We start from the raw sequence: 121,896 nt of genomic DNA, 5'->3' as shown, positions 1-121,896 counted from the left end.
TCCATATGGGTAACAATTTGCTACAGACACATTTATTATATTGCGCATAGTCATAAACTGCATAAAAAGTTCTTGAATTATGTCTAAGGTGCCTAGCTATGTTCAATGAGCAACACTATAGAAAATTCTGAAGGGGGAGGGGCACTGGCCCCCACCCTGGATCCACCCCTGGAACATATGTACACATTTTAAGTTCTTTACAGTCTACCACAGGTATTTGACTGAAAGTGCCTCAACCCTTCAATTTTGTGGTCTACTAAATTGCCTTACAAACCAACCTGTAGCCACTTTTAAATTTTCTCTTTTACAGTCCATGCATGCCTTAAAATCTATTTATTCTACATAATTATTGGTTTCAAACCAAACCTTGGCTTGCAACTACTACAGTTGTACATAGTTATTTTTCCACTTTAATTCACTATTTCCTTAAAATCATTCCCAGATCTCAATCATTTCTCTCAAATTGCTTCTAGATATGATCTCATTACAGCTACTTTTCAAAAAAAATTACTGACAGAGTATGCCACCAGACCCCCTAATTGGTGAAAACTTCCATCATCCTTCCCCACCAACTGGCACTTTACTAATCAATTTAACTATAGCTACTTGGTATAATTAAAGCATAAAACAGGTATATACTTAAAATGCAAATTTTGTTTAGTTTCAACTTCACATATACATATATGTTACAAATACTCTATTTCCCTCTCTCCCCCCCCCCCCCCCAACCTCAGGTTAGGGGTACTACCTGCATGGTTGGTAGTGTTTACATATAGCATTACGTATAAGGCACCTACACAAACCAACAGATAGCATGTATGAAACTGGAAAAGACCACGTGCAATGCAACAGGAATCAACAGTAATCACATGTACCTATAACATCACAAAGCCTCACACAAATATTAGCTTGTGAAATATATAACTAATATCATGATTAAATATAACACTCCAATGAGATAGCATACAGTGAAATAGTCAGGAAATATTGAGCCCACAGGTTTCTTTGTAGCCCTACGATAGCTATATAATAAGTTTGGGAAATATAAGTACAGCAAACATAAGGTTCAGATGCATATATGGTCAAGTCTAAGTACAACTTCAAATACGTATATAAAATGTGGTATGTATGGTACACATATGGTAACAATTGATGGAATGACATCACAGTACTGTAACTATAAATTGAAGTGGACTTGCTGCATTATTACAGTAAGTGATCAAGGCTAGTGGAGATGATGAAGCATCTTATCCTACTGTGTCTGTTTGCTACTGCTTTAGCTAATAGTGAAGACAACACACTTGATATGAGTCAGACCAGTCCTGCTGCTTCTTGTCATGAGATATACCAGCGTAATCCTACTAGTTGGGGAAGTGTTGGACAATACTGGATAAAGACTAGTGAAAGATTGTTTGAGGTCACTTGTAACATGGAGCTAAAATGTGGTGGCGTTGAAGGAGGATGGATGCAAGTCGTTGATATAGACATGAATTGAGATGATAGTTGTCCAGGAACATGGCACAAGATCACCAGTCCCAGGAGACTGTGTTTAGGACAAGGAACTGTTGGATGTGCTTCTGCACATTTTTATGTGAAAGGAGTCAGTTATGAACATATCTGTTGACAAGCTAAAGCTTATCAAAAAGGAACAACAGGTACATATCACCAAATACAATCCACTGATGCTGCATATGTTGATGATATTTCCATCACTTTATATATTTAGGATCACCACATAAACACGTGTGGACTTATGTGGTTGGTGCAAGTGATGAATATGACTATGACTGTTGGAACTGTCCATGTGCCACTCATCCTGGTCCCCCTCCACCTGCTTTTGTAGAGAATCACTACTACTGCGAATCTGGGGCTGTGGGAACAGTTACTAATGCTTCATTCTACATATCAGATGCTTTGTGGGATGGTACTGGCTACACTAGGAATAATGAATGCTGTGCTCAGATTGGGATGCCGTGGTTTTTTAGGAAACTACCAGTGTGTGTAGCTGAGAATTTTGAAGTCCGTATAGTTGTAAAGATGAGGTCTCTTTAAAACAAAGGTATAGCTGTAGAGAAACTGGAGTTGTACGTGCAGTGATAACAGTTGATACTTGCACAAATGTGCACACGCATTATAGCTAATGTTATATTGAATTTGATGGACTATGATACAATGCACACATCATTTGAATTTGTAGAGATATGTGTATGTGTTGCTGTGTTCATCTTGCAACAGCAAAATGTGTGAGATAAATTTGTGTTACTTCTTCATGTGTATAAATCAACTATTAGCATTTTACAGTGAACATTTAATATGTAGCTGGTGCATTCAATAACATGCATGTTTGAAAATCTTCATTGGGCCTCACTAGAACGGCATACTTACTCTTGTGCGGTATAACATGTTACAAGTGACAGCTATATGCATGAGGTATTTCAAATTAATATAACTCAATGCATGATAAGACCAACATTGTATTTACAATTCAAAGACTATCATTGTACTTGGAATTCAGACTACTTCTTGTCAATAGTGTGGGAAAGATCACTTCTGATCTATCTTTCTGACCTGTTGAGAATAATTCCCTTGCTATATAGTATGTAGATTGAGCCAGGACTAGTAACCTGCAGGAGGCTGTGGTGTGTCTCACAGGTGAAGGTGTGGGCACATGAAGTCCCACCCTGGACCTTCGCCCACTATACGAGACATGGACAGTTGGCTGGGAAAGCAAATTCCAACACCACACACTCACCTGTTCTGTCCTGTTGATAAGCTGCCAAAGATGGCCACACTTGTCCTGAAAGGGATAGTAAAAACAACCACATCAAGTTCCAGTTGGTAAGTGTACCTATGGACTGCCAATCCTCCCTTGCTCTTCAATATTGTCTACTTCACACACTACATTATTTGCTGATGGAAGTGATGGTTGACCTAATTGAGCTGTCTGAATCTCATCTTGTTGGTCCTTACGGATAACATCCCTCCACCATTTCCTAGGACACCTACTAGGTTGGGGTTACTAAACAAAACACTCTTTGGCATCCTGCTGTCTTTCAAGCCACTCTAGTTGCTTCATTCTAATTTTGTCTACAGTTGTCTCCAAATCTCCCCACCTTTTCCTCACTTCTGTCATTGTGATGTGCTCAAACCACTGCTGTCTGTTGGAGATGCCCAGAATCACCCTAATACATCTATGATGGAAGGAATTCAGTGGCTCTTAATAGATTCTGTTCCTAATGACAGCATGGTGGGATGCTATAATTGTTGATACCTATTCCTAAGAAGAATGGCCTTACTAACTGTGATAACTGGAGAGGTATTTGTTTGTTGAGAAAGTTGTGGCTATAGAGTTATACAAGTAGAAGTTGGCTGAAGATGTATCATCGCAGTGTGGCTTAATTTAGAAAGAAGTGAACAGACATGTTAGACAATTAATAGAGAAGTCATGGGAGCATAGATCAAAAGCCTTCTTTACCTTCACTGATCTGAGGAAGGCATATGATTCAGTTTCAAGGGGGAGGCATTGCAGTTAGGTGTACCCCAGCCATTGGTTAACCATTGGTTAGCTTAGATCATTTCATGAAGATGCAAAGGCCAATTAGGTTATATCGAGTGGCTTTGATGAGATCAGTATGCAGAATGGGTTGAGACAAGGTTGTTGTATGGCTCCAGTTCTGTTTAATTTGTATACTTGCTGGTGAATCAAGTATACTACCATAGATGTTAAAGGCTGCTTGTAGTCAGGGTGAAATTTTAAATAGATTGCTTGAACTAGTGCATGTCATGATATGTGGAGAGAGGGTCACCTCCCTCAATGAATCTACCTGTCACCATGTGTTTTGTCTTTGGTATGCAGACTGTCAAACCAAAGTTCATGCTAACTTGCTGGCATGCCTTACACAAAAACCATTCCTCGGCTAGCCTTATGGCTGATGCATCACTGCAAGCAACTACAAACTTATGCTTATCTCTCTTCTCACTCATGCTCAGCCACAAACTACAATTTGTTTCTCCTCTCAATCAAAGATCTGATCTTTGTAGCACTATCCTGAAACCAATCAGGCTGTCTCCTGTTAGAATATCCTAAATCTGCTCTAGCCACTTCACATAATGCACCTTTCATTTTCTTGAATGGCACCGTCATCATTTCATTTTGTCCCTATAACAACTCATCTACTGTCATCAAATACCTACCCTTAGCTGTCAACTCTGCTTGGTGACTTGGTCATCTGCAGTTTCACCTTGAAGACTTGAAACATCCCACCTTTTCACATTCAAGATAACCTTTGATTGAGTTCTTCTAAAATACTTCTTACTACCAACTGCATGCAAACTTTGCCCTCAATAGCCTGTGATCACTATTACAACCCATCATCTAAACATCGTCCTTTTTTGTGATCACATAATCAATACAACACTACTTCTGTCATTTAGGATGTGAAACCAGGTATTACACACTGTAGCCTTATTTGTAACCAGAAAAGACAACTCTTTACCTGCCTCAATTAAATCACCATAGCCAAAAGGTTCTCTCTCCTACCACCACTTATCATCCATGCTTCTGGAACCGACACGAGAATTGAAATCTCCTAATGTTCATTTGCTGGAGTCAGAAAGAAAGCATTTTGAGAATTGAAGAAACTATTCTTCTCCTCTCTACTTCCAGCAAATGTAGGTGCATAACAAGAAAACACCTGCAGCCTTCTGCCACAGTCCAGTGTAGCAGAAGTCAATCTAGATCCCTATGCTTTCCTCCAGGCTTTTACCGCTGGTCCTCACAGAACTAGAACTACACCTTCTCCTCTCTGATGACTCCCTCCTGATGTAGGCACTGCCCTTCCTGATGATAAAACAACACTGTCTCCCACCATATACATTTCAGCCCCAAACCACTTGGTCTCTTGTAGTCCCACTATATCAATACAATATTTCTTAACTCCTCTATAACTTGCATGGATGATTTTTCTTTCATCAGTAGTAACAGATTCAGCACTCTGTTTAGCAGATTCAATTGAACCCTCTACATCTAACAATGTTCTGACATTATGCAAAATACCAACATGAAAAAAAAAAGTTTTTGATTTGCTCTAAAGTGTACTAAAAGACAGCTCACCCTCTGAAGGGTGCAACACCTCTACAACATCCTGTACTCAAAACCACAAAATTCCTACACTCCTACACACACTCCTACACACACACACACACACACACACACACACGCACACGCACACGCACACGCACACGCACACACACACACACACACGCATGCATGCACACACACACACACACACACACACACACACACATGCATGCATGCACACACACACGCACACACACACATACATGCACTCATGCACACACACACACACACACACACCTGGATTTCAGACCACCTTGACAGATCTGCTACTATAGCAGACGGAATCAATCAAACACTGCCATCATTTTCATGATGTGGATACTTGTGCCTTGACAATGACATGTCCTGGCAACGCTTAACTGTTAAATGGCAGATGGGACAAACTATTAGTTTCTGCTTCCTACTGTATGTCTGGATCTGATGCTATCATACCTATGTCTAGCTTTATTCTGAGGTCTCCTGAAATGTCTATTACATTGATCACATAACAACTCTAGCTGCACTGGTCCAGATAATGAAGAGGATTCCACGCACAACTGACTCCACTGATCTTTTTCTTGTGCTACCACACACCAGTCACTTTCATTACATTTAAATGTTTCAAATCTTACCTCACCCTATCCCACCAACAAAGTTTAACTCCATGTGGTGGATGATGTTGAGGCAACCACTCAAATAGCATCTGTTTAGGAAGACAATGGTCACCCATTCTAGCTAGCTGCCCAGCCAATGAAGCCTATGATTGGAAATGATGTCTGCTAAAGACACTGGCATTCCCATCCTACTCAGAACATCCTCATTACTAATGTGCTGTGCAATCAGTTCGCTGAGCCCTAGAAATATCCAAAATTTTCTTCAAACAACAATGATGGAAAGCTTCCAATGAATGTCTCCACCTCATAAAGAAGAACTCCCATTACTACAGCCTGATACACAATGCTCTTAGTCATTATGGGCAAAGAACTATCAAATCTATGCAAAGCTCCAAACACCACAGCAAGTAACAACACAGGACACTCTAGCAGGCAACTCTGCACTCACACCACCATAGCATTCCACTACAGATCCTAGGTAACAAAAGGATGTCACAGATTCAATAATACCATTGCCAATATAAATAGGGTCCAAATCACACTGAGTCACACTCTTCCCAGCAACCTAAAAACTTGGTCTTAGGGATACTGATATTAGCTCTCACCACCCTATCCCATGGTCTTAACAATGCTGTCCTTTATAGGTGCCACAATTGCAGCATCATCTGCAAAGCAAAATTCAGTAATCCAGGATGACAAGGGTACTCGCTGACAAGTTTCTCACCACACTTATACAGTAGTTTAACTTCTAGTGTTGACAACGAACACACCAACACCGGATACGGTATCTAACGGATTGAGACAAGGATGTGTTCTCACCGCAACTTTGTTCTTTTGTTTTTTAATATGGTTATGAGCACTGTTGTCACCAACAGAGATCCCAGCTTGCATGTTTTCATGAAAGTACTTGATCATACACATACACACGCACAAAAGCAAAGCGCTTGGCAGCAGTGTGGAACACAGCTATTGCCACCCAGTGAGCCAGCACTGGGATGCCTAAGACACTTAAGTTTAGTGCAGGGGCAGGACTAGAAATCTGCAGGAGGACCATCCAGGTCTCATGAAGAGAGGTCACGGAACCCAAAGTTTCACAACACTGCTAAGCGAGACAAGGACAGTTGGCTAGAGCAGATTTAGGATATTCTAACAGGAGACAGCCTGATTGGTTTCAGGGACACACACACACACACGCACGCACACAAATTCATACACCTCCACTACACACACAATGATGGAAAATGCACTAAGTGTACAGTAAGTATGAAACTGATCAAAATCTGTGTGGGACATTATAAAAAATAAACAGAGCAACAATCTAACATATTCTGAAACACGTTGATATGAGTTGATGTATAGTCTTGTCAGTATCATCCTACTTATCATCAGGTTGCTTGTCATCTTGGGCTGGCATAAACTGGGACAGGTCACCTCTGATCAGTATATCAGCATTGGGGTGCTGTTGTAGCTTCTCTCTGACCTGTTGGAAGAAATTCAGTCAACATCAACTTTCTATAAACTGCTGATACAAAATATAGTGTAAGTAGCAGCAATATCACCACCCAATGTACAGAGTTTTAACTATCCACTCTAATAGAGTGCACACATGTTGACCAACTAAATACTCTAATAGTACAGTCAGTTTTAACATCAACTAACCTTCATGCACTGATTGTCCAGTTGTAGTGAGTTGGTCTTGACAGCTATCTCACTGTTAATACGTTGTAATGTCCTCTCCAGTGTACCCAGTGCCTGACTGGAAAATTGTCACATATGGTAAAAAGCTGTACCACATAAATATGCTATCATTAAAATGTTTTGACCAGGTAAATTTGTCATCATTCACTGTTTTAAAATCTTTATCAACAACTGTGCATTTAGAAACAACCTGTTGGTCTCATTGTCTTGCAGTGATTCACAAAAGGGACTATCAATCATTGTATGTCTTTTATAGAGGTGATGTGTATCAACATATTACATGCAATGTCTTTGTTTAAATTTCAAATGCGTTTGCAGTGCTCCAGTAGTTTTCAAATTTCAGCAAAAAGATAATATACTAATAAACTTCAAAATTGTACATTTCCTATTGATCCCATACTAAATTTAAATTTCAAAAGTTTCTAGACGGTAGCACTTATGTGACTTAACCACACACTTACTCTGACACATCCCGCTTCCCTGTGAGCAGTTGCTGGGATGCTCTTATCTGTCCTACTTCATCCACCAGATTGTACTGTGGCTGATCACGACATAACTCAACGTTGGGACGGTACGTACGATTTTCCAGCCTGGTTTGTGCCACCTATACCAGATAGGAATTCCATGATGACCAATAAGACAGGACTACAAACAATTCTATATACCCTGTTTGTTGTATGCACTAGTAAGCTTAGCTGTTTTTGCATGGGTTACTTTACGACAATTTCATTTTTACATACCGTAATTTGTTTTTTTTCGTTGTATGAATATTTCTTACATGAAAATTTTTACATACGATCAAAATACTCTAATAGGGCAGTCATTCACATAAATCATACGAAAATATTTTTACATGAAAATTTTTGCACAAACATAAAGCAAATTATGGTATGCTAGCTAATAAACAAAAATTATAATGTTCAAACAAATGTGACAAACCCTGCTATTTGGTCAGGCATACTCAATAAGTACTGTACAAAAAAATTACTAAAAGTGTTCAGACATTAGCCATAAATGGCAGATGTCTGACCATAACTTTCAGGCTCTGGGCCTTGAATTCAAAAGTTCGGGTGAAAAAAAGTTGTGAAATTAAAGGTGGCAGCCAAGAAATGGTTGCAATGATGTTAATTCCAATCAGCTTTAACAAGAGTTCCCTCTCTATTTATGGACTCTTTATTTTAATAAGGCACCCCTGGCCATTACTAAAATTGAATGGCTTTAACATCAATGCAGCCATTTCTTGGCTGCCATCTTTGATTTTACAACTTCAGCCTGCACCCTTTTTTTACAGCTCAGATGTTTTACATGGATTTCACTTTCAAGCCAACCATAAACTTGCTTTGGAACTTAATTTCTTCATGGTTAATAGTGTTGTATTTGATAAATTTTTGTAATACTGTTACTTCTTTTTGTATTTTAAATATTGCAAACCCAGTTATAAACTGGTTTTGGGGCTTGTTTTTACCAAATTTCTTATCTACATGCACGATGATGATATTTGCACATTTTTTCAGTCTAATAAAACACGCATACATGTAGATCTATGAAATTATGAACTTTTTAGTATCGTGTATACTATTATAAGGTAGAAATTAAGTGAGCTGAGTAGCTGACAACAGTGGTTTAGTGGTTAAGGGTTGGGAATTGATATCCCTGGTATGAGCTTTGAACAACTTTTCTTGTAAACATTTTTGTGCACTTTGTTGCTCAGTGACTGTTCTATTAGAGTATTTTATTACCCCACGATTTTACAATATGTTGGTTTTTCCTGTGTAACTCTGTAGCCATCACTGAAAAGCTTTGAGCTTTGATGGTTCACTTATATACAGACTGATTATCAAGTCATTCCCTTAGGTGGTTTATCCTGCAGGTGCGACAAAAATTGGTCTTTTAAAGAAAATTTCCCATAGCCAACATTAAACAGATTAAATATGTCCATACCATATTTAACAGATTCATACCAGACTTGGTACGTCAATATGTCGTGAATGTACACTAAATCTCATGGCAATCAAATTGCATATCTGTGTTTTACACTGGTTTTGTGAAGTGTACGAAAAAAAGTAGAACAATTAAGCTGCCAGAAAAACGAAAAATCTAAGCCTAACTTTGAGTTCTTGTATTTTTACAAATGCATAATGTGATTTTAGGAATGTAAGGTACCGAAGGTGGCCAGCAGCTATAATGCAAAATTGTTTGCTATCGAGTAGGGATCATGGAGTTATGCATGCCGAGCATGCGAATAAAAAGCTTCCTTTATTCCAGTCAATATAACTATCATGTGGTATGCCAGCTTTCTTGGCTACCCGACACACTAGTGTGTGTGTTGATCTCTAGCAATAGTTAGTACACAACATCAATCCTTACCATCATGGGTGGCAGTTTTTCAGCAATGGATTGTGACAGTCCTTCGATCTCCTTCTGCATGGCAACAATCTCATCTTCAGTCTAGTGAGCACACACCGAGAGCAATTATTAGTAATTATCATCATGACAAGTCAAGTCTCAAACTAATATTGTAACACCCCAATATTACTATACCACTACCTATAGTGAATAGAAGCCTTATAAGGGCCTGCATATATACCTTGGTTAAACACTTCCCCTTCTGTACTTGAGTGGTGCCACAATCACTGAAATATCGTTTTTTGGGAGTCAAGTTTGTAAGTCGCTGCATCGATTTTTTTTAACCAAAGTAATAAATGCAGTGGCATTTAACCAAGTACAGTACAGTACATAAGTATATTACACAGGTTGGTCAAGATGCTTGTATTTTTTACACACTTACATTCTTTTTCTGCCACTCCAGTTCACTTTTAGCCTCCTCCATTTCATGTATTCTCTTCCTGAAGGCATAGTTGGTGGTCTTCCATTGTGTCTCCAGGTCATTGTTAGTCTGTTTGATGGAAGATGCGACTAAACATGTGTACAGTGGAACCAAGAGTTCATAATATAACTCTTAGTCAAAAAGGGCTCTCCATAATGTGTGGACACATCTTAATAACCAGTCCACGGTCCCATTTGTATTAGTATACACACACTTAGACCCCTGGAATTAGGACACCTCACTAATAAGGACACCTTGATAATCAGGGACATAGTCCCACTGGTATTAGCAGGTGTATATAAACTTGATCCCTGAAATCAGGACATGTTGGATACTTCAGCATGGTCCCAGGATGTAGGAATTCCATTTTAGCTTATACATTATTTGCATTACAGTACTAAGAAACTTTGTGTAGTCCTAGTACATGATCGTGTGCATGAGGTGTAATTTAGGATGGTACAGGCCAGTATCTTACTTGTTGAATAGTGTGCTTCATGGCCTCTCTTAGCTTCATGGATGCCTTCATCTCCTCCTGTGCCTTTAGAGTATTGTAGGTAGAGAAGTTATCCCAAGTTGTAGGAGTGACTATCCTATATAAGAATGTGAGGTAGGAATCTAAGTACTAAACAAGTCACTTCTGCCACTGTAGAAACTCTGAATTACTAACTTGCCCAGTGTTAATTGGAATAAACACACAATGTGTAGAAAGCTGTACATGTTCTCTGTGATATAAAAGGTCTTATTCAAAAATACGATGATAGAGTGGCTGTTTTGTAATGATAACTCTTGTAGTATACTAGTAGCTAATGGTAGGTGATTGCCATACTATATATGGCTTTAACCATCTAATTCTTCACAGCAGTGGTACAGCAAAAAGCAGGTCCATGTAATAGGCATAGTTCTGCCTACAATATTCTATTAATTAATTAATTAATCACTGCACTGTTTTAGTTCAATGCCACGTTCGTGTGGCAACAACTATAACAACTATTACACTGACCCTTTCTTTATTCTGGTTGGATCACTGTGAAGACTAATGGTGGCTGAAGTGTTGCACAGGTCAGTGCAGTCCTTGTCAATGTCCAGTGCTGACACTTTGTCAGTGATATCAGTGTGAAGCATCTGATGGACATCTTGTAGGATACTATGAGAGGGAAGACCACATATGTACTCTAATAGAACACACAGTATAAACACCTACCATAGTTGATCAAATCCTTCGCTGACTTTTTGGCTTAGTAGCACTCGAATGCCTTCAATCACCTCCAACTCCTATAAATTATTGAGATAAAAATTAAAGACCACAAGCACTAATGGACCAGCATCTTTTATGACAAACTTTGAAGTCCACATATTTTTTGAATTATATCAGTTCATACCAGTAAGAATATTATGAACATACATGTTTATAATTCTTATTTTGAGCACTCCTATAACAATTCAACCATGCAGGTATCATTGTGATAGTTTTAATTATTAGTGAAACCTTTAGTCTATATAGAAAGGATACCTTGAAATGTGGACACCTTAATAATCAGGATACTTGTACATGGTCCCGTTTGTATTAGTGATCACACATTTAGATCCTGACATCAGGACACCTCCTTACAAAGACACCAATGATATCCCCAAGCCCAAGATTCCTGGTTCTACTCCATCATAGACATACAGTTGTACAGTACAAGACGCAATCTTGATACAGCTTTATGCTTGTACGTACCTTGTTCAACTCAGCTTCAACCTCATCTCTGACCATGTCCACTGATACCCTCTGTTCCCTCAAGGCAAGGCACTCCAGCACAACATCCATTGGCAGAACTTTAACCCCAAATGCTAGTTCAGTTCGGCTCTTGCAGTCAGTAAGAACACTGATCTCTGCTTCTGTGTCCCCTAACGTCTGTAGAAATGTGATGAAGAAAAGACAACAATTGCATAATTGTGGTCAGGAGCTCATCGAGTCCGAAGGATGAGTCTGAAGCTTTTCATCGAGTCCAAGGATGAGTCCAAAGTTTTCAACTCATACTCCAGACTTGATGAGCTCCTGTTGCGGTGAAATATCTCATTATATTTCTAGTGATTTAACTTCCCATGATATTGCAACCACTACATAATCACAGATGACGTAATGTGCAAGCATACATATAGTGTATTTATGTATTGAGATATACTAATCATGCATGCACAATACAACTGGTGATGAGGCTTGTGATTGCATCATAGGATGGCTACTGTTAATTGAATTGAAGAATTCCAGGAAGTGAAGGATGATGGACTTTCCAGTTAGTGGCTTTTCTATAATGACAAAACTGTTATCACAGGGATGTTGGAGCAGGCTAAAGAGTGACCTTGGAAAAGAAAGTTACACAGCGCAATGGAGTTTGATGTAACAAAGAAGGACAACATTAGGGGCATTCCCCCAGGGAAAAAAAAACTTAAGACAGCATTTTACAACTGTTATTTAGTAGCTACTTTAGGTGACTGTTCTATTAGAGTGGCAGACTGCTTCATCATATTACAAACATTGAAGTGGGAGGGACAAAAGCACAACATAACTACACAAGTAAAACATAATTACACACCATACAATAAATGATCATATAAATCATTACAGAAAGAAGACAAATTTAGGATTGTGGCAGTGTGGGGACATCTGGTGTTATAGGAATATAAGGATCCAAACTATCTAGGAGGGTCTAATGAAATCCCTTTACTGTACTGATCTAACATAGCACACAAGGATCGGTGCTGAACCAGCATTGTAGGAGAGAGCCAACCAATAGCTTGCTGAGGATGAGAGATGTGATCAGACTTTGTCAAGCCACAAGTGATATGAACAGCCCTATTGCGAAGCCTTGTAATTCTACGCAGAGAATCTTGATGCAATGCGGGTCCCCAAACTGGTAGAGCATAGCTAAGCTGAGAGAAAATAAGTGACTCCACAAGCATCTTTAATACCTGTGTTGGCAAAATCTTTCTATAATTGATGCTGTATAAATAATAAGCCATACTCTTGCAGATATTTGCCACATGAGAGGAGAAATTCAAGGTGATGTCAAATATTACTCCTAAATACTTTTGTGTGCTGAGATGTGACATAGGTGTTTCATTAATTGCAACTGGAGGCACTATTATATTCCTTGACCTAGTGGAAAACCACATGACACTAGATTTTTAATATTAAATTGCATTTTACTGTCCTGAATCCATGTTGATAGTGAGTGTAGGTCAGCATTTAATAGATCCCCAACAATGGAAGGTGATTTTCCAGAGCATATTATATAGGTAGGTATATATCATCAGCAAACTGTAACAAACAGCTATTTTTAACTTTTGCTGACATGTCATTAACATATACCAGAATAGAGCAGCGGGCCAAGGGCACTTCCCTGGGGAATGCCACCTAGAACTGATCCCCATTCAGAAAACTGATCTCACGTTGCATTCTTTGACTAAGATAATCTATAAACCATCTTGGTTCTTTTCCCAAAATGCCTAAGTTGGACAGATGTTGTAGCAGTATTGAATGATCTAGAGAATCAAAAGCTTTCCTGATATCAAGAAAAGCAGCACAAACTGATTCTCCATTGTCAAGGGCTTGAGTGATGGTGTCAACTGCATAATTTGTTCTGGCCATGACGATAGGCACCTTGAAGGTTATGATATAACCCCGGTTACTTACCAAAAAGGAATTCAGCTGATTACTGCTATCTTTTCTGCAACCTTTTGTAAGAAGAGAGCTGGAATACCATCTGGACCAGCAGATTTCTTTGTATCAAGGTGTTTTAAAGCCATTAACACCTCTGAGGGATGTTGAAACTGAAAGATAGAAGATGAAGCAGAATCTGACAAGGAAACTGGAGGTTCATAAGAACTAGCAGATTGATGATCTTTTGATATAGCAACAGTACGAAAAAAGTCATTGATGTTGTTAAGGGATAGGTCTGAGTCCAATGATGATTTGTGAGCCAGTGGTTGTCGACCAAGCAGTGTATTCACCTCCTTGACGAGACTTCAATAGTAGCTTTTTAAGATAATCCAGTTTAGCTAAGCGAATCATAGTCTTCAAACTGTTTTTAAGGTACTTGTAGTGGTCAACGTCAGCAGCGGCAGAAGAATGCTCAGCAACATGTTTTGTTTTATGCTTGGTTGTAATAGCAGTGAGAATTTCAGTCGTCAACCATGGTGTTTGCCTCTTAAAGTACTTACAATTAGTTATTTTCAAGAATGAGTAATTTTCATGGAAGAGATCTACACGCTGGCCTAATGGACATTACCTATATGGTATCCGCTTATCCGATACTGGCTACACAGCAGTTCAAAAAGAACAACAATTTCTGTACAGCCTTTAACTACTAGATGTAATTGCAACTTTGTATACGTATATCTGTGTTTTTACACTTCAAAACGGGAGGTTTCCACACAATAATTAGAACAGTATAATAAGTATATAAATCACAGTGGTATGCTGTGAATACAACCACATACACTGAATACCAGCTGTTAATAACCAACCTATGAATTGTGATTGCTCAGTGTAGCCATTCTGTTGATCTGGGTCCACACACACACACACACACACACACACACACACACACACACACACACACACACACACACACACACACACACACACACACACACACACACACACACACACACACACACACACACACACACACACACACACACACACACACACACACACACACACACACACACACACACACACACACACACACACACACACACATAGCAAAACAAAGCTTTCAGCTTGTGTGCTACTCAGGCACTATGAGTCAGCACGGGCAGATCCTCCTGTAACCTGAAGAAGGCTGTGCCATGTCTCACAGGTGAAGGTGTTGGCACCTGAAGTCTCACCTGGACTATACCTACTATGGGACATGGACAGTGGGCATTTGCTTCCCCATGCAGGTGTTACAGCTGGGTGGGCTGTGACACCAGGCCACGAGGTCCCCATTAAACAGCTAGGTAGACTGGAGCACATACACACACACGCATGTTATGGCAACTCATTAGCAGTGAGCTACTGGTCAATGACATCATTAAGTTTGTTTACCGTTTCCAGCGTATTTTTCCAGGTTGTGATGTCCTTCACGCGGTCTTGGAGATTCGTCTCTGTGTCGTGTTGGGTCCAGCGTGTCTTGTTCTCTGTAAGGTTTCGAAGCTGCTGGCTCTGTTGTCGTGTGTCAGTGGACGTGCCGCGCTGGCGTTCCGCGCTACTCGACATCATCAATTTGGCGGTGGACCAATCTCGCGGGGCATATCGGGATGGATATTGAGCAGTAGCCATCTAAATAATATTAAGATTCGTATAATCAAAAGCAAGCCTTATTCTTCATTGCACCTTACTTTTGTGTTCTTGTTGCTATGGACACCAGGCAACTTTGTTTTAAAACGCGCTGGAAATTAATATTGATTGCGCCTATTTAGCGGCGTGCGCGTATACGGCTCAGTAGTGCAGCAGTAGGTGCCATTCTTCGCTTACGTACGTGTCTGTTACAGTTGGACACGTACTGTAAAATTGCCGTGTGGGGGGAATACAGGGGTTGACAAATGCTAGTGTCAAATTCGTCCTAAATGCTGGGTCAAAACCCTGCCACGTCCCCACTGACCTCTATACGGGATTTGAATTGGGACAACACAAGGAGGTGTCACTCCAATATACACTGTACTACGATCTGCGACCGCGGTCAAAGCTAAAGGTCAATGAACAAGACCGATTTTTCAACGGTCAAGCTGTTTTCCTAGCACGGTCAAAGCTTCGCGAGTAAGTAGTGCACGAAAATATAGCGAAAATAAACGGAACCAGGTCAGTGGTCAAGACAAAATTTCGATAAAAGTCAACGGCCAAAATCGAAAATCGATCTTGACCGCGGTCGCAGTACAGTGCTTATTGGAGTGACACCCCCTTGCAACAAACTGCCAATGTCAAAAGTATCAGATGTCAGATCCCCAGTTGGTATATTAGGACCCTCAAGGCGGCCATGGATTGATAGATGCATAAAACAGGTATGACCAGTAACCACCATGCACTGATGTGCTAGTACAGGGGCGGATCCAGGGGGGTTCAAAGGGTTCCATGGAACCCCCCTTTGACTACTCGAAATACTCTAATAGAGCAGTCACAGTATTCTTAAGAGGAGCAGTGTAGCAGGCTACATGGTTATAAATAAGGAAATATAGTTGGTGAGGGGCAGCTATTGTCAGCAGGTGATGACCTTTTTTTTCTTTTTTGGTCTTCAACTTACAGCTAGGCTGAAGTTGCAATTCCAGAGTGGAACCCCTCTTTTAAAAAGTCTGGATCCGCCCCTGTAGTAGCTACACTACCTGCTTGCATTATACTTCAGTTCATACTAATTAATAATAGGGTGCACACATGACACTTGAAGATAACTAAAACTTGTAGTCAGCTTGTCTTGCAGTCTGCTCATCAGTATAACTTTGGAACACCTTATCACTGTTATTAGGACCATCATTGTCTGAATATGACTCCAGTACTCTTGCTGGAACATTCTCAAATGACTGATATCCTGTAGTTACAGCCCTAGCCTCTTCATAATCTACCTTCCTACACCGATACAACTTGTGAAGAATCACCAAGGTAATATAGATCAGTGGAAGGTAGAGCAATACTATTTGAGTGGCTGAAGCTAGCTGGTTGATATTATCAGAGTCAGTTACACAGAACAATTGGAAAAAGCTGATGCTGATAAGAGCTGGCATTAGGGCAAGAAGAAAAATGTCAACTTTGTTGTGTAAGGCTTCCTTGTATGGTTGTACCATCACATGAAGTATTACTATACCAATACAGAAGAGTTGCTGCAGAACGTATTGCTGTTGTACTTCAGCAGTATATGCAAAGATGGTTACTAAAATCAGGCGGTAGACAAAATAGAGTGGAGCAAAATAGTGATACTTGTGCTTAAAGGCAGCTTGAAGAGCATCAAAGAATGGCATAATCCTGTGGACATGTAGTCCCAGACAGTTACAAACACGAGGGTACATAAAAATTATAACTAATGGCAGTAGGATGAATACCATTAAAACAACAATGGCTGGTATGGCATAAGGTAAGTGTCCTGGTCCAAAGTATTCTTGAGTTCCATCCAGATTGGTCATGACATCATAGTCTCTGTCACCAGGACCAGACAGATATACTGGTGTCAGTATAGACAACGTTACTGTAGTGAGTTTTGCATATGACAGAATTAAAAAAGTGACCAGTCCTCGAAAAAATGATTCATTTAAGGAGATATTAGGTTTTATTCTGTGATATATCTGGCACAAACAATTGCCCATTCTACCTAGACAATTTCTCTGGCCCATAAAAACACAGTAGCCTGAAACATACATTACAAGCCATACAAGAAAAATAATAATTACGGGAAGGAACCCCACAATGTAATCAAATGCAACTGAGGTGAGAGCACTCTTGTATCTAATTGTACAAACATCAGGGAAACTCTCTAGTGATTCAAAATACTCTAAATTGAACACTCCATAGCAGAACTGGTAAACATCCACAAATGGTCTAGCAGCACTTGCTATAGCAATTTGTCCACTAGCTTGCAAATCAAGAGTTGGCAGCATTTGTGAGAAGAACACAAATGTGTTCAATGGTCCCGAAGCTAAGTTGATATCTAGTAGCATAACAGTGATCAAGAATATGACAAGTGGAACATACTTGGCAAACAGAATTATCACTTTACCATGGAGTATTGTACATTGGCCACATTTATGCACCTTTGAATTAGCATATATGTAATATTCTGACTTACACTGACCACATAGAGTTCCTTCTCGATTGGTAGGAGAACAGATTAAATTATTAAGCTCTTTGTTACTTGCTTCAGTTGGCAATGCAAGTTTTTTAGTTCCATTAGTGAAACAGTAGCTTGTAGGACACCTACCTGTTACAAGAACACTATTATTTCTGATGTAACCAGCCCAAAAGTGTGGCTGCAAAAATGCTTGCAAAGTTGCCTCATTGCAATAAGGTATCTCACTGTATCTTTCATTTTTGTCATAGATTGAACACCTGCACTCACTCTTGGAAGGATCAGAAGTTTTAGGGAGGTAGAAACCTGGTGGACATCTGGTAAGAGTTGTGTTCAAGGAAAAGGATAAAATTCGTGTGGATATTGTTTGAAAATTCAGTTGGCTTGTCTGTCCTGGAGATCCAAACACCTTTACTGATTCATCAGACATGTACGTTGAAGTATTAGCCACCACCACTGAGTCACTAGTACTATGAACAAAAAATACTGCTTTTCGATGAGCACCAATATCATCTTCAACTATGAAGCTAAGGTTGTGTAACATTCCTGGGGCAAGGCTCAGGGTTGATAGACTAACATTAACATATCGTGGATCAGTAGCAATGGTGTTATTATCAAACTTGTTATAAGTAAAGACATTGTTCCAGCGAAATGTTTTTCTGAGCACTTCGGGTGTTGTTACTATTGAAGAATTATCCCATGAGCAAGTTATTAAAGTGGTGCAGTAAATGGCATGGCCAGGGTTGGGTGATGTATTGTTTATAAATGTCAAGTTTGCTTTCCAATCTGTTGGCGGCAGTTTGTAGTCATGATAACGGATAAAACATTTACGAGAATTTACATCTCTTAGTCCCACAGAAATGGAGTAAATGGCTCCTCCCTTCTCTGTAGCTGAGTTTCCCTCAAACCACAACCTTGCATTGGGATAAATACGGAGCCATGTATCCCCTAACAATGCCATCGCTCCTCCTCTTAGTCCACAGTTACAGAAAAATATAGCTGAAGCATTCTGCCTGAAATCTATAATGGCATTTGTTGCGGTTAACGCAGTACCATTATTTTCAACAAAATAATTATCTTCTTCAAAGACAAACGCAATACCATCAGAGTGAACAGTACCGAGACCAATCAACTGTATTGTCTCAGTTGTAAACACATTATTGTTATGTTGGAAAAAGCTACAGTTGATAAATATTGGTGTAACCAGTCTACCATCTGGGACATCATAATAGGATGAGAGATCAACTGCACTTCCAATGTGGGAAGTGTTGTTTCTCCATGTACAACTTCTTATAGTGATTCCATTAGTGGCAGTGAACACATTTTTTTCTCGGTTAGTTGACAGTGATATCCCACCACCATAATAAGCAGAATTGGAATCAAATGTGCAGTTAGTAAGATTAAGAATGTTTCCAGGACTGTTTATCTGTGGGTAGTAGTGTACTCTAAATGCACCACCTCCAGTTCCAGTTCTAATAGGTACATAGTTAAGAATGAAGTGGACATCTTTGACAACTACATGATTGTTCTGAGCAAAATCCAACAAGTCCACAAGAATTCCACCACCCCAGACTGCTCCATTGTTTTGCATAAGACAATCAATTATCACTATAGTATTGTTAGTAGCGTTACCTTTGAAATGAATAGATATAGCCCCACCACGACCAAACTGTTGGTGCACATGGCCAATTGGAAATATAAATTTGGTAGTGTTCTCCTTAATGGAAGTACCAATATTGTCAATAAACGTACAATTGTTAACAAAGTAATTGGCATTGGCTTGCTCTGAAGGTTTGCATGCTTCAAAATCAGTAGTGTTAGGTTTGCAGAATGAAAATTCTATGTACAATCCTCCTCCTCCTGGAACTATTCCCACGTTTACTTTATGCACTCTGTTATGTAAGAAGTGATTGTTTGTTATGGTGACCATTCCTATTGTGTCATACATCATCACACCAGTCCCTGGTCCATCACGTAATATGATGTCATACATTGTTACATCACTACAATCCAGAAAGTAAATACCACACTGAAATATCAAGGTGTGGTTGTAGGTACCATTTTGTGTCGTACTGTTCCTCCAAGCACCACACCCCACTAAGGTCAAGTTGGCAATAGTGATGTTGTGTATATTAATAAAAGCCAGGCCAGCATCATTGTCACACGTGATAATAGTGTTAGCAGATCCATCTCCTACTATACTAACTGACTCCATTCCATACATGGTCATTGCATCATCATACGATAATGTGTAGTTAGTACCAGCACTTATAACTAGTGTGGAACCACTTCTCATCTCAGGTAGGGCAGGTTGTAGGTCAGTACATGGACTGACTAGACTGCAGCAGGTATCACTACTGTTGCCAGTATGTTCCACTATTACAAATGTATTAATTCTGTAAGGCAACATGGAGTATGTTGCAATCACTAGTAGCAGCCACCAACTTGACATTTTGAAACAGTACTAGTGCAACTACCTGAAGAAAAAAAATTTTTTAAATGTGACTAAAAGACAACAGAAAGAAGCTATAGTATATACAGTACATTGACTAGTGCAATAAACATACCAATCAGAGTTTCATTTGGTTAGTCACCTACCTTTCTAGTACCTTAATGACCCAATCAAGTTTCATCAAGGGTAACAGTGGACCTGGGGAACGAGGACCAAATTTTCTTTTATATTTTTCACGTAATATGTGTGTAGAATACAAGTCACAGTACAGTGTCTAGTTTCACAAGGCCAGACCATGTTTTCTCCATCCAGTGCCATAAACAATGTCACAATAATTAAGTACCTTTGAAAAGGGTCTGGACTGACATCTGGTTGGTTATAATAGGTGACAGCTGGCCACTCATGCTGCATGATTAGCCTATTATGTTGCCTAGGTACTAAGTTTGGAAACTTCAGTTCAGTGAAGCGACCACTGCTAGAAGGTTACATAGTTAGCTTGATAAACAGACTTCGTGGACACAAAAATGTACCCCCATGTGGCTGGAGGTTGCTAAACATTCCAGACCCTTTTCAGAGTAGGTGCTTATCATTTCTAATTGATATAAGAATCGTGCGAGGCACTGTGATGATGAAAACGTGGCCTGGCCATGTGAGACTATGGATGCCATGACTTGTAGAGGTATATCTATGGTACAAGTTTTTTTTGAAACCATCAAATAAGATGAAGTGTTAATATAACCTCGGTCACATGTGATCACAAAGACCAAAGTCAAAGTGGCATGGCATGGCATGGCAAGGATGGATATATATAAAAAATAAAATAAGTTAATTAGCTCAAGTCAGGCTGCTGCTGCTAGCAAAGAATATTCTCTGAGACGTGGTGATAGCAATTGCTGCTGCTCTTAAGTGTTGGAGTGGGAACAATGGCTAAGGCAGCCAATTTCAACAGTGTAGTGCTGACTCACGAAGCCTAAGCAATCAAGCTCAGTAACTATAAATTTTTTTGGTACTCGGGCAGGCTTTCCTTCTTTACATGTATAGCAGTAAGGTCAGTAGGAGAATTAAATTGGTAAGTGAACTAGTTCCAGTAATGAGACAGTTTTCAGTTATTCATTATATAATAATGTGAAGTGTATAAAATCCCCCATTGGTCTCCAAGTCCACTGTTTATACCAAACTTTTTATCAGTGGGAAATTTTTTTGTCACAGTGTAGCTAGTAATTATTTAAGCTGGAGAACTAGCTACTAAGTCAGTGGTTCATCAATTTAAATCAAAAAAGTAATACATGCAAACTCGAAACACATCACATAGTGGCACAAACCAAGTTCAAAATAGCTACAGGGATCTCAGGAATGATGAGTCCTTTCAGGCTACCAAGGCAACATATCCCGCAAGGACAACTCTAAACTGCTAAACTTTTACTGTGACATAGAGCTAGTAGCTATGAGTTTTCAATGGTTGTGATGAGCCCAGCAAACTGAAGCAGTCACAGTTCCATGCACTGTTCGCTCGCCACTGTTGGTCAGATTCATGAGATTCACTAGTCAGAGTCAGTCAGCTACAGTATACAGCACATGCACTAACCACGTATCTGTGATTTTGCCTCGGACTTTGCTGCCCCGGCCTGCCCGACACTGAGCGGGCGGTCAGCACGTCAGTATTAATACACTACTGCAGAAATCAGCCAAGATGACGACGCTCCACTGTCCACTCCTCACAAACCCGCATGTAGGATGTAGGACATAGAACATTCAACTTGAACTTAACACCTGTCAGTGTATGTCACGTCCATCAACATCTTGTTGTGGTGGCTTGTGTGGTATTTTAAATTCCCCAATTGAATTGGGTCATCACTTGGTCACGTCACGAAGCCGGTTTTCTGCAAAACCTCGACGATGGCTCCAGATATAGTTATTTCTTCTAATTGGGTCGAAACCCCCACGAGGAACAAGATTCAATGACAAAAGTGGATCGCCGCCCGCCCCTTTTGACTACCGGACATCTGCCAACGTAAATGCTATGGCTGACTTGGCTACTCCCAAAAGGTCCAGTCATGGATTTTTCTCCTTTCTCCACCTTTTCAAACATACTTTCTGTAACAACTTTAAATAGGCTGTAGGACCAGGAGTCCGGCTCCTACAGACCTTCACACTTGTGCTGTAAAGTTATTGATAAATAAAATTAATTAATTAATTAAATAAATAAAATTAAAAAATGAGCAAAGCTCCTCACCAACTTCGCGCATGCGTTCAACATCTTATTCATTATAAGCTTAGCGCGTGATAAAATAATATTATTGGTTTAAATTTATAGCGCGCCACCATTTGTTTGGACTGAACAGGACTCAGAAGATGTCGTCGCCTCGTTCAGAGGCTACCTCAGACGTCTCCGTTGTTTCTCATTGGCAGGACGTTCTGGGAGTATCGCCGGAAGTTATACAGAGGCTTTCTTTCGATAAGGATTTTCAAATAGTGGTGCAAAACCTCAACGAATACATATCCACTAACGCTGCTTCTGTCGAGGAATATGAACAGACGTTACGAGATTTGACTGCAACAATTGAGGAAAGGAACAAACGTATAGGTAAGTTGCTTTCTCATTGTAACACGTTTTTGAAGTGTGACATTATTTAGAGCAACTCAACTCAACTGTCGAGGAAAAAGACACAACTATTGGTATGCTGGTTACTATGTATACCTTGAAAGATTTTAGTGTGGTATTATCTAGACCAATATGTGACAACAGCGGAAGAAAAGGACAAAAGTCTTGGTATGTTTAGTGTAGATATGTAACTTCAATGTTAAAGTGTTGGGTTTATTTAGAACAATTTACCGTGACAATAAAAGAAAAAGACAGAACTCTACGTATGTTGAAAGCGTATATGTAGTGTGGTATGGGTGTTAACCGTCCTAGTGTTGTTTTGAACATACAATGTATTACTACTAACTTTCCTCTTCAGAATCTCAAGAACAAGAAATTGAAAGTCTGAAAGTGGAATTAAGTTCACAGTCGACAGTAGTGGAAGGTGTGAAGCTTACCACCTCCTCTGTGTGGTATTTAGTGCATCATTTTAGAACTTAACAAGGAAAAGACATCATTAGATACTGAGGTGCAAGAGCTCCAGGCTGAGGTGGAAAACAAAGCCATTGTTATCATTGCCTTGCAATCTCAATTAGAGGTAATCTTTGTGTTGTTTGTTGGAGATTTTTACATTTGTGTATAACCAAAGTAATTAAAATATACCGTACAGCAAGTTATGTCTGCGAGGCACATATTTCTGCATTAAGGCTCAACTTGTAAAAATGTCTGCTGGAAGGCTGAAATACAGTGTTTTGCCGCGATTCCAATGTTTTTGTCACAATGCCATAACACACAAATAGGTGCATAGATAAAGAGAATCAGTTTGTGTGTTACAGATTTAGTAAGTGCAGAAATTTGTGCTGGAGGCTATTTTGGTTGCTCCATAAAAGTTGTACCTCACACACTGTGTGGTCAGTATGTATATCCCATTATACTTGTTACCTTATACAGGATGCCAATGAGCGACTGAAGCCTTTGCCCAGTGTCACTGGTGACAGAGAAACACTGCTAAGGCTTCTTGATCGACGCCAACAAGAGATCGATCACCTCACAGGTGAGAGTAGAACTGATCATTGGTGTATATAGTGTCCAGATAGAAGAAATTGCTTTCTGCAATGGATAAAGTTTTTTTGTTTTTTTGAGACTTGGTTTTAGCTTCTTGGACTCATGAAGTGTGTATTGTTAAGTGTTTGCAATCGCTAAAAATATGTGGTATCCCCAGAGCAATTATTGCCTCCATGATGCATCTTTAAAAAGACATGTACAGGCCTTGCCCATTTGCAATCAGATTTTAGCTAACCTTCACTCAAGCGGCAGACCTCTGACAGTACTAAATTTAGATGAAAATTTTCTATGGTTGCTACAACACTAGGAATAATGTTTGTAAGAGATCCTGATGAATATGTGGTATGGTATTGTTTTGACATACATACAGACGAATGGAGGAACATGTTGAAGAAGGTTGAGATGGTAAATGCTGAGAAGTCAAGTACCCAATCCAAACTGGACGAGATTGTACTGCAAGACTCTAGTGTGAAGGTGTGTAATCTGCTAGTGTCTGGGTGTTGTAGTGTCCATGTACATGAGTTTGGTATGTCTATTAGCATGTCTGTTTTATCTGTAAGTATGTGTTCACTAGGGGTGGGTGGTATTGACATTTCTGCTATACAATTATTAGTGTTGCACCAATAATCAGATTGGTTATCGGAAAACCATATATTGGCTGTGTTTTTTGTATATCAGTATTGGATCGGCACAATGATGAAAAATGTAGCAGATACAGATATATGTAATTGTATGTATTTAGAAATTCATGCTCATGTACACCAAATAAATGTATTGAGTTGCCTTTTCCTGTATTACAATGTTGTTATTACTTCTTCAATATACCGCCAGGTGTTATAGCAATGCTATCTCTATAAAGCTAAATTGGTCCTTCATAATCAAATTTCTAGTAAAAATTGCTACAAAATAGACATGCTGTGTTATATCGGATCGGCTACGTTTATCAGCTTGAAAATATTGTCCAATATTATCCATTATTGGAATATCGGCAAAATCTCATATCGGTGCAACACTAATGATTATTGTCATGAGCCATTTTCACAATTATCACGATAACCACTGTAACAAAAAGCACAAAACTAAATGACAATATTTAAGATCATACAACGATTTTTTTTAAAATTCTTTGATTATCACAATTATTATATGATAATTGCCAATTTCGATTATCACTAGTTGATGAAATGTCGAATATTACCAACAAAATAATCACAATTTTCACGATAAGTGAATAATTGCCCAGTTCACTTGCGTGGGCCTCGATGTGTAGCTGTATAGCACAAAATTCTAAAATTTTGATTAAAATTCTTGCTATTTTTTTCAGTTGTGTTTAATTCTTCCACAAATTAGATTATTAATCAGTGTTTTGCTACAGTACCTATGGTACATGTGTTGTGTGTGTACAATTGACCACTGTGTGGTGACTGGTAACTATAGTTAAGGGAACAACTGTTTGAACAAGAGAAGAAGCTGCTGCAGTCTCAGAATGAATGGCTGAACAATGAACTTGATGGCAAGTCCCAAGCATTACTGGAATTGCAGAAAGAAAGAGTAAGTAATACTCTACTGTTTGGACATATTAAGTCAATATGTGTGTACACATATACTGTATGTGTGTACAATGTAACAGTACATATGTATGGTATTATGTACTACAAGTATATAAAGAGTATTGTTGCTGTACAGGCACAGCAGGTTGCAGTCCTAGAGAGTGAGGCGTTGAGGTTGAAGGAGGAGGTGAAGCAGTTGAGTAGTTTGTTGGAAGCTTCCAAGAAGAGTAAGACAAACAGTGAAGAGAGGCTAGAGGAGTTAAGAGCCCTTGTCAGCAAAGTTAGTACTTAGTACCACAGTACACATACACTTTTAAACTCATGCAGACGTTATGCACAGAGTCATGCATCTAGTGCACACTACAAATCTAGCACTTTTTGACTTTGCTTATTATTCTTATGGTATGTGTTTTTAATAGAGCACAATTACTGTAAGTCACATGATTTTCTACAAACATTGCTTGTACTGTTGCTTTGCCCTCCAATGCAAGTTTGAAGGTACTGTTTGTTCTTGTGCTAGAGCCAAGAGGAGAATGCTCATGTTGAAGAACAGTTTAGGAAGGAGATTACAGCTCAGAGCAAACTGGCTGAACTTTATAAGGTAAAACCACCCATTCAACCTGTGATGATTTGATTGTGGTTTTCACTGCTTGTAGAGCTCTTGTGAGGAGGCTGAGGGCCGTGTACAGGAGTTGGTGGGGGCTATCGAGCGACAACAGAAAGTGTTGGAAACTGTTAGTGAGGAGAAAATAACCCTAGAAGAAGAGTTGGCTAATGCTGACACGCGAAATTCTTCCACCATTCAAGAACTGAGTAAGTACTTAGCTTTAGGTGTACACTGACTGTAATACTAATCCTGTTATTATTTTCTATAGATGACAAAGTTACTAGTCTCACTTCAGAGCTACAAAAAGCCAATGAGCTACTCTCACACGCTACTAGCAAGTCTTCACCATTGTCTCATGGACAACTGGCAGAGATCTTCCCAACAGCTGCAGCCACAAGCAGCCTGATGAAGAGTGGCATGACGTTAACACAAGTCAGTGAACTTAATAGCTGATGTGTGCACTGATGGTGTATCATATGTAGTTAGTGGGTTGTTTTATGGGAGACACTTGTGTACAAAATTATTCCTCTTGTGAGATTCAAGGGTGCCACAAACCATTGCAGAGCTAGGTTTTACAATAGTCACAAAAATCACAAAATAAGAAATATGTGGACGTGATACTGTGAGTTGAAATACTTCACTCTTAGTCTTGAATATTTCTGAACTTGGTATTATAGTCAATGTTTTGTAGTACTGCAACATTATATGTGACCCAGTCTGGCAAAACCGGGCTTATCGCCTATTTGAAAGTATCGAGAAATGCCGGTTTTAAGTATTTAGTGTGTTGTAGCTCGCCAATGGTTGAAGCTATGTGTACCAAATTTTCACACATTTTATACCAATTCCTTACCTTCCACAGCATCCACTGTGCAAGTAACCAACAACTAAGTTTCCAGCCATTTTAGATAGTTTTTAAACTGAGGTTGACTGTATCAGGCAAGCTGCAAAATGGGTGGGGGGGGGGCTGGAAGGCGGGCAAGATGGTATTCAAAAATTGAAAAGGAAGGCATAGGGATGAATTAGGCCAAGTTTTGGGCCATTGAGGTCTCAAAATTGGCTAAAATGAAAGGAAATTCACAGCAGAGGTACTTATTCAACACCATAGAGCTGTACAGCCGCATACAGTCAGCCACATACAGTCATCCCCAGGCTGACCAGAGCTCCATTAAGGCCCCACACCGCACGCACGGATCGCCACTGTGCTTGGGAAAAGCAGCCAGCATAACCAGACCACTCAAGTCTAGCTGATTTTGATTGTGGAATTAGATAGTTTATTCATGTAGCTTTGTGTCCTGGGTGAAAAATCGAATCTGTTAACATGGGCGATAAGACCGGTTTTCTCAGACTGAGTCACATATTGTACAGGGTGATACCCAGAACCCTAATAGAACTTTATAGAAGACACACTGTCTTTATTAGATCAACAAATGTTCAACATTTGTCTCTCCTTTGTATTTCTGTTGCCTAAAACTAACAGATATTATACGAGAGGGTGCTGCCCCTAATACAAGATAAAGTGTCTACTAAAACATTTTCATTGATGCATACAGGTTTGGGCATTAATTCTCAAGGACAGAGTTTTTCTATATTTGTGAAAAATGTGAATGCTTTGTCACTCAAGTTTTTCCAGCTATACAGTAATGCTATAGACCACTAGCCAGATCTTGTATTGAAGAGTTACATTGTATCACTGCAGATCTACAGCAAGTATGCTGAAGTGTCAGATGAGCTGATTAAGGAGAAAGAGGCTAAACAGTTAGTACAGAATGAGCTCAACTATCTGATACAGGTCAGGAAGGATAAGTTGTAAAGGGATAAGTTGTGAAGGCATGTGTATGTTGGATTTTTATTTTGGTGTCAGTGATTTTTTACCAGAACTTTCATTCAGAGAGGGAAAACTATGGTTTCTGATATTGAGACAGAGGACCCAGAGGGGAATTGTTAAGAAATTTTAATGCTGTTTAATTAGCTTGCTTTGGAAATTTTGCAAAATATTTAATGGGACTAAATACCTGATCCTTTGCAGCCCACCCCCTCCTGTCCTCTAGAATAGACCCCTGAAGTTTGGGTGTACGTGTTTTTACCATGTATCCTTGATATCAAAACACCATTATCCCAAGGTTTAGTTGTCAGATAAGAGAATTTGTTCTGCTAAACAAAGCCCTTCTTTAATGCTTTCTACAATGAGCATACACCAGCTACAAAATACTCTAATTGAACAGTCACCATTATACACATTGCATGGTTACTATTATCAAGAGTAAATAATGGAATTATGTTAGGAGTACTTCATGTGTTCACATGCTACCTTGTTTCACATTCAAATCATGTTCAGAGTAGTTTTGTGCATGTCAGGTTGTGTCTACCAAGAAGATTATTGTTTTGTCCACACCCAATGTCTGATGGCTGTATGTCTTGGTAGTGTTAAAAGCTGGTATGAGTGGCACTATGTACCTCATCCGCTTACGAAATTTGTTACAAATAGTGAAGTTTATTTTTGTCGACTTCTTAGCTTGATCCATTTCTTTGCTTCATTTGCTGCATTTGCTGCATTTATAAAATTAGGCGGTTAAACTGGTAGTTAAGGTGTTGTCATATTGCAGGAGCTACAGGACAGAACCCCAGTGTTGCAGAAGCAACGAGAAGACCTTGATCGAGCGGTGGAGGAGAACAAAGTACTAAAGTCCCGATATGACAACATTTTAGAGGTAGGCATTATTTGGGAAACCGTTGTTGGCAGTTTTTGTGCCAGGTGAATGCTCCACTGCTAATCTTACTCTGTATAATAGGCTATGGAGTATATATGAATCGTTTCTAATTTTTTGCTTTTGTTTGTGTTGGGTGTGTATGTCTGCATGTGTGTAGTTATGTACAGACTAGTTTTAAAGAGGACTGACTGATTGTGCTGGGCTATCCCAAGCTAGTAAAGTAGAACATGATTTGAACTAACTAATAAGATGATTGTTATATTAGACGTTAGTTAACTGGAGTGCCTTAGGATTTTCAGTAATAATTTTTACATTGTTCTACAAAGTTCCAGTGATACAATTTTATGCAAACCACAGATGGTCCCCAGAAGCTGTTTGTGTATAATAGTCATGGCTGTGTTCAAATTTAATAAAGTTAAGATATTTCTTTCCCTCTTAGTGTGCATGTAATAATTAGTTATAGTTTTGATGTGGAAATTTCATTTCTGCCTTATTAGGAATGTGAAATGCTAAGATTGGAGGCTGACGACAGTAGCCGACATGCCAAATTGCAGGACAAGGAGAACGAACGACTGAAGAAGCTCGTTGCTGACCTCAGCAAACAGGTGCAGGTGTTGCTGCAAGAATGTGAGAATGCTAATAGAGGAGGCGGATCACATGATGGGGCAGTGATATCAGATGACCTCAGCAGTGCAGATGTCAGCAGTTCTTCTGAGGTGATATCTGGACAACTGGTCTCCTTCAGGTTAGCACTAAAGTGGAACTCTTCTATATAATGGGTACTTTATAGGACCAACTGATTGTGAAAAATTGTAGTGTTATAGGGAGGTTGTCCATTTTTCAGAGGTAAAATTGTATTAGCAGAGATCTATAGGTACTTAAGAACATGTCCTTTATAGAGACGTTAAATGTATGGTGTCCTTTATACCTGTCCCTCCCTCACAGGAACATAACTGAGCTACAAGAGCAGAACCAGCGGCTGCTGATGGTAATCAGAGACCTCAGTGAACAGCAAGAGCAACGGGAACAAGAAATGATGGATGAAACGTTAGACACGTTTGTAACTAGATATTCTGTGTCTTGATTTAACCTTTTTTTGTGTACTTCATTTTTCTGCAGTCACATACGGTTAAAGGAGCAGCTGAAGGAAGCCTTAGATGAGCTGGACCGATTGCGGGAGGCACGAGAACGTCAGAAGGAAATGGTAAAGGCTGTCGCCAACCAGAGGGATATGTATCAGCGTCTGTTGGCTCAAGCGACACCACTGCCTGCTATGGATGAGGTGTGTTTAGTGTTGTGAGTTACCCAGCATGAGTGCATGGGTAAGAATGGTCACCCACAATTGTATTTAGTCACACATTCTCACACACACATACACATGCATGCACACACGCACTATGCACGCGCGCGCGCGCGCACACACACACAATAGTTCACATTCATCACACCCATGCACAACACACATGTACACCACAGTAGTTACAATAACTCTGTCAGCAGGATGCCATGGATGAGTCTGATGGTGGGAGATTTAAACTAGGTAGGAAGCAGCAACAAGAACAGCAACAGAAACAAGATGCTGCTAATACTGCCAGTGAGCTGAAAGAGTTGAGGGAAAGATTTGATGACTATCGTAAGGAGCGTGCTGAAAATGAGAAGTGAGTTTTGTAATTGAAGTGTGTGTGATATGTATTGCATTGCAAATGACTGGATAGTGTGTATGTACGTATAGAGTGTATACCACTGATATTTTTTTGATCTGTTTTGCTGTTACAGAATACTACGAGTGCAAGTAGAAGAATATCGAGAAGATGCCTCCAAGTTGAGACTTGACAATGCCACCATTGTTTCCAAGGTGAGGTTCACTTCTCCGTCATGCCATTCTTGGCAACACCCTGTGATGCTTTTTATTTTTATTTTTTGCTACAATTATCTCCTTGAGAAAGAACTTGTGGCTATTTTGATGCTCAGTGTATCACAACCTGCATGGTTTATTGATACAACTCACCAAACATTGCTTAGAGCAAACTGCCATTTGCTGATCGATACACATTATCCGTATGGAAACCTGTGCTTATTTCTCTTACACTGCGTTCACATTAGCACGGTAGCACGGTTCAGTTCGACTCGGTTCGGTACGGCCCAGTATTGCCTCTGTTCACACTATGCAGTCTCACTCGCTAAGTCATCTGGTTTCCATAAGCGCACAATTAAATATTATTTAGTTTACTTACTAAAACTGGATGCAGCTCTTGCCCTTCAAGCCTCTTTTGCTGGTATTCTTTCATTTCAACTAGATAGGCGGCCATGTAGCTGAAACTGTGACTGCAGTAATCATGCCGCGAATCGAAGTGAGTGAAACAGTAACTGCCATGACGACAAATAGTTCATAACTGTCGTTAGGGTTTCTTCCGTGCTGAACCTCGTGTCGAACAGTGTTCCTAAGCCCTTGTTGAGTTTATAAAATAATTATTTTGTGCGCCTGGTAAGTAATAATCGTACCGTACCGTGCTGGCCTGGTTCAATCGGGTAGGCTGGCTCGGTTCGGTTGGGCCCGGTACGGACGGTGTTCACATTGCACTTTTTGTCGAGCTGTACCGTTCCGAACCGTGCTATGGGCTAGTGTGAACAGGGTGTTGCAATCAGCTGAAAAATCCTGTTACTCCTACTGTTGAGATACTGTTAAAGCTGCATCATTGTAAGCCTGGTTGTATAATTTAAACTTTCACAAGACCTTGTGGCGTTCATTTAGGACCTTGCTTTTACTTGAGCTCTGTAGGTACAGTAGAACCTGGAATCTTGTTTGTCTGAACCAACACTAATCCAGAAGTGACTATTTGATTTGAACAAGTGCTCAAAAAATTTGGAATTTTCAACTACAGTAGGGACCATAGCACATTGATAAAAAGTACTGAAATGAGCTGGAGTAGTGCACGATATTAAAGCACAGTAAAACAATAAGAAGTGTTATATCCCTACTGTGCTTAATATCACTTCTTATTGTTATACTGTGCTGTGATTTAATATTCTGCACTACTCCAGCTTGTTTCAGTACTTTTGTCGATGTGCTATGGTCCCTGCTGTAGCTGTAGTTGAAAATTCCAATTTTTTTTGGTGTATTTGTTAACTTTTTGTAAAATAACTGGTGAACCCACGCATACCGTATCAAAAGAAAAAAAATGGCACTGCGCTCCCCAGCTATCAATTATCGTCTGAAAAGTGAAGTATCCATTACACTTCGTTGTCAGCTATGTTCAACCTGTTACACAGCATTACGAATCAAGAACTGTTCAAAAAGCACCTCTGGAATCAAAGAAGCCATTGTGACAAATATGGACGATTTCTGTTACGAAAAGAAGCCATCATGTGCTACCGCCAAATCGACACTTTTCGTTGTCAGCAAAGATGAATGGGACACAAAGGAGGACACCGGTAAGTCCATGAAGAATGCATTGTACGCACCTCTCAGACTGAAGTTGAACAATGAAAAAATCAAGCCTGTAGCCTTAGCCGTTATCAAGTTACACTTGTCTGAAGGCATCAGTCAGTCGGTTAGTCACTAGAAAATTTCATTAAAATTTTTTTGTTTTTAAATTTCATAGCAACTTGTTGAAAGCATTTCTGGTTGATCTGAAGGCTTGTTTGGGCTTAGTTTTACCTAAACAGTACTGCTTCATCGTCATCAGGGAAGGTTTTTTGGGTAATGTTTTTTTATGGGCCATGCCCACTTTTTTATGGTCCCTACTATACAGTACTATGATATGTCATTAACTGTGTATAATTGTGCCTTCAGCACTTAGGAGAAGTGTATGCTCTATTAGAGCAAAACTCTGTATACAAATGGATGCATGAATCTCATTGGCTGAACTGACACACATATCTTTGGGTAATGTAGTTATCTAATATGTTATTAACATAGTGTGGTTATTTGTTGGGCTATTTGGATCATATTTAACATTACCACTGTGAATACCAGTCTGTTTTCTTTAGTTGGAGTTTACTGTGGAAAGACTGAAAAATGTCCAGTCGGACTTTCAGGACCTCAAGCATGAGAACTCAACATTGAAACAGCGAGAGAAGGTGTTGTCTTCTGCTTTGGACAAACATGAGACCAGCCACAGAGACCTCTTCCAGGAGCTGTTAACATCTAGAGCCAAACTAAGCAAATCTGAAGTGTGTAGTATTTTGTGTGTATATGACACTGTGTGTGTAGTGTGACAGAGAGTACATCCATTTGTGTACATGTATGTGTAATATACAGTGTGTGTGTGTGTGTGTGTGTGTGTGTGTGTGTGTGTGTGTGTGTGTGTGTGTGTGTGTGTGTGTGTGTGTGTCTTTGAACTGGGTCTGCATGTTGGTATTAGTGTAACCCAGTTATCTGGACCCCACTTATCCGGATTCTCGGTTAACCAAGCTACAGAAATGACTACTCTATTAGAATAGTGACTGTTTTATTAAGATAGGTCCCAAGGGGTTTGAGGTTCCACGGTAATTAATTTTTTTGAAATGATTCCTATGATTATGCATGTATACAGCTGTATGTGTCAACTACCAATAGGCCATGTGTGATAATTTGAGAGCTGAGAAGGAGTTAATTTCAAAAGCTGAAGTGAGGGCCACTCAACTGTATCAGTCACTGTTGAAGGAACAACAGAACCAAAACCTTGTTTTGGTGAATCTGCAGACTATACAGGTATGTGTGGTATGAGTATGGTCAGTGTATGCTGTGTTAAATTTATGCATATAAATGCTGCCTCTCTTGTTGTCTTGTCTGCAGAACAATATGGAACGCAGTGAGTTTCAGACACGAACTAAACTTGAAGCTCAGGTGGCATCTCTCGAGAGGGAACTCACCTTGAACAAGAAGAAGCTTGAACATGAAGAAGAAGAAAGAGACAAGAGAAGAGATTCCTGGGAGCAAAGGGTATTATTGTATTACATTGTATATTGCTACTAGTTGTAACTGGCTCAAGTGTTTATTGCACCTGATATGTAAAACTCTTGAGAAAGAAGAATTGACTTATAGGGGGTCAGAGTTATATACCTCCAAAATTTCTAATGCAATTTAAGAACTATATATTTATTTATGTTTATTTATTAAGGCTTTACAGCAAGCACAAGCATAAATCTTTCAGCATTAGTTTTTACGACACTCTGAGTAACATCTACCAGAAGTTGTTTGCTATGGTATTATATGCTTGTCACTGTATACATGTGCGGGTGTAGTTGTTGCTGTTTACTGTTTGTAGTTGGAAGGAGCTCAAGGCTTGCTGGATGCTGAGAAGGCCAGTCACGTGGAGTGTCAGAATCAGCTGCAATTGACCAAGGAACAGCTGGCACAAGTGAAGGAAGAGGTGTGTGTTATTTCAGGCTATGTAACTGGTGTAATAGCACCTCCATTGTCTGAAGAGGTGCCATAGATGGTTCAGACAAAGCATGTTCAATTGTAATTGCTCTAATAGAACACGCACTCACACTAATGTAAACCGTACTTCTGTAATACATTGTGTCTAATTTCAGTACATTGACCAGGTTCAATTATCTAACTTGGTCTTGTTTTTGCTTACACAAGTGTCTTATATCCATATCTTCAAATTCAGTATTGTGATGCAGTGAAATCAGCTCTGCTCTGGTCACATTAAATATATTTTAGAGAATATTCTATTTCAGAAATTTATCTAGGTCTGTTTTACAAGTACACAAAAAAATTGGAAGTTTCAACTAGAATAAGGACCATAGCACATCGATTAAAAGTACTGAAACAAGCTGGAGTATCGTAAATCAGGAAAGTTCGTCATTAAAAAATTTTGTCGCTGGCTGTATCAATGAAAAGTAAAACAACTGATTATTTTAACTCTCGATACAAATAATTTGCACATACAAATAGCTATTAACATATAGTTATTCCGTCAAAAATTTTTCGTAGATTATGGTATAGTATTTGTCACTGGCTAAGCGCCATGTTCCTATAAAAATACATTGGGTAAAAAAAAAACGTGCTGCTACATAAATTTTAGACCATCGGATTTGTGCTTCTGAGAATATCTTTGGTGTAGCGATGAAAATATGTTGTGTTGAAATTTTAATTGACGAAAATTTTCTACGCCAAAATTTTCCTGATTTACGGTATTAAATCACTACTATTTAATATCATGCACTACTTCAGCTTGTTACAGTACTTTTTATCGATGTGCTATGGTCCCTACTCTAGTTGAAAATTCCCAAAAAAATTGTGTACTAGTTTGTTAACTTTTAAAAAAATATAAAACTGGTGAACCCACGCGTACTGCATCAAAGGAAAGAAATGGCGCTGCACGCCCCATCTACCAATTATCGTCTGAAAAGTGAAGTATTCATTATGCTTCGTTGTCAACTATGTTCAACCCGTTACACAACATTACGAATCAAGAACTGTTCGAAAGGCACCTCTGCAGCCACTATGAAAAACACGGACGATTTCCATTACGAAGGGAAGCCATCACTTGTTACCGCCAAATCGAGTTGTCAGCAAAGATGAAGGGGACACAAAGGAGGGCACCGGTAAGTCCATGAAGAACGCATTGTACGTACTGCGGTATGCCAAAAGGCATCTCTCGACGTCAAACAGTGAAAAATCAAGCCTGTAGCCTTAGCCGTTATCGACTTACACTTGTCTGAAGGCATCAGGCAGTCAGTCACTAGAAAATTCCATTTAATAAACTTCATAGCAACTTGTTGAAAGTGTTTCAGGTCGATCTGAAGGCTTGTTTGGGCTTAGTTTTACCTATCCAATACTGCTTCATCGTTGTTAGGTAAAAGTGAGGCTGGTTTTTGGGTAATGCTTTTTCATGGGCCACGCCTACACCTTTGTGGCCCCTACCATACAATACTATCGTTCTGTATGATAAACCATAGCTATGATGTTACGTATTCGGATGCTCTTATTTTGTGTCCTTAGAAACTTGATAGTTAAGATGTGCTTTTAAAATGACAATTGCAATTGTTTCACTATTATTGTTTGTTTGTTAATAGTTGTCAGCTGGTGGTGCAGAGTTGGAGAAGTATCAGACAAAGCTGCAGGAGAGTGAAGAGCGCCTGAAAAAGTTGGAAGAAGATCCCAAAGGAGAACTGCAGAAGAAAATCAGAATATTGGAGAAGAAACTGGCTGATGTAACATCAAGAGTGTCAGGTTGGCATTAACTGTCTTGGAAATTTGGTTGCAAAGCCTTGCACAACAATATTGTGTATCGGTGGTTTCTTGTTACCCCTTTCAGGTGCAGAATCAGAGCTAACAGCTGCTAAACAAAATGCAGAACAGTATCAGTTGGCAGCTCAAGCCAATGAGGAAGCGCTGAGAGATTTGAACCTGGTAACTCATATTGTTATATTTCCATAAATCTTTTGTGATGGAGTTTAAATGTATAAATCTAAAATACAGGCAAAGGAACAGTATGAAGAACAAATGAACAAGACAGTTGCAGAACTAGAGGAGCAGAAAAACGACCTCAGTGCTGAAGTACAGTCTCTTCAGGAACAGAAGGAGGAGCTGCAGCAGCAGACAAACAACTTAGAAGAAGAGAATGGTAAACAAGTAAGCCACACCCACTATTCCAGGATTGATAATTATACATTGTGACACCATAAGGTGTCAGAGTTGATGCAGAAGATTGCTGACCTAGAACAAGAGGTCGCTGGTGGTCATAGCAACACTGCACTACTACAAGAACAATTGGACACTACGAGGAAGATTGCTGAAGAACAGACTACAGAAAAGAAAAAGGTGTTTTATTTCTTTCTTTCCTAGATGGGAAGAGCAGGGTTGTGTTAGGGAAGTTAATAGGATGGGTGATACCATTTCTTCATTAACAGAGTCAAGAAGAAATGAAAAGGAGGACAAGGAAGGGAAATAGAGTAACAAAAAATTCCTGTTTCGGCTGAAGAGCTCGCCAATATTGTGTGAATTGTTGATGTTTGAGCCAAACTTAGTGCTTCCACCGTTAAATAAAGTATTAAGTTTAAGAAAAGCTGCATAGAATTACTAACCCTTTGAATTCATGCATAAGTCCGCCAAACTTAAAGTATACAGTTGTCATGGATATGATCTTAACACAATGGTTGTGGTATTGTTATAGTTCAAGGAGGCATATGACCGGGAGTTGATGAACCATGGCAACACGATGCAGGAGCTGGTGATGGTGAAACAACAACTGGAGACAGAACAGGAGTCACTAGCTGAAGCCATTGAAGCTTTGAAGAGCTCCGAGGAGAAGATGGTCCAGGATGAGGTATATTTACATCATGTGATGTTACCGTGAATAATGTGACTATTATTTCCTCTGTGCATGCTACATGTCCATTCAAATTTTTTGACTTTTTCAGCAACTTTGCTATCTGCGATGTCTTGTATAACAATGTGAGAACTTCATTGCATATGTTGTAGCTTACTTATGTTTTGTTGATAATCTGCATATAGTGTCTTAGGTTGTTTATTTCACTCCCATACACCTCTTGGAAGACACAACTGCACAAATATTCTAATAAAACAGTTGGGTGTATTCCATTGTCTAGTTACATGTAACATAGTATTATTTTACACCATTTCCTTGTCTAGATTGATTGGAAAGAACGACTGACCCTAATGGAAGCAGAGAGTCAGAAGGCGGCAGAGAAGTACCGAGAGTTGTTATCACAAAATGAGAGGTTACATGGACAGGCTGAACAATTAACCTCACAACTGAAAGTGTTACAGCGACAGGCACAGGGTGATGATGATGATAACTTGTCCTCTATATCTGGCTTCAGTACAACTGAAAAGACAGCTGAAGAACTCTGGGATATAATCAGGTATTGTATTGTGTGTGCGTGCGTGCGTGCATGCATACCAACTACCATTACTTGCAAAGTTCCTGTATATTTGGATCTAATACCCTGCCTAATGTCAAATATAGTGTTAAAAGCAATTTTAAAAGACTTTCAGAAGAATGATTATTTGTGACCGGATCTGCGAAAACCCGACACAATTGGGCAAGTCTAATTTAACAGTATATAAATTAACAGTATACTGTAAATTATTGAATACAATGGGTGAAATACTTAAAAAAATATTTTGAATGCTTTGTTCTTAGTAAAGAAAGGGTCTAACAATAAAAACTTGGATATCATCTTATTCACCTACTCAAGAGGAACTCAAAAAATCTTTAGGATACACAAGTCATGGGCATTTGTTTACGTCATGTCGGAATAGTAGTATGCGATTGATCTTTCTTCACTGATTTCACCTTTGTATGTAGTAAAGAAAGGTGCTACAAGGAAAAACTTACCCAGTAATTGATTCCCTTATTCATGGCAAACATGATGATGCAAATTCAACCTCGTATAACATTCTGTTTGTAAGTTGCAATTGTTTTAGTAAACAGTTGTAATTTTTTTTGCTGTTCAAATCAATATCTTTCTGTTGTTACTACTTTGTAGGGCTGTAACTCCCAAAGTTATTGGCTGAAACTTTGCCAGAACATACATTTGGCTAAGTAGATTAAGTAGAGAGCAAAATAAAGTTAACGTAGTGTAATAGTAATAACTATGTAATTACAATTGTAATCTTGCCGTAATTGCTTTGTGTAGAAATTTTAATGTCTGTGATATTCTGTTAATTACCAGAACTTTAAATACAAAGCATTAACTTTATTTTGCACTCTACTGTATATACAGAGTTGGGATAACGCGTTACAATTGTAACGCCGTTACGTAATATATTACTTTTTAAGTAACTAAGTAATATAACGCATTACATAGCTTGTAACTAGTAGTTTGTAACTAAAATTACTTGTTAAAATAGTAACTAAGTTACAATAGTAATGCGTTAGTAACTAATTACAGTAGTTGAGGCTGTAAAGTAACGTAATTACAAAGTAATGATGGTTGTTCAGTGATGCAATTACAAAGTTATGTAAACTAACGTTGTTACAACAACTGACTAGTAAATCTACTACTCGAGGCAGCTCATAATGTTGCCCTCGCGTAATGTATAAGGCCACTCCAAATAAATTCTCTGTTTCCCGTCCTGGACTCAGGAATATTTGCATACGGGTAGGTGGTCCATTTCCATTATTTCATTATAATATTGGCAGCTTTTCAAGCCATTGTTTACCTGGCACAACCATAAAAAGCTGCATAAAAGCATGCTTAAGCTTGTTCTTTCCTTTTTTTTTTGTTTCAAAATAGCACAAACGTGAAGTCGGTGCCGACGTGATAGCACTGCTGACATGTGAGCTGGCATTAGAGTCTGTCAGTATGCAAGAATAACTAAAATAATAGAAGAATACGGAATAATGGAATAATTTAGAACTGACAGTAACCAGATGCGGGCAGTGGACGGGAAACAGAGAATTTATTTGGAGTGGCCTAAAACAATCGCTTACCCTACATGAGCAATAATTCAGAGCAAAATTACACAGGATTTCAATAGCCTTTGTGCACCCAAACCCAGCAGGTGCAGGTGCAGCTATATAGCAGGATGGCAACTTTCATGACTTCAATAATAAACAAAATCATTGCTAATGCACACCTTATCATCTCGTGATCTACCACGTGTTAGACCTTGTGTTTGAGCGTATGTAACTGGCAAATACGGGAGACAACAGTGGTGCTTCGAATTCTACACAGGATTCTAGCGATGTTTTTAGCAGTGAAGCAGTAGGGATAGGGACAGCTTTTCACGGATGGAAATACAAACATTATTTTGTTTTCCTGAGTGAAGATGCAAAGAATTTTAAGGTCCGTTGCACTTTGTGTGCTGGAAATAAAATGCTGTCGTCTGCTAAGAATACAACTTCAAATCTCAAGAAACATCTGACATCTATGCACAAGAATACAACATTGATAGCAAAAGAAGTTTTAAAAAAAACTGAGCAGTAGAAACGAAGATTGGAGACTGATGGTGATAACAATAATAATGGTGATCCAAAGAGGCAGTGCACTTTACCAGCAATGTTGAGTAGGTATTCCATTCCTCCCAATAAGCTACAAAGCTTGCTTGCAGAGTATGTAATAGAAGACATGCGACCTTTGTTGACCGTGGAATCCCCAGCTTTTAGAGAGCTTTTAGGCAGTATCTGCCCAACCCAATTACCTGACAGAAAATCTTTTACAGTTTATCTTGACACAGTTTATGATTCAATGGTCAGCAAGTCAAAAAGACATTGGAAACAGTTGATATTGTTTCAACTACTGTTGATGTATGGACGGCACACCACCGAAGCTATTTGGGGATGACTGTCCATTGGATTGACCCTCACACCTTAAAGAGATGCAAAGCGGCCATAGCATGTGCAAGAATGATGGGGAGGCATACTTATGATGTTTTAGCTTGCAAGATAGAGCAAGCTATAGTCTTACTGGAAGTATGTGCTACCATAACAGATAATGGGTCAAACTTTGTGAAAGCATTCACAGTATATTCAGATTCTTCTGATTCTGCAGCTGTACCCCTGGAGGATCAGGATGAATTGCTAACATTTGACTCCAAGGAAACAAATACTGATGATGATCTCACCCAGGTGCAATATGAATTGCCACCACATTATAGGTGTGCTGCACACACTCTTAATCTCATTGCAAGCAAAGGTGCTGATAAATTCCTGTCATCTTCCTCAACATCTAAAGGTGTTTACTGGAGTTCATTTGCTAAAAGCTCAGCTTTGTGGAACAAAACCAGCAGACCGACTGTGGCATCTGATACCGTGGTACAAGAAGTGGTCAAGAGGAAGCTCATTGTACCTACTGCCACAAGGTGGAACTCACATTATGACGCAGTAGTTCAAGTTGCTGACAATACTTTAGCAGAGTTAAATGATCTTTGCACCAAACTGGGGCTACGGTGTTTTAGTGAACATGAGCTAAAATTTTTGAAAGAGTACATCATTGTTTTAAAACCTCTTTCAAGAGGGCTTGACATCTTATGAGGGGAAGACAACTGCTTTTTCGGTACTCTTTTGCCAATGCTAGAGACAAATTATCAAAAAGGTGGTAGCTCTTCAGCCTGACCTCTCTTCCATGACCTGTGGGCTTGCTGGGGCTATAGAGGATGCCATTAGATATTGTTTTTAAAAGGTGTTTCAAAATGATAGTGCCATTTTAGCAGCAGTAACATTGCCTAAGTTTAAGCTTAAATGGGTGAAATCCGAGAACACAAAGGATTTATATAAGCAGATGCTTCTCCAAGAGATGAGATCCCTTGCTGCTGATATTGCAGTAACAGTTGTACAAGACTCACAGGATGAAATGGCAACGTCGACAAGAAGCAAAAAGGATGACTCCTATGATCTTAACTCAGATGATGAGTCTAAACCTGAAAGTAATGTCGACATAGAACCCAATGACTATTTGGCTAATGCAAGGGGCATTGATAATCTCTACAAATATCCTCTCTTGAAAAGGCTTTTCCTGTTGTACAACACAGCACTGCAGTGCACCTGTTGAAAGACTCTTCAGTCTTGGAGGATTAGTATTATCATCCAAACGCAACAGATTGGTTTATGAACGGTTTGAAAAATTACCGTATGCAAGGAAATTTTGACATCAAAAAAATTTGATGAATCGGTTTAATTCGTCAAATTTAAATTCGTCAAATGTTTATAAGCGCCCTTAAAAGTACAGGTTTTGCCTACAATTTCTTGATTTTCGTCAACATTTATTCGTCAAATCTGCTGAAGTCTGAATTCGTCAAAGTTTTTTGACGTCAAAATTTCCTTGCGTACAGTACTGCTTATGAGGTATAATAAAGAGTACTTAGATATCTAGATTTTACATACACATTGGTGGACTATTGGATGGACTTTTTTGAACTGATTGTAATTTGCCATTGTTATTCATCATTAACATATCAATTAATAATTTAAAACACAATATTGAAAGTAACTAGCAACTAAAGTACTTTATTACTTTTACAAAAGTACAGTAATTCATATCTTTTGTTTCAGTACTTTTTATTGCTTGGATCACTATAATAGCATAATATGTGTGATGTTTTAACAAATGGCTATGCAAACTATGTGAATTACACCAGATGCAAAACAGTATGCTTATTGTATGTACAACTCCAGTTTCTCAATGGCAATATCTTCATTAGAGTGGGCTACGTCTTTACAGATACGAATTTCAAAATAATCCTCAGCAACTCAGACTGGTAGTTTCCTATAGAACCACGGCATCCCAATTTGAGCACAACATCCATTACCAGTACCACAACCAGTACCATCCCATAAAAGGTCTGATAGGTAGTATGCAGCAACATCCCATTTTCCCACGTGATCCTTTACAAAGGCAGGTGGAGGGGGACCAGGATAAGTGGCACATGGACAATTGTACATACCACTGTGATTATAGTCATCGCTTAAACCAGCAGCATAGGTCCACACATGTTTACGTGGTGATCCTAAAGTGATGGAAATACCATCAACATAATTATGCATCATCAATGGATTGCATCTTTGCTTCATAGGCATCTACTCCTCCTTTCTGAAAACCTTTAGCTTGTCCACAGATGTGTTGATAGTCAACTCCCTTCACATGAAAATGTGCAGGAGAACATTCAGCTACATATCCTAAACACAGTCTCCAGGGAATGGTGATCTTGTGCCATGTTCCTGGACAACTATCATCTCGATTCATGTCTACATCAACAACTTGCATCCATCCTCCTTCAACACCACCACACTTTAGCTTCATGTTACAAGTGACCTCAAACAATCCTTCACTAGTCTTTATCCAGTATTGTCCAACACTTCCCCTACTAGTAGGATTACGCTAGTTTATCTCATGACAAGAAGCAGCAGGGTTGGTCTGACTTGTACCAAGTGTGTTGTCTTCATTAGCTAAAGCAGTAGCAAACAGCAGTAGTACAATAAGATACTTCATCTTTTGTTCAGTCAGTGACTGAAGTGACCAACTGAGTCCATTTTATAGTCTGATTTCACATAGCATTTTGTGTGTAATTTACTATATATGGAAAGAAAGATAAAAGGGTATTGCATCATTATCCATATATAGACATGTCCTCCCATGATGTAATTTGACAGCTGAGGTTATATTTCTATTGTACATGTATGTTTTTACCATATATGGAGAGATTACATGCGGTTGTAATGTAATTTGATACTTTGTATTGTGGTTATAATGTACCTGTAAGTTTTAACAAGAGTTAATAATAAGAGAGGAGAGTGTCTAACGCTGTATAGGCCTGTAATAGATGATTGCGCAGAAGTTAAACGGCTTCCTTTCCGTGTAACGTACAGGCTTCTAGTATTTGTTCGTTTCCTTACCGCAATTAGTTTAGCCGCACCGTGATGAATCCTCGAGAATATTCAAAGACTGAACTAAAGACTGAGCTGTATGTACAGGGAACAGTGCTCCTTCAATTGAAGAATGCTCAAAGGTAGGGTAACATGGCGACACAGTGAAAATTCGAAGCGATACTCCGCCTTTGGTTCAGTGTTTATTGGTTTCTCAGACGCTCTCCCCCAGAGTTATCTTCGAGGTTAACAGCAACACTTCTTTACGCAACAGAGCGATGCTCTTCGTGGTGAACTTGAACATCGAGTTGAACGCACGCCCTTGTGTCTGGGATAGCCTTTGTGGTTAAATGCGAAAATATACTAGCCAGTCTGTCATGGCGTTAGACACTCTCCTCTCTATATTATTAACTCTTGGTTCAGAGGAGGTTGGACGTGCTCTAAGCGCCACATAAATATATTGCTCTTAATTGCATTCTTTTCTTTGGTATTTCACGTGACCCTCAATAGTCATAATACAAATTTGAAAAACGATGGGGTTGACTGGGGTTGATTAGATATTCGGATGGTGCTTCACGTAAGCTTCAAGGTGATGTATTTTGTTTTGTAAAAGCGCTTGGTGATTGGGGTGAAATTAATAAGTTGGGTTTGGTATGTAGAACTTCACCAGAATTGTCACGTATGTATTCTCTAATCAGAACAATGATACTTTACCGAATTTAACTGAGATCGATGTATAAACCTCTTCAATAAAACGAGTTTCGCATAATTTGTTTTAGGGGCGCTTAAATCGTGTCCAACCTCCTCTGCTCTTGGTTTTAATAATTCAGGCAGAATGCTGGAGAGCAGCCTTACAAAGGCAGCAACATTTAATTAAGCTGTTTGTTTATGGTTTGTGGCCACAAGCTTTACCTCAAGCCAAAACAGTGAGGTTTGAACACCAGCCTACTTGTACTTGGCAGCCATGAATGTGCAAAATGTATTTAAAACCATGTTATCCAGTGTTACCTTTGACTTGTGGGATGCATGAAGTTTCATAAAAGACTGTTGTGCTGGATTAGAAACAGTGTGTTACACATTACTTTTGGCATGACTACATCTTGAGTACTAAAAGCTTAACACTGGGTATCAGTACATTTTTATGTTTTGACAAGACAAAATCTGTGTTGTACTGGCAGTTTGACAGTACACTCAAAAAAATTACCGGGAGCCCTGAACATATTAAAAATAGTTTTAGCACAGCCTCCCAGACCCCGTGCTCCATATACCTACTACCCTGGTGCACCCTGGATCCGCCCTTGAACTGGCTGAATGAAGACAAGTTTCGTCACCTCCAGGAGGACATTGAATAAAACTGAACATGTAACCTTAATAGTTACTTGTAATATAACGCTAGCAATATGCATGGTTGTGACTATACGTGCTTATTCAGTTATGGTGTTCATGGTGGCGTAGATCAAGTGCCAGAGAAGGTGTTAAAAGCAAAGTATGAGTGATCATTTGTGAACATACTGAATGAGGCATTGATAGCAATAAAGACTTTTAATTACTACTCCTCTCCATTCCAAGTCAATTTCAGTGTTGTCATGAGTAATGAAACCAGAGAAACATACACAAAAATTTGATGCAGAGTTTATTGTTGAATTTCAAATACTCACACAACCAGTTTAGTAATACTTGCAGGTAAGACATCTCAGTACTGGACATTTTACGTTGAAAGTATCAGAAAACACGCTGAGTATTCGGATAACCAGAATAAAGCAATATAATTAACAGTTGGCAACAACCATTGATGTGGATGGGTTTTGTCTCAGATACATCTCTTGCAGACTACAGTAACAATCGCTTTACTATTCTGCATAGTCCGTAAGAATGAACCTTTTTTTTTTACTAATGTGTATGCCTCCATCTGATATCATTATACTAAATCCTCTATTGTTCAAGACGGTGTATACAATACATCTTGATTGCATATTTCAAGATTTTGAATTAGTTTTCAATTATTGGCCAATACATTTTCGATGGCCAATTTAATCGAAAGTGTTCAGAGATGCAATATTTGATGAAATAAATGAAGCAAGTTTGCAAACAAAGTTTACTTTTATTAGAACATACGTCTACTCACCCTTTATCGAAATACATACTGACCATAAATGGTCACATAACCATTGTTGATAGTTGCAATTCTACCATCCAGCCACAGTGTCCGGACAACAATAAAATTAATCAGCCATTGCACAATATTGACCAGAAATTGGCTGATTGTCAAACGTTATTTCGAGCCCTGTATGTTTCAGGGCTAAAATTTTTGATATAGAATGGTTTTATGTCTAATCATACTGCTTTCTAAGTGGACTACATTGATCAGGAGTTATATAGGGATAAGTGACAATTATGTGTAGTTCAGTTAGCTACGGCTATAATCTAAAAGAAAGGCATACATAAGAGCATGTACATTTCATTTGCAAAATATCCTTATCAGGCTAAGTGTACATTGATAGTACTGCAGATGCTAGTTTTTATAACATCTATGGAGGATTCTCAATTGTGTGTGTCTGTGGTGACTGTTCTATTAGAGTATTAAGAGTATCTTGTACAGGGAATCTCGATTATCCAAACTAATTGGGAGGAAAGGTTGTTCATATAATCGAATAGTACGTAAATCGAACTTCCATACATTTATATACAGAGCTTTGCTCAACTACTCTAATAAGGCATATACTTGTTGACAAATACCCTAACTGAGCAGTCGATTTTGGGGGGTGGGAGAGAGGTTGGATCCACCACTGCAGTTTGTCTCTTGTTCTGATCAGTCCTCCTGGTGGGTCATCACTGTGAAGTTCCACTATCATCTGTATAGGGTCAAATTGGGCTGACCCTTCAGTGCTTACATCTGTAGAGCATTCATATGCAGACACTTCCAATGGATAGAGACATGCAATATACCCATTTACAGTGCAAACTGTCACAGATCTCTAAAGTTATCCATTATTGGCATAATATGGCATTCACAATTTCAAATTTCCATTGACTCCTAGACAAATCATCACTAATCTGTACCACATCACCAATACTGATCTGCTGCTTGTTGGTTCTAGTGACATGGTAGACTTCTTGTAGTGCTGGTAGATATTCTGGAAATGTGAAGGCATTGCCAGTCAGCCCTAATTCTTAAACTCATCCACCCATCCACTCATTGGTAGCAGTTAGCTATTTCAAATAATATTGTACCCATACAATAAGTGTGATGGGGTTAGTGGCTTTGTGGATACCCTGTTCCAGGAAATACATATATACTTACTTTAGTAACTGAATGTTATATTAGAGTGTTTGGCGGATCTATTAGAGCATCTCAATCTTTATTTTAAGAACTTGATCTGCAACCTCCTTGTTCAATAGCATGTCATGATGTGGTCAATACTAGTATCACTAATGTGGATATTGTGTTATCATTTACTGAAATTTGGTATCATTTCATTAGCATATCATAGTTTTATGATACCACTCAGTCTTGGCATGGTATAAAATACTATCAGATGGGTTGGTGTGTACAAACTGCAACAATACCATAGCCCTACCCCCACTACTTGTATGTATGATGTTTCTATTGTAAAATAGACTGTCTGAAGGTGTCATGTACGTAACTGCTGCTTCTATCATCCGGATAGGCATGTGTAGTTGTTAACTGTAATGTTATGAGAGTGAGTATGACAAAAGAATACAGTGAAGCCTTTAAATGAAGGACATTTTAGGACCAAGAATTTACTGCAATAAAAACTTCTTTCAGAGGCAAAAAAATTTTGAGACCAAAACTTATATGGATTTTGTGTCCTTAACTCACAGATGTGAGTATTACATATATCATACTTATTTGAATTTTTCCAGTAGCTTTCTGCTTAATATCAAAATGTTTAACCTTTGTTGTAATCTTATTGACCTATAGTGAAGTGGATTAGCTATAAAATTGTGCGTTTTAGTGATAAAAGCACCAAATTTGGCACAGAGGTAGAGGATCACCTTACAACCAAATCTGGATATTGGGCCAATGCAGACCATGCTCCCTTTGATAGGTTCTGTCCACTCAACCGCACTAACAAAATACTAATGTTTAATTACACAATAAACAAAGAAAATGACAAACTGCTCTACCATATGATATAGAATTACACTAATTTACCTATTTTGGTATAGCAGACATGGCCAAAGTGCACTCTGTGTGTAGTATTTCTACCAAGAACACTGTTGTGACAGTATAACTATGAGTGACTGCATTATTAGGCTATCATCACTTGTGAACTCATTATTTGGTGTTTTATGCAATCATGTAGATACTCTCATTTATTTAAGAATTGTTAAAAGTAGGAAAACGTACTGTATAGGAAATATCTATTCAACCATAATTGCTATCCCCTAACATCCTGTATTATATACATGTACTGTACATATGGCCAAGCTAAACTTCGCAGTAGTGCGTTAGACTACGGTATAAGAAATCCATTGCATGTAATTGCATAACTATACATGTAGTGATAAACATAGTTATATCTGGTTAATAAGGCCATTGGAAGCCCCACCCATTTTTAGATATGTCACTAAAACCAGTAAAAAGGTACACACAAAATATGATGAACCTTGTCTTGTTACGTACATGAATTCTACAGTTTACAATTACTTACATAGATTCTGTAGTTTATATACTAATACATTACCTGTTTCACTGCCATACAAGTCCCTCTAATAATGACTGCTCTCTGTTGTTCCTGTATAAAAAAGGGTGCGGCCTTCAAAAAGCCTGGATAAGAAAAACAAAGGTGGTGGCCATGAAATGGCTGCAATGACGTGGATGATGGTAAATTTATAATGGCCATTGTGCATTAATAGAATTTATTTCATTAACATCATTGCGGCCATTTCATGGCTACCACCTTTGATTTCACGACTTTTCTCACCCAGGCTTTTTGAAGGCTGCACTCTTTTTATACAGTTTGGGAAGGTTGCACCCTTTTTATACAGTTTGGCTTTTTTTTGCATGGATTTACTAGTCCTGTCATACAGCAGGATGACAAACCTCTGAATAATGTGAGTACCATGTTCCATTGGATCATTTGGTGTATGATACAATAGTAACAGTGCAGTTGTGAGCTCAGGCAGTGCATTTTCAGGTATTCCATGCTGACCACACCAAAAAACCTGGAATCAGTATCACATCCTGAATTTGAACAGCTTGGCAATGGAAATACTGCAGGGTTTGTGTCTTAACGTGGGTCTTTAAGATTGGGACAACAGATTCTTTCTGACAACCCACTGGAAACTCCGGTCCCAAAAAAAGATATCTGGCGAACATAATATATGCAAAGAAACAGTTCTGACCAAGTAAAATTTATTAATATTTTGGTCCCTTACAGTATCTATAGTGTCTTCAGATCCATTTACTGATGTAAGTGCTCAGAGAAATATGTTAATAGCATTTGAGGAAAATATCGGCCCTGGCAAAGGCCCACGCCAAAGCCTGTGAGTTGGATAGTGACAATGATACCATCAACCTTGCACAGGCACTTAAAGATTGCTCATAACTGGCCAAATGCTTGGGAAAGCTAAACCTTTTTCAGGGGTTTCCAGTGGGTTGATCTTCTTACCCCTTACTACCACAGGCCAATATTTAGAGGGAATTTGGTGACCTCAGACTAACCGCTCTCTGTTAAATTTACTAGTACATTACACTCAAGATCAAGGTACTATAACAGAGCAATCAAATATTCAATATAACAGTCAGTTATTTTCAACACTATTTAATTAAAACCATTCAACAAAAATTCCTGATATATCACCATATTAAAGTATTTAGCCATTCAAGCACAAAAAATATTTTAGAGAAACTGTCCCCACACTCCCTAGCTTTTGCATGCTTCCCATGCAAAATGTGTTTCAGAAACATACACTATATACCAAACAGAAAAAGGTCCTGCTAAGAATCCTGGTTATGGGCCAGCCCTGTGCTAGCCTTAGTAAACATGATACTTGAAACTCCAATCTTAAAGACTAATGTGAAGACGCAAACACTGTAGCATCATCCATTGCCGAGCTATGCATATTAAAATTCAGGCTGTTATGTTTCCAGCTTTGTTGGACATAGTAAGAAGAAAGCATGGAATACCTGATAATGCATTGCCAGAGCTCACAACTGCACTGTTACTATTGTAGCATATACCAAATGATCCAATGGAACATGGTACACACATTATTCAGAGGTGTGTCATCCTTGAATAAACAACATTGTGTTTGATGCATGACAAACTTTTAAGTCTGAGAATAATGTAATAGCCAAGTGTGTACCCAGTTAAATTTTTGTAAACTGGCTACTGAGTGCATGTATTAACCACAGCGTCTATGTGGGTAATTACAAACTATAAAATAATTTGAATTTATATACAGTATGTAACTAGACAAGGTTCTTTATTGATTGCTTTTCATGGTATATCTAAAAGTGGGTAGGGATTCCAATAGCCTTATAAACAAGATAGCTACATATGTTTATCACTAAATGTTTATACATATTCATGCAATGTTTTCTTATAATCTAACCCACTACTGCAATGTTCACCTTGACCATGTCAGTACATGTAAATAATACAGGACGTTATATAGGAGATGGTGCAAAAAGGTACCTTTTCACACATTTTACATGCCAGCAAACAAAATGATGTAACACTTGACTCCTTGTACTTATTAACTTACTCTTAGTTTCAAACTGCATCCAGATACCTTAACTGCACTCATGGAAAATTTCAGGCTGCAGTAATAAAAAAAGTTATAAAGATTCAAAGTTCAAAAAATGAGTCAAATTTTGTGTGCCTTTTTGCAAATCTGGTCATACATTTCCTAGGATGTACAGTATGTGTTCTTATCTTTAACACTTCTTAAATAAATTAAAGTATATGAAAGCATCTACATGATTACATAAAACATCAGATATGATGATAGTCTAATAATGCAGTTATTCATAATTATACTGTCACAACAGTGTTTTCGGTAGAAATACTACACACAGAGTGTGTTTTGGCCATGTCTGCTATGCCAAAATAGGTAAATTAGTGTAATTCTATATCATATGATAGAGAGTTCATGTTCAGTTTGTCATTTTCTTTGTTTATTGTGTAATAAAACATTAATATTTTGTTAGTGCGGTTGAGTGGGTAGAACCTATCAAAGGGGGCGTGGCCTGCATTGGCCCAATATCCAGATTTGTTTGTTAGGCGATCCTCTACCTCTGTGCCAAATTTGGTGCTTTTATCAGTAAATGCACAATTGTTATGTATTTTTCAGTTAATCCACCTCACTACTATGCTGAATTTGTTTCTCTTCAGATACATTCGCCGAGAGAAACAGATCAGTGATACTAAGACAGAGTTGGCACAGTCACAGAAAGTCCGCCTCCAGGAGTCATGCGACCACCTCCAACGTAAACTAGCTGAGACAGAGAAGTTGTTAGTAGAAGAAAGAGAACGTAACACAATGAGTATGAAGAGTGCCGAAGAGCATGCTGCTATTCTTGCCAAGGTCAGTAGAGAAAAGTGCAATTTTTTAATGGTTTGCATAGTTTATTAAATTGACATTGAAATTTGAAATGTTTGCACTTTGTATTTAGTTTGTTTTCTTCACAGGTAGAGCAGCTAAACCTGCTCAGTGACAGCAACAAGTTGTTGAGGGAGCAGAAGAACAAGTTGGACCAGTTACTAGAGACATCACGGTCTCGTGTGCAAGAGCTAGAAGGAGAGATACAACCACTGAAGGAGTCTGTGAAGACACTGACTGTTCAGAAGGATGCCCTCGTGGCTGAGAAAACTGCACTGAAAAATGAGGTATGCATTCTTATGTGTTCTTGTAATCTTCTGCCATATAGAACATGTTAATACCTGAATATATTCTATGTGGTGGTGCAGGAAGCAGTTGTTTAATGTTTAGTTGATATGTAGGTTGCCAAGTGGAATGCTCGTACTACTCAGTTGATAGAGCGGTACAATCAGGTCGATCCTGATGAGTACAAGCAGTTGATAGAGGAACGAGAGACAAGAAAACAAGAATTGGCTGAACTAAAAACACAACTGGAATCTGTGAAGTTAGTGTGTGTGTGCATACATGCATGTGTGTGTGTGTGCGCACACACACACACACACACACAAGTGTCGTGTGTGAAGAGAGGGCTTGTATATATGTATATGTACTGGTCGTTTATTTCATACACATATTTGTGTTGTTAGGTCAGAATTTAATACTGAGCAAGAGTCTAAGAAAAAGTTGGAGTAAGTTAAACACCTAACCTAAAAATACTTCAATTACTCACAATGTATTCTGTAGGACTGAACTCAATGCAGCCAGGCAGTCAGACCAGGAAGCTGCCAAGTAAGTGTATTCACCTTGTACTATCTAGCCACAACGTTGAAGAGGGTGACATTCAAGATTGATGCATAGTTTGAAAATTGTTTGTGTCTACATGATTTTTAACCTAATTACAAAGTTTGTGAAAAAGTTTATATACAAATTTATAGCCTATACTCCTTTAGTATTTGCTACTTAGAGTAAATATCATGTTGTGAAGGTATGCCATGGTTTAGTTAAAGGGGTCTTATGTAATTAGTATTTAATGGATGGATGTAATCAGAATGTTATACAATAGTGTTGAGCTGAAACAAGCTCAAGATGAACTGACAAAGTCTCAGGAAGAGCTAGCCAAGTCTGAGGAGAACATAAAGTCCAAGACAGCAGTTGTACAAAAACTACAGAAAGTCGGCCGTTCGTATCGTATGAAGTTTGAAGAAACCAAAAAAGAACTAGAACAAACTCAAAAGGAACTAGAACAATTGAAGGAGAGTAGTCAGGTACAGCATGTGGCTTTCACTTTGCTTTTTTTTTTGTATACGATCTGTAATTTGTAATATGTGCAAAACTGTTAACAACTGTCAGGCAGTTCTTTGTCCAGAGACTTAACCACACCACTGCTTACATACGCACTCATTGGTTACTTGGTGTGATCTCTTATAGTCCAAAGAAGCAGCCACAGCAGCAGCTACTGCTGTTCAGCGGAGCTCCCTGGAGGAGAAGGTTGATCAACTTGAGAAAGAGAACAAAGAACTAAAGGAATCACTGGATACACAGAAGGCTTCTGCTACTGCCAGTGAGAATAAAGTAAATGAGATGAAGAGGACAATGAAAGTGGCTATGCAACGTTTAACCAACATGAAGGGTAGGCTATAGATGTATTAAAGTCTAACCTGTCTAACCTGGTCACCTTCAGACAGAGAATTTAAATGAAGCAGGTGGCTGCATTAGACAGTTGGATTACTGCATAAATTACTTGTGGAATTAAAAGTTGGAAATTGCTTTTCTATACCGGCAGTCACAAAGACGGATTTCACTATCATACAGTACGATAGTACTGTATAGTAGGGACCACAACGGTGTGGGCGTGGCCCATGAAAAAACATCACCCAAAAACCTTTCCCTGGCAATGATGAGACAGTATTGGTTAAGTAAAACTAAGCCCAAACAAGCTTTCAGATTGCCTCGAAACACTTTCAACAAATTGCTATGGAATTTTAACAAATTGCTATGAAATTTAAAATATATATATATATTAAACAGAATTTTCTGACTGACTGACTGACTGACTGGCTGATGCCTTCAGACAAGCGTAACTTAATAACAGCTAAGGCTACGGGCTTGATTTTTTCGCTGTTTGATTTCACTTCAGCCCGAGAGGTGCCTTTAGACATACCGCACTACATACAATGCATTCTTTATGGACTTACCAGTGTCCTCCTTTGTGTCCCATTCATCTTTGCTGACAGCGAAAAGTGTCGATTTGGTGGTAGCACGTAATGGCTTCCCTTCGTAACAGAAATCATCAGTATATTTCATAGTGGCTACTTTGATTGCAGAGGTGCTTTTCGAACAGTTCTTGATTCGTACTGCTGTGTAACGGGTTGAGCATAGCTGACAACGAAGTGTAATGGACGCTTAACTTTTCAGACGATAATTGATAGGTGGGGCGTGCAGCGCCATTTCTTTCTTTTGATGCGGTATGCGTGGGTTCACCAGTCATAATAATTTTATTTACAAAAAAAGTTAACAAATAAGTACACAAAAAAATTTGGAATTTTCAACTAGAGTAGGACACATCGATAAAAAGTACTGAAACAAGCTGGAGTAGTGCACAATAATAAAACAATAAGAAGTGTTATATCCCTACTATTATGGTATCTTGAGCACAGTAGGGACATAACACTTCTTATTTTTTTTACTGTGATTTAATACCATGCACTACTCCAGCTTGTTTCAGTACTTTTTATCGATGTGTTATAGTCCCTACTCTAGTTGAAAACTCTAATTTTTTTTGTGTATTTGTAGTAGACTGTTTATTTTAATCAATATGTGTGAGTGATTTTGCAATTTTCAGGCATTGCAATTATTTGTTTTCATGTAGGTGAAAAAGAAAAATTGGACTTGGAAGTAAAGAGAATGAGCGAAGAACGAACAACCAAAGAGCAACAACTTGGTAAGTACTTACACCATATAGCTGGACAAACTTTGAACACTGAAAGTATGTGTAATAGATGCCAACATGATTTTATTGTTGTTACAGAGGAAATGTCCAAGAAACTTGAATCACAAAAAACAGAACATGAAGAAAGGATTAGTTCCTTGGAGGAAAGGTTGCGATATTTCCAGTCACCCAAACAAGAAGGTCGTCTTGTTGAGACTGCTAGTACAGCAACACAGTCACCAGCAACTCAAGCAGTTTCCATAACAACACCCATGGCTACTGTTAAGCCAACCACATCGATAAAACATTCCACGACAAACACGCGTGTCACTGTCACCCCTACAGCCAGCATCAGACCACTGGCCACTACCACACAGACTCCTACAGCTGCTGTCACACCAACACCAATTCCCTCCACACAACAACAAGCTAGTGTAGCCCCTGTTGCTCCTGTTACTACAGTAACTACTGTATCTGTACCAGCTATGGATACTGGTATGCCAGTGAGCAGTGCTGCTGTGGTAACCAGTGGGGAACCCCCTTCCATAACCACAACAACTACAGCAGAAGCACCTACAGTTACTACAGCAACTGTTAGCTCAGTGGAGCCAGTTACAAGTGTTATACCTTCAGGAGAAGTGTCGTCTTCCTCTAGAGAATCTTCAGCTTCTTCCCACCAAGACCAACCTCAGTCATCTTCTCCAGAGCCTTCAGCTGTCCAAACAATACAGCCACCAGTAGCTCTGAAGAATATCAAGGTGACTTCTGCTAGTATTACAGATGGCAGTATGGTACCCAGTGTGAACATTGTGAGGATGAGACATCCAGCTCTAGCCACTGTAGGAGCATACTCTGGTAGAGTGACCATCAAGAGACGTAGAGCAGAGGAAGATGAGGCGTCCACTGACCAAGAAGGATCTTCTGTGGATAGTAAGAAACTGAAGCAGGAAGTTGAGGTATTTGTGTGTTTGTATTTGTATATATTATGTAGTGTACACGTCTAATAAAGATAAAGCAATTGAATTGGTGATGATTCTTGCTGTATATGTAGGATTCATCAACTATAGTGAGTACAGAGGAGGGGAGTACAGCTGGACCATCAGAAGAACAATTTAGCAGAGAAGAAGAACAGTCACAGACAACAGCAACTGGTGCAACTTCAACTGATAGAGTTGATATTGCTGCCACAACAACTAATATTGGAGATGATGTAGTTCAAAGTAGTCCTGTTGCAGCTCCTGAGGTGGATTCACAACAATCGGAAGCTGAACCGATGGCAATTGAGGGTGAAGCACACAAGGACACTGATGCTACTGCACAAGAAACAACAGAACAAGTGTTGACATCATCAGAACAACCAGTAGTACCCAGTGTAACTGATGATGGAGGCTCTACTGTTATCATGTCATCAGCAACATCAGACGTTGTTGTTGAGGATGATGATGGTGGTGACCAGAAGGAAGATGAAGAGACCAAACCAGAAGACAATGAAGCAATGGAAGAAGTTGTAAGAGGTGAAGATGATGATGATGACGGTGAAATGGTGGATGACGATAATGAGGAAGAAGAAGAAGATGAAGAGGAAGAGGAGGAGGAGGAAGAAGATATTGAGGTTGAACAGTTGTCAGGGTTTGAAGTGGCCTCAGCTGCTACCACTGAGGTGACAGCTGAAGGAGATACTGGCTTGTCTAAGAGTGATCCAATAGAGTTGTCCAGTGATGAAGAGACTGATCGAGTTCCAGCAGTGATGCTGAGCAGCGCAGCAAGGTTGGTAGTTTACATAACCACACATTCACTTACCATGTACATTACAGGGAGGGAGATGTTCGTTTGCCAGTAGTACAAGATGAAGACAGCAGTAGTATTATGGTGCTTAGTGTGGTTGATGAAATGACAGATGCAGCTAGCAGTTATGTTGATGTTGTTGGTGAACTAGATGATGGGAATGAGGAAATTAGAGATGAGGAGATTGACATACATCCCCACCCATATGGGGATGTGGTTACACACTATGCCTCTCCATTACAACTACCAATGGATGATAACTTAGTACCACTTGGTGGACATACTGCTGCTGAATCTGTAGTCACTTTGTCTACCACAACATCATCCTCAGAGGTGCAACCACAGGTAAGTCACTGTGTACATGAATTTGTTAATGGTAAAATTATATTAGTGTAGGCATTGAGAGTGTTGTGTTTATTATGCTCAGTATAATGTGTTGTTACAGGCTAACCTACCCAGACATGTTAGGCCTCACTCAATGTCCACAAGGTAAGTACTATAGTTTAATAATATCACTACTCATCTACATTACCAGATTACACCCCACAAGTTTACAAGAGGACAGTACTGATAGGCTAGTACCACACACTCCAGTGTATACCAGTGGTGATCAGTCATTAGCTACTCATGTGTTAGCCCCATCAGTTCCAGTTAGTGACCAGCCAAGAATGGTCACTTCTCAGTCAGCCAACAGTGCCGCCCAAGGTCAGTGGTTGGATAATATTTTACAATGTGAAAATCAAAAAAATGTGCTGTAAAAACTTTTCTTGTTTTCCACAGTTGCTGTTGTTCCTTCACTGGAGGCTGGAGACATGTTATTGATGCATGGTGTTGCTGACCAGTCTGCAAGAGATGAGCCACGCCCATCATCAGAAGTAGTCCCACCCTCTACAATTGCACAACCAGTGAGCATGACAATATTATCAGTTACATCATGTGATGTGTTTTGTTGTGATAGCCCATAAGTGAAGTTACTCAACCAGATGATGATGTTAGCACACAGATGTCAAGCGAGGTGCGGTCACCAGAAGAAGGGGAACTGGATGACACAGAAGATGGATCATCCATCAGGATCCCATCTGTCATTGATACTGAAGGGGAGTCATCCTCAGTCAGTAGGATATCTGTTATTGGAAGTGAACCAGTAGTAGAGTCATCTAAAGATCCTAAGTGAGTAACAACTTGCTATCTAGTTGTGTTATTGTGTTATCATGATGATAGTGTCGATGAAGGTAGTTCAATGAGTAGGATACCATCAACCACTCAACAGTCAGGTGTAGCCTCACCCAAGCCAAGTACCAGCACTACACAAACTGGTAATTATTATTTCATTCTGTGTGCTATTATGCTGTTGTGTTTAACTTTGTTAGCAGAAAAGAAACCTTACAAAAGGAAGGTGGAGCCAATCGTATGGGACAAGGTTAACACAGGGCCACAAGCAGGTATGGTATAATCACATTATTGTATTGGTAATCAGTTGTGTATCATAGCATCTGGGATAGGAAGAGATGTGAAAGTAAAACGAGGAGAGCCAACCAGAAGAGGTACATAAAATGTATCTTAATGAAGCGCAAATGGACAAATCAAATGTGATTTATTGTGCTTTAGCTATGTGCGTTGTAGAATATTTATAATGGAATTGCAGTACTTGTATGGAATTGGTGGTTGTGGTAGATTTTACTCCTTTTTACAACCTATAATATAGTTGCCAGTCTTGGATTTTTCTGGCAGTCGTCCATAATTCAACTAAACTCACACAAATTGTATGAGGGTAAGATTTTAGTGAGTTTCACACTGACTCGCCAAAAACTTAGTGGAAAACAGCCATTGTTAATAATTTTAAAGAGATGATAGTTTTATATTATGAACTGGGTGTGTCCATTCACTGGACTGGATTATTGGGGCTGCACTACTGGACTCAAGGGTTGTTTATTTTTGTTTGCTTTCTTGCCTTTTGTAACCAGACCTAACTACAGAATCAAGCATTTAGACACCATTTACAGCGAGACATAAACTTGTTCATTATACAGCAAACATCAGTGTAGTTCATTATTGAAAATGATTTGTCTACTACAAGCGATGATATAAGCACTGTGCACTGTTAACACTGCTAATGCAACTATCTGTTTTTTCTAGTCCTGTTTTGTGAAATAGCACAATTTTTTTACACTATGCAATTGAAAAGCTACATTTAGTGTAGAGGCATGTAATAACAAATCCCAGTGAGTGGGAGTGTCAAAGTGCCTACTGGGTGATTACTACAATCAAGAGTTTATAATGGTGTAGGGAGAGTGTCAAACTAGCTATACCCTGTCAAAAATGAGCCCGTAAAATCCTTTGGCATCATTCAAATGACTGTTATTTGTGTTGTTTGGTGACTAATTATAAGTACAGTGGGTGCACGCATATACGTACGTTGAGAGACTAAAGCTACAGATTGAAAGAACAGTGTACTCAAGAAAAGTATAGCACAATGTGCTGAGGAACTCAGTACAAAGAGAAAGACACAGCCAACTAACCTGGAAAGCCATAAATATCAACTTTGCACGTGACCTTAATTCGAGATTTCATCATGCCGGGTCGCCATTCCATGCCTTGACAGTTCTGATAGTGAAAGTGATACGTCTAGATGGGGTTTTAGCCATAGGGATTCAATGCATCTAGATGGGGTACCACCTAAGAAGGTGTTAAATCTGGGAAATCAACAGCGGTCAGATTTATGAGAGGACACAAAGGTATGCAGACTACTTTATGGGCTCATTTTTCACTGGGTATAGAGAAGTCTGACACTCTCCCTAACACATTATAAACTCTTGCTACAGTGCAGCTAGACAGAGCAGCTCTGCTGCTGTGTGAGAAGTTAGTTATCACCCTGTGGTCAAGCCACTTAATGCTGGTTTGTGACATCATAACAACCATGTCTTGTTTGGTATGGTTTACCAATGGAGCAATAGCCTAATATGGAAATGTTAAAAAACACATCAGTACAGTACTTACACCTGCAATATATAATCCCTTACACAGTAGCACTATACCATTGCGATAGATTAAACAATTGTCAAGGACTATTTTCAGTTTTTCTGGCAATCAGTCTCAGCAGTGTGTATTATGATGAATCAATAACCTCTGGCTCCATCGTTCTATCTTTTAAGCCCTTGCACATTACATGATGCCACTCCACCAAAAGCAAATTATACCTCTGAAACTGCTGCTATGTAAAACTACCCATCACCACAGTCACTACAAAGGAACTTGCTTTAATATCCACACTGGGGTTATATCCTGTGTACTCAGATGACATCACCCTTGTAACGGGATGTAACTATAACTAAGCATATTTCAATATTTCCTTTTTGAACTCTTGAATTTATCTCACTAACATTAATTTTTTTTTACAGTTATGTATTGTGCTAGCTGTTAAATGTAGCCAGTAAAGTGAACAATTGTAATACAAAAGGTGTAAAATGATTTAGTGCTGCGCCCAAATAGTGGGAGAGTAGAAGCTGTCTATACTGTCTGGTATACCAGAAATTTACTATAAAAGCTCTGTTGGTACTCTAATAGAACATACACTTGTACTCAAGTAATCTAATAGAACAGTCATTTCTAATTTAGGATAAACAAGGGTCGGATAACTGAAACTCTACTGCAGCTGTATGTCCCTCTATTATGTAAGACAAGACAATTGAGAACACTGAGTGTGTGGTATACAAAGTAATAGTTATATAGCTAATGGCTTTTATAGTCGTATGGCTTTTATAGTCGTTGAAAGGGTATTTGAGCAAACTTTAAATGAGTCCAGCAATCTAGTCCAGTCCAGTCCAGTGAATGGATTTACAATTTAATCAACTCTGTTGTTAACAAAGGCTAGACTTATACCATGTGAAATTAATTCCACCAAATCCATTTATAAAAGTGCTGTTATTGTCAAGTAGAAGAACCTGAACGAACAGTTACCAAAGTGATAAACTGACTTGTTGACCAAAACTTATTATTATTATTATTATTACAGGTAGAGGAGCTGGAAGAGGTGGTAGGAAGCCAGGAGGACTTAAGAATAAATGAATTACCAGAATTTTTCTATAGTTTATGTAACACACACACACACACACAATCAACTGTACAAAATCACTATGAACACTTTTTACCAAGTAGACATTTTTTTAAAGTGTATTGTAAGTAGCTACCCTCCACTATGACATCTTCCAATGAGTATATATATATGATTATGATGATGAATGGAATGTAGAAGATGATACATATTTTATAGGTTATCAAGGACTTATTCCAAAATCATTTTACTAGAGTCATGATGTGATTATAAAATCCTTTTCTGTTATGTATGTTGCAGCCATAGCGAGTAGATCTCTTGTGAAAGAAGACGTGGGCAATTGCAAGGTAACTACTTCGTAATGTATATATGCGGGGAGTCATCATTACATGGAGAGAGCCAAATTTCTGGATGCATGTCCCCTAGATTGGCATACCTTTATTGTAGCTGTACATAAACTATGGCAGCATATCAGAAAAATGAGCACTTTGATAACAGTAGGAGACCTTTTCCACATAGTAAACCATGTAATTTGAAAAGTGAGGCCATTGCAGATTTGACCTTTTGGTGTCAGTTAAAATCTCGGATTACTGGCATTTTGGTGGATATACCAATTTTTACAAGTTTGTTGTCCAAATGATTAAGGCAATATAGGAAGTTGCCTTTTTCTTATTGTTTCGGTTGATTTTCACACCATGGTGTAATATCAACATGTGCAAATATCCAACAAGTGGTCATGTGACCAACAATTCATAATAATTATTGCGTTGACATCACAACATAAAATGGCAGTGATAGTATAGGTGTACAGAGGGGGCTAGGAGGTGGTGTTTCACTGTGATAACATTTTATATTTTCCAGCAGGGGTGAAGGTGAGGTATACACGCTTCAATAAAAATGCACATTGCTCCGTATGTCTGGCTTAGCTGGATGGGCCTGTACATGCTTATTACCTTAATTATCAAATGGCTCCATGTCGTGAAAGCCACAAACACAGTTCAGTTTTTGTTACTGTGTATTGAAGTCCTCTCTGTGACACTATCACAGCCATTTTTTCAATTGAGACGTCACGTTTCAATGCAGATAAGGTTGATAACAGCTATACTGGATGTACTATGGCACTAAATTGAGATAATGTCTAACAGTTGTGGCACGTGCGATGATGCACGACGAATATAGCTACCTCGATTGGAAGCAGTCAGTACTGAAATAGTTACGTAGCTAGTTCTTTAAGCTGTAATAATACAACACCGTATGTTGGCTAGCCCACCATTGGGTCATTAGCCTTTTTTGCAATCACGAATGATTTTGAGTGTTTCGTGGGGGTATGCCTGCCCCTCCATCACCTTCTAGCTAGCTACGCCCCTGAATGTCTTAGATCACGATCACCCTAAACTTGCTACAGCTACAATGATTTGGTCAAATGTCCACTTTTTGGGTATTTATGTGTGTATAAAATTATGCTGATATTGAATGCTACAAGCAATCCAATTATAAAAATTTTAATTACCACTTGCAATTGTTTACCTGTAAAGGCCAGTCTGAGTGAAAACCATCAGAATTGCATCAAAGTGTTTGCTAAGTACCACCTGAGTGCATGGAAACCTACCTGCTTAAATACTTTACAAATAAAGAAGTATAAGGAAATATCACATTTGAGTAGGGATCATAGAAATAAAAAGCAATGAAACAAGGTACTCATGTAGTTGGAGATTTACTTCCTTCTGCAGCCATATAATAGGAATTTAAAATGTCCGTATTACCGTGACCTCCCATGTCTTATTACTTTATATTTCTATATCCCTATATAGTATAGCGGCACAACCAAAAAATTGTGCACCTATTCAAAAGCCATGAAACTTTCCACATAAATAGTAGTCCTCAATACATGTAATTTAGATATAGTGCCATCGCTGAGTTGACCTTTGGTGACTTTTACAGCCACTTTTGTACAGAAAATTGATCATCTTTGTCTTTAACTCCCTGAGGCAGTAATTAACTTGTTAAAACATGGTACCAAACAAAAGATCTTGCTGATAGAAACAACTTGCATGGCTTTTATTTGAAGTCAATGGGTGATTTCATTCTGAAGTTATGAGTATTTTTATTAGCTACAAAATTTGATAAATTTATGCATAATTATCTGCCCACAGGTAATTCACACCTCGAGGGCACTCCAGGTAAATTTATCAAATTTTGCAGCTAGTAATAATGATCATAACTTTGTAATGAAATCACCTATTGACTTCAAATAAAAACCAAGTTGTTTCTATCAGCAAGATCTTTTGTTTGGTACCATGTTTTAACAAGTTAATTACTGCCTCAGAGAGTTAATTAAAGACAAAAATGATCAATTTTCTGTACAAAAATGGCCATAAAAGTCACCAAAGGTCAACTCAGTGATGGCACTATATATAAAATTACATGTCACGAGGAGTACTACTATTTATGTGGAAAGTTTCATGGTTTTATGAAAAAGTGCACAATATTGCCAATTTTGGGGGCTACGCCGCTATACTACTACTCAAATGTAAAAATAATTTCTGCAAATTTTCCCTTATACTTGCTATTATGCATATGCAAAATAGTTTTGTAAAGGCTGACAATCAATTCTAACAAACAATGCAACAACATACTGTAAATGTGAAAAAAGAAATGTACAGTGTAATTATTTTTGTCTCAAGTCATGAAACTATGTGGCTCTTGCTTTGTGATTTATTTCACATAAAGTTCCATATTCTCAACAGCTGTGTCTTCACCCACTTCATTTCTGCATATGCGGATCTCAAAATCCTCAGCTACACATACTGGTAATTTCCTATAGAACCATGGCATTCCAATTTGAGCACAACATCCATTACCAGTACCACAACCAGCACCATCCCATAAAGGGTCTGATAGGTAGTATGCAGCAACATCCCATGTTCCACATTTCCAGACTCGCAGTAATAGTGATTCCCTACAAAGGCAGGTGGAGGGGGACCAGGATGAGTGGCACATGGACAGGTACAGCAATCATTATAACAGGCATCACTTAAACCAGCAGCATAGGTCCACACATGTTTACGTGGTGATCCTAAAGTGATGGAAATACCATCAACATATGCAGCATCAATGGATTGTGTTTTTGATTGGTATGCATCAGTCGATCCCTTTTGATAACCTTTTGTTTGTCCACAGATATGTTGATAGTCAACTCCTTTTGTATAGAAAGATGCTGTAGCACACCCAACTACATTTCCCAAACACAGTCTCCTGGGAGTCGTGATCATCTGCCATGTTCCTGGACAACTATCATCTCGATTCATGTCTACATCAACAACTTGCAATTGCATCCATCCTCCTTCAACACCATCACACTTTAGCTTCATGTTACAAGTGACCTCAAACAATCCTTCACTAGTCTTTATCCAGTAATGTCCAACACTTCCCCTACTAGTAGGATTATGCTGGTATATCTCATAACAAGAAGCAGCAGGATTGGTATGACTCATACCAAGTGTCTTGTCTTAAGTAACAAACATCAGCAGTAGGATAAGATACTTCATCATCTCTTGCTCTTCTTTCAGTAACTGTAACATCAATAAAATTTATAGTGCAACCTGTGTTTATGTGTTCAGTTCACTATAATGGAGATCAGCTATGATTTTTAGCATTGACCATTTATGGACATGTGCACATTCTAATGACATAGTGACAGGTGAGACTATAACTTGTACAGGTACACTTTTACTTTTACCATATATGGATAGCAGTGCAGAACTATTATTTATTGAATAATTATGTTATAAATTACATGCTTGTCGTCATGTTATGGTCTCTTAGCTGTAATTAAGAGAGTAAGGAGATCCAGTCATTCCAGTGGCTAAGTGTATCTATATTAACCATACAACTGTGCTATTCAATAATATTTTTTGTGGTGTATTAGCTATTACAATTGCTGGCTACTGAATGTGACCTTTTATGGTCATGCAGTTCTTCTAAACTGATTCTTGCCGTGTAGGAATTACTCTCTGTGAGCTTAACATCATCACATCAGGGAGGAGGTTTGCTTGATACGTATATACAAAAGTTATTTTCTGTGTGTATGTGCATAGGAGATGGCTATAGGTAATGAGAATGGATTGGAACCAGAAGACTAGAAGTCATGGTTACATTTTATGTAATTATTTACAACAGGATTAATATGATAATGTATTCATAGTAGCTATATTCATGGTGTTTATTTAAAATGTGTAGCCTCAGTTTGAGGATTAATGTATATAATGGTTGTTGCTGGATAATAAAATCAGGAGATAGTGAATTCTGTAACTCAATTGATTTTGGAAAGAATAAATTACTGCATTGATTTGTATTCTAGCTTAGAATATGACATAAGTATAATTTGGTAATGAACTCTGTTGTTTGAATGGTGGTTCAGGAAATAATTCAATGATACAGTGTACATACCATTTTCTTCAGCACTATAGACTGTAATTACTGAGAATAGACTATTCTGCTTAAGTAATCATTTTTTATAGCAAATCTTGATCGCATATTGTTACACACTGTTAGTTTTTTCACTGTACCTTCTGGTCTTTAGATTGATTTCTTTAAAAACACTAAAGATTTGAGGTTCAGTAGTTAACCTATCCATGTACCATTTTTCTGCTTCTTCCCATAGGCAGTATTTACCTTGTAGGCGTGACAACAATATCGGTGCTATCTTTTTGTGAATATTTGCTAAGTGTGACTGTTTGGGTACCATGATGTGCCTTAAAACCCTTAATCTTCTTCAGTGTGCCAAATTTCAAGGCATTCAGACAACCCATTCACATCACGGTTTATGGCAGCTTTTGTAAGGGTGCTAAAAGAAGAAATTAAGCCAATTTTTGAAGTCTCATATTTCTGGAATGCTTGAAGTGGTTTTGCTCAAATTTGGTATGTGGACTACTGAAGATGAAGGGCATTTCCACAGCAAAAATCGTCTAAGGCAGCATGGCGTGAAAATGGCATTTTTTCCTGTTATACCAGGTGTGGTGTGTGCTGACTTCCTTGGCCACATGACATACGTACTATCATGTGTCTTGTATTATAATTAACCCTTTGGTCATGAACTCTGTTGTTTGGATAATATTAGGTCAATGCACTTTCAATAAGACTGTGTGCAATCTTACAGAGTATATGATAGTTATATGGATAACTAATTGTAATGTTGCCACTGCATGGTTGGGAATGCCAAGCTGTCCAAGATGATTTGCTGACAGACTTTAAAGTGATGTTACTGATGTGAGTGGACCTGCATGAAAAATTTTTCTACTCCCAGAGGTGTACTCGTAAATAACAAGATTTTGTTTTCAAACATGTATTCTCATGAAATGGTTAAGGGCATTCTGACTGACCAAACTGATCTTACAAACCATTTAGGTGGAAGAGAATCTGATCAAGAATGAAAATTTGCTAGACATCTACAGTATAGATAACTGCTATCTATAGATAACTGCTGTCAGATCTTTAACACAGTGTTACTCATATAGGCTAAATTGTTTGCAAAATATTTCAGTACAAAATAAACTGATAAATATTTATGTAATTGACCTATTGTGATCCTATGATAAAAATGGACAACAGTTTGAGCAGCTACTACAGTGTAACTGTTTTATTCATCATACAATTATATTGGCCATGACATAATTTATGTGTTTCTAGGTCATACAACTCCACTTTCTCTACAGCAATATCTTCATTATCCCTAATGGCACCACCAGAGATGCAGGATAATTTTTCATTTTGGACAAATACAAATTTGGTGTTATCTGTACACTGCATGGAATGTAAAATTCGTGGAGAGCGACTGTGATAAAGAATTGCTATTTTATGCCCTGTAAGTGTGTACAAGCTACTAAAGTGGGAATGGCTTCACTAGGAGTGGGTGTGGCTGCTACCCATACTCTGAATTCCTCTTCTAATGCTATAGTTAATTAACTCTCGAGCTGCCATAATTATACCATTTACAAATACAATTGTTTGACAGCCAAAATTGAAACGAGCCGGCACAGCCACCAGACTCACATGAATAATGCAAAACTGCAATCGAAATTAAAAAATAGTAAATGTCATTGATGCGTTAATGAGATTTAGTTTAGTAATCAATTTTTTATAATGATTGATTTGTATGTAATTGAGCAGGATTCACAGACTGTGCTTTTTTCCTGAAATTAATACTAATATACTAATATTGTCATCGATAGTCAGTAAAAATGTCTTAGATATTAATTTAGTAAAAGTCTTAAATATTTGCTAAATGTTCTAATAAGGCATTTTTATAAAAAGTTTTGAGACAAATGGTGCCCCATAGACAGCACTTGATTGTAAGCCACTCTTTTGTTGTGACATGTTGAACTAGCTAGGAACATGATACCATTAATTATTAATTCCTGAACTTTGTATTTCCAGGATTTACTCATGATAATTTTTATCCTGTAGGTAATAAGCTGTGTTCTTATGATGACTTGGACAACCACTGATGACTTACAAAAGTGAAGACAATGAACAGATTTTACTTATGGCATGAAAAGGTGAGTGCAATTGTCACTTCATTAGCATGATGCAGCATGGCTTTGTCATGATGTATATATTGGTTGATGGTTTCTAGCCAGCTGCTAAAACAGTCAAGTATAAAAAGGGTACAGCCTTCAAAAGCCTGGGTGAAAAAAGTTGTGAAATCAAAGGTGGTGCATGGCCATGAAATGGCTGTTTAATGTGCATTTGATATTACAACTTTTTTTCATCCAGGCTTTAAAGGCTGCACCCTTTTATATAGCTAATTTTTATAAGTTCTCAGCCACCAATAGAAGTTTTGCAGGGGCGTTTATACCAATCACATGTGAAGACAATGTGCCAGTGGAATTAAACATGGAGAAATACCAATACCCACAATACAGTGAAATAAGCCCAATAAGATTGATAGTTCATTTGTCACTTGCATGACTACCTGCTTAATATGCATTCAAGAAATTGTTGCCCTCAGGCAACCAATTGGATAGGCTTACTTTTGATTGTTGTATTAGAATTAACAACTCTTCTATTAGAGTGTTTAATATTTTTGTTAGGATAGACAATGAATGATGATGCATTGAATGGCATTGTAATGACACAAATATTGATATTAAATGCAATGATAACATACAGTTCTACTGTGTGTTGTGATATAATAATTATAGTACATGCTTGCACCTTCAGATTCACTATATTAGAATTTGATGACATTGTTCACCATGCAGCTCCATCATATGTGAACATGATGTACTCTAACTTCACTAGATGTTCACCACAAAACACCTGTAACACCAGTGTAGCCTGGGGGCAGTAATTACAATACAAGTAGTGTACAACGGTGGTCAGACTATTTTGCAACATCTTTATGTCATAACTACATCATAATAACTGGGCGGTTGTTGCTATATAGGCTCACAGACATGAAGTGACCATAATATATACAAGGCAAGACCCAATCCTGTTGATCACAAAGTGAATGACTTCAACCCTGCCAGAAATATTATATCCTAACTGTCGCTGTGTAAATTGGGTGTTTGTAGAACAAATTTATATAAAAATATTAAAATTATTATCATATGGATATACATTTATGCGTGTGTGTATATATAAATGCTTGTGAGTATATGCTGTTTACGCATGAGCACATGTGTTAGATGATGTTTGAGTTAAAGTCCCATATCACACAGTCCTGCTGTTCATAGTGGTCCAATAGATCTTTCCACATTAGGTGCTTTCCTATCAAGCGTGCGTTACCTGTTAGAGACAGCAGATTGTATCTGATGAGTAACTGGCAGTGCACAACTAAAATATTGTTCAGTGTATGTAATTAATTGTGTCCAGTGGCAATGGAGCTACGCAGTACCTTTAAGATGTTTAAAAAGTTCTGAGATAGTATTTTTAGACTATTCTCACTGTGTTGACAAGTAGCTACTGGCTGTTTAAACTCTGACTGTTCTATTAGAGTGGTTGACTGCTCTATTATCTGTACCTTACTGTGTCTGTGAATACATGCAGGGAGACAGAAACTTGATGTACATGTTTACCAATAAAAAGTGGGGGCTCCCAACATTTCTGTTACCTATGTCTGTGTCACTTCAATGTGGAAAAGTACTATCATTTCAACTGTACAGTGGAACAACAACCACTTTAAGATCAACCCACTTTCTCTTTTAGAGGTAACATAATAAGTAGAGCAGCATGGTGCGAAAGTTGTGTCATTTGTGAGAAAGCATGAAACTTTCCATATCAATTGTACTCCAAATGACATTCATTACTGATATAATGCCATTGCAGATTCGACCTTTAGTGACCTTTGCAGTCATTTTTCTACTGAAAACTTGTCATTTTTGTTTTTTACACTGTTAAAACATGGTCTAGATTAAAGATGTTGATCTAAGAAACAACTCGACTGTTGTTTGAAGTTAATAGCAAAGTTATGATCATTTTAATAGTCATAGGATTGTTTGAATTTATCTGCCCTTGGGGTGTAAATTACCAATCGGCAGGGAATTTCATGGCTAATAAAAACGATGAATTTTTACTTTAAAATTGCCATAAGGTCACTGAAGGTCAAATATATATGCAATGGCACTATATCCAAAAACAAATGTCATTTTGGGAGCACAGTCTATATGCCAAGTTTGACATTTTTCTCACAAAGTGCACGAAATCATTATAATTATTTATATGTTATGCCCCTCTACTAAAGGGAGTTGGGACCATCCTTTTTATGAAAGCTTTTTTCAATTTTGCCTGTAATTTGGAGAGTTTGTGATCTTTTAATTTGCTACTGTGCATAAATATTAAATGCTACAACTACATTTGCTACAAAATAGTTTAGTTGCCAGAAACTAGCACAATACGCTTGCTATACTAGTAGCTAATGGTGGGTGGTTATCATACTCTTTGGTCATCAGAGCAGCATTAAAATAAAAAAGCAGGTCCAACTTTGCTCCATTAATGTTGCACTCATGCAACCAGTAAAAAGTGTTCTCACCAATTATGCACAAAGCTTCTCGAGCTCTAGTAATGGCTACATTCATCAGGTGTTGATCAGTCACAAATCCCATGTGTTTGTTAACCCAATTGTGAGAAGGATGGGCAGGTATTTCATCTTCTGGTAGTGATCGTACCGTTGTCAAAATGATGGCATTGCACTCTCGACCTGTGATAGTGTATCATCACATGACATCATGTGATCTACCAACCTTGGCTCCCATGTACAGTATTCACTTCTACTTTGTTCGGTAACAATTCCTTGATGTGATCTTTGTGTGCTCTGTAAGGAGTTAGTACCATTATCTCATCTGGTGAAATGTTACTTCTCTGGAGATGTTCCACAACATATTTCTGTTGAGACACAACAGCAATGATTATATCTGGCTACTCTGAAGAGATGACATTAACTTACCACTACTTTAGCTTCCTTTTCATTGTACTTTGATTCTTCATAACTTCCTTTGGCATCAATTCCAGACATCTCTTCAGTTCCCTCAACATGTATAAAAACACATCTCTGATGTTTTGGTTGTGGCCATAGTTTAGAGGGTAACTGTTTTCCCCATTGCCTCTTCAGTACTTCATCAGCTGCTTGTAGTTCTCCATTGTAGAATTGGTTGGATGGGAACTCACAGATGCTCGGGTGCTAGAAATATACCACAGAATCACACACTACTTCTGTCCATTTTTAACTCACCATACGATATTGTGTAGTCAGTGTGACACCATATCTGTTCATGTGCTCATCCTCAAAAAGACGTTGAAACATTGATATCTTCAGGCCGAGGCTATCAGCTACCTTATTCAACACAACTGGCTGCAGCTGCTTGTGGTCCCCAACAAGAATAAATTTCTCAGACAACATCATTGGTAATATTGTCTCTGGTTCAGTACACATTCCACACTCATCGATAACACACTGGTTAATTGGTATCTTACCACCAGTCAGTCTACCACTACCAGCTTCAGCACAAGTACAGAAAATGACCTGAGCTGATTTTAATACAACTTGTTCTGCGAGTTTACGCAAACTTATGTATCTGTTAGTAACTTCTTCTAATTTTTGGTAGTTATCTTCTTTCTGAGTTAGCTCTTCTTTATGGTCGTTTAGCCACCTTTCATATTCAATAAACTCTTTGATTTCTCGTTGCTGACTTTGAGGGTCTCTTATTTTCTCATGTAAACAATGACCCTTAAGAATCTCTGGTAACATGCTAACATCTTCATCATTTCTGAACAGCACAGATCTAGTGGCATATATCGGTATTACACTTGTCAAGCCTGGATATAATTTGTCTAGTTCAAGTTTTTCAATTGTGTGACCAAAAGATCTCACTATCTGGATATGTGGGAACTTCTTCAACATTTCACCTGTAGAATACAATGACCATATGAGGACATTTCTGTGATACTCACATGCTCCAACATTGACAGCTTTATTAGAAGGGGCACAGTAGATAACTTTTGATGCCATTCCAGGGCCTGACTTATTTTCATTGTATTCAACAAATCTCTTCATCAGTTCCACACAAGTTGTGCTCTTGCCTGTACCTGAAATACAAAATACCACACATATACAGGAAAATTAATATATTATGCATTTTAACACTAAATGGGTAGTGTGGTTGTACATGTGTGTGTACTACAAGTGACTAATCTTGTAGTGAAATTCTAGTAAGTAACATAAAAATAATCGCCTGTTACAGCAATCTGAGATCCGAATTGGGTAGCCACCACCTTTATTTTGTAGTACCAAATAAATCACCAATGAAAACATGCATGTGTAATGTGTATACAAGAGCTATTAAATTCTCTGTAACAACCAACTATTGAATGTGATTTAAGTCATGGACAGAGTTTTACCAAAATACTTGAAGTTGTTTCCCAGTTAAATACAACACAACAATTACAAAGATGACAATACAGAGCTTGATGAAACACTGCAACACAGGAAAGAGATAGAACGGAACAGTGGATACACAACTATCCCTAATACCTGGAGGTCCTTGGATCAGCAGTAATTTGTTGTTTTCTATCACCGCCTTTTCTACTGCTTCTCTTTGGCCTTCATTCAACATACCATCACCTTTGTGGCAAATATTACAACATTTAGAAGCATTAGCTAGCTAGTACAATAATTACTGATGTAATGGTTGTGCAATTCTATTGCACAACTCTGTACAGTAAAACATACAATAGTGTATTATACTCATAGAGTAAAAGTTTGTGTGTTCTATTGGAAGAATTAATCACTATCCCAAATTGGGACCCGCAAGATTGTTAGCAGTGCAGATTTTCATTAGAGAGTTGTCCTTATTTTATTAGTCTTATAATGTGCATATACAAAAGGACCATCTGTATAGTATGTATTGTAAAAGGAGTGAAACTGAAACTCTGTGAAATGTAGAAAACATCTTGACCCAGTCAGTGATCCCCAACAATGTGCAAACATTAAAAAAGTGTATTCCCAAAAATTACAGTATCCCTTTGAGGAGCTCCACTGCATGTGCACACCATAAGTGTTACATACAACCTTCATAATCAATATTGGCTGGATTTATAATAGGAGATGAATATTTCCTGCAGCATATTTGTTCCAGCAGCACTTGCTTAGCAGTAGGAGATCCTTTTTGAAGTTTGCGGAACATTACTTCAATACGCCTGTATGTAAATAAATACATGTATACAATAAATTTAAACCACATAAAGTACCTAAAAGTCACTTGCAGTGGTATTACTTCTAAGTTGCACAATTTATCAGTGAGAGAAAACCCCTGAATCATAGGTAGAACTGTGCTGTCTCTGGGGCACTCTATTTTGATGGTCTGTTCTCTGCTACCTCCAACTATCTTCCCATGTGCAACCCATGTGACCTTCTTGTCTTTGTCTGATTCCAAGTCAAACTTTTCACTGTTTGGTAACAGTTTATGATATTGAATACACACTAGGTCGCCAGTTTCAAATGGTTTTCGGGATTTAATCCTAAAATCTGGAGTAACATCAAACTGGGTTTCATTTCTCGAGGTCCACTCCAGACGCAGCTCCTTGATTATCACTGGAATTCTTTTACTGCCAGTACTGTTAGTGATAGACTCAGCTTCCACTACTGGCTGCCATAACTTGACATAATCAGACAATGTATTGCAGGCATGCAACGGAGGAGAGTTTAGAATTTCAGGAGCGTAGCATTCAATGGGATGTTTAACATGTAGCAAGCAACAAGAGAAGGTCTTTGATATGTGGACTAGACTGACTGTTGGATCAACAGAGTAAGAATTTGAATGGGTGGATGAGATTTGGATATCTAGTGTGCTATTCTCCCTGATGTGTTTTGTGATGGTAAATTTATGGGAGGACTTCTTATCTATTTCTTGCTCAGAATCGATGCATTTTGATGGGCTTATCCCATGAGATGTGGTTTTGATCAGATCTTTTGCTTCTGTGTACTTATCATTATGAAGAGCTTCAACCACTTTGGCCAGTGTGTCCACTGGAATTTGCACTAATTCCATCTCTTCTTTCCTCTTGTTCTCTTTCTTACTGGACCTGTTATTTGGAGCTGGGATCATTTCAACATTCCATTTCAGTACTCTGTTCTTGTCACATCGTGTTTGCAAATGTGACAACCTGATTTCACAGATCCTGTCACTGAGAAATTCATGCAGTTCTGGTGACATGTGTAACTCCATCAACTTGTTAGAGACCTGCCCTACATATGCTGTCACCGCAATTGATCCTGCTTGCATCTTGCAGCAGTTAACGACATAGAGTTGGTCTCTCCTCTCAGAAAATTTTCTTTCATCCCATTTGTGAATGTTCATTCTGTGAATCGTTTCAGTGGTTGGAAGAGTAGTATTTTTGTCACTGAGAATAGCCCTGTGCAGCAAGACATCTGGGTACCTCCTTAGTGGAGATGTAAAGTGAGAATACACAGTACCAAAATCACTGTGCTGATATTGAGACACCAGACTATTACTGGTGATCACAGCGTAAAATGCTTTAGATAGAGACCTGCATAACTTTCGATAAGCAACATATAGTTCAGGGAAGTTATCCAGTGAACACAGGATGGTTGCTAACTCACTGCAGTCTTTTTTTCCAGCTGAGCCAACAATTTTCTCCCAAGTATCATTAGATATTGTTAAAACATCATCTGGTTGGTTGACAGCTAGTACCTCTTCATGTTCAAGCTTAGAGTATTCCTCAGTCGCAAGATTGGATTCTGTGTCTTCGATGTTGCCTGGAAAATAATCATCTTCAGACACTGCATCACTTTCTATTGGTTGCTGCTGATGTTCCCCAGCATTGAATGATTGTAATGCTTCACTGGAAATCATTCTGTTAAACAGTGGGCAACACTTGAGCAAGTGTTGATGGCTACTCAACCACTCGTGTTGTTTGAAGTGTTTTATTGGTTGGTGTACCACTACAGGACCTACCTGCTTATTGATTTTCAACAACTTTGCAGGAATTGCTTTGTTGCACAAACACATAAACATCTCAACTAGTGAACCACCTGCCAAACCGTACTTGTTACCTGTACCTCGATCAGGCTGGTAAAGGTGACTGTCAGGCCACTGAGATTTTCTCAAAACTCTTGCAATTTTATTCAAAGTTGACAAATCTTTCTTCAGTTTGTCAAGCTGTGATGGTGTCAGGCCTTCCACTCCTTTCAAAGTATTCTCCAATAAAAATTTCCCAACTTGTTCTTTGGTGAGCTTGCAGGCAGAACAAACTATACTCTTATGCACCTCTACATTACTAAGTGGAGTAAGCAGACTGTGGTCAGTTTTAGAGAACACAAATTGTGTGGTGACTGCAAGTCGATCTTTACCAGCTTGTAGGCTGCCATGGTTTATACATATCTCATCTGGTAGCATGAACATTGCTTCTTCCATACCATAAAATGTCCTACCTCTTTGTAAAGCATCTCTGTCCAAAGCTGATCTTGGTTTAACGAAGTAGGATGCATCAGCAATATGAACATTGACAACAAAATTTCTATCTTTATCAAACTCCAAGCTCAATGCATCATCCATCACAACAGTTTCTTCATCATCAATTGTGAATACATTGTTATATCTTCTTCGCTTTCTTATCTCGCTCTGAGGAATTTTCCAGTTCTCTGGAAATTTTTGTGCCTCATTCAATGCTTGTGGAGAAAACACGCCATCAAAGTAGGTCATTGCTGGAATATAATTATACTTCAGAATATCGATTAATGTTGCTGCCAGGTCTCCTTCAAGGCTAAAGTGCTTTACTGGCACTCCTTTTGGATACACGTGATCTACTTTCCATGGATGATCAAGTCGCACAAGGTATACATTCTTCAGTACATTTTCATATTTGATCTTTACAGCAGCTTGATTGTGACTATCTCCTGCAAACACACTAAGCCCATTTTCTCTTTCTAGTCTTTGACGTGTGTCAATTTTGGGATAGTCTGCATCTATAGGGACTAGAAGATTTCTCGTCCATCTGTCAGAAAAACAAATAAAATATTCTTTTGGGTGCCTATACTCAACAGAAGAAATGTTTGCTACAACCTCTCCTTTCCTTTTCCCAAAGTTACTGTGACTATTCACAACAACAGTGTCACCTCTTAGTGACCGATTGAGAGCAGATGAATCAGGAAGCCATATATCTTTCTCAGCAGGGTCCAGAATGATTGCATAACCAGATTCAGCTCCTTTTATCACTATCACCATGTGTTTCTCTGAGTTAGCAGATGCTTCAACATATGGACTGTGAAGTCCTGATACAACTGCCCTACGACTGCTCACCTCTCGTTTACCGGCAAATTTTCTTGCAGTGCTTCTTCTGACAGATGCTGTGCTGTGACTACCATGTCTAGACTCAGGTGTAAGACTACTGTTAAAACCAGCAATAGAGCTAATAGGTTGATAACTAGCATTGCTAGTCAGGGGAACATTATTTTTGGCTATAGTATGTTTTGGTTTGTTACTAGTAGAAGGAACACTAATGGTAGCAGTGCTGCTACTCACAAGATTTTGTTGCATTTGTAAAGGCTGTATGATTTGTGGTTCTTCTGTGGCACCGTGATGATCAGCTAAAAGTGATGAAGTAGTGCTTACATCATCCACTACATTTTCTCTCTCAAGATCTTCTAATATTTGGTCGAAATATCCCTGATTGTTTGAAGCATCACTAACATACTCCCCATGTTTAGTGAGAGCACAGTAAACCTCATAATCCTCTGGACTAAGCTGCCAGTGTTTAGCTATTTGGCCAACATTGCGCTCCTTCACAAACTGTTTCTTCAACTGATCACATTCGTCATCCTTCATAGAATGGCTGAGGTAGGATGCCCAAAACAGCCTACATGACATGTTTCCTCTAGTAATAATGGACAAGGGGTGAGCTGCAGTGACAATTAGTGACTGGACTCTGGTGAAGGCTGTGTTGAGAGCTCTCACATCTGTGTAAAAACTACACTCGCGTATGGAATCCTTGTCAATGCTGATGTGGGTCCTCACAATACTGAGAATAACTACTCGAAATTCACAACCTGCAGAAAATGACATAATATGGTTACATCTAAAATAGCTAAATAATATTCCTAGCTGTTTTGTACTACAAAAAATACATGTGTATAAACTACTAATAGAAATAAGTTAGTATACTGATCTACAGATAGGTTAATCATTGTAGCTCAAATATTGAAGAAATTGGACTAAAGCACAACTAAACATATGTAAGCGCAATCATATAGTGTTCTAATAGAATAGTCACCATAACTTTTTAATGATACAAAAAGTTTACATGGCTTTAAAACAAGGACATCCATAACTAAACTTCCAAGGCCTTAACTATTGTGTCACTGTTGTCAATTATTTGTGTTCCCTTGTTAAAATTCTGACAATGAATATTTTAGAGCCACATTGCATTGGAGTGCAAAATAACTGTTGTATTGCCAGGAGCAGATCAAGGGGGTTTCTAAGGTTTCCAAAAACTGGTCAAATAAAATTGCAATGATTTACCAAAGTTCATAATTGAAATACTCTAATAGAGCAGTCAGTCGCCCTAATAGAACACTCAGATTTTCCATTTTGTAAGAGTGATAAGTAGTTATTTAGTTTACCTATAGTAAAAATAGTCTAAAATTGTATCTCAGAATGTTTAAAACCTGAAAATTTTCCTGGGGAATGCCCAAGCACAAGCAACCTATTTCAATAAATTCCTAACAAATGATTTTTTGGTGAAAATTGTTACCAAATTCATAATTTTTAAATTTACTCTGGGGGAGCATGCCCCCAGGCCCCATGCATACAACAAAAAACTTGAAGACCTCTCAACAAAATTTCCTTGATTACAGTAATACAAAAATATAACTTTAAAAAGCTTTGTGTAAGTGGTCATTACAACTGGTCATTAGTCCAGAATTATAGCATTTAATTATTAGTATATTTGAAGATTGTCATTGTAATGGATACCATATATATTGTGTAAGGATCTTTATGTAGTGTGTAGAGTGTAGTTATAGTTAAAGGTTAACAGTTTACTGAAACATCTCCATGCATGGACATGGTCAATGCTGGGAAGTTTGAAGAAACAACAGCATGCAGCAGTGGCAGAAGTGGAAGCAGCAGCAGCAGATTCAAAGCACCTTCTGTTGAGTTCATGAGGCCATTTATTAGTCTCCAAGTCAATTATAATAGAAAATCCAAAGTATACTAGTGGCTTTGATGTGAGCAAATGCAGTAGACACAGTACCACATTCCAATTATTGCTATTGCAAACACAAGAACAAATCAGAAGTTCTTGACATGCAATTGGGAATGTGTAAGTAGCTACTATAATATTCTGACCTTGTGCATTTCTGATTGTATCAACAAATATCATTGGCATTCTTTCCCTCTTTAGTACAGAACGAATATACCTCACCTGTAAAATAACAACATTACTACTCACACAAAATTACATTAGTTGCATACTTCATTTACACAGAATTTTATGTGTAGGTAATTTGAAACTATACATGTTAAGTACAAACTCTAAATCATGACATGCAGTGCTGGTTTAATTAGAGATTCCACGAATTGATGAGAAGCCACATAACAGCCCTTACACTACATATCAACTGTGTTACTTTATGAGATATTGGAAATAACTATGATTTTTTGAGAATTTCAATTTCATTTGGCTGACTCCCTGCTGCACAGGCTTTCAACCATTGGGATATCAAGATTCTTTAAAATTGGCCAATGTATAAATATACATATTGTTAATATTAATGCATTCAAATTTTGTCTGGAAAGCCTGCAGACTTTATCCTTAAAACTTCAACTTATAGATAGAACAAATCACAATTTGGCTCAAAGTATCTTGCAAATGAAACATACAAACTTTCCTTTGAAGCATACAGCTATGAGGTCTTAGTTAACAAACTCTGAACCTTAACTATTGTTTAAAACAATCCCTAGCAACTATTTCTGGAGTCCTCTGGATATTTTGTTCATGTAACACAACTATAATATTTGTATGTGACTTCTAACACATTCCTGGTATGCATAACTTAACAATGTGCCGGTGCTAAATTACTATCATCATATCAATTTGCTTAGCCAACCTGAGCATATTCTGTTGTCAATATTGCAATGTTTGGCTTTTCACCCCACAAGTCATTTGGCCATCCTGGTAAAAGTGTTTCCTTTAAAAACTTGACCACTTGTTCTGCCTCATCTGTGTTCAAGTAAGACTCAAACTCAGATAGGTAATTTTCTTGAACATCATTAGACTTCAGGAACACCAATGGACTGATAGTAGGGTGTTTTTCTATGGTATCACAAGATCTCAACTTTCCTCGGTAGAAGAACTTTGAAGGCAACTTTAGGATGTCTCCATGAGTGCGGTAATTACAAGTCAACAAGATTTGGTTCCCACTGTCTTGTGTGTGAGAATATTCAGCATAGACCTGCTCCAGAGGTGACCTGTGTAGATCATACTCTTTAGCCAGGGGAGAATAAACTAGTGGAGTTGTCTGAAACACAAAACATTTTAAGTAACATGTGCATTTCAAGTATACATAGCCACGTGCAAATTTGTATGACCACTGCCTGTTCGGCATCACTGTGACTTCAATGAATATGGTTGGGCGTTTATTTCTTTACAGTACCTTTTTCGTAGACCACCACACCAGATGGTTAACTATACCAGAGTAACAAGACCATTGTTTATTAGCGTTGAGAACTGGTATGGAAAAACCGGTTATTAACCGGTATTGTCTAGGTCAAGCCAATTATTGACTAAGAAGCCTTTAAACTGGTTTTGCCCACCCACTTGGTAAACCATAAATTACCCCTGCTGACAAGTGTTAACATCATAACATAACCTCAAAGAATGTGTAAACATGTGATTGTAATAGCTGCTATTGTAAGGAAGGATGTTGATGGTCACTTTGGTACCACCCTAAGGGTAGTTGGAAAAGGCGGGTACGGTCGGACGCGGACACGGACGCAGACATTTTCAAAAAGGACTTTTACATTTATATAACAGTTATTTTTCATACCTAACGCTGTTTTTACAGCAGTCTTCGCCTCCAGACCCAGGCGTCGATCTTTTCATAGCGCTTATCCATTTATAAGCGCACGTGCGAAGGATAGACTAGCACTCTAAAGACCATTATAGTGTTGTATACGTGCTCTAGAAATCTAATTCAGAGTCACAGAGATTAATCTAGCATGTCCCAACTTAATCTCGTAGGCCAGGTCCTTGAAATCCTCAACACTCGGTATAAGCGCCTGCGCCTTATACTAAAAGGCGTAAGATTGTGGATTTGGCCTGCTAAGCTAAGTTGCATGGGGCATACAAGCTAATCTCTACAACTATATAACTCCATATTAGACTTTAGAACATGTGTACAACACCATTATGGTCTTTGGCATGCTGTGGAGTGCTGGTCTAGTCCTTCGCACGTGCGCTTATAAATGGATAAGCGCTATGAAAGGATCGACGCCTGGGTCTCGAAGCAAAGACTGCTGTAAAAACAGCATTAGGTATGAAATATAACTGTTAAATAAATTTAAAAGTGCTTTTTGAAAATGTCCGCGTCCATGTCCGCGTCCGACCGTATCCGCCCTTTCCAACTACCCCCACCCTAAGGCTTCCAACAGGCATGTTTAGTACCATAATGTCTGCAAATTTACAATAACTGGTCAATATTCAATTATCCACCTTCCAATAACTGGTTTTAGTAAACTCTGCAGGTTCACAGCACTATTGTTTATACATGACTAGCTATAGAATTCATGTATTCATTTGGGCTTATACCTCATCATGCATGGTTTAGTTTATAACTTTGTGTCTGGTTCTCTCCTTGCTGGTATATATATATATATATTTTTTTGGCATATTTCACAGCTAAATGCTCTTTGTAATTACTTCACAGAATTGCTGGAAACCACAACTATTCCATGATTAGTTGAAATACAGAATTCAATTTTGTTGTAACGCTCTCTAGCCCAGGAAACTAAACAAGAACAAGTATTTATTAAGTGACAGGCCATAAATCAAGACAATTTTGCAATGTAAATAAAGTGTGATAATTGACATAAAACAAACTGGGAATAAATACTGCTGGCTGCTACAAGCACACTTTAAAATGTTACTTACTTGCATGTGATCTCCAGCTAGAACAACTTTAGTAGTGTTACTAGCTAATGATAATGCCATCATCACTTCAGGAACTGTCACCTGAGCAGCTTCATCAATAAAAATGTGAGTGAAGTGACCAGTTAGTTTGAGCTTTAATAATTCTTGTGCCAGTCCTAACGTTGTTACAATGACACGATACTTTTTAGCCTCAGACTCATCAGGATAACAGAAATACTTCTTCTTTGTGTCAAATAAGCAATATTGCTGACGTATATGCTGTGGGATTGATGCTTGCATTCGATGTGTGTACACCATCCTTAATATATCTACACTATTTGGGGATATTCTGTTGTAGAAATACTCCAAATAAACATTAGCTGCACTATTGGTGAGTGTGCAGACCAAAACAAATGAACTATGACAGTTCTTCATCAGGTACTCCACTGCACAACTAAGAAGGAATGTTTTGCCTGTTCCAAAAGGACCTGCTATCACTACAGGTAAAACTGAAGGAGACAACAAGATGGCTTCCATTGCCGTAACCTGTTGAGAATTCAGCTGTAAATCATCTGTATTAAGCTGCTTCAGAGATGGTCCACAAGTGATGCATTTACCTTTCTGGCTGTGATACAATGGATTAGATGGGAACAACAAGTAACTCAGCTTCCGTCTCTCATAGCTGATGGTTGCAGAATAACATTTAGCCAAGTGTGTGAGATCTGCTGTGAACTCAAAATCAATGGAAAAGTCCATACCATCATATTGCAGGGGTATTGAAAATGATGGAGGCAAAGTAATCAACAGGGCATCTTCTGTAAGTTCTTTTCGACATTCCCAGATGGATGCTTTATCATTTTTCTGATTACAAAAATGTAATAAAACAGATGGAGAAGACTTCAACAGCATAGAGCACTCTGCTATCTCTGCTTCTCCTAACTCCTGTAGGTCAACCTCCATTGATGGAGGGCCCCTGATAAAGGTTAACTTGGCCATGATCTCCTTTCTGGATATTCTAAGAAAAAGAACCACATGAAATTCATTTGCTTATTACTAAACTAAAGATAAACTTCTTTGTACTGTACAACACTTTATTTCCTATAGCCATGCAAGCTATTCAAAATGCAAGGCTTTGAAGCCCCTATAGTCCTGTAAACTCATGTGTTCAGTTGTATAAAGCGTAATGTATAGCAGCTGTAGGAAAGTTGTGATTGGATAACAAAGTCATTCTAGTACCTAATATGTATTCTTAAAACAATGCAATTTGTACTGTTTACTTTCAGTTTGGAGATGAACTCAAACTATAAATTTACGCTAAGTTGGCTGGCACTAAAACTAAACAAAACAGAAAAGATTGCGAATATATACCTTTGAATTAGTCGTTGTCTGTGGTCTCCTTCCAGACATACAAGGGTACTCAACCTTTTATAATAGTTAGTTTGGTCATCCGATTCTAGTAGTGTAGCACAATCATTTGAATAAAGCTGTGAGGATATCAACTGTTGTTGGAAGTGTTTAATTAACTGCTTATCTTCCAAGCTGATAGAACTCGGAGACATCTCTTGTATCTCTAGTGTGGTGCTACTGAAAATACTTTGTGTGTTTAAGTATAACTTTCCAGACTGCAAGCATTTGTTGAGCTTATACAGTTGAGGAGTGACAACTTTTAATTCAACAGGAATTGATAACACTTTCTGTAATCCAACATCTATCAGTATCTCATTGTTGTACTCATCACACTTGTTTGGTACAGCAGAGAAACACACCTTCACTATGCCTAGTAGTATTCCAGGTTTGTTGTCTGGTGCACAGCACATGTTCTTAGCAATTGGGAAGTTCTTTTTGGTTGAGCAATAGAACACTTTTGTAAGCTTAAAAACTGACTCCTCACTAAACCGTACTCCACGAAGTGAGTGATGTTGCTGTTACAACCATACATATGCGCTACATACATAAATACAAAATGAACAACTTACATTTCCTTTTATTGATAGTGTCCAGTTAATGGTCTCAGTGGACCTAGCTGATAAGACACGAGAGGCACTCAGTGTCATACAGGAACACTCAAACTTAGTATCCACACCAAATATGCTGGTTGTAATGTCAAGCTGTACATAATGTAATGTATATACTTAAAAGTCCATCATCATGTACCTTTACCTTAGCTTGAGCCTGATCTTGTAATCCAAATGGAATTTCTTCAATTCTTCTTGTCCTTCTTTTGAGTCGCATCTTCCATTCCTTGATCTTGTCAACACTACAAACATAGTGAGTTGTGATACACATTATTACACAGTCTAGCTACACTCATACCCGTGCATTGTAACTGAAATGTAATCCTCTGGTGGTGGTGGTTCAAACTGCCACAGGACATCTCTCCCAGAATCAGCAAACACTGCATACTTGTGGGTGTCCTGTTTGTAGTGATCCTCTAAGTCAAGTGGGTTAGCTGTGTGTACGTTACAATAATCACAATACAGATAGTCTTTATGTTGTCGGGTGTTAGATGGTGGGAGTGGTGGTAGAAGCTCTGCTTTGCAATATTCCTTGTACACATCTTCAAACGATATACCTATATTATGTTACGTATTGAACATGTGCACAACTGAGAGATTAAGTACAAAGCCATACTTACACACATATAAATAATATCAAGACACACAGTAGTGTGTCCGGCATGCAGCCAAGAAAGCTGGCGCACCACACCATGCGTATATTTACAAGAAGAAATAAAATGCAACTTTCATGCATATGTAGCTCCGTGCTCCCTTCTCGAATTGGACTCACTTTTATACTGCAAATTCCCTCCATTTTCAGCACCCCACATACCAAATTTGAACAAGATTACCTAACGCAATCGTGAAAAATATGAGCCTTCAAAATTAATTTCTTCTTCATTTAGGGACTCAGGGGGCTTACCATTATTCTTTTTGCACACTTTACAAAAACCATTATAAAATGCAAATGCATACCTCAATTTTCTTGAACTTTGGTGCAATTTAAGAATGCATTGCGGCACAATCACGTACCAAGTTTGGTCCAAATCAGATTAATAGTCATAGAGCCATGGACAATTATTTGCATTAAAAAAGGCCAAATTGTTGTCACACCTACAGGGTAAACCACTTAGGGAAAAACTTAAAACTCAGAATGCATATAGATGGCTTTTTGAAGGCTGCACCTTTTATACAGCTTGGCTGTTTTTGGGTAACATTACATATGTGAGTGTCTATCCTATATTAGTGCTACTACAAATATGTACCATGTAAGCTTATACAAGTATATATTTGGATTGTGAAATTTAATAGCCACTACTCAGCAGTTACACTTTTCACCTCCATGCAAACATTTGCTTAGTCATCACATATATTATGCAAACGTTTGTGGATGTGATCAATACCTTGTTTATACTCTTTGGTCCAGATAACCATTTCTTCAACAGAGTGAGGATAACATGCATTGCTTCTCCTCATGAGCCGAAGGCATTTTGTATGGTCAGCTGTTCTCTCATGTTTGGTGCAGTATTTGAATGATGTGATTTTGTCGGTGTGTTTAGGTGTTGGAGGAATGCCAACAAACTTTCCATAGGCACTTGGCTCACACAGGTTGCTAGCTGGGATAACTGTAATGAGCTCATCTTTAGTCCTCTGACGTAAACACTTCCTACAAACACCACTAGCAACTGACATTGACAACAACTGCTGCCGTGTTGATGGCAAGTTAGTTAAGAAACACCAGTAACATGCCTGTATCTTCTGTGAGTAACATGTTGAAATACTTTCCAACAAGTGAACAGGAATTTCATCCACTGATGTAAACTTTGTCCTTTTCAAGGAGTATCGTAATTCACCTGCACACATATTTGCAAACCATACAATCCCCACACAAACACAAATACTTGTAATGTCATGACTCATAAAATCCTATACAACAAGGAATTAAACCAAAGCATGTGGACAACATTTCAAGAAATAAAACAAGCAGTACAGGCAATAACATTGTTATTATACCGAACAACTGTATGTATCAATGCATGCACTTAGCTAATGTATATTTTGGCTCCAGTAACTACACCCATACAGAAAACATGTTCAGGTAATGTTTACATAAAATAGCCAGTTATACAGTGACTCCTGACTCAGCATGACTCCATCACTTCTCTATTAACTATTATCTGATTAAAACACACAGAGTAACAAGTGAACAAGTACAATTACAGTGATGTGTGTCTGTACAAGTGCAGTTATGCACAGATGTAGCTAAGTTTGTTATAACAGTTTTGATTTTTATTGTCAGTCACTCACTAACAGTGTCCTCATTGTTAGCTGTAGTACTAGCTACTGGTTGTTGATTATCATCAACCACCACAGGAGAAATTGGTGAGCTAGAAAATGTCATGTTGCCAAATTGTTGAACCACTGGTTCTGAGAAGTGGCCACTGGAGCAGAATAAAATGTAGTAGGATGACAGACTGGAACATTGTATGAGAGTGGGAAACTACTAGAATAGGAATTGATTGTAGTTGACAACAATTGTTCCATGTAACCGGCAAAGTAGAGGCAACATTATAAGATGGTGTTACTGCAGCCTGGCAGGTGATCACCGAAGGATAATACACCGTTGGAAGTTGCTGTAAAGGATAGATATTCTGGTATGGCATTGCTGCTGCTGCTGCTGCTGCTGCTGCTGCTGCTGCTGCTGCTGCTGCTGCTGCTGCTGCTGCTGCTGCTGCTGCTGCTGCTGCTGCTGCTGCTGCTGCTGCTGCTGCTGCTGCTGCTGCTGCTGCTGCTGCTGCTGCTGCTGCTGCTGCTGCTGCTGCTGCTGCTGCTGCTGCTGCTGCTGCTGCTGCTGCTGCTACCATAGTTGAATGTACAGGTTCCCTATCTCTGATGAACTCCTCAAAAGAACAATCTAGTAAACAAAAAATAGCTACTACAGCGCAGTATTGTTGTAAATACTTACCATATTCTCTCTCAACAGTCCAGACGTGTAATAATTAGCTGTCATTGGTGATTTGGGAATGACTAACAGATTCTTAAATTCCCAATGGCAACTTGTACACTCTCCCTTAGCATTGTAGCCCCTGGACAGTTTCATGTCATTATAGTAACAATTCCTACATACAGTTTGTCTCTCTTTGTAACATCGTATCACATCTTCTAATAGAGGTGGATCGATAAATGATGCTTTTGGAAATAGTATCTCTTGTAGTTTGTAGATGTGAGATATTCCTGTGACAGCACATAACAGTGCCATGCTGTGGTCACTTGCTTAGTCAGTGTAACACCGTATAACTGGCTAAGTGTTGTGTGTTTGTGTGTACATATTGTGCGTTACTTACTGCTGCCATGCTGTCCACCTGGGTAGAGTCGAAGCAGCTATGATACGATCCAGCATAACATGACACCTGATATACAACACATGTAACCTTATACCTTGTTTCTTATCTGATCTGTATTTGCTGGCATTGCAATCCCAAACGCTTTCAAGCGGTGCTCAAATTCACCTTTTCTCTGGCTATTCATTAGCTTCACACAACACAGGTATCCCAACTGTAGTGCTTCTATCTTGGCTGTAGTGCTATCACCTTTCATAAGACCTCGTTCAATGACTGCTATTGCTATTAACGATGAGGACTCATCATAACTCTGAAGATCATAATAGAGTTTACCTTGTTCACAGTCCTCTAAACAATTCTTAATACGCTTGTTGTCAACTTTGCCTTGAGATTTTGAAATAACTAGCTATGAACAAAATTGCCGTAATTACGTACTGGTGTATGATTCTCTACTTACTAGTTTAAAAGATAATTTTGCACGAAGAAGATATAATTTGGCATCATCTTTGAATCTTTCAATAGCCTCTGAGGCACAACTAATCCCTGATTCACAGTCAACAGTAGTGTTCTTCTCAAGAGCCTCTTCACACTTGTCTATACTTCCCTGTAGTAAGATATGAATGTAGTAAAATATGTACAGTTTAGAAGATAACATACTTTTCTAATGCTAGCCATTATTTATTTATTTATTTGTTTACTGTGCAGAAACCACACAAGATTATAATGCACAGATATAATTTACAAAACTGATCTAAGGAGGGAGAATTAACTACATAGGGGGAAGTGGGTTCCAAAAGAGGGGGAAAAGGAAAATTTATACGAATCAGTGTTTGTCATTAGTTGCTGATAATATACATTCCTTAATCGAGGGATAAAAGGATATCAATGTGATCATTAATAATCTTGTACATCATTATGATTATTGTCACTATGGCTACCACACTGGCTGTTACTGACCCTAAAGTTGATAAGACTGGCTTTATATTCTTTACCTAGCTACTGCTATCTGTTGTGCGTAGTGGAATCCACACAAAACAGCCAAGCTGTGAAAAAAATGGTACGGCTTTAAAAAGTCTGAGTGAAAAAGTTGTGAAATCAAAGGTGGGAGCCAAGCAGGGTCAGATCCAGGAGCTGGCAAGGGGGGGGGGGCACAAACAAGTTCAGATCCACACCATTAAAAAGGGACCCACTCTGAGCAGCTATATAGCTAGTTACAGTCTGTGCATACACATAGCAGCAAACAATCACCTGTGTTTCACTGTTGAACTATGGCCATTGTAGAAAGTTGTAAAGTCTTAAAAACTGTTATAATAGCTATTAATGACTTAAAACTGCTACACGATAACTATTTTTAGAGGAACTTAGTATGCATGAAGGTGCTGGATGACAGTTTGAGTTTGGTTTCAGGTGAATCTGCAGTAAAGAAGGTTGTCTGCCTTTTAAGTAAGCAGTATTACTTGAGTCATAAAGTGATTTAGCCCTTACTAACATCTCACAAGATATAGTTCTGAAAGGGTAGAGGTGAGAAATGCCCCAAGCTGGATCTGCCATATAAATTTTAATAATGGCCGTGTGTATTGTTAAAATTTATTAGCATTAACATCACTGCAGCCATTTACAGTGGAACCTCAGTTGTCCAAACCCCTTGGGACCAGGAGTGGTCCATAAGTCTAAAAAGTCTGTATCTCTGAAACTGTGTATAAAAATACTTAAAATAGCATAAAGAAATTTTTTTTTAAATAGCAGTATTTTCAACTACCCTAATAGAACAGTCACTACTCTAATAGAGCAGTTATTTCCGTAGTTTGGTTAATAACCAAGAATCCGGATAAGTGTGGTCTGGATAACTGAGGTTCCACTGTATTGGCCGCCATTTTTGATTTCACAACTTTTTCACCCAGCTTTTTAAGGTCGCACCATATTTCACAGCTTGGCTGTTTTTTTTTTTTGTTTTTTTTTAAAAATGTGGATTTCATGTACTTTATAAGGCCCCATGACTGACTTTTGGGCTTGTTTTTACTCACATTTCTTCTATTCTATACAGATACAATGATGATCATTGAAGACAGACTTATAAATGTATTGTATTGCATGCTTTTACTTCAATATTTGGTAATATTATTGAAATACTCTAAAAGAGTGCACATTTTTTTGAGGACTTTTACACAGAACAAGCTAGAACTTCCATTGGTAGAACTATTGCATGTAGTGCTGCCATGATATAGAAAAACTCTATATCATATATCACCAAGGTTTATGTCATGATATCACGATATAGGACTAACTGTAACATTTGCAAGAAAAACATATACACACTCTTCAATGTAAGTTTAAATTTAAGTTGGATGTATACCGCAAGCAAAAGCTACTCTTGTTTATCAGGTTTTATATGCATTTTTACAGTTGAGACAAGTGGCTGGAATCTTAAAACCTCCCAGTTTACTTTGGGGTTGGCTTGTTTACCACACTACACCCATCAACACAAAAAGCCAAATACCATATGTCTAGCCTCCCCCACATCATTATACTAAGTGGCGCCATTATTGTGCAACCATCGATATCACTGATTGGCTATATCATATCATATCACCACCTTGTTATATTGATACTATTGATGTATCAATATATCGTGGCAACACTAATTGCATGGTTTACGTACTTCAGTATTTGATAATATTATTGTAATCATGCAGTACGATAGTACTGTGTAGTAGGGACCACAAAGGAGTAGGCGTGGCCCACAAAATAACATCACCCAAAAATCAGCCTCAATTTTCCCTGATGACGATGAGGCAGTATTGGTTAGGTAAAACTGAGCCCAAAACAAACTTTCAGATTGATCCAAAACGCTTTCAACAAGTTGCTACGGAATTTTTAAAATAATTTATTTAATGGAATTTTCTACTGACTGTCTGACTGACTGATTCCTTCAGACAAGTGTAACTCGATAACGGCTAAGGATACAGGCTTGATTCTTTCACTGTTCGATGTCACTTCGGCCCAAGAGGTGCCTTTGGCATACCGCAGTATGTACAATGCATTCTTCATGGACTTACCAGTGTCCTACTTTGTATCCCATTCATCTTTGCTGACAGCAAAAAGTGTCGATTTGGCAGTAGCACGTGATGGCTTCCTTCGTAACGGAAATCATCCATATTTTTCATAATGGCTATTTTGATTGTAGGGGTGCTTTTCGAACAGTTCTTGATTTGTACTGCTGTGTAATGGGTTGAGCATAGCTGACAACGAAGCGTAATGGATACTTCACTTTTCAGACGATAATTGATATAACTGGGGTGCGCGGCACCATTTCTTTCTTTCGATATGCATGGATTGCAGAGGTGCTTTTTGAACAGTTCTTGATCCAAAATGCTATGTAACGGGTTGAACATAGCTGACAATGAAGTGTAATGAATACTTCACTTTTCAGATGATAATTGATATAACTGGGGTGCGCGGTGCCATTTCTTTCACGTATGCATGGGTTCACCAGTCATAATAATTGTTTAAAAAGTTAACAAACAAGTACACAGAAAAATTAGGAATTTTCAACTAGAGTAGGGACCATAGCAGATTGATAAAAAGTACTGAAACAAGCTGGAGTAGTGCACGATATTAAATCAATAAAAAGTGTTATATCCCTACTGTGCTCAAGATACCATAAATGCACAGTAGGGATATAACACTTCTTATTGTTTTACTGTGATTTAATATCGTGCACTACTCCAGCTTGTTTCAGTACTTTTTATCGATGTGTTATGGTCCCTACTCTAGTTGAAAATTCCAAATTTTTATGACTTATGTATGTGCAGGACCATTACAGATTCCACATTAACCAGAATCAATGCATTGGGAATGAAGTGTTACAAATCATATCTAAAAAGTAGTATGCATGGTCAAATTGCTTTTAATTTTTTTATACATAATGAACCTTATTCTATTATGCAAGCCTAATAGTAAAATAGTAAAATGATGTGAACATGCAGGACTGGTTACCTAAACAGCAGAGCCACATGTAAGCTAAGACAATCATTATTATCAACACATGTCTAAACTATGTGGCCCTAGTAGTACGTATGTGTCCTATCATACAGAAACTGTAGCATAGTCAATTATTGCAAGCAAATATTGGAGTAGAATTAACTTAACACACAGGCGTACACTTCCCCACACCCAGGTTTATAATTTAGGCAAGCAGTTAACATCGAAGTGATGGCTTTTACTGTAATAAAACACATGGGCAAACACACAGACAAAAGAACAAGTACCCAATTGGTCTGCCCATTGCCCCGCATCTATCAAATGTGCTACTGTATACTTTTCCAACAGTCCAAATGCTGTGAAGCAACACCAGGATGCTATGAACTTGTCACAAAAAAGTGGTACCGAGAAGAAAACGTTGTCATAGGCAGAAATTGAACCCCAGTCTTTGGTTCTAAGCACTAATGCTTGGGCTGTTTGTCCGTGGTTTTAACAGGAATGTAGCTAAAGTTTTTCTCTACACCAACGCCTTCAATGCTATAGTGGATGAACAACAGCAGATAGAAACTTCAATGATGGTGAGCACTTTGTTTGACACAGCAACTGCTTTGACACATGCATTGGTTAGCAAGATAATTTTCTGACATCAAAGGAATGCAGACAGACAGCTTTTCAGTTTTATATATATATATACATGTATATAGATTGTATTGCCTGCTCTACTTCATTATTTGCAATATTCTAATAGAGTGTGCATTTTTTGAGGACTTCTAATAGAACATATATAGAATGTTCTAGAACGTTCATTGGTAGAATGCTTACCTCAATATTTTAGAATATTATTGTAATACTCTAATAGAGTGCACATTTTTGAGGACTTCTAATAGAACATACATAGAACTTCCACTGGTAGATCTATTGCATGCTTTGCTTCAATATTTGGTAATATTATTGTAATACTCTTATAGGGTACACATTTTTGATAAAACATACATAGAATGTTCTAGAACCTCTATTGGTAGATCTATGAAGTTACAAACAATTATTGAATAGAGCAGAATTTTCATTTATATAGCAGAAATTAAGTAAGGTAATCAACCAAGATAGCAGCGGTTCAGTGGTTAAGGATATGGGCAAGAGTTGGTGTTAGGTACGGAGGTCCCTGGTTTGAACTCTGGTAAGATTATTAAATCGAAACTTTGAATGCTCATATCTCTCAAATGGCTGTTGCGAATTTAAGCAAATTTACTGTGTGGCCTACCCTACCTGGCAAGCTATAATGGTGTGCTTTGGAGAAGGGGCCATGGAACTATGCATTTGTGCCAGCGTTCTTGGCCACATGATACACTACCATTGTCTTGATCTCTGCTTAATCACAAAATGTTTGCTGATGGATAACCTACTTACAGATTGATTTACAAGTTATTGCAATAAGTGATTTACTATGTAGGCGTACATTAGTTTGTAGCTCTATATATGTATGCTTATAAGATTCCAATCAAAGTTATTACTGAAATATGCTTTTATAGCCCATTTATGTTTGCCAGATTTCCAAATTTCAGATCATGCAAGATAGCAATTTGCGTACAATAAAATGAAACAAATAAAAGCAAAGAAATTAAGCAGAACCTTTGTGAATTTATATTTCAGGAACCACAACTTAACTTGAGCTTGGTATACAAACCAATAAAGGTGAAAGAAAAAGCTTACACATGAAATCTGCAGTTTTGTTTTTCAAGGATGCAAAGGAGGAAAAAGGTATGTCTAAAATGAGTGCATTGTATCAAATGTAGCTAAAGGCACTTGTCAGGCCATAACAACATCTACAGTGAAAAAATCAAACCAGTAACTTCATCCATGGCGACAACATACATATGTGTGCTTCACTGTACAAACTTACATCAAGAACAGGTGATCCGAGTGATCCACGGTTAATACAGCCAGATGTAGCAAACACAATAGGGTACACAGCTACTTCTGATATGCCTTCCTCCCATAAATACTGTGAGATCTGAAATACTTTATTAAAGATAACAGAAATAACATTCTTCGGAATAAGCCAGTACAAAATGACTGAGTCATTAATTTTAGCCAATAGTAAACAAGACAAATCAGTGATTTCAAACTGTACAGTTATCAGTGACTTTATTGCATTTATGCTTTGAATTGATGTACACCGAGTGGTCATTACAGTATAAGTGCTGGATCTACTGGATACTGTATGATAACATGGGGTAGGACAAACATAATCCTCATTCTTAACAAGAGTGATTTGGTGTCTAAATGTTTCTAATAATTCACAACCTTTTGAACAACCACAAATTTCAATCAGTTTTTCAACAAGAGAAAGGTCAAACCAACTGGAGTATACTGACAAGTGTCTGACCATTTCAGTTGTGGTGCTAAATTCACTCAGATCTTCAAGAAATTCAGTGCTAAACAAACTGATCTTGTGAATATCACTAGCCATGAGGTTAGTACACTTCTCCATAAACATTTTAGGATCACATGATCCTAGCAACTTGCTTAAACTGTCTGAAAGTTGTAAGTAGAGACAATGGGCATAGGGTGTCAGTTTTGCAGACTCTGGTAATGAATAGCATTTATTACAATATATATTCATATTTAGCTGACTATAGATGGTGCATTTCTGAACATAACTCTGAGCTAAAGGCCAAGGTGCCTCTTCTACATGCATTAGTTCTTGATCAATTTGTTCAGTATTAAAATTGTCCACAAATCCAGCAGAGTGAAGAGCTGCATGAATAAATGTTATGTGTTGTTATTTATATACTTACATCAGAAGTCATGTGGCCAAGGAAAGCCAATGCGTCTGTACGTGCGTCAGACAGATGTGTATTTACAGGAATCAAGAAAATGTAATTTCATACATTCATACCTTAGTAACGGCTACACAGAAATAGCCCAGTGAAATATCATTTGGAGTAGGATATTTTCTATACCAATTTGAGCTAAATCAATACAGCCATCCTTTAGATACGTGGTTTCAAAGTTAGTCTTATTTTCTTCATTATATTTCTTCATCCTCTTCAGTTAACTATTATATTAAACATGATTAGTTTAAAGATGAAGTAGGGATCCAAGCAATAAAAAGTAGTGAAACACGATAGTATTACAGCATAACTTGGTGGGAAAATCCCTACATTGGCATGTTAAAACAATGGTTTTGTTCAATGCCAAAGTAGGGATTTTCCACCGAGCTATACTGTAATACCATCATTCATCTCTTGTTTCACCACTTTTATTGCTTGGATCCCTACTTCATTTATAAATAATATACTAGTCTGTTTGTTGTTTTTTTTATTATAGCATACAGCTATAATTGTGTGACTGTTCTATTAGGATGACTGTTGTATTAGAGTCAGCCTTTCACCTACCAGGGGGTGCATCACTGTTTTATATTTTCATTGTGCTAGCATTATGAATACAGCTAAGCCAATAATAACGGGCTGTGTCATCGTGATAGATCATTAAGAGGTGTGGTCTTGGTGCTCAATCGTTACTAATCAACCAAGATTGCATTAATGGACATGGCATTGAACCTATCGTGAAGTTACAGGTATCTACCAAGCGCAAACACTTAAATTAGTTTGCAGTGTCTAAATGTACTACTCAAGGAAAGTGTTGATAGGGAAATTAATGCCTCAATATGGTTTCATTGCATCAGAGGATGGCCAGCCTTAATGAAGATAAAAGGGAAGACAAGGCACAGAGGGCACAAACTTGTTGGAATCCCAAAAGGCACATCCCACTGGTGAGTTTGCTATTGTGGCATAAAATGGTGGCTGTGCACTGCTTTGTTTGGTAGCCTCCAGCCTTGCGATAGTGGGTAGGCAGGCAGGCAGGTAAATAAAAATTCAAGTTTTGGTAATTTTTAAAAACTCTATATCCGGCCACCTGTAAGTGTTTTCTTGTTTTTAACGCTACATTTGATGTTAGATGGACTAATGTTAACCCATAAAGGTGATTTTCATCATGTAAAATGTTTCTAGGATGATTATTAAAAACGGCATTTTAGGTAGTGCACACTATTTATGGGGGGATCCCTACTAAACAGTACTACTGTACTGTTGATTGTTTTACAAAAATTGCTATAACTCACACTAAACTTATTGGATTCTTTTAAAATTTGGAGGGCATAAGCACATGAGTGACCGTCTCAGCAAAAACCCGACTTGTTTGCACAACTTCGAATTTTTTTCTTTCTTTATCTAATGTCCAAGGAATGGACCATCTATTGTGGTGAGTAGTTTTGGAATTATAGCACTAGACAGTACAGTGGCAGATCTAGATAGATTTCTGTCGTCTCGACAGAAACTAGAAACCCCCTTTTAAATTTAGCTCAGTGGCAGTCTAACTAGCTTCATTATTGTTCTTTGACAATTTGTCATAGCAAACAACTATATACCACTGTATTTCACTGGCATGCTTGCAATAGTACCATTTAAATCTTGGCTTTTCACCTCCCACTACATTCAAAATGATCGAGATACTCTAATAGAGCAGTCAGGTAAGAGCAATCAAAGTTACAGCTGATAGTTTCAACTTTTGCCTTATATTCAGTGTTGGGCAAGTTACTTTGTAAAAGTAACTAGTTACATATTACATATTACTTGCAACTGAACTATTTAGTTACAGTTACATATTACCCATAAAATAAAGTAACTATAATAATATTACATATTATATTACTTTGTGTCCACAGCCTTAAGCTGTCACGTGTGAAACTACCACTTTATCACGTGACATGATTGCGTTGTTGGACAATGTGCAAATCTTGGTTATAAGTAAGAAGCTGGTGAATAAGCTTCATTCAGTAGGCTTCATTACTTCGCTGTGGCTAGGTGTTCCTCAGAGGATAACTAACGAGATTAGTAACTTCGTTACTTGTAGTAATAATATTACATAATACTAGACTCGTTACAGTAACTATATTACTTAGGTAACGCGTTACATTTGTATGTGAAGTAACTTGAGTTATATTACCTGTTTTTATAGCGTATTTTGTTATATTACTTAGTTACCACAAAAGTAATAATATTACGTAGCGCGTTACTTATGTAACGCGTTACTCCCAACACTGCTTATATTTAACTATAGTATTAAATCATTGGATTTACTGTAATTGTTAACTAAAAGCAGCCAAAAATCAAATCTCAGAGCTTCTAAAAAATCTTTTACAAATTTCTGGAGAAATATTATTATTTTTCAGCCATACCAACTTCCACAAACCTCCTTTTAAAAATCCTAGATCACCACTGCAGTAGGAAGAGCATGGAAATTGATTTGTACAGCAACTATAGTGAAAATAAACTACAGGCACTTACATTCACAGCCATAACTTCCGTTTGCATTAGTCTACAACATTGGAATTTGGCTTAAAATGTTTAGTAAATCAGTCAAGGTATAGTTTTAGCTCTGTAGTCACTTATGCATATGGCAATTTAGTTGAAGATATAATGACCATCTTGTTTATGTTTACCACATTGTAAACAAATGCATAGGACATGCATGCCATTGGGGATACAGAAATGAAACAAAGATTTTCGAACTCTCCATGACGAACAAACAATTCAGGTTTTTGCTGAGATGGTTACGTATTATAGCAGATTTATCTTCCAACCTGTATACATATTGGTAGAAGTGGTACAAAGTTATAAGCAACTTTCAAAAATTACAAGTGTGATATTTTTGTCACACCTGCAGGGTAAAGTATTGACAGAAACAATTTAAAAATTGGTATGCAGATAGACTAACCATTGTAGCGTGGACTTTTTACTCTTTATGATTTGAAAAGTATTGAGAATATTAGTTAAGGAGATAAAAAGCAAAAACCAAACATGTAAAACAAGCATGACCAACTCTAATAGAACAGTTACAGAGAAGTTTTTAAAAAATGCCCAAAAACAATTGTCCAAGGTTCAAACCAGGGGCCTCCACACTTATTTGCCCAAATCCTTTACCACTCTGCCAATGCTGTTAGTTGCTTATCTTACATAATTTCCATCTTATAATGAAAAGTCCACTTTACTACACCAGAATGGTAAAGTTTCACATTTTAAAGATCTACATAATTATCAATTGGAAGTTCTAGATTATTCTAGAACATTTTATGTGCATTGTGTTATAATTACTCAGAAAAAATGTGTGTTGTATTAGAGTACTATAGAAATATTAATCAAGTAAAATAGGCCATGCACTAAATGTGTAAGAGTCATGCGATCAAGTAGGGTAGTCAGAGATAGTGCAATCAATATTGCTGTCACATCTACCAGTTAAACTGGTTATGTACACTAGTTCGAATTTCTTGCACTTGTCAGGTAACTATCAAGGTAGAGTATTTTTTCAAATTCCGGACACCACATAATAACAGACTACATCTAATTCCGGACACTACTATCCATACACCATAGCTGTGTAGTGGAGTTGGGTACTATTCACAGTGGGGGTGGTGTGGTCACAGGATGACACCCAATTGTCCAGCGTGCGTGTGTTGCAGCAAAACGGCGTCGACCAGCGTAACTCATTGTAAGGATTTGTTTACAGGAGATTTAAGACAGTGTTAAAGTCAGCTTTACTTAAGTTGGTGCCATATAAGTGATTTAGCTAGCTACGCCAGTCTAGCACTGACCCAACGCCCATTCATATAGCTAAAAGCCGGCCTGAATTCTCACTGCAATAAAGCCCCTGCTAAGTAATAGTACCGAACTGTTCAATACTGTACTAATTGTGCATATTACTTGATGTAGACACAGGTAGCAGTGTTCCACTGTATAGATGTGTGTTAAGAAGTGGGGAATCAGTTGGAACCAGTGAGCACAAGGAAGCAGCCAGTCCACGTAGTCGTACAGATTGGAGTAAGCCAGCAGAGCTAAAGAAGATGGATTTAGCCTTGCAGGATATTACAGAAAAGAACAGAAAAACTCTATGGAATTTCAAAGTCAACCCTTCATGACCATGCAAGTGGGAAAGTGAGAGCTGGAGCAAGTATTGGTGCACCCAAGTATTTTTCTGATGAAGAAGAAGATGAAATAATACATTGGCTGGAGGACTGTGCAGAAGTTGGCTGTGCCAAAAGCATTAAGGATGTCAGAGCAGTGGTTAGGGAAATTCTAGCTAAAAAGATGGGGGTGGAGTGCAGCAGTGTTAGCCATGGTTGGTGGGATAGATTTTGAAAGCAACACCCACACCTCAGGTTGAGAGCTGGGGAGGCACTTGCTTACAGACGAGCTGTTGCTGCCAGTCCTGATACAGTAAGAAATTACTTTGATCAACTGGAAGAAATTTTGGTCACAAATCATTGCACAGTCAACCTTCTCACATTTACAACATTGACGAAAGTGGATTTCCCTTGAATCATCACCCTGGCAAGAGGATAGGAATTTGTGGACAGAAAAATGTCACTGTTAATACTTCTAGAGATAAAACCCAATAACCTGCGTCAATGCAAGTGGATGCTATATCCCGCCTATGGTAATTTTCAGCCAGAGCCATCTGTCAGAAGATCTGATTGAAGGCGAAGTACCAAACACCTTGTATGGTTTATCAAAAAGTGGATGGATGGATGGATGGATGGTGACCTTTTTTCCAAGTGGTTTCATTTCCACTTTTTAAAGTATGTGCCTCCTGAAAGACCAATCCTAATTTTGCTCGATGGACATGCATCCCACTATAATCCAACTGTGATCAGAGAAGCTGCTCTGTCTGCTTGTTTTTTTTTGCCACCTAATATAACACACATTACCCAACCACTTGATGTTACCACCTTTCATCCACTGAAAAGTCATTGGTACAATGTTTGCGATCAATACATGCCTTCCCATCCTGGTAGAAAAGTGACCATTCAATGCTCCAGTAAACTTTTCTCTCAGGCTTGGTATGAAGCTATGGTACCAAGTGTCTGGCTTCTGAGCAACAAGTATATATCCTTTCAACAGATGAGCCATTGCTGTCCCTGGTGGTGAAAAGAGCACTGGAATACCGACTGTCAGATTAGCCTATCAGCAAGGCATTAAATATTTGCCTTTTCATTCTCCGCTTTGTCAACAACATCTAGACTCAGAGCAGCCTGCTCAGCTTGATGAGCCTACTGAGCAGCTTTGTAAGTAAGTCAGCTTTTCTGAGGAAGAAAATTGCTTGTTTGAAAGAAATCTTCCAGATAGTCGATACCACACATGGCTAAAAGCAAAGAAAACAGCACTGTTGACACCGCCATGTTTAGATCCTGTTACTTCGCCTGAGGAATACCAGAGAAATGCACTTGCACTGTCACAAGAACAATCAAAAGAGCCTTTATGGTATGAAGTTTTGACTGTACCCAAGCCAGCACATGAGTCTGTAGCTTCTGCTCCTGGAAAAGCACAAGTTCTCACTAGTGCTTCTTTTCTTCTAAGTTTAGCAGAGAAAGAGAAGATGAAGAAAGAAGCTGCAGAAGAAAAGGAAAGGTGAAAGATAGAGTGGGAGGAGAAAAGAGCACTAAAAGAAAAGGAAAAACAAGAGAATAAGGGGAGGCGTAAAGCTAAAGATTCTCTCAAAAATGGGCAAAAGGCAGTGCAGAGAGAAACATCAATGATGACATCTGCAAGTAAGATTTGGTGCTTGCATTGCCCTCTAGTGTAAGTCTCTGTATTTCCACATCACATTGAATTTGTTTCCTTTACAATATTTCGGTAGACTAAAGCAATTTACATTGCCAAAGAAAGTATTAGATAGTACAGTGAATGCCTCCATAGGAAATTTTAACATGCATTCACTAATATCCCATAGTGTATTCGTGCACTGGCCCACTAAATTCATTGTTGTAAAATTACTTATCTCCTAGCAACCAAAGGACATACTGATTGTGATAAATGATGATCTATCTTTTAGGCAGAGATGGTTGCCAATCTGTACAAGTTAGTGATATGAATGTGCCAGAGATGGGATAGTTGTTATGTACAAACACAAACATAAATAATGTCTAATTGTCATGCCTTACTATCTTAATTCTATTTCCTGGCATTGTGTTTTGTGTCCTTGTTCCTACAGTAATACTTACGCATTTTAATTGAGTAGGTGTTAAATTGGTTTCATTTTAGTGTGCTTTTTATCTGTCTATGTAATAGAACAGAATTATTAAATAATATTATTCAAACAGTTCCAGCTAAAAGTGACAGTGAGGAAACACATGATGGGAATAGCCACAGGAGCAAGTTATGTGAAGAATTAAGAGCAGGTTAGTCAATCTGCTATAATATTTGTGACTGGATTTGCAAAAAAGGGATTGATTTGTATTGAAATATCGTGATTTATCTTGTTCGCACTATTATAACCCGTCAATGCTAGTACTGAGCTACATGCGTGGAGCTTGCACACGTTATAGACAAATTCATGTCCTTCAAGACCATCCACAAGACATTCATCCAACTGTTGATTTTCTATATCGTTTATTCATGGGTTGGGAGTATCAGGCGTGCTCATGTATGTGAGTGGGAAAGTGGTAGTGTGGCAAATGGAAGAGCAGCTATAAAGTCATAAGGCCCAATAATAGGCTCTTGAGACCTTCAATGACACCAGAATACACAGAAAAGTTCTTGCCAGTCATCTGTTGAGTTGTAGAGAGCAATCCATACCATTCCAGGTGCCGGATATTGCCATGAGAATGGTGCCAGGTGTTGTGACACAGTTGGCTCTGAAAAGCATACATCTAAACGTCTGAAGCCAGGAATCAAAGGTGTAATTAGTAGTGTAGGGACTGGTTTGTGCTGAGGTTCAATTCCGTAGGTGTAAAAGACCCGTTATAGCAAATCCTGTTACATTTATAAGGTTTGTTAAATAAAGTAAAGCAAATTTCATTGTGACTTCAAATATGTTGCATTGTAGTATTTTGTTACAAAATCATTGAGAACAATTTAGGCATTCTGAGGATTCAAACACAATAGTGTTTTGTAAACCCTGCTATTGTAATATTTGTTGCACATGCACATAAAGCTGCAAGGGGCACTGTCCCCCCACCCCCATATCCCCATATATGATGCACTGCCTATACTATGGTGCAGTGGTACTTGTTAGGTATTTGTCATTGTATTATTTTTGCTGTTTAGACTCTGATTGTTTGCTGGGGATCTGTAGCCATCCAAGAGCAAAAAATATGGTGCAGTGTTCTAAGTGCTCTAAATGGCTGCATTGCACCTGTGAAGACGTGAAGATGACAGTAGTTACAGATCCACGCTACACCTTTGTTTGCAAAATGTGCACAAAGGCAGCAAAGTGATCAAATGTGTGGCAGCACAGATAGGCTGTGCACATCTGACTAGTGCATGACTTGTGATTTGATTTTTTGTAACAGTTAGCTACATATGTTGTATGAGATTCTTCATGTTATTGCTATAGCTGACTTGAAATGCCATAAACAAACTGTTTACCAAAGCTATTTGCTGGAATTTATGTACTGTAGCTTAGTTCGTATATTGTGGGTTAGCTAATTGGCGCCTTAGCAACTGTGAGAAGGGAGGGTTGAGTACTGCTTTCCAACCACAGGGATTGATTATGTAGCACAATGTGCATGGACTGACTTGCAGTTAGCTATAAGGATAATGTGTCTTTGCGATGTTGAAGTAATTTCTTTGCTGTCCGGTATATGCATCACTGCTCCGTTGATTGATTGTCTGGAAGACCTAGAAAAGTGCAGCTCTCAAATCCACGATAGCTGTGCTACGCTCCTACAATTCTATTGCAAGAACAAGTAATGTAAATACTTCAAAGTAGTGCAGTTTCATTTGCAGCTAGTAGCTGGGTCCGGGTGATATAACGATGTCCATGTGATGGTGTCCGTAGAATGACCAGTTACTCTACAAACCTTCAGTGATGTAAGATTAAATATACATGAGCTATAACATTAAATCCAACCGTATATGCATGTAGCTAGCTAACAAATGCTTTTCGAGATCCTTTTAAACAGCAGTCATACACATACAACATTCAATAACTAATTGTTGAAGTTACAAAATAGCACAAATATTAGTTTCAAAATAGAATGTCACTTCATATCTAGCTCTCTGTAGAAAACAAAAAAGATAGACTAAAGCCAGCATATACCAATACAAAAAGAAATTACATTTAATCCAAAACAGCCAAGCTGTAAAAAGTGTAGCCTTCCGAAAATAGGCTAGTATGAAAAGATGTGATATCAGACAAGAAATGGTTGCAATGATATCATGTCAATTAATACATACCTGTGTTGTACTTCTTTAATTGTTACATATATGTATGTATGTATGCAAAGTAATGCACATCACAATATACCATAACAACATGAATACTTTCAAGTATATACAGTATGGTACGTATGTATCAAACAGCATGGTAGTATTATTTAGTAGGTTTCCCCCTAAAGTGATGCACATTGCTAAAATGCCATGTCTAAAAACCATCATAGAAAAAAATATACACAATGAAAATCACTTTTACGGAATACTGTTACTCCATTCAACATCAAATACAGCTTTAAAATAAGAAAACACCTATAGGCATTCATATATAGTTTTTTTAATCATCATAACCTTTAATTTGATCTGCCTGCCTCACTGCCTTACTCCCTGACCACAGTTGCAAGGCTAGAGGCCAAACAAAGCAATGTGCAACCACCATTTTACACCACAACAACAAACTGACAGGTGAAATGTGCCTTTTGTAGTTCCGATGAATATCTAACTTCTGTGCTTTGCTATTCCTTTTATCTTCAATTAAATAGTCGTCTTCTTTCATGCCAGGAAACCACATGAAGGCAAAAATTTTCATATCAACACTTTCCTTGAAGGAGTGTATTTAGATGCAACAAAACCATTTGAGATACTTGTATCCCTGGTAGTATCAGGTAGCAGCTAATATAATGGGCCACGCTCCTTTAAACAATCACAATACCCCATGACACCTCTTGCTGAGGCCATGCCCCTCAACAATTTAGCTCTGTATATTGTACCACGCCTCCCAGCTAAATCTACTGCATGGCTGAGTAGCGAGATCAAAATACTGTAATACAACAGTCACAGCAACATGCAGTGTTATAGCAACATACTAAAAAAGTTAGAAAATTAGTGCAATAAATTTAAAACTTAAGTAGGGCTCCAGCAATTAAATGTAGTGAAACAAGAGATGATGGTAGCTATGAGGGAAAATCCCTACTTGGCTTTGTGGGAAAATGAAATTATTGATTTAAAAATGATGTAGGGTTCCAGCGATAAAAAGTAGTGAAACAAGAGATGATGGTAGCTATGAGGGAAAATTCCTACTTGGCTTTGTGGGAGAATGAAATTATTGATTTAAAAATGATGTAGGGTTCCAGCGATAAAAAGTAGTGAAACAAGAGATGATGGTAGCTATTAGGGAAAATCCCTACTTGGCATTGTAGCATCTTTTGCATGCCAATTAGGGATTTTCCCACAAAGCCAAGTAGGGATTTTCCCTCGTAGCTACCATCATCTCGTTTCACTACTTTTTATCGCTGGAACCCTGCATCATTTTTAAATCAATAATTTCATTGCACTATAGGGCTGGGAGATTATATCGATTGTGGGATTAATCGTGATTGTCTCTGAACATCGTGATGTTAATATGTATTAGTTAATTAAAAAATGGCGGCACATATTGTGTTGGAAGAACTTGATCTGGAAAACTCTTCCAAGACAGTTCATTGTGTGAATAAATCTTGCTAGTTAAAAAGCTTACATATTAGGATGCTATTATTCATTATGCTGTTTGTATTAAACTCTAACTGCCTATAGGCCTTAATTGTGTTTAAAATTGTACATAATTTTACCATGTATTGTTAGAATAAATAATTCATACAAAGATGTACATATACAGTGCTATTGATGCATGCAAAGTTGTAACATCGTGATATATCATAATCGTGATACGTTGCATCATACAATCAGGAAGGTAGCAAAATTTCACAATCACTCAGCCCTATTGCACTAGTACACACATTTCAATCCTTACCACCTATTAATGCATTATGAATAACTTCATGCTTTCCAATTTCTTGCAGTATGTCAAGAAATTTAAATAAACAAGATGTGTCTTTTTGTCGAAGCTGTTCCACAATAATCTTGTTCCTGATATAATCACAAGGAGCAGTGTTGATCATTTTGTAACTGCTAATGTTTAATAGTGTCTTTAGCAACATTTTATCTGCCACCTCCATGGGGTGCAGTGCTTGTAGAAGTTCTTGGTAGTACTTCAAAAGCAAGTCCAAAGGAGTTTCTAAGTATGCAAGTTTTAAATATAAGCATACAAAGTTATATTATCCCAAAAGCTATGTAGCTAAGTGATAATCTTCTAGCTTTACACTATTAGATTTTACAGAGTAACCAAAGGCTACTCAGGATGTCAAATAGCATAGTGAATGATCTTATTAGAGTAGTCATGATTACAGGGTACCAAATGGCAGGACATGGTAAGAAACCCAAAGGTATGATATCTGCTTTAATTCCCTTTAAAAATGTGTCTGTAATCTTAATTACCCCCACAATAAGTCTGATATAAGATTTAACTGTAGTAGTCACCCCTGCAATGGTTCAACTACTGAACATCAAAAGTACTATGCAAGCACTGATATGAGTAGAGACACAGAAATGCTTACAAACAGTGATGTACAAATATAATTTTAGATTGATAGTAGTCTGGTAGAAACCTGCATGCTGACCTGACCTAAATGCCAACATCAAAGTGAGACCTGCTAATTAAAACACAGTGGAGAGTAAATCATCCCAGCTAATGTGCGGGAAAGTAGGGGCAGATCTAGGATTTTAGAAAGGAGGGAGGATGCTAACATGGGACATTTATAATGGATAGGTAAAAATGACAACTGCATGGTTGATACAGCTCTAGCTATACAGTGTGCAAAACACACCCAGAAGGATACCCTATCTAAGGGGGGTCTGGGAGCATGACAAAAATATTTTGCAAATTTAGCCTTCTGAGATTGAACTTGGTAATAATGTTGACTAAAAAGGAGGTTCACAATGCCTATTAGCATTGTGAGTCAATTAAACATACTGTAATTATAACAAAGTGACATTAATATTCCCTATAGCAGCTGTATAATACTAGCCTTAAAATCTCTTAAAGAACAGGAAAGGGAGGTATCAGCTTACAGATGATCAGTACTTGCCATGTATATAATGTGCTTTACAGTCTCATTGCTCAAGCTATATTGCAAATGTCCAAACAGTTATAATGAATGTGTGGTAAGTGTCATGTTGACTAACTGGTATATGGAATACATATACACTCAAAGTATGTAGCATGCTAAAGCTAGGAGGTCTGGGGGCATGCTCCCCAGGGAATTTTGGAAAACAGATCACAATATTGAATAAATTAAGTCAAATTTTGAAGGCTCATATTTCACAATAATACAATGGCGGATCCAGGATAGGCATTTGGGGCAAATACCCCCCTCCTCACCTTGTGGAGGAGCTAGCTAAACTTCTCATTAAAATACTAAACTTTGTCAGGCTAAGATCAGTTTATAAACATTCACCCAGCACCTTCATGCATACTAAGTGCCTCTAAAAACAATTATCGTGTTGCTGTTGTTTAGACATTCAGAGCCTGTAAAACAGCTTTTAAGATTTCTCACAACCATCTGCAAAAGGCAAAAATGGCAAAAATGGCAAAAATTAACAATGAGACACTACTAAGAGGTGATTATTTGCTGCTTCAAACATGCAGCAACTGACAAGAAATAAATAAGAGAATCTGGCTCTCCCCAACCACCTACAACTTAGCCTGTTTGTGCCCCTCCCCTTGCCTGGATCCGCCCCTGTAATACTAGCCAACCTTGTTCAAATTTGGTATGTGGAGTGCTGAAGGTGGAGGGCATTTTTGTAGTATTAAAATGATTCCAATTCAAAAAGGGAGCACGGAGCGCTACATATATGTGAAAATTGCATTTGTTTCTTCCTGTAAATATATTCACGGTGTGGTGCTTGGCTGCACGACACACTACCATTTTAAAAAAAAACGTTTAGTAAACCTCGCTGTAGAAAATTACAACACATAGCTTTATACACAGTTATTATAGAGTCATAATATATCTTTGTGTGTTCTGTAAAACAGTCCGCCATCAATTTGTGTGACCTTCTAATAGAATATTTGGTAGAATTGAATCCCATAGGTCAACAACTGCTGCCTGCCAGCTGCGACGAAAACGGTCTAAAGTATGATAGTTGCATGGATTCTGGATGTGTCTTGATAATTATATCTAATCCAAAACAGCCAAGCTGTAAAAAAAGTGTGCGGCCCTCAAAAAGGTTATGGTGAAAAAAGATGCGAAATCCAAGGTGGCAGCCAAGAAATGGCTGTGATGGTAGGTTAATGGTAAAAATTTTAATAACGACAATTCAGGTGAATTTTTGTGCCGCTTGGTCTTGGCACAAAATTTACCTGAATTGTCATTATTAAAATTTTTACCATTAACCTACCATCACAGCCATTTCTTGGCCGTCACCTTGGATTTCACATCTTTTTTCACCATAGCCTTTTTGAGGACCGCACACTTTTTTTACAGCTTGGCTGTTTTGGATTAGATTTCATTTCTTTTTGTATTTGTATGGCCGGCTTTGGGACTTTTTTAACCTATCTTTTTTTCTTTACCACAGGAAGAAGAAAAGATGAAGTAGATGTACTTTAAATATTTTATCAGTAAATGTACAAATTATATATGTAATACATATATTGATTACAGAAATCTCCATGGTGGTTTCTTTGTAACTGAACACTCTACAAGGTGATTTCTTCTAGATGCTCTCTCTACAGGGTGAATTGTTTGTAGCTGAACAATCTACAAGGTAACTTCTTCTAGCTGATCTCGCTACAGGGAGATCTGTTTGTAGCTGAATTCTGTACAGGCGATTTGTTTGCAGCTGAGCTCTTTACAGAATGGTTTCTTTGTAGCTGAACTCTCTACAAGGTAACTTCTTCTAACTGATCTTTCTACAGGGCAATTTGTTTGTGGCAGAAATTTATACAGGGTGATTTCTTTGCAGCTGAACTCTCTACATGGTGGTTTCTTTGTAGCTGAACTCTCTACAAGGTAACTTCTTCTAGCTGATCTCTCTACAGGGTGATTCGTTTGTAGCTGAACGATCTACAAGGTAACTTCTTCTAGCTGATCTCTCTACAGGGTGGTTTGTTTGTAGCTGAATTCTGTATAGGTGATTTGTTTGCAGCTGAGCTCTTTACAGAATGGTTTCTTTGTAGCTGAACTCTCTAAAAGGTAACTTCTTCTAACTGATCTTTCTACAGGGTGATTTGTTTGTAGCTGAACTATCTACAAGGTAATTTCTTCTAGCTGATCTCTCTACAGGGTGATTTGTTTGTAGCTGAATTCTGTACAGGTGATTTGTTTGCATTTGTTTGTAGCTGAACTCTCTACAAGGTAACTTCTTCTAGCTGATCTCTCTACAGGGAGATTTGTTTGTAACTGAACTCTCTACAGGTGATTTGTTTGAAGCTGAACTCTCTAAATGATGGTTTCTTTGTAGCTGAACTCTCTAAAAGTTAACTTCTTCTAGCTGATCTCTCTACAGGGTGATTTGTTTGTAGCTGAACTATCTACAAGATAACTTCTTCTAGCTGATCTCTCTACATGGTGATTGTTTGTAGCTGAATTCTGTACAGGTGATTTGTTTGCAGCTGAGCTCTTTAAATAATGGTTTCTTTGTAGCTGAACTCTCTACAAGGTAACTTCTTCTAGCTGATGTCTTTACAGGGTCACTAGTTTGTAGCTGAATTCTCTACATGGTGGTTTCTTTGTAACTGAACTCTCTACAAGGTAACTTTTTCTAGCTGATCTTTCTACAGGGTGATTTGTTTGTAGCTGAATTCTGTATAGGTGATTTGTTTGCAGCTGAGCTCTTTAAAGAATGGTTTCTTTGTAGCTGAACTCTCTACAAGGTAACTTCTTCTAGCTGATGTCTCTACAAGGTCACTAGTTTGTAGCTGAGCTCTCTACATGGTGGTTTCTTTGTAACTGAACTCTCTACAAGGTGACTTCTTCTAGCTGATCTTTCTACAGGGTGATTTGTTTGAAGCTGAACTCTCTACAAGGTAACTTCTTCTAGCTGATCTCTCTACAGGGAGATTTGTTTGTAGCTGAACTCTCTACATGATGGTTTCTTTGTAGCTGAACTCTCTGCAAGGTAACTTCTTCTAGCTAATCTCTCTACAGGGAGATTTGTTTGTAGCTGAACTCTCTACATGATGGTTTCTTTGTAGCTGAACTCTCTGTAAGGTAACTTCTTCTATTGATCTCTCTACAGGGCGATTTGTTTGTAGCTGAACTCTCTACATGGTGGTTTCTTTGTAGCTGAACTCTACAAGGTAAAGCTGAACTATCTCTTTCCATAGTTGCATGAACTCCCTACAAGGTAACTTCTTCTAGCTGATCTCTCTACAGGGTGACTTGTGTGTAGCTGATCTCTATATAGGTTTCTTGTTTCTAGCTGATCTCTTGAATTCTCTTCAGGGTGACTGCTCTATTAGGATGACTGCTCTATTAGAGTATCTCGATCTCGCACTTGCTGCACCAAGTTGGATTTCATGTTATAACTCCGTGGCTTTAAGTCTGATTCTTCTATACCATTGGTGAGCCTTTCTAAGATGATTACTCCATCTGTACTACGATTTTCAAAGCATTACCCCAAGCGGTTTATCTGGTAGACGTGGCAAGCAGTCGTCTTTTTATTAGCTAATCTCGATTGCATAATTGTTACACACTGTTGGTTTTTTCGTTGTATCTTCCTGTTTTTTAGCTCGATTTCTTTCAAACCACAAAAGGTTTGAGGTTCAATAGTTAACCTATTCACCCACCAATTTTCAGCTTCTTCCCATACGTGGTTTACCCTGTAGGCGTGACAACATATTGGCATTATTTTTCGTGAATAATCGCTTATAACTCTTTGCCTGTTTATCGTATTCCAGCCAAAGTTGGTACCGAGATGCGCCTTTATACCCCCCTTATGTGTGCCAAATGTCAAGGCAATCGGATGTGGCGTTCGCGTTTTATAGCAGTTTTTGTAAGTGTGCGACAAGAGGAAGAAAAATAAGAAGAAAAAAAAAACGAAGAAACTGAGCCAATTTGTGAAGTTGCATATCTCGGGAACGCGTGAAGCGATTTCGCTCAAATTTGGAATGTGGAGTGCTGAGGTTGGAGGGCATGTCCACAGCAAAAATCGTCTTGTTTCATCAAGGAAGCACAGGGCTACGGAGGTGCGAAAATTGCGTTTTCTTTCTTCCTGTCAATATACTCACGGGTGTTACGCGCCGGCTTCTTGGGCCACATGACACACTACCGTGTGTCTTGATATAGAGCTTTACAGTGACCAGTACTAAAGGTCTGACAGCAACTTGTGCTGCAACTACCTAATAAACATAAATGGAGACTTTAGATTACTTGACCTATAGCTAATAGGTAAAACAGAAAATGTAGCTAAACAGTAGCATTATGCTGTAATTGCAGTACTTTTAACAACAAAAGACTATCATATGTTTATGCATAATACATAGCATACCTCTTACACATGTCATAGGAGGCTCAATCTTGTAGTTTTCAATAATTAAGTATTTAATTCCAAGTTGTACAAATGCTGCAGTGTTGGTGCAGGCAGCATGAAATGCAGCACCAGTCAAACATGAGGGGATCAGTAATCCAATACATACACAACCTTTTCTATATGACTTTCTAATGACTGAATTGGACTGGACATAAAGAATTTTATGGGACAGAGCCACCGTAAACTTTCTCAGCTCTCCATAAGTTATGTTTTCTTTATTGACCAGCTTGGCAAATATGGTATCATACTTTTGTACATGATAGTCAAATTTCATTACTCTAAATTTTGTTATCTTTATGGTCTCTTTCACTTTGACATCATTGAATGTATCATTGTAATTGCTTACAGACACTTGCAGGCACTCATTTTTAGAGACCTTTGCTAGGTATTCCAACAGTCCTACATTCAAAAAGTTACAATAAGTCAGGTTAGCAAGTCTTGAAAACAAATCACCCATTGAAAAGACATCAAAGTCATATTCTTCATGATGGTGAGTCTTACAATAGTTATTACACCACATTTTAGCTGCTGCAACGCTCGGCCCATACGGAGAGGGTCTTTGAAATTCTTCCAGAAATTTTTCCAACAATTGTCCAAATGCAATTTCTATACCCTGGCTGACAGTGAATTCAATGGGACAAGACGGTACATCTGTAAAAGACACATGCACAATAATTTTTATAGATATGATGATATGTTTAACATAGCATTACAGTGGAAAGGACACTGCATAAAGGACACTACATATTTAACCTCTTTATATAAAGGACAGATCCTTAAGTCCCCAAAGATCTCTGTTACCCCTGAAAAGGACAACCTCCTTATAGCAGTAACGTTTTATTAGTCCCACAGTGCCTGTCACATAGAACCACATGCACTGAAAATATAATAGCCAACTACTCTCTAATAGAACAGCCTACAGGGTGTAGTGCTGTAAAAGCTTACTGGGTAAACCGAATAACAAGCCAGTTATTCCAGTTATTCCAGTTATTTGCATAACGAATAACCGATCTCTAAGACAAAAAATGTCAGTTGGTACTTTTCTTGTGCTACAACACTGAAAATCACACTTGTAGTAGGATTCTGGTATAATCACTTGCTGCCTATTACTTTGACGACTATAAGGACAATTTGACAAACAAATTTTAAGGGTATGTATAGCTTATACGTTGAGTGCAGTATGAAAATTGCAGAAAATGTCATTCAATTCAGTTAACCAGAAAACTGACAGTTATGACCTGCTCAGTAACCGGTTATGATATTCCATCCAGTTTCACAGCTCTAACAGGGTGTAAACTTTATACTCTAATAGATACACCACTTCATTACCTCCAACAAAATGTTCGCTGTGTCTGCAGGTGAGTCAAAATAATTGCACTTGACCATAATTTTCACCTTTTCTTCATAAAGCAAAGCCTTTGGAAGCTGTGTGAAATACAGCAGCAAACCAGCTTTCAGTAGCTTCAGTGGCGGATCTAAGAATTTATAAAGGGGGTTTCCAGTTTAGAAGGTGGAGACATGAGATAAGCAAAAGTCTGCACTACATTGTCTGGTTTGGTAAGGTGAGACCAAAAAAAAAAGGTCACAGCCTATTGATAAAGTACATAAAATCCTTAAATAACTTGCTACACACTGCTTTAATAGCTACTGTGACTGCTCTATTAGGGTATCTCAATCGAGGCGCACGCCGCATTAATAAAACATTTAATTGTTACATAATCATTTTTCAAAGGGGGTTTCCGTGGAAACCTTGAAACCCTCCTAAATCCACCACTGAGCTTTCTTGCTGGTCACTAGTGGGATAGTGACTAATAATAAAATCAGCACTGGAATTCCTGAATACCACTCAGGCACTTAAGTCTTGTGCAGGCAATCCTCCTAGGGAAAGATGACTAGTATCCCTCAGAACTATTCAGGTCTCACACCTCTAAGCAAGACAAGGGAATTTGCTCCCCCAGTTAACACCAGATACTCAATGATGTTACAGAGCTCTGTGTGGTTGACACCAGGTCCCCATTATACAGCTGGATATACCGGAACAATGTGAGTAAAACTTCTTGCTCAAGGAAATAAGAACAGAGAAGAATAATTTATTGACTAGTGATGTCACATGCAACCATTACATCATCTGTGACTGCAGTCAATGTATTGACCGGCCAAAAGTTTGCTTTGACTTGTAACTAAGAGCCTTTTCCAATCTTTGACTGGTGACTTAGCAACAATATTTCAGTACTTTTTGATTGTGGGCTATCCTTAACTGTTGATTTGGTACTAATTTGGTGACCTTGGCCTTTAACTTAAACCATGGTGGCAGATCTACCTACTGAGGGTTCCACAACTCCTTTAAAATGTCATACAGCTTCTTTGAAATCTTTGTTGAAATCTCAAATCTTAGCTGATATTGACATCTGAAATCTTGAAAAATTAAAAAATTCCATCCATTTTACGTATACTTTTGTATGTTTAGCATTATGTTTGCTATGCCTTACATTGATCTGGAACTCTCATATGGCTTCTAGAGATTTCATAATCTGAAACCTTAAGTTTCCGTATACTAAGCATCTCGTGATCTAATTATTTCTGATACCACAATTTTTTTTGCTCTGAAACCTTGCTATAAAATCTTTGAAATCTCATACAGGTTTTATACGAGATACAGGTCCCTCGCTACCTATAGTGGGTGCCTGTATGTCACCCCCTTGCTCTATAGATGTACGAACATCTTGTGTGCGTATGGAAATGCTGTCAACAACGTTTAACTACAATGTGTGGCATTTGTATGAGTAATGGGAGTGTTTCATTATTCCTTACATAGGTATAAGCATTCAAAATTTATACATATACATGTATGGACGGACCAGAAAGAGACACTTGGAAAATGGTGATTGTTCTGTTAAAGCATTTCATCAATACACATCTGACTTACCATTGGATGAAACTGGAGAGTGATCAGTTGGTCCACGTAAAGCTTTGTTGATTTTATTGGCTAAAAACTTGACTGCAACATCATCGCTTCTCCCCATTACAGCTAGCATTTCGTTAAGCTGAGTATATTCACCAACCTGTATACTACGATAGATCACATGATCTAGGAAATACTTTATCTTATCTCTCTCATTCGAGCAATGGTCTATTGTGGTCTTTTGATTATCAGAAAGAAGCTCACGATGATAAAAATCCAAAACTAAACCTTCAACCGGTAAAATTATTAGCAGCTTGGGATAAAACATCCTGTAAACTCTTTGTACTTCCTCTTCTGTATACTCCATCAGTTGTGATTATTTACGAACTAGTAGACTAAGTGTATTTTCTGTCGGTTGTCGCACGTGCCGGTAGTAGGGTATTTAAATGTGTAAGGTGAGAATGTATGTCAATTCTACGCTGCGTATTTCAAAGTGTAGGCTACCAGGAAGAAAGCTTGAGCAGGACACGGCTGAACCGCCCAGGAGGATGCAATAGACGATATGCACACTATTACTCGAACGAAAAATGATCAATTAAGCGTAGACGGCGCAAAACTCGACGGTAACTTAAAAAGCGGAAGTCCCATACAAAAGTATGGGAAGCAAATGCGGCTCGAGCAATAACTCACTACTCGAGCTAAGGACAGGCCATCTTGCTTGCCATACACTTCTTTTGCACGTAATAGAGTGTGCATATCGTCTATTGAACATGCCCTTACGAGGACGAAGCAAGACAGCACGTCTGAGCTAGAGAACCAGAACTGAATTTAAGCTCAAAGGAGAAGGCGAGAAGGATAAACCCGACGCTGCCGCCAAGAAGGTGAAAACTGAAGAGGCTACACGTAAGGTAAGTAAGGGGGTTTCCGGACAGCTGGGTATTCCGGACACTTCGTTTTTAATCCGCTACTGAAGGATGGAATGGAAACCAATCAGGCTATGGTTTGAGTGCCTAAGTACCCCACTTGTGTGCTATAAAATACCAAAGTTTTATCTCGATAGCTTCAAGGATTAGTGAGATTCGTCACGATTTGCTTGCGCATGTAGAATATTTTTGTGTAAAAAACTTTCTATACGCGTGTTAACAGTAGATTGAGGGCATCGTTCGTAATTCTGAGCGACCGTATGCACCAAAAATTGTCAATCACACTATACAGTGAACGGATATATGATTTAGAGATAGTACAATTGGATTCCACGCCCATTACCTGCGTCGTGTCAACTTGAATGCGCAATCAACACAACCAGCAGCCCGGAGAAGCCTGCAGCAAGGATCTGCTGGGCCAGTATGCTGTTTCTGTGTTCAGGTAAGGGCTGGTACAGATTTCCAGGCAGTAGATCAAACGTCGCATCTTTGAAAGCGTTGCAAGACAACTGCAAGATCCGAAGCAGCATAACACAATTCTGCTGTAAAAAAAATCGCTGCCATAAACAAAGTAACCAGCCAAACAGAACGCTATCAGTCTCTGCTGGGCCATGGCACTCAGTGGAGTGCAGCAATTCCTATGGTGTAGTATTTGTGTCAAAATATACGGTATATTTTTATAGTATACAGAGTAAATTTTTTGAAGGTGATGTGGGTGAAGCCGGGTGCTGAAATTATAATGAGTTGCTCAATTATATTTTTTGATAGGGTCGGTAGAATATTTATGAGGGCGGTGAAATATTTATGAGGACTGCATAAATAAATTAAAAACTGCATACTGATTAATTTTTGATAAGGCAATGAATATTTGTGAGGGCGGTTTAATGAATTAAAAGGCTATGCAATTAATCATCTTGATTTGGTGAGGGTTGTTAAATTATAGCTAATATCTGGCATGCAAAAAGCAACTGTGGTGATTGCTTTGTTAGAGAGTTTTGTATTAAACGAATTCAGTGTCCAGCACACTTGCTACATGACACACATGTATACTCATAGACTATTCTAAGGGGGGCCATGTCCCCCTGCTGAAAAATAACTTTTTTTAAATCTTTGGGAAAAGTTGCAGTATATAGGTTGGCATTGTTATTTTTAGCATTTTTCATGTTTTAACATAAATTTTAGGCTGTTTTCAAGCCTTCAAATTGCAAAAATCCTATAGCTTCTTGGGGCTGCACCCCCAGACCCCCTGAAATTCAATAGTCATACAACAATAGTCATGCTGTTCCCTACTTGCCCCCCCATTGGTCAGGTCTATAGAATCACCACTGCATGTACTATGGAGATTAACATGCATGGCAGCTGCATGTGAAATATTCTCGTATATGACAGACATTGACAGTGTATTTGCACTGTTTGTCTTACTTACAGTAGCTGCTTTGCATGCCATCTTGTAAATCATAGGTTCTTTTCCTTCTCAGTTCTGGTCATCCCTTTAAGGGTTCATGTTCCATGCAAATGTCTTTCAACATTACTAAATGTGTAGTCATGAAATGCAGCAAGTCACCATCTATCATCTCTTATAACTATTCACTTTTAATGGGCATGTATTAGACACAAAAACTGAACGCACTTAACTGGGGATCATCTTACACAACAGTATATCATGGGCTTCTCATATAAATAGCATTGTTAATACAGCTTCCAGGACACTAATTTTTTTAAAGTGAAACTTATCAAACTGTTCTCAAAAAGTCAAAGAATCTGCATATTTTACAATTGTTCATCCCGTTTTAAAATACGCATCTGTTGTTTGGGACCCTTACCAGCAAGTACATATCAACTCATTGGAAAAAAACACAGAGGAGAAGTGCAAGATGGGTATGTAACAACTACAACACATATAGTAGTGTAACTACTATGATAATAGAATCTCTATATTGGGTCACTCTAAGAGAATGCCGTAAGATTGCTGGATTATCCTTCTTTCATGATATTGTACACAAAGCTAGTGTGGTAAATATACCACCACATTTTCTGAGGACAACTAGACACACTCCCCACCACCACCAACTTCATTTTATCCACCCAAGCGCAAACACCACAGGATATCAAAATAGCTACTTCCCAAGAACTATCATTGATTGGAACTCATTATTGACCTCATTAATTGAAATTACTCATAAGAAACTATTTCTAGATAACATTTGTAGTTAGCTAACTAATGATTTGTAAATAGCTAATTGTACATATGTTCCCCCTTGTAATCCCCCCCCCCCTGGAATTTTTCCCTCCTGGGAAGAATCAGTAAACACTGCCTGCTCAGTAATAATAATAAATGAATAAGCTTCAGTTGATGAAATACTGCAGTTTTCTTTTTCTATTCTTTTTGTGGTATATATATAGGTTTGCATTCTGTTTGTAGGTGCAGGATTTGTAGCTATAAAAACTATAAAGGATATTTATTTTGTACAGTTATACTGACTATACAACCACGCAGCCAATTCAAGTAGCTGCTTAGTAGTGCTCAGCTGTCATTGTGTTCCAGTGGATCATGCCACTAATGCAAGCATGTATGAATATTGCTATCACAAGCATCTTTCTGCTGCTAGCCTACTGGCAGCCACTGCATATATACTCACTGATCATTTGTCACATTACAGCTTAAACAGTCACCAACATGTATTATCTATCAAAATATTTAATACCTTGGAGTGATAATTAACAGTAAACTTACTTGGTCTAATCACGTCACCTACATTATTATTGTTATTATTGTTGTTTACTGTGCAAAACCTCTTACAGAGAGTATATACAAGCACAGATAATAAATCAGCAAAATTAATTATGTGGTTAATTGATGTTCAGCTAGCCTTGCTTTAAATTGGTCTAAACTTGAACAGGTGATGAGGTCGTTGGGTAAGTTATTCCAAATCTTTATACTTGAAGGGAAGAATGAGTTAAGGTATGAGTTTACTCTTGTGTTTGGCTGTAACAGCCTCATTGAATGACCTCGTAGAGAGTAGTTAGATGGAGCTGGTATGAGTATGGTATCAGCCAGTATATCTATTAATTGGTGCATGATCTTAAACATTGTGATCACTTTCAGCTGGTTTCTGCAGTGAGCCAGAGGTGGCCAATTCAAATTTTGTAACATGTTTGTGACACTTGCATATGCAGAATAATTATTATACACAAACCTCGCACACCGTCTTTCACTGTGAAAAAAGTGGGATATAATATGGTATTTCCAGTGGCTTATTGAATATAAATAAGCTTTAATATAAACCCTGTATTATACTCATGTTATAGTTTAGTATAATACATACTATACTATTACATATATGGTTTCAGTTTATTTACCACATTACCTGAAGTAGCTTATATCGAATATAATACCCACACTATACCATCACATATATGGTTTCAGTATGTTTAACGCATTAACTAAAGCCTTACATGAGATTGTTAGTATAATACAGGTTATATCAAGCTTTTTTGTATTCAATAAGCCACTGGAAATACCATCTTATATCCCTCTTTTTTCACAGTGTTTGAACTGATTCAATAGCTAAGATATCCTTTTGTGTATAAGGGTCCCAGACTACACAGGCATACTCTAGGATTGGTTTAATAAGTGACTTGTAACAACTCACTTTGACCGAGATTGGGCAGCTATGAAGGTTACGTTGTAAAAATACATTACTCACAAGGCAAAAAAATGTCAGCTTTTTGCAAAGGAATCTAAAAATTGTCCTCCATCAGTTAAGATTAAATGTGACAAGCCTTAAGTTTGCTCCATTCTAGAATACTAATCCACTGTGTGGGCCCTACCCACATCACAACACATTCAGAAACTCGAATTGGTTCAATGCCATATGGCTAAATTTCACTTGCAAGGCATTTCACACATTTTCTAGAAGTTGTTAAAGTTAATTAATCATTGTCAGCATCCATATAGATTAATGCAAAGTTGTGGAATTTTTCAACCTTGTCACACACACTATAGTGAAGTGGATTAGCTATGAAATTGTGCGTTTTAGTGATAAAAGCACCAAATTTGGCACAGAAGTAGAGGATCACCTTACAAACAAATCTGGATATTGGGCCAATACAGGCCACGCCCCCTTTGATAGGTTCCACCACTAACAAAATATTAATGTTTAATTATGCAATAAACAAAGAAAATGAATAACTGAACATGAACTCTCTACCATATGATATAGAATTACACTAATTTGCCTATTTTAGTATAGCAGACATGGCCAAAGTGCACTCTGTATGTAGTATTTCTACCGAGAGCACTGTTTTGACAGCATAACTATGAGCAACTACATATATTATTAGTCTATCATCACTTGTGAACTCATTTGGCATTTTATGCAATCATGTAGATGCTTTCATATACTTTAATTCATTTAAGAAGTGTTAAAAGTAGGAAAACATACTGTATAGGAAATATCTATTCAACCATAATTGCTATCCCTACATAACATTAGGGATGAGTCTATTTTGCTTTTTTTCTCACCTATTTTTCTTTCCAGCAATTCTTTTTTTACCTACCTATTTTGCTCAATATTTTGCTTGTCAACAATCTATTTTGCTCCATAGTTGGTGTACAATGTAATAATAATAATTACATGTAATAATCAATAAGCACTGTTTACATACACTATGGTGTTTAGATATTAGTGATTGTATCTTAGCATGATTGATGCCTCCATATAATCCTTTAGTGAATTTCCTTGTAGGTCACCAAATCCTGAATTCAATAGTGAGAACACCCTTTCTGCAGCAGCCGAGGAGGGCTGTATGGTCAAGACCTTCTTTACAGCATTTGACCATAAAGGCAAATCAGTTGCATTGAGCTTCCACCATTCCAGAGCAGCAAGTTCATCACTAATACCATCCGCCTTAGCTACATAAGAAGGAAGTTCAGCCTTCAAATTTTCAAGCTCGTCATCCTTAAAGAAGGGAACAACCTGCAATGCATTTACATGAGAAACATCTGGCTTAAGCATTACTATCTTGTGCGGATTGAAAACTCTCACAGCCTTAAAAACTAAAATTTGCTCCTTTAAGGAAGAATCTAGCAGTTCTTGAAAGTAATCTAGAGCTGGTTGCATACAGCTTCGAGCATAGCTGCGATGCCTCTGCTGTGCAGTTGATTGAGTAGTGATACTGCAAATAACAGCTTCAGTGTTTGGAGTATGAGCTGCCCTGACTGCTGCAACAACAGTCTGTACTATTTCATAAGCTGTGAAACTCAGTGGCCCATCTCCTTCAAGGTTATATGTAGCCTTAACAAACACCTCCCCCCAATCAATAACAGCAGCAAGCTCAAGCTTTAAGTGTTCAAGCTTTTCACGGTCAGTTAAAATAGCTAGTAACTTTGGACGAGATGCAGGGCCTAAGTCTGTATTTTCACTTAGGAATGGTTCGATATCACCAAACTGGAGCATTATTTGCTTAAAAATTTCCCATTTGCTCCACCACCTGGTAGCACTATACGATGCCATTGCCTTTCCTGTTTGTTGTTTCCATAGAAATTTGGCTTTAATGCTATGTGAAAAAAGTGCTAGCCAATTACCAATAAACTCAGTCAGGGTTGGTACTTTGAAGTGCTCTCCAACACGATCAAAAGCATGGCTGAAGCATCCAATATCTATTACATTAGGGTAAACAATCTTCAATGTCCTCATTGCTACACTGTTAACAGATGCTCTATCTCGCATAGCAGCAATAAGATGGCTGGAAGAAATGCTGTAGAACACTGAAAGCACTTGTACCAATTCGTGTGCAATTTCTTCCCCAGTGAGAGATTTTGAAAGCAGTTGGATGGCTAGAAGCTGCTGTTGAATTTCAAAAGAATCATTTACAAAGCGCACTAAGACTGCTAATGCCTCTCCACTATGAGAGGTACCATCAAAAATGACACTCAAGAACTGACCCTGGAGTGATTGCTTAATACGTGCCTTTTCTTCTTCTAAAATAAAAGGAATAAGGTCAAACATAAATCTGCGATCTGTAAGGCGATAGCCTGTCTCCTCAAAAAGACTACGAAACTGGTCAACCTTACTTAGTGGTACACCCGCTTGAAGAAATGTTTTGACCACTTTGACTCGGAAAACCTGCTGTTGTTCCGGAAGAGTCTCACCTCGCCCATGAGCTTCTGCATTATACCTTTGCAGAGATTGTGCAATGTCTGAGTCTTTAACATTCCTTTGTTGCAGCTTTTTCTTTCCATTAGCATGTTTAGTAGACTTTAAGTGATACTCAATACTGCTCTTTTTGAGGGGTAACTCTTCCCGGCATCCTTGGCAAAAAAGCTTTCCAGTAGCTACAGTAAAGGGTTCCTTGGAATATTCGGTTACTCTTTGCTGGGGCTTGATCGTTTTTGGGTTGCTCTGCGAATTCGAATGTAATGCTCTCTTCCTGCCAGCTGGTGGATTTTTGGCAATTTTTCTCTTACGAGAGAAGTCAGATGCACTTGGTGCCTTTAGCACACTAAGCAAGGACACTCCACTAGACGTTGGCGTCGTTGAGTTGCTGGCACTTCCGGTAGAACGAGTCCTCGAAGTTGTACTAGTCGAAGTTGTTGTAACATCTGACTCGCGAGACGATTCACGGTCATCATCATTACTAACAATGCTAAGACTGTCATCTACTTCACTAACATCGCTTTCAGCACTTGAACTGTAGTCAATGCGTTCTATCACATCCATTGTAGACACTATTTCACACGTGATTATTCGCTAACATGTATTGTGGGTTCGCCTTCGGGTCAAAGTTCAGCTAGAGCCATACTCATTTAACGTACGAGTGTTAAACGTAGCTATGGTAAGTTGTTACTTGTGTTAGTTATGCAGTTACATTCACACTGTCTGAAACAGATCTGAGATTAACAAATTTTGCTTATTTTGCGCCTATTTTGCTCGATTTTGCTCGATTTTGCTCCTATTTTGCCAGCATTTTGCTTGTTGCTCTTGTATTCCTATTATTCCAATAATTTTGCTGGCGAAATCGACGCATCCCTACATAACATCCTGTATTATGTACATGTACCATACATATGGCCAAAGTAAACTTTGCAGTATTGCGTTAGACTATAAGAAAACCATTGCATGTCTATACATGTAGAGCTATCTGGTTAATAAGGCCATTGGAAGCCCCACCCATTTTTAGACATATCACTAAAACCAATAAAAGACAATACAAAAATATTGTCTCATTATGTACATGAATTCTGTAGTTGACAATTACTTACAAAGATTCTGTAGTTTATATACCAATACCATACCTGTTTCATTGCCATATAAGTCTCTCTTACAGTGACTGCCCCATACATGGCCACCCAGACAAGTAGCTCTAGAGCCAACCTGTATAAAAAAGGGTACAGTCTTCCTCTCTATGTTGTTCTAGAGCCAACCTGTATAAAAAAGGGTGCAGCCTTCAAAATGCCTCGGTGAAAAAGATGTGAATCAAAGGTGGCGGCCATGAAATGGCTGCAATGATGTGAATGATAATAAATTTTAATAATGGCCTTTGTGCATTTATAAAATTATTTTCATCAACATCATTGCAGCCATTTCATGGCTGCCACTTTTGATTTCACAACTTTTTTCACCCAGGCTTTTTGAGGGTGCACTCTTTTATACAGTTTGGGAAGGCCACACTCTTTTTATACAGTTTGGCTGTTTTTGCATGGATTTACTGGTCCTGTCATACTGCAGGGTGACAAATCTCATGTACCATGTTCCATTGGATCATTTGGTGTATGATACAATAGTAACAGTGCAGTTGTGAGCTCTGACAGTGCATTTCAGGTATTCCATGCTGACCACACTCAAAAACCTGGAATTGGTGTCACAACCTGAATTTGAACAGCTGGACAATGGAAAATGCTGTCTTAACATGGGTCTTTTAGATTGGGACCTTCAAGTATCATGCTTGAAACAGATTCTTTCTGACAACCCACTGGAAACTCTGGTCCAAAAATTTTTTTAGCTTTCCAAAATATATGGCCAGTTATGATCAATTTTTGCTGCACATGCATGATAGATGACTTCATTGTTTTGGCTGGTAACTAGCTACATTTGATGCACCCAAAACAGGTATACCTGGCAAACATAATGTACGCAAGGAAACAGTTCTGACCAAGTAAAATTTATTATATTTTGGTCTCTTATATAATGTAATTCACTGCCACAGTAGCTATAGTGTCTTCAGATCCATTTACTGATGTAAGAGCTCAGAAGAAAGGAGAAATATTTAATGACATTTGAGGAAAATATTGGCCCTGACGCCAAAGCCTGTTGGATAGTGACAATGATACCATCAACCTTGCACAAGCACTTAAGGATTGTTCATAACTGGCCAAATGCTTGGGGAGAGTAAACCTTTTTCAGCGGTTTCCAGTGGGTTGTTCTTCTTACCCTTTACAGCTACAGGCCAATATTTAGAGGGGATTTGGTGACCTCAGACTAACCGCTCACTGTTAAAATTTACTAGTACATTACATATTCACTCATTGACAAGATCAAGGTACTATATAGAGCAATCAAATATTCAATGTAACACTCAACATTATTTAATTAAAACAATTCAACAAAAATTGCTGAAATATCATCATATTAAAGTAGTTAGCCATTCAAGTACAAAATTATTTTAGAGGGAATATCCCCACACTCCCTAGCTTTGCATGCTTCCCATGCAAAATGTATTTCAGAAACATTCCCAAACAGAAATGGTCCTGCTAAGAATCCTGGTTATGGGCCAGCCCTGTGCTAGCCTTAGTAAACATGATACTTCAAGGTCCAATCTTAAAGACTAATGTGAAGGCGCAAACATTGTAGCATTATCCATTACCCAGCCATACATATTAATATCCAGACTGTTATGTTTACAGCTTTGTTGGACATAGTAAGAAGAAAGCGTTGAATACCTGAAAATACACTGCCAGAGCTCACAACTGCACTGTTACTATTGTATCATATACCAAATGATCCAATGGAACATGGTACACACATTATTCAGAGGTTTGTCATCCTGCTGTATTATATGACAGGGCCAGTAAATGTGCAGATTATGTCATATAGGCCAGCTTCTCTCCATATCCATGATTCAGGAATTGCTAGCATTGGCTGCTCTCATAACATGGCCTCCCTGACTCTCTCTGTTATTCTAGAGAGGCCTTGATTGATGAGATATGCAGATCCCTTTGTGAAAAATTTTCATCAGGTTTTGTCAATATGGTCTACCCAAGTCACTGCTGTGCACAAGAAGTATGCACTTAAATACACAACATTGTGCTTGATCCTGGGATGTACAGTAGGTGTTCTTACCTTTAACACTTCTTAAATAAATTAAAGCATATATGAGAGAACTACATGATTGCATAAAACATCAGATAAGTTCACAAATGATGAGAGTCTAAGATAATTCAGTTGCTCATAGTTATACTGCCACAACAGTGTTCTCGGTAGACATACTACACACAGAGTGTGTTTTGGCCATGTCTGCTATACCAAAATAGGTAAATTAGTGTAATTCTATATCATAATTATGGTAGAGAGTCCATGGTCAGTTTGTCATATTCTTTGTTTATTGTGTAATTAAACATTAATATTTTGTTAGTGTGGTTGAGTGGGCGGAACCTATCAAAGGGGTGTGGTCTGCATTGGCCCAATATCCAGATTTGTTTGTAAGGTGATCCTCTACCTCTGTGATAAATTTGGTGCTTTTATCACTAAATGTACAATAATGTTGTTATATGTATTTTTCAGTTAATCTTTAAGTTACAACCTTGCAGTAATTGACTGCTCTATTAGAGTATCATTGTAGTGTATTTAATCTCCCTATTCTATGTAGTCCACACAAATTTTACACAGGCTGTAGGACCAGGAGTCCTTCAGACCTTCAGCACTTGTTCTGTAAAGCAATGTAAGTAAAGCAATGTTTTGGTTCCACAAGAAGTACTTTGAAAATATAAGTCACTCTCTAGAGTTCCTATATCCATAGATACATGAAATAAACAGGGAGAAAACATCCTGATGGCCTGGCAGACTCCTGTAAGCATTCAAGGGTAAATTGGATGGCAGGCTGTTCTCGTAGAGTCATGGATTCTTTTATTCTTGCTGCACTTTTTCAAACGCACTTTACACTGCAGCCTGGAATCTCAGCTGTAAAGGTATATAAAGAAAGTTGTTGGTACATTGTGGCTATTGTTCTGCAGAATTGCAACATTCCCTTTTGTCCCCTGATTCTCAAGATGTCTCTGAGGCTGTTTGCGATGTTCTACTATCTGTTGCTAATAAAAGCTTATCTAAGAATCACACTGTGACTTTTGCCAAGGTTGCAGGCAACAATTTGCAGTCATCCCGTGTAAGTTATTGTAATTCCAGGTTTGTATTATTGACTGTGCAGAATAAATTCCTGGCTTCATGAGCAGGCTTGTACTATATGGAAAAGGTTTTTGATGTATGGACTACCAGATAAGCAACTATCAACCCAGCCAACAACTAATTGACCTTTCAACTGGTTGTTCCATGGCTCTTGATCATGATTCAGTTTTGCAGGTATTTGTTCGCTATCTTCAGAAAGCTTTAACCTAAATTTTATGCTGATCTTCCTGGCTATCTCTCTCCACCAAGTACCCTTCCTCTCTTATCATCATTAAGCAGATATGACTTGGTTTTGGTTTTCTCTGATTCAATCAGAAAACTCTCAGTGGTTTCTAATACTAAGCACCATTTTACAGCTGCTAGCCATAGGCCTTTGTTGCAAAACCCTTAACATACTGTGCTATCTGCTGAACTTGTGATTTGGA

The 121,896-nt window shown here is 38.2% G+C and overlaps 3 protein-coding genes across 9 annotated transcripts; 1 reads left to right on the top strand and 2 right to left on the bottom strand.

The window, feature by feature from the left end:
* Window positions 1–6,949: 6,949 nt before the first annotated feature.
* LOC136243749 (tektin-B1-like) lies at window positions 6,950–22,351 on the bottom strand. 3 transcript variants are annotated; one of them, XM_066035353.1, is made up of 11 exons: window positions 15,629–15,708; window positions 15,336–15,569; window positions 11,979–12,155; window positions 11,460–11,530; window positions 11,259–11,402; window positions 10,734–10,848; window positions 10,220–10,327; window positions 9,799–9,879; window positions 7,893–8,035; window positions 7,393–7,489; window positions 6,950–7,213 (listed from the first exon to the last, which is right to left on the bottom strand). In XM_066035353.1, the coding sequence occupies exons 2-11, from the start codon at window positions 15,567–15,569 to the stop codon at window positions 7,109–7,111; spliced, it is 1,275 nt and encodes a 424-aa protein (XP_065891425.1). In that variant the 5' UTR covers window positions 15,629–15,708; the 3' UTR covers window positions 6,950–7,108. The 3 variants fall into 3 exon arrangements, with proteins under 3 accessions (XP_065891425.1, XP_065891426.1, XP_065891423.1); XM_066035354.1 differs by lacking the exons at window positions 15,336–15,569; window positions 15,629–15,708 and adding an exon at window positions 22,095–22,325; XM_066035351.1 differs by lacking the exons at window positions 6,950–7,213; window positions 7,393–7,489; window positions 7,893–8,035; ... (6 more) ...; window positions 15,336–15,569; window positions 15,629–15,708 and adding exons at window positions 16,622–20,534; window positions 22,095–22,351.
* Window positions 16,261–59,863, top strand: LOC136243748 (nucleoprotein TPR-like). 2 transcript variants are annotated; one of them, XM_066035350.1, is made up of 50 exons: window positions 16,261–16,288; window positions 22,824–23,093; window positions 23,144–23,185; window positions 23,238–23,279; window positions 23,333–23,374; window positions 23,470–23,535; window positions 23,585–23,688; window positions 24,042–24,144; window positions 24,526–24,629; window positions 25,593–25,706; window positions 25,842–25,985; window positions 26,226–26,306; window positions 26,362–26,518; window positions 26,581–26,744; window positions 28,009–28,101; window positions 28,916–29,020; window positions 29,518–29,765; window positions 29,966–30,067; window positions 30,140–30,302; window positions 30,521–30,678; window positions 30,797–30,875; window positions 33,011–33,193; window positions 33,579–33,713; window positions 33,798–33,944; window positions 34,270–34,374; window positions 36,032–36,188; window positions 36,274–36,368; window positions 36,438–36,590; window positions 36,645–36,779; window positions 37,132–37,284; window positions 37,611–37,843; window positions 50,652–50,844; window positions 50,949–51,146; window positions 51,261–51,403; window positions 51,546–51,587; window positions 51,643–51,687; window positions 51,962–52,163; window positions 52,327–52,528; window positions 53,768–53,839; window positions 53,927–54,783; window positions 54,879–55,594; window positions 55,642–55,957; window positions 56,058–56,101; window positions 56,148–56,317; window positions 56,393–56,517; window positions 56,571–56,782; window positions 56,834–56,928; window positions 56,986–57,054; window positions 57,103–57,156; window positions 59,625–59,863. In XM_066035350.1, exons 1-50 carry the CDS (start codon window positions 16,276–16,278, stop codon window positions 59,675–59,677), a joined length of 7,698 nt encoding a protein of 2,565 aa, XP_065891422.1. In that variant the 5' UTR covers window positions 16,261–16,275; the 3' UTR covers window positions 59,678–59,863. The 2 variants fall into 2 exon arrangements, with proteins under 2 accessions (XP_065891422.1, XP_065891421.1); XM_066035349.1 differs by having other exon boundaries at window positions 56,983–57,054.
* A 7,376-nt stretch (window positions 59,864–67,239) lies between these two features.
* On the bottom strand, window positions 67,240–110,552 carry LOC136242649 (3'-5' exoribonuclease HELZ2-like). 4 transcript variants are annotated; one of them, XM_066034093.1, is made up of 26 exons: window positions 110,173–110,552; window positions 107,205–107,897; window positions 101,629–101,892; window positions 90,848–91,386; window positions 90,530–90,640; window positions 85,106–85,252; window positions 84,982–85,054; window positions 84,746–84,930; window positions 84,652–84,688; window positions 82,711–83,160; window positions 81,624–81,882; window positions 81,471–81,567; window positions 81,287–81,418; window positions 80,679–81,232; window positions 79,332–80,325; window positions 77,290–77,700; window positions 76,529–76,604; window positions 71,412–75,228; window positions 71,233–71,360; window positions 70,696–70,785; window positions 70,116–70,250; window positions 69,397–70,070; window positions 69,112–69,345; window positions 68,909–69,050; window positions 68,698–68,865; window positions 67,240–67,454 (listed from the first exon to the last, which is right to left on the bottom strand). In XM_066034093.1, the coding sequence occupies exons 1-26, from the start codon at window positions 110,513–110,515 to the stop codon at window positions 67,351–67,353; spliced, it is 10,857 nt and encodes a 3,618-aa protein (XP_065890165.1). In that variant the 5' UTR covers window positions 110,516–110,552; the 3' UTR covers window positions 67,240–67,350. The 4 variants fall into 4 exon arrangements, 3 of the variants coding, with proteins under 3 accessions (XP_065890165.1, XP_065890164.1, XP_065890166.1); XM_066034092.1 differs by having other exon boundaries at window positions 90,530–91,386; XR_010694601.1 differs by lacking the exons at window positions 67,240–67,454; window positions 68,698–68,865; window positions 68,909–69,050; window positions 69,112–69,345 and adding an exon at window positions 70,397–70,436 and having other exon boundaries at window positions 69,930–70,070; window positions 90,530–91,386.
* Between the last annotated feature and the right edge of the window lie 11,344 nt (window positions 110,553–121,896).

The sequence above is a fragment of the Dysidea avara genome, chromosome 13, assembly GCF_963678975.1.
Source record: "Dysidea avara chromosome 13, odDysAvar1.4, whole genome shotgun sequence".
Lineage (NCBI taxonomy): Eukaryota > Metazoa > Porifera > Demospongiae > Dictyoceratida > Dysideidae > Dysidea > Dysidea avara.
The sequence above is the reverse complement of the archived record's forward strand: the minus strand, read 5'-3'. Positions and strand labels throughout refer to the sequence as shown.

What these genes read in the sequence shown, in the direction of transcription:
- LOC136243748 (XM_066035349.1), top strand. An exon ending in TAAGAGCCCTTGTCAGCAAA is followed by an intron (nt 25,986 to 26,225) that starts GTTAGTACTTAG and finishes TTCTTGTGCTAG; the next exon opens with AGCCAAGAGGAGAATGCTCA. An exon ending in AGACTACAGAAAAGAAAAAG is followed by an intron (nt 36,780 to 37,131) that starts GTGTTTTATTTC and finishes GTATTGTTATAG; the next exon opens with TTCAAGGAGGCATATGACCG.
- LOC136243749 (XM_066035351.1), bottom strand. Translation starts at nt 20,509, where the DNA reads ATGTCAAGTTGGTGGCTGCTACTAGTGATTGCAACATACTCCATGTTG.
- LOC136242649 (XM_066034092.1), bottom strand. Translation starts at nt 110,515, where the DNA reads ATGGAGTATACAGAAGAGGAAGTACAAAGAGTTTACAGGATGTTTTAT. An exon ending in TCGGATCACCTGTTCTTGAT is followed by an intron (nt 85,253 to 90,529) that starts GTAAGTTTGTAC and finishes ATCTTACTACAG; the next exon opens with GGAAGTATAGACAAGTGTGA. An exon ending in TACTGTACATGGGAGCCAAG is followed by an intron (nt 68,866 to 68,908) that starts GTTGGTAGATCA and finishes ACACTATCACAG; the next exon opens with GTCGAGAGTGCAATGCCATC.